The sequence below is a fragment of the Loxodonta africana genome, chromosome 22 (assembly GCF_030014295.1).
Source record: "Loxodonta africana isolate mLoxAfr1 chromosome 22, mLoxAfr1.hap2, whole genome shotgun sequence".
In the NCBI taxonomy this organism is placed as follows: Eukaryota; Metazoa; Chordata; class Mammalia; order Proboscidea; family Elephantidae; genus Loxodonta; species Loxodonta africana.
In genome coordinates this window covers 67,224,975-67,369,153 of record NC_087363.1, presented here as the reverse complement: position 1 = coordinate 67,369,153, position 144,179 = coordinate 67,224,975, and the positions used below count along the sequence as shown (strand labels likewise).

The window sequence follows — 144,179 nt, the reverse complement described above, 5'->3', positions numbered from 1 at the left end:
TTTTCGGAGTTTTCTTTGTTGGAGTATAGGAATTCAACTCATTTTTTTATGTTGATCTTATATCCTGCTATTCTGCTGAATCTTTCTATTAGTTTCAGTGGTTTTCTTGTGGACTCTTTAGGGTTCTCTATGTATAGTATCATATCATTGGCAAATAGGAATAGTTTTACTTCTTCTTTACCAATTTGGATGCCCTTTATTTCTTTTTCTTGCCTTATTGCTCTAGCTAGGACTTCCAGCACAATGTTAAATAAGAGTGATGATAAGGGCATCCTTGTCTTGTTCCCATTTTCAGGTAAAATACTGTCAGGCTCTCTCCATTGATAATGATGTTGGTTGTTGGTTTTGTAGCGATGTCCTTTATTATGTTGAGCAATTTTCCTTCTATTCCTATTTTACTGAGAGTTTTTACCAGGAATGGGTGTTGACTTTATCAAACGCCTTTTCTGCAGTAATTGAAATGATCATGCAGTTCTTTTCTTTTGTTCTGTTCATGTGGTGGATTACATTGACTGATTTTCTAGTGTTGAACTATCTTTCCATACCTGGCATAAATCCCACTTGGTCATAGTGTATTATTTTTTCATACGATGTTGAACTCCTTGGCTAGAATTTTATTGAGAATTTTTGCTTCTATATTCACAAGAGATATTGGTCTTTAATTTGTGTGTGTGTCTGTGTGTCTTTGCCTGGCTTTGATATCAGGGCCATGCTGGCTTCATAGAATGTATTTGGGTGTATCCTTTCCTTTTCTACTGTTTGAAATTGTTTGAGTAATACTGGTGTGATCTCTTCTGTGAATGTTTGGTAGAATTTTCCAGTAAAGCCATCTGGAGCAGGGCTTTTTCTTCTGTTGGGATTTTTTTTTTTTGTTATTACCTTTTCAATCCTCTCTTGTTATGGGTCTGTTCAGATTTTCTACTTCAGCTTGTGTTAGTTTAGGTAGATAGTGTGTGTCTAGAAACTTTTCCATTTCTTCTAGGTTTTCAAATCTGTAGAGTACACTTTTTCATAGTACGCTGTTATGGTCTGTCTTAGTCATCTAGTGCTGCTATAATGGAAATACCATAAGTGAATGGCTTTAACAAAGAGAAATTTATTCTCTCACAGTCTAGCAGGATAGAAGTCCAAATTCAGGGCATCAGCTCCAGGGAAAGGCGTTCTCTCTCTTTCGGTTATGGAGGAAGGTCCTTGTCATCAACCTTCCCCTGGACCAGGAGCTTCTCTGTACAGGAGCCCCGGATCCAAAGGACACGCTCTGCTCCTGGCACTGCTTTCTTGGTGGTATGAGGTCCCCAACTCTCTGCTTGCTTCCCTTTCCTTTTATATCTTGCAAGATAAAAGGTGGTGCAGGCCACACTCCAGGAAAACTCCCTTTACATTGGATCTGGAATGTGACCTTAGTAAGGGTGTTACAATCCCACCTTAATCCTCTTTAACATAAAATTGCAATCACAAAATGGAGAACAACCACACAATACTGCGAATCATGGCCTAACCAAGTTGACACGTATTTTGGAGGAACAAAATTCAATCCATGACGTGGTCCTTTTTTATTTCAGTTGGATCTGTTGTAATGTCTCCCATCTCCTTTCTTATTTGGGTTATATGCTTCCTTTCCTATTTTTCTTTTGTCAGTTTGGCCACTGGTTTCTTGATTTTGCTGATCTTTTCAAAGAACCAACTTATGGTCTTGTTGATTATATATATATACATTTTTTTTTCTGTTCTCTATTTCATTTATTTCTGCTCTGATCTTTATTATTTCCTTCCTTCCAGTAACCGTGGACTTCCTTTTCTGTTTTCTTTGCATTTGTTCAGTTGTAGTGCTAATGTTTTGATTTTTGCCCTTTTTCTTTTTTGATGTGTACATTTACTGCTATAAATTGACCTCTGAGCACTGCCTTTGCTGTGTCCCAAAGGTTTTGGTATGATATGCTTTAATTCTCATTTGATTCTAGGAATTTTTTTAATTCCATCTTTGATTTTTTTGTATTATCAGTGGTTTTTAAGTGAAGTTTCATTCAGGTTCCATGTCCCTCTCCCCGCCCCCCCCCCCCCACTCTTCCTGTCACTAATTTCTACTCTTATGTAGTTGTGATCAGAGAAGATGTGATCAGGGAAGATTATTTCAATGTTTTGGATTTTATTGAGGGTTTCTTTGTGGACTGAAATGTGGTCTCTCCTGGAGAATGTTCCATATGCATTGGAAAAGAATGCATGTTTTGCTGCTGTTGGGTGGAGTGTCTATGAGGTAAAATTAGTTGATTGTAGCTTTTAGATCTTCTGTATCTTTGTTGGGTTTCTTTTTAGAATTTCTCTCCTTTACTGAGAGTGTTAAGTTGAAGTCTCCTGCTCTATCGTTGTGGAGCTGTCTATTTCTCTTTTCAGTGATGTTTGTTTTATATATTTTGGAGCTCTGTTTTTGAGTGCATAGGTATTTATTAAGGTTATGTCTTCTTGGTGGATTGTATAATGATCTTTCTTGTCTTTGATGGTGGATTTTGCCTTAAAGTCTATTTTATCTAAGATTAGTGTTGCCATTCCTGCTCTTTTTTGGTTGCTGTTTGCTGGATATATTTTTTCTGTCCTTCGATTTTTAATGTATTTATGTCTTTGTGTCTAAGCTTTGTCTCTTGTAGACAGTATATTGATGGGTCATTTTTTTTAATCCTTTCTGCCATTCTCTGTCTCCTTACAGGTGCATTTAAGCTGTTTACATTCAGTGTGATTGTCATGGATTAAATTATTTCCCCCACAAAATGTATGTATCAACTTGGTTAGGCCATGATTTCCATTACTGTGTGGTTGTCTTCCATTTTGTGACTGTAATTTTATGTTAGAGAGGATTAGGGTGGTATTGTAGCACCCTTACCAGGCCACATCCCTGATCCAATGTAAAAGGAGTTTCCATGGGGTGGGGCCTGCACCACCTTTTATCTCTCAAGAGATAAAAGGAAAAGGAAGCAAGCAGAGAGTTGGGGACCTCATGCCACCAAGAAAGCAGAGCTGGGAGCAGAGTGCATCCTTTGGCCCTGAGGTTATTGCACTGAGATGCTCCCAGACCAAGGGAAAACTGATGCATCGCAAGGACTTTCCTTCAGAGTAGACAGAGAGAGAAAGCCTTCCCCTGGAGCCAGCACCCTGAATTCGGACTTCTAGCCTACTAGACTGTGAGAGAATAAATTTCTTTGTTAAAGCCATCCTCTTGTAGTATTTCTGTTATAACAGCACTAGATGACTAAGACAGAATTTGGTACCAAGAGTGCAGGGTGATGCTCTAACAGATACCTCAAATGTGGAAGTGGTTTGTGAAGCTGTGAATGGATACAGTTGCAGCAGCAGCAAAAGACCAGCAGCAGCAGAGAACCTGCAGCGGCAGAGAAGCAGCAGCAGCAGAGAAGCAGCAGCAGCAGCAGAGAAGCAGCAGCAGCAGCAGAGAAGCAGCAGCAGCAGCAGAGAAGCATCATCTGACTGGCAGCAGTAGAACCAGGAGACCAGTGTCAGACAGCACTGGAGCCAACCCACGGAGTGAGAGAGCTGACTGCCTGTGGGCAAGAGGCTTCCTGGAGGAGTGGAGTGCCTCCAGGCACTTATTGGTGGACCTAGAGCTTTGGAACACTTGCCTCAGCAGGGCAGATGCAGGTGTGAGGCCTGAGGAGCCAAGACTCCAAGAAACCAAGAAGCAGAAGCTGAAGAGACAAGGAACACAAGAAGCCAAGCTGCTTCAGTCTCAAAAGGTACGGCTGCAACCTCTGGGGTTTCAAAGGGTGGAGCCATGGCCTCTGGTATTTCTAAGGTGGCGTTGCCACTCAGGTGGACTAGGAGAATGGTGCACCTAAAGCTGAGGGAACAGAGTTGCTGTCGCAGTGGGCCTGGAAGGCAGAGCTGAAGGCCAGGGCCAAGGGGCCTCCACTCAGAATCTAGAGAGTGTGGCTAATATGTAGAGTCTGGAGGGCAGGGCCATTGTGTAAATGGTCTCAGAGGACAGAGTATTATTTGCAAAGCCTTGACGGCTAATGTAATGTGTTCTGCTGACTTCCTTGGTACCTGTTATGCCTTCCCGCCCCCCAGTTTTTCCCATTTTTAATGGAAATGTCTAGCTCATGCCTGTTCTGCCATTGTACCTTTAAAAAAATAGAAACAGATAATTTGTATTCTAGATTTCACAGGCAAAGAGGAATTTTTGGATTTTGGACTTGGAGTTAAGACTTTTTTGTGATATGATGGGATGAATATGTTTTGCATGTTGCAAGGATGTGATTTGGGGGGGCAAAGGGTAGAATGTCATGGATTGAGTTATGTCCCCCCTAAAATGTGTGTATCAACTTGGTTAGGCCAAGATTTCCAGTACTGTGTGGTTGTCCTCCATTTTGTGATTGTAATTTTATGTTAGAAAGGATAAGGGTAGAATTGTAACACTCTTACCAGGCCACATCCCTGATCCAATGTAAAGGGAGTTTCCCTGGGGTATAGCCTACACCACCTTTTATCTCTCAAGAGACGAAAGGGAAGCAAGCAGAGAGTTGGGGACCTCATACCTCCAAGAAAGCAGTGCTGGTAACAGAGCACATCCTTTGGACCTGAGGTTATTGCACTGAGATGCTCCCAGACCAGGGGAAGACTGATGCATCAAAAGGACCTTCCTTCAGAGCTGACAGAGGTAGAAAGCCTTCCCCTGTAGCCAGTGCCCTGAATTTGGACTTCTAGCCTAGTGGACTGTGAGAAAATAAATTTGTCTTTGTTAAAGCCATCCACTTGTGGTATTTTTGTTATAGCAGCACTAGATGACTAAGACAGTGATTATCAAGAGCAGTGGGTTTATTGCTGTCATTTTGCTGTGGCTTTTGTGTGTGTGTGTGTGTGTGTGTGTGTGTGTGCGCTGAAGTGTTCTTTGTTCCTCTTACTTCCTTATGCTGAATTCTTTTTGTTTGTGGAATTTCTTTTCAGTTTATTTTGTCATGATAGAGTGTTGTGGATTGAATTGTGTCCCACAAAAATATCTGTCAGCTTGACTAGGTCATGATTCCCTTGTATGATTGTCTACCATTTTATCACCTGATGTGATTTCCCTATGTGTTGTAAATCCTATCACCGTGATGTAATAAGATGGATTATTGGCAGTTATATTGATGAGATCTACAAGATTAGATAATGTTTTAATGTCTTTTCAGGTATAAAAGAGAGAAGCAAGCAGAGAGACAGGGGAACCTCATACTACAAAGAAAGAAGCACCAGGAGCAGAGTGTGTCCATTGGACCCAGGGTTCCTGAGCAGAGAAGCTCCTAGTCCAGGGGAAGATTGACTGTTAAAGCCATCCACTTGTGGTATTTCTGTTATAATAGCACAAGATGACTAAGACATAGAGTTTGTGTTTATCAAGTGTTTATATTTTTCTTCTTTTTTATTTTTACGAATTGGTTTGTTAACTACCTTTGTGGTTACCTTGAAATTTACACTTATCTTCCTTAGTTTAAACCAGTCATTTATTACTTGATATCACCTTGATTTCCTCTCCATTTGAAAGCTCTATACCTACACCATTTTTCCCCCTTTTATTGTTTTGACGGTGTTGTCATTTACAGATTGACATCTCTGGTTCCCTGTTTTAAATCTTTTAGTTTTATTTTATCATTGAGAGTTCTTTACCTAGGTTCTTATATCGCTGGTACTGTCATTTGTTCTTGTCTCAGGTTATTGTCTGATGTTGATGGCATCTAATTGAAGGACTCCCTTTAATATTTCATGTAAGTTTCATTTGGTTTTTACAAATTTCCTTAATTTCTGTTTATCTGAAAATGTCCTAATCTCTCCATTGAGAGAGAGTTTTGCAGGGTATATTATTCTTGATTGTCAGTTTTTCTCTTTCAAGGTTTTACGTATGTCATCCCATTGCCTTCTTGCCTCATAGTTTTTGCTGAGTAATCAGAGTTTTGTCTTTTTGTCTGCCCTTTTTAAACGACTTTGTTTTTCTCAAGCTACTCTCAGGATTTTCTTTGTCTTTGGTTTTGGCAAGTGTGGTTATGATATGTCTTGTTGACTTTCTTTTACAGTCTATGCTATATGGGTTTCATTGTGATTCTTTGGATGGTCAGCCTTTCATCTTTTGTGATATTTGGAAAGTTTTCTGCTAGGAAATCTTCAACAACCCTCTCTATGTTTTCCATTTGTACCCCTGTTCTAGAACTCTGATTATATGCAAATTTTTGCTCTTGATTGTGTCCCACATAATTCTTAGGTTTTCTTCATTCTTTTCTCTGATTTTTTTTCAAACAAAGTGGTACCTATGGATTTGTCTTCAGTCTTATTGATTCAGTCTTCCATTATTTCAAATTTGCTCCTAAATCTTTCAATTGAGCTATCCATTTCTAAAATTTTCTTATTTATCTGTTGGATTTCTCATTGCTGTTTTGTATGATTTCTAATTGTTTATTTTGATGTTTTGTTCTTGTATTATTTTGCTGAATTCTTCTATTGCTTTTTCTGTGTTTTCCTTGACTTTGGCTGTTTTTGTTGGTTTTGTCTGTGTTTTTATCTTTTTTTTTTTTTTTTTTTGGCTTTATCTGTATTTTCCTTGATATCTTGCCTATTCTTCTGGAGAGCCCTAAATATTAATATTTTGAATTTTGTATCAGGTAGTTCTACTGACTTTTCTCCTACCAGAAACTTATCTGATTCTTTGTTTTGGTTAATATTGGCTCCATCTTGTCCTGCTTTTTTTATATGTTTTGATATAGTCTGCTATCTCTGAGACATTTGGCTGTTATTTTCTTTAATAATTGGTAATATGTTTCTTTCATACTGCTTTTTGTTTGTTTTGATATGTCTGGATGGGCAAGTTGGGTATGTTTTGTTGCTTGCTCGTCTGTAGGCAAGATAGCTTCCACCACCTTGTCCAGATGGATGGGTTGCTCAGCTGTGATGCAGCAGGGCTGGGCCATCTGGTAGGGACAGGCACAGGGTTGGGACACTCAGCTGCAAAGCAGCTACACTGGGCTGGCAGGAGGAAGGGATGTGGGGTTGGGTTGCTCAGCTGTGGCCCAGACAGACACAGCTGCTGGTGAGTGAGAAGCATGGGGTTGAGACTCAGCTGCAGTGCCACAGGGCAGAGCCAGTTTGCGGGGGGGAGTGCAGGTTCAGGTCACTTAGCTGCAGCACAGCAGGGCAGAGGTGGCAGGGAGGGATGGGGTATGGGCTGGGTAGCTTGGCTGTAGCACAATGGGATGAGTCTGCAGGGGAGTGGCACATGAGCTGAGTTGCTCAGCTGTGGCACAGTGGTGTGTGGTTGACAGGGAGGAAGGGGACATGAGGCTGGGTCACTCAGATGCAGCACAGCCAGATGGGGCCAGTGGGGAGTGAGGGGGCATGGGCTGGAAATCTCAGCTGCTGTGCACTGGGGTGTAGCCTTCAAGGAGGGAGGGGCGCGTGGCCAAGTCTCTCAGCTGTGGGACAGTAGGGCAGGAGGCACGTGGGTCCTGGTCACCTGGCTGTGGTGCAGTGGCATTAGGCCTGAGGGGAAGGAGGGGCCTGTGTCCCAGTCTCCTGGCTTCTGTGCAGTGGGGTGTGGCTAGCAGGAAAAAAAAAGGTGAAGGGGGGAAGATGGAAGGTAGAAGGGGTTAGATGGGGTAGGGGGAAATAGTGGGAATTTGTACTCTGGTTCCCAGAGTTCGGGGCTACGGGGACGGGGCAGTTCAAGCCACTATTTGCCAGAGGGGTAGGGGTTTTAGGAGCATGCTTACCTTACCCTGGGTGTGTCCATGCTGTTCCTTTGTTAAGAATTCTCTGAAGATGCCTTTCTGTTCTCTTCATGCAGGATATTTCACTGTATCTCATGATGGCTGTGCTGTACCATGCCAGTTGGCAGGAAACCTCCACTCCATATCTCTACTCCTTTGCTGTTTCAGTCATTTTCCTCTTCTCAGTGGTTTCTGATCTAATACTTTATTCTTTCATTTAAAGTTCGGGGTTCCTAGGTTGATGCCTGTATCTGTTCTACTTGGCTTTTTGCATCTTTGTTGCAGAGGGATGTCTTGGGGAGTCTGCTATCTTGACTCTGCCTCTCCTCTGATTTTAATTGAGAATTTTATATGATTCCATTTTCTCTGCACTTTTAGCATATCAATTATAATTTTTTAAAAATTTTAGTGGCTGTCCTAGAATTTGCAATATACTTTTATAATTTATCTAAGTCTGCTTTCAAATAACAATACAGCACTTCAAGGGTAGTGCTACCATGTAATAGCATTAGAGTTCAAAGTGTTACCTTACAACAGCATTACTGACGTTTATTTTGCTTCTCCATAAGCTATAATAACCCAATTCATTATTATTATTGTGGTTTTGAACAAAGAGTTATTAAATAAATTCAGAATAAGAAAATATTTTATTTTTCCTTCATTCATTTCTTCTCTGATGTTCTTCCTTTCTTTAAGTAGATCCAAGTCCCTGACCTATATCATTTCCCTTCTCCCTGAAGAACTTCTTTTAAAGTTTCTTACAGGGCAGGTCTACTGGCAACGAATTCTCAGTTTTTGTTTGTCTGAGAAAGTATTTATTTCTCCTTCACTCTTGAAGGAAAATTTTTGCTGAATATAGAATTCTAAGTTGGTGAGTTTTTTTCTTTCATCAGTTTAAATATTATTACACTGGACTCCTGTAATGCGGTGATAAAATCTGCAGGAGAGTAAATTTTCTATAATCTTATGATTAAATTTTAGTCTTTAAGTGTGCCTATGTCCCTGGGCTGTGACTTTCAGAAGTGTCGATTAGCTTCCCTCCCCCAACTTAGGTAAGAAAGGAAGGCTAGAGGGAGCAAGAATTGGATAGTTGCCCTTACGCAAGGTCAGATAAGGCTCTGTTATAATTTCTTCCCCTGCATAGGGTTTTGTTATGAAAGATGCTTTGGGTGTGTTTTAAAATGATTACCTTTCCTCCCTCCTTGCCAAAAACATGAGGGGATTATTCTTAGCTATTTACCATAAGGGAAACCTTGGTGGCTTAGTGGCTAAGGGTTCAACTGCTAACCAAAAAGTCAGCAGTTCAAATCCACCAGGTTCTCCTTGGAAACCCTTTGGGACAGTTCTACTCTGTCCTATAGGTCACTCTGAATCAGAATTGACTTGACAGCAATGGGTTTGATTTTTGTCTTTATTCACCATAAGAAACCAATGGAGTTCCTGGATGTAAAATGTGGGGAAAGTGTGGGGACTTCCCTAAGACTATGGCCCCTAGGAGTTTCTCATTCTCATGCAAATACATATTCAACCTCCAGCAGTTCATTAAAATTACCAAGGACGTGTCTACCAGTTTTATGTGTCCAGCTGTTTCTTCTTACAGCTTACAACAGGTAAGCTGATGTCTACTGTGATTCTCTGCATTTCTCTGTGTCTCCAGGTTCTAAGGTAGTGATTTGTCCTGTAACCTCAATTATCTGATGAGTCCAAGAAAAGTCATTAATTTTTAGTTTTTTCAGTGATTTTCTTGTTGTAAGATTGGGAGTGATGACTTCGAAGCTCTGTATATGTCAGAGCCCAAACCAGAAGTTACACATGCACCTTTAAACTTAGGTTGCCACAATTTTCATGGAATGTCTCCAAGCAATAAATGAAGAGTACCGTATAATGGACTAAAGTTTAGAATATTAGAATTCAAATTCCCAGACATGGCACTGGTTTGTGTTTGGGTTTCAGAGAAAGCTGTCCCTAAGGTCTAACATTATGTAGCTACATATAAAATTAAGACACTTGAAGCAACTGGAGGACTCATATCTCATAACTTTTTCTCTACCTTCAGGCCATACAACAATAAAACATTTGAACCAAATAAAAAGGACAACATACTGTGTATTCATGTATGCATATGTGTGTGTGTGTCTGTTAGGATTTGTGGAGGGGGGAGGTCTTACTAATAGAAGACAAACAAGCTGAAATTGGCTTGACTCATGTAGCTGAGAAGTCCAGAGATAGATCTAGCTTCAGGTGAGCTTAAATCAGTGGTTCAAAAGATGTTATTCAGAATCCACTTTATTTCCTTCTCTCTGTATGCCCTCAGTGGTGTTGGTGTCTGCCTTCGAATCACATGGTGCTGCCCACCCCTTAACCCACTCTAGGCTTTCCCCAGTGTCACAGCTGCTGCACTTAGAGATTGAGCATTCTCTGACTACACTGCCCAAAGTGTGAAAGAGTAAAAACTGCATACTCTTAAAGCAAAAGAAAAGAGGTTTATTAAAGGCAAGGTACAGTTTAAACCAGGGTAAGGTTATACCTCACAGATTGAAATTAAAACCTCCAAAGAGATACACGCATCCATGCAATGTTTATATTGTTAAACCAGGAACTAGCAGCATAATATTCTAGTTGGTGCTGGGTGAGGGCTGGATATCTGTAAATAGGAAAACTTCTGTGATTTGTTCAAAGGCTAGATGTGGCTTTTGTTTTGAGAACAGGTGGTAAGGATTAACTTGTTTAAGGAAAAATTCTTTGAGAACTTTTTTATTATTATTATTGAACTTTAGATGAAGGTTTAACAGAAAACTAGTTTCTCATCAAACAGTTAGTACATATATTGTTGTATGACATTAACAACCCCACGACATGTCAACACTCTCCTGTCTCAACCCTGGGTTCCCTATTACCAGCTTTCTGTTCCCTCCTATTTTCCAGTCCTCGCCCCAGGGCTGGTGAGCCCCTTTAGTCTTGTTTTGTTTCATGAGTCTGTTCAATCTTTGGCTGAAGGGTGAACCTCAGGAGTGGCCTCATTACTGAGCTGAAAGAGTGGCCGGGGACCATACTCTCAGTGTTTCTCCAGTCTGTCAGGCCAGCAAGTCTGGTCTTTGAATTAGAATTTTGTTCTACATTTTGCTCCAGCTGTGTCCAGGCCCCTTATTGTGATCCCTGTCAGAGCAGTCAGTGGTGGTAGGCAGACACCATTTCGTTGTACTGGATTCAATCTGGTGGAGGCCGTGGTAGATGTGGTCCCTTAGTCCTTTGGACTAATCTCTCCCTTGTGTCTTTAGTTTTCTTCATTCTTCCTTGCTCCCAAAGGGGTGAGTCCAGTGGAGTGTCCTAGATGGCTGGTCACAGGGCTTTTAAGACCCCAGACACTACTCACCAAAGTAGAATGTAGAACATTTTCTTTATAAACTCTGTTATGCCGTTGAGCTAGATATTCGCTGAGACCATGGTCCCCAGAGCCCTCAGCCCAGCAATTTGGTCCCTCAGGGAATTTGGGGGTGTCTATGGAGCTGCCATGGCCCTGCCTTGTACGGGCTGTGCTGGCTTCCCCAGTATAGTGTACCCTCTTACCCTTCACCAAAGTTAGTGCTCATCTATTGTCTATTATTTGTTTTTCCATCCCCACCCCTCCCCACCCTCTTAACCATCAAAGATTGTTTCTTTTTGTATGTAAACCTTTTCATGAGTTTTTACAGTAGTGGTCTCATACAATGTTTGTCCCTTTGTGATTGACTTATTTCACTCAGCATAATGTCCTCCAGATGCATCCATGTTATGTGATGCTTGACAGATTCATCATTGTGTGTATGTACCACAGTTTGTTTATCCATTCATCTGTTGATGGGCATCTAGGTTGTTTCCATCTTTTTTGCTATTGTGAACAACTCTGCAATGAACATGGATGTACATATATCTATTCATGTGACAACTTTTATTTCTCTAGGATATATTTCTAGGAGTGGAATTGCTGGATCAAATGGTATTTCTATTTCTAGCTTTCTAAGGAAGCACCATATCATTTTCCAAAATGGTTGTATCATTTTGCATTCCCACCAGCAGTGCATAAGAGTTCTGATCTCCCCGCAGCATCTCCAACATTTGTTCTTTTCTGTTTTATTGATTTGTGCCGGTAATGCCAGGGTGAGATGATATCTCATTGTGGTTTTGATTTGCATTTCTCTGATGGCTAGAGATCGTGAACATTTCCTCATGTGTCTGTTGGCTGCTTAAATGTCTTCCTTGGTGCAGCGGCTGTTCATATCCTTTGCCCATTTTGTCATTGGATTATTTGTCTCTTTGTTGTTGAGGTGTTGGATTTTCTTATAGATTTTAGAGATTAGACCTTTGTCTGATTTGTAATAGTCAAATTTTTTTCTCCCAGTCTGTAGGTTCTCTTTTTGCTCTTTTGATGAAGTCTTTCGATGAGCATAATCCCAGTCCCAGTGCCGTTGAATATTTTTATATGATGTGAGGTATGGGCCCTGTTTCATTTTTTTGCAGATGGACATCCAGTTTTTCCAGCACCATCTGTTAAAAAGACTGTCTTTTCCCCATCTGATGGGCTTTGGGCCCTTGTTGAAGATCAGGTGACCATAGGTGCATGGATTTACATCTGGGTTCTCAATTCTGTCCCACTGGTCCATGTATCTGTCATTGTATCAGTACCAGGCTGTTTTGACTACTGTAGGTGTATAGTGGGTTCTGAGATCAGGTAGTGCGAGTCCTCCTACTTCATTCTTCTTCTTCAGTAGTGCTTTACTTATCTGGAGACTCTTCCCTTTCCATATAAAGTTAATGATAAGTTTTTTCCATCTCTTTAAAGAATATTGTTGGTATTTGGATCAAGATTGCATTGTATTTGTAAATCACTTTAGGTAGTATTGTCATTTTCACAATGTTGAGTCTACCTATCCATGAGCTTGGTACGTTTTTCTGTTTATGTAGATCTCTTTTGGTTTCTTGCAGTAGTGTTTTGTACTTTTCTTTGTGTAGGTCTTTTATATTCCTGTTTAGATTTATTCCCAAGTATTTTATTTTTTTAGGGGCTATTATAAATGGTATTGTTTTCCTGATTTCCTTTTCATCGTTCTCTTTATTGGTGTATAGGAATCCAACTGATTTTCATATGTTGATTTTGTATCCCGCTACTCTGCTGAATCCTTCTATTAGTTCCAGTAGTTTTCTGGTGGAGTCTTTTGGATTTTCTTAGTATAGTATCATATCATCTGCAAATATGGACAGTTTAACTTCTTCATTACCAATTTGGATGCCCTTTATTTCTGTTTCTTGCCTTACTGCTCTAGCTAAGACTTCCAACACAATGTTAAATAGGAGTGGTGATAAAGGGCATCCTTGTCTTGTTCCTGTTCTCAAGGGGAATATTTATCTTATCTGAGATTAGTATTGCTACTCCTGCTCTTTTTTGATAGTTATTTGCTTGATATATTTTTTTCCATCCTTTATTTTTAATAAATTTATGTCTTTGTTTCTAAGGTGTGTCTCTTGTAGACAGCATATTGATGGATCCTGTTTTTTTATCCATCCTGTCACTCTGTGTCTCTTTCTAGGTGCATTTAGGCCATTTACATTCAGTGTAATTATTGTTAGGTGTGAGTTTATCACTGTCATTTTGTAGTGCTTTTTGTGTGTGTGTGTGTGGTGCTAACATTTTCTTTGTTCCTCTTACTCTCCTGTGCTGAGTTCCTTTTGTTTGTATTCTTTTTCATTTGTTTTTGTAGATTTTGTTTTTATTGAGACTTTGTTTTACTTCTTTATTTTGATGACTAGGTTTGTTAACTTTCTTGGTGGTTGTCTTGAAATTTACTGTTACCTTCCTAGGTTTGAACCAGTCTAATATTACTTGGCATCGTCTTGCCTTCCTCTCCATTAGAAAGTTCTGTATCTATATCGTTTATTCCCTTTTATTGTTCTGACGTTGTTGTCATTTACAGATTAACCTCTCTTGTTCCCTGTCGTAATTGTTTTGGTTTTGGTAGTCCTTGAGAGTTCATTTCCTAGATTGGTATCTGGCTCGTACAATCTTGCCTCCTAGATTCAGTTTGTGGTCTGATGTTTGTTCTCAGACCGAAGACTCCATTTAATAACTCTTGTAAGTTTGGTTTGGTTTTTATATATTCCCTTAATTTCAGTTTATCTGGAAATGTCCTAATTTCACTAATATATTTGAACAAAAGTTTTGCAGGACATATTATTCTTGGTAGGTAATTTTTTCCTTTCAAGGTTTTATATATGTCATCCTGTTGCCTTCTTGCCTGCATGGTTTCTGCTGAATAATTAGAGCTTAGTCTTATTGCTTCTCCTCTGTATGTACCTTTTTGTTTTTCTTGAGCTGCTTAGCAGCATTTTTTCTTTGTCTTTGGTTTTAGCGAGTGTGATTATGATATGCCTTGGTGTTCTTCTTTTGGAGTCTCTCCTATATGGGGTTTGTTGAGCTTCTTGGATGGTCAGCTTTCCATCATCCACGATATTAGGGAAGTTTTCTGCCAGTAATCCTTCAACGATGTCTGTGTTTTTGGTTTTCTCTCCCTGTTCTGGAGCTCCAATCACTCACAAATTTTTGCTTTTGATTGTATCCCACATAATTCTCAGGGTTTCTTCATTTTTCTTTGTTCTTTTTTCTGATTTTTCCTCAGAGTTGTATCCAAATGTTTGTCTTCAATATCGTTGATTCTGTCCTCCTTTGTTTCAAACCTGCTCCTTAGCCCTTCTATGACATTGTCCATTTCTGAACTCTTGTTTTTCTTTCAGATTTCTAATTGTTTTTGTATGATTTCCAGCTGTGAGTTTATTTTGGCATTTTCTTCTTGTATTAATTTTCTAAATTGTTCCTTTTTTTGTATTTTCCATGAATTTGTCTGCCTTTTCCATAAATTTGTCTATTTTTTCCTCATTTTTGTCTACTTTTTGCTTCAACTCTTGGATTGCTCTGGATATTAGAGATTTGTGAATGCCCTGTCAGGTAGTTCTAGTGCCTTTTCTTCTACTGGAATGTCATTTGGTGTTTTATTTTGGGCAACTACTGGAACCATCCTGTCCTTTTTCTTTATATGTTTTGAGATTGTCTGCTGTCTTTGGGACATTCAGTAGTTATTTTCTTCATTTCTTGATTGTAGATTTGTTTGTTTCATCCTGCTTTTTTGTTTTACCTGGTTATGTCTGAGCAGGCAGGCTGTGCATTCTTTGTTCATCTGTAGTCACGATACTTTTCACCTCCTTGTTCAATAGGCCCGGCCAGTCAATCAGCTATGGTGCAGCAGAGCATGTCTAGCTGAAGGGGAGTGGCTGGAAGGAGTTGTATATGGCACGTACTAGGGCTGACAGGGTGGGCCAGGAATCAGTGCTGGGCAGGTTCCAGTAGGCTGTGCCTGTGTTGCTCTGGGGTGTGATGTTCAGTGTACAGTGCAGGTAGACAGGAAAGAGGGAGGAAGTTATGATGTGTGGAGCTAATAGGGGTAGGGAAAGAGGAGAGAGAAACCAGAGCTAAAAACAAATAAGCAAAGAAAGAAAAAGAGTGTAATAGAGTTGCCATTGGAGTGGAGAGAAAAGAAACTGAGAAATGGAGAAAAGAAAAAAGGAAAAAAAAAAGGGAAATAGAAAGAAAAAAAATAACTAGATAAAAATTTGGAAAAGAAAAGCCCCAGGAGTCCCAGAGTGCCACCAGTGGGGCTTCTAAGACCAGGGAAGAGGTTCCCAGGCTGCACGGTATAGCCTGGCTAGAGGGGTTATAGATGTCACACAGCACCAGGTATTCAGGAGGCAGGAAAAGAAGATAAGTGTAGAGAGATGAGAACTGAGAAATGGGGAAAGACAGAAGGGGAAAAAGAAAGAGAAAAGAAAAAAAAGAAAGGAAGGGAGAAAGAAATGCCCCCAGGGATCCCACCTAGGCAGCTGCGCAGTTTGGGGGAATGGCTCCTAAGCCATGCAGTGCAGCCCGGCCAGAAGGGGCTCCCAAGCTGTGAAATGAAAAAGAAAACAAACAAACAGAACAAAGCAAAACAAGGCCAAAAAAAAAAAAGCCTCAGGGATCCCACCAGCAAGGTGTTGTAGTCCTGCAGGTGTGGTTCCCCAGTTGAGCATGGCTTCACAGCCTTTCAAGAAGAAGCAAAGATGGCACACAGAGCCAGGTGTTCCAGAGAAAGGAGAGGGAGGTGGTAGAAGACACAGAAGAGACCAAAAGAGACAGAAAGAACCAACACCACCTCATGAGCTCAGTGTGGGCAGGGTGAATCCAAGTAGCCTGAGGCCAAAGCAGTTGCCTCCCGGCCAAGAGACTGCTGCTGGTGGGAAGCAGAGGAGACTGAAGGGGGGAGGAAAAAAGGGGGGTCAGGAAAGTGGTATATCGCTCATTACCAGGTGCTCTGTCTCCTGCTGGGAACTTCATGAAGCTGCTTTCCCGTACTCCCTGTCCAAGGATCTCTGACATGGGTGGGGCGAATCCAAGTGGCATGGTTGCTGCCCTTCCCAGCCGGCCAAGCCTCCACAGCCAGCCAGCAAGCTTGGAGCTAGAGCAGCAGAGAGAGAATGGGGGGTGGGAAAGCATGTATCGCTGGTTACTGGGTGCTCTGTCTCCTGCTGGGTGTTCCACTAAGCTGGTTTCCTGTGTTCCCTGTCTGCCCATCCCTGACAGGAGTCAAGATGGTGGATCCGTGCTGCTTTAACTGATGGGGCCCTCCACGGGTATCTCTTCTCGCTGTCCGTCCTCTGTCAGTTTCTTACTCCATTCTGTGCTTGGCTGAGTTCTTTATCTCTTCATTTGACACTTCAGGTTCCAGGGAAGACATTTGTTTCATTTTACTTAGTTTCTTGGGTCTTTGCTGTAGACGGACAATGTGCTGCTTCTGTCTATGCTGCCATGTTGGCCGGAAGTCTTTTGAGAACATTTTGCATAATGCGTTTTGTTAGCTTCCTCCCCCTGGATTCGCATGATGTACTTTTGACATTGGTAGTCTAGTTACTACTTAGAAGAAAGCAATATGTGCTTAAACATTATAAAGAATAGAAATCTTGCTAAGGCCATCCATCGCAAGATTAGCAAGCCATGATTGTAATACCCCTGGATTCTTAGAATCAGGATGTGTTCATTAATCTTTTATTGTTTTCTGAAAGACCGAGTTTCAGGTGTTTCAGTGAGCCTTCTCGCTTAAATACAATTATGTGAAACTAGACAAGCTGCTTCTAAAAGTTAAAAAAAAAAAAAAAGCGGGACAAGCAAAATGTAGCCTTAAGAAACACAAGATGGAATGGGCTTAAACCTGAGCTAGCCCCCCTCCCCTCAGAAGTACTAGGCACCCTAATTTTAAAATCCCTTACATAAAAGAAAGTCTTTTCCAAAAATTATAAAGGAAAAAAGAGGAAGCTTCTCCTTCCCAAAAGTCCTTGTAAATATCTTACATCTCACTGAATTGAATTACTTGTATTGAATCATTCACTTATCTCTGAAGCAATTGTTGTAACAAGCAGAATGCGCTACAATAAATGGTGCAGCCCAGGTCATATATTCTGCCCCTGAGCCTAGGGAAAAAGCCACTTCGTGTGAAATAAGCAGTATTAAAAATGGAGATACGGTCTCCCCAAAACAAAACTCAGGCATTGTTACCTCTACCAAAAAAAAAAAAAAGACTGAATGCCAGACGCAAAATAACAACTGTGCATTCAGCATATATTTCTACTTTTTAATTTCTCTTTTAAAGAATATTTACTATTTCTGATTATAGAAGTTTTAATAAATGCTGTGCAATTGCATCTCAGTCAACCTTCTCCATCTATCCAGTCCTGTCTCCCTCATTCCCTTATGGGTGTTGCTCCCAGGAGCACTTTCCAATAAACCTCCCGCATGTAAATCTCCACATTAGAGTTTCTTTTCTGGGGAAGCTGACCTAAGACAGTTGTACCAGAAGTGGCTCAAGGAAACGTATTCTCTAAAATAGGATTTTGGAACTGGATTACCTGCCAGCTAGCTAGCAATGGGAGTTGTAGTAGGTGGAGCATAACAGCTCTTGGCATGCTATAAAGGTGCAGTTGTGAGAACTTTCACCAGTGGTAAACTGGATTGGGATACCAGTAGAAGGGAATGTGCTGGTAGGTGCAATATCTCAAGAGTTTGTAGATGCAAGAGAAGAAGTGGAATTGGATGTCTGCCACGGGGATGTAATCAATGCGTAGGAGACAGACAATATAAAGCAAAGTGAGTACAAAAGCCAAAAAACCACTTTGGAAACAAACACGGGACTTGATTACAAAGTGGTTGAGCTCCAGAGAGCTTAGCGTTCTCAGCCCCCAAATCTGCTACACTGTCAGGACCCTGATTGGGAAGGCGTGGCACCCTGAGATTTGGGATGAGGACTTCTGGATCAATGCACTCAGAACCATTGAATAGCTAGATTTGCCGCAACCTTATGGGCTACGTAAGTGGCACATTCCTCCAGTTAGAGGTAAATGCTCCCCCTTTGCTTGAAGACAATGCAGAGGCCTCTACTTTGCAAGACAACACGTGCTTCCCCTCAGAATTTAACCCCACGTTCTTCTTGGCCAATAACGGGGTAATTCTTCACAAAATCCATCAGAGGAAATGCTGTGTCTCTTAGGAAGTGGAAGATTATCCACTTGAAGGAGCTGAGGTCTTAGCCCATATGTACCAGGCAGAAGCCAGGAAGGAAAATGTATATGGGACTTGATTCCTAGTAAAAGAGACTAACCAGGACCCTGGAGGAGAAGTAATGCATTCATTTAAAAAATTAAACCAATAGAACAACTCATAAAATACAAATGAAAGTCTCGAGGGATAATCTCTGTTAAAAATTTGGAACATTCTTCCAGGTCTTTTTCCACGCATATATAAATATGTATGGTGAAAGGATACAACCCTGATGCACACCTTTCCTGGTTTAAAACCATGCAATATCTCCTTATTCTATTCAAAAGACTGCCTCTTAATCTATGTACAGGTTCCATATGAGCACAATTAAGTGTTCTGCAATTCTCATTCTTCACAATGTTATTCATAATTTGTTATGATCCACAAAATTGAATGCCTTTGCATAATCAATAAAACACAGGAAACTTCTTTCTGGAATTCTATGCTTTCAGCCAAGATTCAACTGACATCAGCAATGATATCCCTCATTCCAAGCCCTCTTCTGAATCCAGCTGGAATTTCTGGCTGTTCCCTGTTGATAAATTATCTTCAGCAAAATTATACTTGCACTTGATATTAACGATATTGTTCAATAATTGCTGCATTCTGTTGGATCACCTTTCTTTGCAATGGGCACAAATATGGATCTCTTCCAGTCAATTGGCCAGCTAGCTGTCTTCCAAATTTCTTGGCGTAGACAAGTGAGCGCTTTCAGCACTGCATGGTTTATTAAAACATCTCAGGTGGTTTTCTGTCAGTTCCTGGAGCCTTGTTTTGTTTTCACCAGTGCTTTCAGTGCAGCTCGGAATTTGTGACAGTTAAGGTTGTGTGTCAACTTGGCTGAGCCATGATTCTCAGTGGTTTGGCAGTTATGACATAGTTTGGCAGTCTTATGATGATGTGATCATTTCCATGATGAGATTTGATATAATGTGATCACCTCTGTTATGAGATCTACTGTGAGTTGCCAGTCAGTTGAAAGGGAGTTTCCTTGGTGGTGTGGCCTGCATGGAATATAAGTGGACTTTCTGGCAAGTCTCGTGGGCTTTTGCTTGCGATGGATTCTGCCGCTGGCTCCTGTTTTTCTGACCTCTAGTTCTTGGGATTTCAGCTAACAGCGTACCTGCGGTTTTGCCTGCCAATCTTGGGATTCGTCAGTCTTTGCAGCCTGTGAGCAAGAACCCTGCTGTTTGACCTGCTGGTCTTAGGTTCACGAGCCCCTGCGTCAACATGAAACAGGAGAAGCCTCTACCCCAACCCACAGACTTGGAATGTTCCAGCCTCTACAATCGCTTGAGCTATTTCTTAATATGCCTGTTCTTCATATAGTCCAGCTTCTCAGGTTATTTGCTCAGCATACAGATTGAATAAGTACAGTGAAAGGATATAACCCTGATGCATGACTTTCCAGACTTTAAACCACACAGTATATTTTGTCCGTTATCTGTTGCCATTGAGTCAATTCTGACTCATAGCCACCCTATAGGATAGAGTAGAACTGCCACATAGAGTTTCCAAGGAGCTTCTGGTGGATTCGAACTGCTGATCTTGCGGTTAGCAGCTGTAGCACTTGACCACTACACCACCAGGGTTTCCCATAGAATCCCTCAGTATTGCAACTTGAGTCTTGAAATTTTTCTTCAATTCTTTCAACCTAAGAAGTGCTTGTGTGTTCTTCCCTTCTGGTTTCCTAACTCCAGGTCTTAACACATTTGGTTATAATACTTTCCTTTGTCTTCTCAAGCCACCATTTGAGATCTTTTATTCAGCTCTTTTACTTCAACATTTCTTCCATTTGCTTTAGCTACTCTACATTCAAGAGCAAGTTTCAGAGTCTCTTCTGAAATCCATTTTGATCTTTTCTTTCTTTCCTGTCTTTTTAATAACCTTTTGCTTTCTTCATGTATTATGTCCTTGATATCATCCCACAACTCATCTGGCCTTCAGTCATTAGAGTTCAGTGCACCAAATCTATTCTTGAGACAGTCTTTAAACTCAGATGGGATATAGTCAAGGTTGTACTTTGGCTCTTGTGGTCTTGTTTTAATATTCTTCAGCTTCACCTTGAACTTGCATATGAGCAATTGATGATCTGCTCAGCAGTTGGCCTCTGGCCTCGTTCTGAATGATGATATTGAGCTTCTCAGTTGTCTCTTTCCACAAATGTAGTCTATTTCATTTCTGTGTGTTCCATATGGTGAGGTCCACATGTATTGTTGCTGCATGTGTTATTGAAAAAAGATATTTCCAATAAACAGGTCGTTGGTCTTATAAAATTTCATCATGGGATCTCTGGCATCATTTCTATTACCCAGGCTATATTTTCCAACTATTGATCCTTTTTCTTTGTTTTCAACTTTTGCATTCCAATCACCAGTAATTATTAATGAATCTTGATTGCACGTTTGATCAATTTCAAATTGCAGAAATTGGTAAAATATCTTCTATTTCTTCATCTCTGGCATTAGTGATTGATGCTTAAATTTGAATAATAGTTGTATTAACTGATATTCCTTGTAGGCATGTGGATGTTATCCTATCACTGACAGCATTGTACTTCAGTATAGATTTTGAAATGTTCTCTTCCATAATAAATGAGGCACCATTCCTCCTCAATTTGTCATCCCTGGCATAGTAGACCATATGGTTGTGAGATTCAGAATTGCAAATACCAGTCCATTTCAGCTCAATAATGCCTAGAATATTCATCTCCAAGCATTTAATTTCATTTTTGGCAACTTCCAATTTTTCTAAATTCATATTCTCCACGTTCTGACTATTAATGGATGTTTCTAGCTGTTTCTTCTGATTTTGAATCGTGTCACATCAGCAAATGAAGGTCCTGAAAGCTTTACTCCATCTACATCACTAAGATTGACTCTACTTTGAGGACACAGCTCTTCTTCAGTCATATTTTGAGTACCTTCCAAGTGGAGGGGTTCATCTTCTGGCACTATATCAATGTTCTGCTGCTATTCATAAGGTTTCATTGGCCAATTTTTTTCAGTAGATCACCAGATCCTTCTAGCTAGTCTATCGAGTCTAGAAGCCCCACTGAAACCTGTCCACCGTGGGTGACCCTGCTGGTTTTTGAAATACCGGCGATGTGGCTTCCAGCATCACAGCAACACACAAGGCACCACAGTATGATAAACTGACAGACAAGTGGTAGTTTAAAATCAGATAAGGTGTATGTCAGGGTTTTATCCTTTCACCATACTTATCCAATCTATATGCTTAGCAAATAATCTAGAAGCTGAACCATATGAAGAAGAATGTGGCATCGGGATTGGGGGAAGACTCATTAACGACCTGTGATATACAGATGACACAATGTTGCTTGCAGAAGGTGAAGAGGATTTGAAGCACTTACTGGTAAAGATTAAAGTTTACAGCTTTCAGTATGGATTACACTTCAACATAAAGAAAACAAAAGTCCTCACAACTGGACCAAGAAGCAACATCATGATAAACAGAGAAAGTACTGAAGTTGTCAAGGATTTCATTTTACTCGGATCCAATGCCCATGGAAACAGAAGTCAAGAAATCAAATGACGCATTGCATTGGGCAAATCTGCTGCAAAAGACTTCTTTAAAGTGTTAAAAAGCAAAGATGTCACTTTGAGGACTAAGGTGTGCCTGACCCAAGCCGTGGTTTTTCTATTTGCTTCATATGTGTGCGAATGCTGGCCAGTGAATAAGGAAGACCAAAGAAGAGCTGATGCCTTTGAATTATGGTGTTCACAAAGAATATTTAATATACCATGGACTGCCGGAAGAATGAACAAATCTGTCTTAGAAGAAGTACAGAAGAATGCTTCTTACAAGCAAGGATGGTGAGACTTCATCTCACGTACTTTGGACATGTTACAGGCGGGATCAGTCCCTGGAGAAGGACATCATGCTTGGTAAAGCAGAGGGTCAGTGAAAAAGAGGAAGACTCTCAATGAGATGTATTGACACAGTGACTACAACAATGGGCTCAAACATAGCAATGATTGTGAGGATAGTGCAGAACCGGGCAGTTTTTCCTTCTATTGTACGTGGGGTCACTATGGCACCTAACCACAACTGCATAAATATGTATATGTACATCATTTGTGTTATGAGTACATATGTTTGATCTGGCACACATTGTAAATTATATATGTTAAACTTATGTACATATACATTTGTATGTGTGCATACATACATATAAAATATATATTATACATATCATACTGTATATACTACTCAGCCTCTTTATTTTTTACTGAACAGTGTTTTATGAATTTATTTTTCATATCCATATGTAGATCTACCTTCTACTTCTGAGTCCTGTATAATATTCCATTACATGGGATTATCATAATTTATTGAACCAGTCATTTGTTTATAGAATGAATGGTGAAAATGTTTAAGCACTCGACTGATCATCAAAAGGTTGATGGTTCAAATTCACCCAGAGATGTCTCAGAAGAAAGGCCTGCCCATATGCTTCTGAAAGGTTATAGCCTTGAAAACCCTGTGAAGCAGCGCTCTACCCTGCAATGCATGAGGTCGCCATGAGTTAGAACTGACTTGATGGCAACTGGTTTGGTGTTATTTTGCTTCTTTTCTGTTACAAACAATACTGCAGTGAATATCCATGGATGTATTTATGTGTGTGTGGTAGTATTTTCCAAGGGATGGGTGCTTAGAGGGGGATCAACCGGTCTAACGATATTGGCTGTATTCTTTTGAACCTTTGAAAGTATGAGTCTGTATTATTAGCTCTTACTTCTTCATCTTATTCACAAACTCTGTTAAATGTTTGGTTTTATCAAAATATATCATGTCTGTGACAATTCCATGAATAAGGGACTTACTCATTTTTAGAGTCTTATCTTCCTTTAACCCTCTTCTCTTTTAAATAATTAACCACTGGACTATAGATTTTTTTTCTCTTCAATTCTACTATTCTTGGGTCCAGGGTTCATATCTGTCTATATGCATGCTTCCTCTAAGATAACATAGTCATTTTTCACTTTCACCACTCCACTTGGTCAGAATGAAGTTCTATGTAGTAGTTCCTCTCATTTAACATTCTTTTGAACAGTTTAATAGCCAACAAATGAGGAAAGGATGTAGCTGATGCTGTGCTTTGAACAGAATAAGACTTCCTTCAGATGAACAGTTAAATCCTCTTAATTTTTCCTCTGCTGGTTTTGTATCTCATCTTAGGAAAACATGACTCATTTTCTCCATGTGGTCGTACACTCTGTGGTTTACTCTCTCTCCCCTTTGTTTGCCTTCCCAAATGCTTCCCACCATTTCTATACCAGCTTGTGTATTTCCAGAATAGGTATACACATTTTTGATAGGAAGTATCAGTTCATCTCTTCCTTTTAATATATATTTCCTTGGCTATATTTCCTTACTCTTACTATGAATTCCATATCCATCCCATTTTTCAGTGACTTTTATAAGATGACCATTGCCATCAAGTCAACTTATAGCACTTCACCTCAGAGCCCTGATGGTGTAGTGGTTAAGATCTCAGCTGCTAACCGAAAAGACAGCAGTTTGAATCTACCAGCCACTCCTCGGAAACCCTCTGGGGCAGTTCTACTCTGTCACATTGGGTCGCTATGAGTCGTAATTGACTTGATAGCAATGGGTTTTATAATTTTTCATATCTATGGATTCAAAGCTCACTTTGCTTAGTGTTCATGCTCTGTACTTGGCCATGTCAACTGTTTCGGCAATGTGGATTAGTTTAAACCCCATTGTATGTTGTTCTAAGAATTACTGGGGCAGTGCTGCCACTGCCCTTGCTTCTGTATCACTAATATGTGAACTGGCTTCTTTCCTGCTGTACTTCTAGGTTTCCACCCAAGGATTCAGAAACTTTGGTAACATATTCTCTTTTTCATTCGGGCTTCTTGTAATTCTGATTGGCAAAAAGTATACATAAATGTGAGTATAAGTGCATCTTGGAGTCATCGACTGTTAGACCATCAGATTGCGAGGGTTTTTGTTTTTTTCCTATTAGTCACCTTCCTCTGTATTACAATGGTTACCATGTTTTCACAGAGCAAAAGCAAACTTTTAGTTTTGAGCCATAGGCTATATTACCTAATTTTTTGTACACATACATAGACATCTCTGCACATATTTTGAAATGTACTTATTAAATAATAATTCTATTATTCAATAATGATTCTATTACAATAAAATGTCATTTTAGTTAACACTAAACCAGTGATTCTCAAAGGATGGTCTGCAGACCCCTGGGCATCCCCAAGACCTTTCAAAGCGTCCATGAGATTGATACTATTTTCATAAAGATACCAAAATGTCACTTTCCTTTCTCATTGCATAAACATTTGTACTGTGTTGACATCACAACAGGTTTAATTCAGAAGCAGATATGAGATTCTTGCTTTTGCTCAATAAAACCAACCATGAAAGAGGTACACAGAACGTAAAACAAAGTTACTCATCTCATTATTTTTTTTTGTTCTAGAAAATAGTTATTTTTTCATAAAATATAGTATTTATGTTGACATGTAATGGGTTGAATATATAAATATAATTTAATTTCTCAGTTTTAATTTCTAATATGGTAAATCTCAATTGATATAACCCACATAAACAAAAGCTCTTTGGAGTCCATAATAATTTTTAAGAATGGAAGGGGTTGCTGAGCCCAAAAAGCCTGATTTGTAAATTCAGTCTAAATAGTTTCTTCATTCTTCCTTTGACATTTTTTATCTCACAAGGTTAAGGGAATTGTATCTACTAATTCCATCCCCACCTATCTAACAGGTTTTTATTATAACAACTCCTGTTCATATATGTCTGTAAATATAAAAAGAGAATGAAAAAAGAGAAAGAGAATTGGAAGCCCTCTAACCATAGAACCCAGAAGAGACCTACAAATGGGTGAAAAGCAGTTTCTAAGAAGTAAAATTTTCTCTGGTATGAGCTGTTGCTGTTGTCAGTTGATATCAAGTCAATTCTGACTCGTGGCAACACCATGTGCGTCAGAATAGAACTGCACTCCAAGGGTTTTCAAGGAAAACCTTTAGGAAACAAATCACCAGTCCTGTCTTCCAAGGTGCCTCTAGGTTGGTTTGAACTGCCAACCTTTCAGCTAGTAGTCTAGGGCTTAACTGTTTGTACCACCCAGAGACTCCTGGTATGAACTAAGGTATATATGATTGTATAGCCAGAAATATCTTTTTTTTTAAAGAAGATACTGTCATTGTAGTTCACTCCCAACTCCCATGTATCTAATGCCATGATCTCACAGCCTTTTTTAACAGCTTTATTGAGACATAACTCATATGCCATACAATTCACTCATTTAATGTGTATAAATCAGTGGCTTTTGATATTTTCAGAAATTGTGCATCACCACATCAACATTAGAACATTTTTATTACTCTAAAAAGAGACCTCACACCCATTAGCCATCACACTCCCAATCTCTCCATCCCCCAGCCCTAAAAAAAACAAAAACAGAACATTGCTGTGAGCCAATTCCCACTCATGGCAACCCCATGTGTTATAGAGCAGAACTGCTCCAAGGGGTTTTCTTGGCTATAATCTTTACAGAAGCAGATTGCCAACCCTTCCTTCTGGATGCTGCCGGGTGGGTTTGAGTGGTTAGTAGTTGACTGCAAAATGTTTGCATCACCCACAGACACCTCCCCCCAGCCCTAGGCAACCAACCACTAATCTTCTTTATGTCTCTAGAATTGCCTATTCTGGATATTTCATATAAATGTAATTATACATTATGTGGTCCCTTGTGACTGGCTTCTTTCACTTAGTATGTTTTCAAGGTTCATCTATGTTGTAGCATAAATCAGTATTTCATTTCCTTTTATTGCTTAATAACACTTCAATGTATGAATGTGATACAAAGAGCTCAATTTGGCCTTTGTCTTTGATTCCTAAAAGAGAGCCTTTGGAATTTCTGAAGCGATCAAGTTGCCTTTGCACTTAAACGTGTGCAAATGCATGGGAGCCTCAAAGACCATGCCTGGCAAACAACCTTAGGAAGGAAGGGAACATGATGCAATTAATCATGTATATTCATCGATTCAATCAATCGTGACTATGCAAGGAAGCCAACAAAAAGCTTTGGATGCAGGAGTTCCTTTAAGCTTCCAGATTGATGATGTATATGGGACGGTCACACATCTCTGGGGACATGAAGCTCTGCACCAAAACCTCTCCCCCACCCCTCAACCTCATCTGTACATCCATTTGTGTATATCTATCAGTGGTTATATTAAAATTGCTATTGTGAGTATAGCCCTTTCTGTGAGTTCTGTGGGTCATTCTCGCGACTCCAGTGAGCAGCTGGCAGGGACTGGTGTTTGTCTATTTGACAGTTGGAAAGTGAGTCCTTTTAACTCATGAAGACCCATCTCTGGGTGGCTGAGGGGCATAGAAAAGTTGCATGGGAAGCCAAGCTGAAGGACAGTATCCTTTTTACTTGTAAGATCTGACCTAACTCCGGGTGGCTGGGGTCAGAGAGAAAGTGCCGCATGGGTGGCTGGTGTCACAGATAATGATGAAGTGGAAAAGTGGGGGTATGAGTAGTCTTCACATTTTGGGAATCAGCCTTATGTAGATTTTTATTTACACAATGAATATACAGTGAAACTGTGACAGCCTGAACTCAAAGGGACTGCCCTGTTTTTCTGGATCTCTCAAGTTTTCCACCTTTGACAGGGTGCAGTCTTACCACTTTTCTAGCACTCATTTTAGTGGAAAATATTTCAGTTTTCCTCTTCTGATAGGTTTCTGCCTTACAGTTTCCAGCTTCCACAGGTTTTCCTGTACCACATTTTGTTTATCTATTCATTAGTTAATGAACATTTGGGTCGTTTCTACATTTTGGCTATTGTGAATAATGCTGCAGTGAACATTTGTGTATGAGTATAGTTTGAGTCCCTGTTTTCAAGTCTTTTGGATATATACCTAGCAGTGGAATTGCTGGGTCATATGGCAACTCTATCTTAACATCTTGAGGAACTGCCATGCTGCTTTCCACACAGGCTACACCATTTTACATTTCCGTCAACAATGCATGAGGCTTCCTATTTCTCTACACCCTCACCAACACTTGTTATTTTCTGTATTTTTATTATAGTCATCTTAGTGGGTGTGACCACCATATGTCTGTCAGTTTTTTGCACTGTGGAGGCTTGCGTGTTGCTGTGATGCTGGAAGCTATACCACCAGTATTCAAATACCAGCAGGGTCACCCATGGCAGACAGGTTTCAATTGAGCTTCCAGACTAAGACAGACTAGGAAGAAGGACCCAGCAGTCTATTTCTGAAAAGACTTAGCCAGTGAAAACCTTCTGAATAGCAGCCAAATATTGTTTGATATAGTGCCAGGAGGTAAGCCACTCAGGCTGTAAGGTACTCAAAATATGACTGTGGAAGAGCTGCCTCCTCAGAGTCAATCTTGATATGGATAGAGCCAAGCTTTCATGACCTCCATTTGTTGATGTGGCATGACTTAAAATGAGAAGAAACAACTGCAAACATCCATTAATAATTGGAAGGAACATGGATATCTGAAGTATGAATCTAGAAAAATTGTAAGTCATCAAAAATGAGTTGGAGAAGATGGCTGACTAAGTAGACACTACCTCGGATCCCTCTTGCAACAAAGACTCGGAAAAACAAGTGAATCGATCACATACATGACAATCTACGAACCCTGACCAACAAACACAGATTTAAAGAGTTGATCTGAGTGACAGAGACAGAGAACGAACAACTGTGAAGAAGCAGAGACTGTTTTCAGAGCCTGGAGCCAGCGTCCCAGTCAGGTAACCTTGGCGCCCGGCTTAGGACTGGGCGCAGGGGAGCTGAACACAACATCCTGTGACGGCGCAAACACGGGGCGCAGTCCTACCCCCCTGAACTGACCTCGGGAGGGGATCCAGCCGGTCAGCGTGGGCAGCACGGTGACAGAGCTGGCGGGAGGAGAAGTCGCTGGGAGACAGCGACTGGTTTTGGAGCCGGGAGTGCAGCGTCCCAGCCGGGGAACCTTGATGCTGGGCTTTGGACTGGCAGCGGAGGAAATGACCACGGCTTCTGCGGGCCTGACCCTCGGGGGCAATCTCTACCCAGCCAGCACACATAGGCAACACACCCCTCAGGAATCTCAGGTAAAATAGACATCCCAAGCAAGATAAGTAACTTTGTCTATATTCCGGGGTGCTACTCTCTCCTGTCTTTCTGAACCCTCCCCTCCCCTTCCCAGGCGGCTTCATTAACATTGGAATTTCCTGAGCCAGAGGGAGAACTGCTCCATAGTTTTTCTTTTCCTTTTTTTTGGTCTTTTCCTAACTCATTCTTCCGGCCTGAGAGAAGCAAGTACAAAAAACCCAGGGACCAAAAATCCTTCCCTAATTGGACTAAAAACACAGAACCAGCTCCAGCCAAGCATATGTGATCCACAGTCTCCGGCTTTCATCCCTACAGGGAACAAGGTGGCTATTATAATGCAAAGACATTTCTGATAGGGATCTGACTGCATTTTTTTTTAGCGGATTTACTGGAAAGACAAATTTCCCAGGTCTGATATCTCTGCATATTCAACAGAGCCCTCACTGACCCACAACAGGGAACTGAGGGCTGAAGCTCCCCCCAGACCACCTAGCCTCCTGCCTTAGGGGTCTAAGGAGGGTGACACCTACCAATCTGTAGAGGTACTTGCATTGGGGGCCTAAGGTACAGCTGCAGAGCCCACCGACCAAGGTGCTTTAGGAATAGAGACACACCTACCTCACTGACACTTGGGGGAAGCCTGTCAGCATTCTGCCCCCCCTGGAGTGTGAACCCCAGCTGCTACTAGAATCTGGTGCACACAACTATCACCACTACTTCTCAGGGTGGATAGGTGATAGGCTGCATCACACACTTGATGACCCAAAATCAGATTCCACTGAAGAATAGCGAATGGACTCAGGCATCTATATCTGGTAACAGCCCAAAACAGCTGGTAATAGGTCATAGTAAGTCAAGGGCTATAACAATCAAGACAGCACAATCTAGTAGCCCATCCACGTATATTGAAAGAAAACAAAACAAGATAAGACTCAGTGAGCAAATGTAGAATAAATCACTACAATATCTTAGTGATGGCTAGGAGATAGCAGTCGATATCAAACCACATAAAGAAGCAGACCATGACTGCTTCTACAACCCCCCAAACAAAAGAATCAAAATCTTTCCCAAATGAAGATATAATCCTGGAATTATCAGATACAGAATATAAAAAAACTAATTTACAGAATGCTTCAAGACATCAGGGATGACCTCAGAAATGAAATAAGGCAATCTGCAGAAAAAGCCAAGGAACACACTGATAAAACAGTTGAAGAACTCAAAAAGATTATTCAAGAGCATAGTGGAAAAATTAATAAATTGCAAGAATCCATAGAGAGACAGCATGTAGCAATCCAAAGGATTAACAATAAAATTATAGAATTAGACAATGCAATAGGAAGTCAGAGGAGCAGACTCGAGCAATTAGAACGCAGGCTGGGAAATCTGGAGGACCAGGGAATTAACACCAACATAGCTGAAAAAAAAAATCAGATAAAAGAATTAAAAAAAATGAAGAAACCCTAAGAATCATGTGGGACTCTATCAAGGATAACTTGCGTGTGATTGGAGTCCCAGAACAGGGAGGGAGGACAGAAAACACAGAGAGAATCGTTGAAGATCTGCTGACAGAAAACTTTCCTGACATCATGAAAGATGAAAGGATATTTATCCAAGATGCTCACCGAACCCCATTTAAGATTGATCCAAAAAGAAAAACACCAAGACATATTATCATCAAACTTGCCAAAACCAAGGATAAAGAGAAAATTTTAAAAGCAGCCAGGGATAAAAGAAAGGTCTCCTTCAGTGGAGAATCAATAAGTTCAGACTACTCAGCAGAAACCATGCAGGCAAGAAGGCAATGGAATGACATATACAGAGCACTGAAGGAGAAAAACTGCCAGCCAAGGATCATATATCCAGCAAAACTCTCTCTGAAATATGAAGGTGAAATTAAGATATTTACAGATAAACACAAGCTTAGAGAATTTGCAAAAACCAAACCAAAAAAAAAAAAAAAGCTACAAGAAATACTAAAGGAAATTCTTTTGTCAGAAAACCAATAATATCAGATACCAGCACAACACAAGGTCACAGAACAGAACATCCTGATATCAACTCAAATAGGGAAATCACAAAAACAAATTAAGATTAATTAAAAAAAAATGCTCAAAACAGGGAATCATTGAATTCAATATGTAAAAGATCACAATAATAAAAAAAAAAAAATCAAAAAGAGGGACTAAATACAGGTGGCATAGAACTGCCATATGGAAAGGGATACAAGGCGATATAGGACAATACAAGTTAGGATTTACTTAGAAAAATAGGGGTAAATATTAAGGTAAGCACAAAGAGGTATAACAACTCCATAACTCAAAATACAAACCAAGAAAAATGTAACGACTCAGCAAACATAAAGTCAAATACTATGAAAATGAGGAACACACAATTTAAGAAGAAAAACATCTCAGCACAAAAAAGTGGAAAAATGAAATTGTCAACAACACACATAAAAAGGCATCAAAATGACAACACTAAACACATACTTATCTATAATTACGCTGAATGTAAATGGACTAAATGCACCAATAAAGAGACAGAGAGTCTCAGACTGGATAAAGAAACATGATCCGTCTATATGCTGCCTACAAGAGACACACCTTAGACTTAGAGACACAAACAAACTATAACTCAAAGGAAGGAAAAAAATATATCAAGCAAACAATAAGCAAAAAAGAAGAGGAGTAGCAATATTAATTTCTGACAAAACAGACTTTAAACTTAAATCCACCACAAAGGATAAAGAAGGACACTACATAATGATAAAAGGGACAATTGACCAGGAAGATATAACCATATTAAATATTTATGCACCCAATGACAGGGCTGCAAGATACATAAATCAAATTTTAACAGAATTGAAAAGTGAGATAGACACCTCCACAATTATAGTAGGAGACTTCAACACGCCACTTTCGGAGAAGGACAGGACATCCAGTAAGAAGCTCAATAGAGACACAGAAGACCTAATTACAACAATCAACCAACTTGACCTCATTGACTTATATAAAACTCTCCACCCAACTGCTGCAAAGTATACTTTTTTTTCTAGTGCACATGGAACACTCTCTAGAATAGACCACATATTAGGTCATAAACAAACCTTTGCAGAATCCAAAACATCAAAATATTACAAAGCATCTTCTCAGACCACAAGGCCATAAAAGTGGAAATCAATAACAGAAAAATTAGGGAAAAGAAATCAAGTACTTGGAAACTGAACAATACCCTCCTGAAAAAGACTGGGTTATAGAAGACATTAAGGAGGGAATAAGGAAATTCATAGAATGCAACGAGAATGAAAATACTTCCTATCAAAACCTCTGGGACACAGCAAAAGCAGTGCTCAGAGGCCAATTCATATCGATAAATGCACACATACAAAAAGAAGAAAGAGCCAAAATCAGAGAACTGTCCCGACAACTTGAACAAATAGAAAGTGAGCAACAAAAGAATCCATCAGGCACCAGAAGAAAACAAATAATAAAAATTAGAGCTGAACTAAATGAATTAGAGAACAGAAAAACAATTGAAAGAATTAACAAAGCCAAAAGCTGGTTCTTTGAAAAAATTAACAAAATTGATAAACCATTGGCCAGACTGCCTAAAGAAATACAGGAAAGGAAACAAATAACCCGAATAAGAAACGAGATGGGCCACATCACAACAGACCCAACTGATATTAAAAGAATCATATCAGATTATTACAAAAAATTGTACTCTAACAAATTTGCAAACCTAGAAGAAATGGATGAATTCCTGGAAAAACACTACCTACCTAAACTAACACAATCAGAAGTAGAACAATTAAATAGACCCATAACAAAAAAAGAGATTGAAACAGTAATCCAAAAACTCCCAACAAAAAAAAGCCCTGGCCCAGATGGCTTTACTGCAGAGTTCTACCAAACTTTCAGAGAAGAGTTAACACCACTACTACTAAAGGTATTTCAAAGCATAGAAAATGACAGAATACTACCTAACTCATTCTATGAAGCCACCATTTCCCTGATACCAAAACCAGGTAAAGACATCACAAAAAAAGAAAATTACAGACCTATATCCCTCATGAACATAGATGCAAAAGTCCTCAACAAAATTCTAGCCAATAGAATTCAACAACATATCAAAAAAATAATCCACCATGACCAAGTGGGATTTATACCAGGTATGCAAGGTTGGTTTAATATTAGAAAAACCAGTAATGTAATCCACCATATAAATCAAACAAAAGACAAAAACCACATGATCTTATCAATTGATGCAAAAAAGGCATTTGACAAAGTCCAACACCCATTTATGATAAAAACTCTCAGCAAAATAGGAATTGAAGGAAAATTCCTCAACATAATAAAGGGCATCTATACAAAGCCAACAGCCAACATCACTCTAAATGGAGAGAGCCTGAAAGCATTTCCCTTAAGAACGGGAACCAGACAAGGATGCCCTTTATCACCGCTCTTATTCAACATTGTGCTAGAGGTCCTAGCCAGAGCAATTAGGCTAGACAAAGAGATAAAGGGCATCCAGATTGGCAAGGAGAAAGTAAAATTATCTCTATTTGCAGATGACATGATCTTATACACAGAAAACCTTAAGGAATCCTCCAGAAAACTACTGAAACTAATAGAAGAGTTTGGCAGGTTATAAAATAAACATACAAAAATCACTTGGATTCCTCTACATCAACAAAAAGAACATCGAAGAGGAAATAACCAAATCAATACCATTCACAGTAGCCCCCAAGAAGATAAAATACTTAGGAATAAATCTTACCAAAGATGTAAAAGACCTATACAAAGAAAATTACAAAGTACTACTACAAGAAACTAAAAAGGACCTACTTAAGTGGAAAAACATACCTTGCTCATGGATAGCAAGACTTAACATAGTAAAAATGTCTATTCTACCAAAAGACATCTATACATACAATGCCCTTCCGATCCAAATTCCGATGTCATTTTTTAATGTGGTGGAGAAACAAATCACCAACTTCATATGGAAGTGAAAGAAGCCTCAGATAAGCAAGGCATTACTGAAAAAAGAAGAAGAAAGTGGGAGGCCTCACTCTACCTGATTTCAGAACCTATTATACAGCCACAGTAGTCAAAACAGCCTGGTTCTGGTACAACAGACACATAGACCAATGGAACAGAATTGAGAATCCAGATATAAATCCATCCACATATGAGAAGCTGAATATTTGACAAAGGCCCAGTGTCAGGTAATTGGGGAAAAGATAGTCTTTTTAACAAATGGTGCTGGCATAACTGGATATCCATTTGCAAAAACATGAAACAGGACCCATACCTCACACCATGCACAAAAACTAACTCCAAGTGGATCAAAGACCTAAACATAAAGCCCATGGAAGAAAAAATAGGGACAACCTTAGGAGCCCTAATACAAGGCATAAACAGAATACAAAACACTACCAAAAATGACGAAGAGAAACAAGATAACTGGGAGCTCCTAAAAATCAAACACCTATGCTCATCTAAAGACTTCACCAAAAGAGTAAAAAGACCACCTACAGAATGGGAAAGAATTTTCAGCTATGACATCTCCGACCAGCACCTGATCTCTAAAATCTGTATGATTCTGTCAAAACTCAACCACAAAAAGACAAACAACCCAATCAAGAAGTGGACAAAGGATATGAACACGCACTTTACTAAAGAAGATATTCAGGCAGCTAACAGATACATGAGAAAATGCTCTCGATCATTAGCCACTAGAGAAATGCAAATTAAAACTTTGATGAGATTCCATCTCACTCCAGCAAGGCTGGCATTAATCCAAAAACCACAAAATAATAAATGTTGGAGAGGCTGTGGAGAGATTGGAACTCTTATACACTGCTGGTGGGAATGTAAAATGGTACAACCACTTTGGAAATCTGTCTGGCGTTATCTTAAACAGTTACAAATAGAACTACCATACAACCCAGAAATCCCACTCCTCGGAATCAACCCTAGAGAAATAAGAGCCTTCACACAAACAGATATACGCACACTTATGTTTATTGCAGCTCTGTTTACAATAGCAAAAACCTGGAAGCAACTAATGTGTCCATCAATGGATGAATGGATAAATAAATTGTGGTATATTCACACAATGGAATACTACGCATCGATAAAGAACAGTGAGCAATCTGTGAAACATTTCATAACATGGAGGAACCTGGAAGGCATTATGCTGAGCGAAATTAGTCAGAGGCAAAAGGACAAATATTGTATAGGACCACTATTATAAGATCTTGAGAAATAGTATAAACTGAGAAGAACACATACTTTTGTGGTTACGAGACGGGGGTGGGAGGGAGGGTGGGAGAGGGTTTTTTACTGATTAGTTAGTAGATAAGAACTGCTTTAGGTGAAGGGAAGGACAACACTCAATACATGGAAGGACAACACTCAATACATGGAAGGTCAGCTCAACTGGACTGGACCAGAAACAAAGAAGTTTCCAGGATAAACTGAATGCTTCAGAGGTCAGCGGAGCAAGGGCGGGGATTTGGGGACCATGGTTTCAGGGGACTTCTAAGTCAATTGGCAAAATAATTCTATTATGAAAACATTCTGCATCCCACTTTGAAATGTAGCGTCTGGGGTCTTAAATGCTAACAAGCGGCCATCTAAGATGCATCAATTGGTCTCAACCCACCTGGATCAAAGGAGAATGAAGAACATCAAGGTCACATGATAACTAAGAGCCCAAGAGACAGAAAGGGCCACAGGAACCAGAGACCTACATCATCCTGAGACCAGAAGAACAAGATGGTGCCCGGCCACAACCGATGACTGCCCTGACAGGGAGCACAACAGAGAACCCCTGAGGGAGCAGGAGATCAGTGGGATGTAGACCCCAAATTCTCACAAAAAGACCATACTTAATGGTCTGACTGAGACTAGAGGAATCCTGGCGGTCATGGTCCCCAAACCTTCTGTTGGCCCAGGACTGTAACCTTCCCGAAGACAACTCATCAGACATGAAAGGGACTGGACAGTGGGTAGGAGAGAGATGCTGATGAAGAGTGAGCTATTTGTACCAGGTGGACACTTGAGACTGTGTTGGCATCTCCTGTCTGAAGGGGGGATGGGAGGATAGAGAGAGTTGGAAGCTGGCAAAATTGTCATGAAAGGAGAGACTGGAAGGGCTGACTCATTAGGGGGAGAGCAAGTGGGAGTACGGAGTAAGGTGTACATAAACTTATATGTACAGTTTGACTTGATTTGTAAACGTTCACTTGAAGCTCAATAAAACTTAATAAAAAAAAACGAGATGGAACACATAAACATTGGAACACATAAACATCCTAGGCATTAGTGAGCTGAAATGGACTGGTATTGGCCATTTTGAGTCAGACAATCATATGGTCTACTACACCAGGAACAACTACTTGAAGAGAAATGGCATTGCATTCATCATCAAAAAGAACATTTCAAGATCTATCCTGAAGTACAATGCTGTCAGTGATAGAATAATATCCACACATCCACAAGGAAGACCAATTAATATGACTACTATTCAAATTTATGCACCAGCCACTAAGGCCAAAAATGAAGAAATTGAAGATTTTTCCCAGCTTCTGCAGTCTGAAATTGATGGAACATGCAACCAGGATGCATTGATAATTACTGGTGATTGGAATATGAAAGTTGGAAACAAAGAAGAAGAATAGGTAGTTGGAAAATATGGCCTTGGTGATAGAAATGATGTCAGAGATCTCATTACAGAATTTTGGAAGACCAAAGACTTCTTCGTTGCAAATACCTTTTTTCACCAGCATAAATGGCGACTATACACGTGGGCCTTGCCAGATGGAGTATGCTTGAATCAAATCAGCTACATCTTTGGGAAGAGATCATTGAAAACTCAATATCAACAGTCAGAACGAGGCCAGGGGCCCACTGCAGAACAGCCCATCAATTGCTCATAAAGTTGAAGCTGAAGAAAATTAGAACAAGCCCATGAGAGCCAAAGTATGACCTTGAGTATATCCCACCTGAATTTAGAGACCATCTCAAGAATAGATTTGACTCATTGAACACTAATGACCAAAGACCAGATGAGTTGTGAAATGACATCAGGTACATCATACATGAAGAAAGCAAGAGGTAATGAAAAGGACAAGAAAGAAAGAAAAGACCAAAATGGATGTCAGAAGAGACTCTGAAATTTGCTTTTGAATATCGAGTAGCTAAAGTGAAAGGAAGAAATGATGAAGAAAAAGAGTTGAACAGAAGATTTCAAAGGGCAGCTCTAGAAGACAAAGCGAAGTATTATAATGACATGTGCAAACACCTGGAGATGAAAAACCAAAAAGGAAGAACACGCTCAGCATTTCTCAAGCTGAAAGAACTGGAGAAAAAATTCAAGCCTTGAGAAGAAATATTGAAGAATTCTGTGGGGGAAAAATATTAAATGACTCAGGAAGCATCAAAAGAAGATGGAAGGAATATACGGAGTCACTATATCAAAAAGAATTGATCAACCTTCAACAATTTCGGGAAGTACCGTATGATCAGGAACCAGAGGTACTGAAAGAAGAAGTCCAAGCCGCACTGAAGGCACTGGTAGAAAACAAAACAAAGAAAAAACAAACCCTGTGCCATTGAATCGATTCTGACACTACCCTGTAAGTCAGAGTAGGACTGCCCCATAGAGTTTCCAAGGAGCACCTGGTGGATTTGAACTGCCGACCCTTACGGTTAGCAGCTGTAGCACTTAACCACTACACCACCAGGGTTTCTGGTAAAAAACAAGGCTCCAGGAATTGATGGAATACCGATTAAGATGTTTCAACAAACAGATGCCGCACTGGAAGTACTCATCTATGCCAAGAAATTTGGAGGACAGCTACCTGGCCAACCAACTGGAAGAGATCTGTATTTATGCCTATTCCCAAGAAAGGTGATCTCACCGAATGTGGAAATTATCGAACAGTATCATTAACATCACATGCAAGTAAAATTTTGCTGAAGATCATTCAAAAGTGGCTGCAGCAGTATATTGACAGGGAACTGCCAGAAATTCAAGCTGGATTCAGAAAAGGATAAGGAACCAGGGATATCATTGCTGATGTCAGATGGATCCTGGCTGAAAGCAGAGAATACCAGAAAGATGTTTACTTGTGTTTTATTGACTATGCAAAGGCATTCGACTATGTGGATCAAAAACTATGGATAACATTATGAAGAACGGGAATTCCAGAACACTTAACTGTGCTCATGAGGAACGTGTACATAGATCAGGAGGCAGTTGTTCCAACAGAACAAGGGGATATGGTGTGGTTTAAAGTCATTTTCTTGATGTTCCCTCTTTCAAGATTCGGCAATGACTTGGTTGCTGTGATACTCTGACTGTTTCCAGAGTTCTGACAAGGTTAGTTCTGACAATTTCTGCTTGTTTTTTGAAGTTTCTTTGGGGGACAGAAGTTTGGAGCTTCTTGCTCCACCATCTTGATGCCATCCCACCCAGAAAGTTAATTTTGACGGTAAACTTAGGGTTGATCAAACTCAGTGACATGAACGTATACTGACAAAATACCTAAGGCAATGATAATAATGTAAGTAAAAGAAATTCATCTATTAAAATAAGATTGTCACATTGCATAAAACAATGAAATCCAATTTTATACTGCCTGCAGGAGATACAAATAAAATGTGACCTAGAATGCTCAAAGCAAAAAGATGATTTTGATATACCACAAAAATGCAAACAAAAAAGTTTTAAAGTAGTAATACCAAATAAAATTGACCAAAAAAAAAAAAAAAAAAGCCATTAATGAAGTAAATGAAATCATTGTAGTGGCTTTATACCATGTCAACTTAGCCAAGCTGGAACAGGCTTTCCAGAATTCACTTCTTTATATGGTCCCAGATTAGAATTGACAACAAAAGAAATTAATTTCTTTAATATGATAGTTATATTGAGATAAAATTCACATACCATACAATTTACGTATTTAAAGTGTACAATTTAATGGTTTTAGTATTCACACAGTTGTGCGGCCATCACCACAATCAGGATTAGAACATTTTTATCACCCAAAAAGACCTTGTACCCAATAGCAATCACTCCACATTTCCTCCAGTCCCAGCCCTAGGCAACCGCTAATCTATTTTCTGTTTTATAGATTTCCTTTTTCTGGGATTTCATATAAATCAAATTGTACTTAGCATAACGTTTTTGATTTTCATCCATGTTGTAGCATGTATCTGTACTTCATTTCTTTTTATTGTCAAATAATGTTAATGTAAGGGTATATAATATTTTATTTATTCATCAGTTGAAGGACATTTGGGTTGTTTCTACTTTTAGACTATTACTAACAATGTTGCTATAAATACTCAAGTGCAGGCTTTCGTGCAAACTTGTGTTGTCATGTGCATCATGTGTTAAGTCCATGTTTAACCTTTTGAGGAACTCCCAGACTGTTTTTCAATGTAACTGCACCATTTGATATGGCCCCCAACTGTGTATAAGGGCTCCAATGTCTCCACATCTTTGCCAACACTTGTTATTGTTCGTCTTTCATTATAGCCATCTAGCGGGTGTGAGGAGCCCTGGTGGGGCAGTGGTTAAGCATTCAGCTGGTAACCAAAAGATCGGCAGTTCAAATCCACCAGCAGCTCTTTGCAAACCCTATGGAACAGTTCTATTCTGTCCTATAGGGTCTCTGTGAGTCAGAATGGACTCTTAATCAATGGGTTTAATAGGTTAGTGGGTGTGAAGTAATACTTCATTGTGGTTTTGATCTGTAATTTCTTAGTAGGTAATGATGTTGAGTATTTTTTTGTGTGGTTGTTGTCCATTTGTCTATCTTACTTAGAGAAATGTTTATTAATCTCCTTTACTCATTTTTCCATTAGGTTATTTGTCTTTGTATTATTGAGTTGTGTGTTCTTTATATATTCTGCATATAAGTCCCTTACCAGATATATGATTTGCAATTTTTTTTTTCCATTTCATGGGTTATCTTTTCACTTTTTATTGTGGGAACTATATGTATAACACATTTGCCAATTCAATTGTTTTTCATGTGTACAATTTAGTGACATATATTACATTAATCATGTTATGCAGCCATCACTAATATCTGCTGCCAAATTTCCATCACCATAAGAAGAATGACTCCCTTCTTTCACTTTCTTGATGGTACCCTTGAAGCACAAATGTTTTTAATTTTGATGGAGTTCAATTTATCTACTTTTTCTTTTCCGGGCTTTTGGTGTCATATCTAAGCAGTCTGCCTAACCCAAGTTCATGAAGATACTACTCCTATATTTTCTTCTAAGAGTTTTATGTGTTTAGCTCTTACACTTAGGTCTATAGTTCATTATCAGTTAATTTTGCATGGTGTGAGGAAGGGATCCAATTTAATTCTTTTTTACGTGGATATCCAGCTGTTCCATCAACGTTTGTTGAAAAGGCTATTCTTAATGCCGTTGGTTGGTCTTGGTAATTTGTTGAAAATCAATTGGCCGTAAATGTAATTGTTTATTTCTGAACTCTCAATTCTATTTCATTTGTGCAGTGCAATAGGTTTCTCTTTATATATGGCCTTTCTGGCCTTGAGTTCATAATTCTGCCAAAAATGATTGGTTGGGATGCAGTTTACTCTGTGATTGGTCTATTTCATGCATCTTGCAGGGATTGGTCAATCTACTGTGCAAATAGGGTGTATAAAACCACTCAGTGGGTTAATTGACCATGTGGGGATTGGTCAGTTTGTAGCCTGGCTGGGAGGGCCATGCCTTGAAATTGATCAAAAGCTTGCTTATATAAGCAGCCAACCTGACAGAGGTTTTCAGAGTGGGGCAATGAGATAGAGGAAACCTCCTAAAAGAACTATACTACGGGTCAAGAGCTGTAACACGTGTGACAATGCAGGACAATGTAAGATGGCATGAGACAGCACAAGATGGAACAAGACAGCAAGAAACAATAGCAGCAGTATGATTGGCTGGAACCATGGGACTGGCAGATGGTGGCGGTGATGCCTGCTGGCCCACAGAGAGAGAGAAAGGTTGAATGCCTTCAGCCAGGAGGCTTCTTGGCAGAGTGGTGTGCCTCTGGTACTTGTTGGCAGAGCTAAAAGAGCTTGACGCTTGCCTGAGCAAGGCACAGGCCTAGGAGGACCCAGCAGCAGAGGCCTAGGAGGGCCTGGCAGCAGAGGCCCAAGAAATCCTGTGCAGGGGTTTTCCTACTGACAATTCAAGAACCAGCAAGGCCTAGTAGCAGAACAGAGGTCTCAGGGAAGGATCTGCCAGCAGGCATGACCAAGAAGGATCTGAGAGGTGTTCTGGTTGGAAACTGTCCAGATCGATGAAGTTGATCCTGTCTCCTGAGTCCTATCCTGTTACTTCCAAGTTGATCCTGATCCCAGATTGTACCCTGTTACTTCCCTAATAAACCACATAACGAGTACGGTCTGTGAGTTTTGTGTGGCCATTGCAATGAATTATCAAACCCAGCAGGGAAGTAGAGAGTGACATCGTGGTGGAAGGGGGGGGGAGTTGGTGTCAGAAATGGTGAAAAAGTTGGAAGGTGGGGTATGTCTGACTTCCGTTTCATAGGAACCAGCTTTGTGCTGATCTCAATTCTTATCCTCGGGACTTCAGGCAAGCTCAGATCCTAGATTACAATTGGTCTATGTGCCTATCCTTAGAACATTATCACTCTGTCTTGATTACTGTAGTTTTGGGATCAGGAAGTATGAGTCTTTCAACTCTGTTCGTCTTTTTTCAGGATTGTTTGCCTGTTCTAGATGCCTTGAATTTTCACATGAATTTCAGTGTTTGTCAATTTCTATAAAGTAACCCGCTGGGATTTTGATAGGAGTTGTATTGAATCTGTTGATCAAACTAAGGAGCATCACCATCTTAATCACATTATATCTTCCAATTCGTAAAAATGGAATATCTTTCCACTTATTTAGGTCTTTTTAGTTTTCAACAATATTTTGTGGTTTCAGAGCATAACTTATTTTGGATTGTTCACTGCAAGTGTAGAGAAATACAGTTCATTGTATATTGATTTTTGTCCTAAAACCTTGCTGAAATTGTTTATTAGTCCTAATAGTTTTTTTAATGGACTTCTTAGGATTTTCAACATACAAGATCATGTCATTTGCAAATAGACATAGTTTTACTTCTTCTTTGCCAATCTGGATCCATTTTATTTCTTTTCTTTTTTTTTTTTGCCTAATTTCCTTGGCTAGAACCTTCAATACAAAGTTGAATAGAAGTTGCAAGAAAGGACAACTTTGTCAACAAAAGGAATTTGAGCAATCGGAAGGTAGAGGTGAAGCAGCAATCATATTTTTTAATGCTATGAAGGTCACTGTGGGTGCTGGGCACTGTGGCAGCTCACTCACCTTGTCAACTGGTATACTGACTCACCTTAGTGGTATGGGAAATACTCAGACCCACAGCTTCTCCAACTCCTACCTGGGCTCCCATTTCATTTCTCTAAGTTCTGGGACATGTATACATGCAGTTCTGTGGTGAGGGGAACCAGCAGAGATAGACACAGATTCCATTTGTCTTTGCTCTTGTTTGCATCTGGCTCTCCTTCCTGACAGCCAGCTTAGCCGACCCACAGCAACCTCAGATGAGAGACATCAACGTTGCATAGACTGCTTCACAAGCTCCCATAATTGCATATGGCCTAATCCTTACAATAATTATCTTATTCTCTAATTAAACCCTCACTGATACAATTCCTTAAAGAAAAAAAAAGTAAAACCTATGTCATAGTTTGGGTTTCCCAGGAAGCAACTCTGATACAGAGATTAGTATATAGGAAATTTTATTAGGGAGTGTTCTTAGAATCAACATCTGTAGAAGGGGACAGAGGAGGGGAGGAAGCAAAAATCAGGATTCGGCAGAGGAAAAGTTGGGCTACAATGCAGTCCCCAAAAACGCCTCAGCCATTCTCATATGGTTGCCCTTCAGAGTTGTCTCGAGTTGGGGACAATGAGACTGGGTTTCAGTATCTCCAAACCGATCACTCACTGGATGCAGGTTGTTGCTGGAATGAGGCATGGCCTTGTGTGAGGTAGCTTTCTTCAACTGAAATAAACTCCAGTGAGGGCTGACCGCTGACGGTCATGTTCTGGAATAATTCCCACTAGCTGGGGAGCACATCAGAAACCCTGGTGGCATAGTGGTTAAGAGCTATGGCTGCTAACCAAAAGGTTGGCATCTTGAATCCACCAGGTGCTCCTTGGAAACCACATGGGGCAGTTCTACTCTGTCCTATAGGGTTGCTATGAGTCGGAATGGACTTGACGGCAATGAGTTTTTTTAGGAGGGGAGAGGGGGACGGGGGAGGCATATCATTGCTTCCTGAAGAGGTTTCTAGGGAGCCATCCATAATACACATTACTTTTTATAAACAGAATAACATAGCATTTACATATAAAAGCAAGTACTGTTAGAAAATGAAAGAGAAAATGATAAACATAAGATTAATAAGAAACTTTAATATAATTTTCATAGTCCTTGATGGATCAAATATAAAAATAAGACTGTGTACAGTCTGAATAATGTAATCTATATGTTTGACTTGTTAAAGAAAATGCCTCATCCCCCCTTTTTTAAACTTAACTTTTAACCCTACACAGAAACTAAAAACTTGTGATAAAGACAGTTCTGGGAAAAGTTTAAATAATTAGATAAGCTGTAAGTAGCCTGTAGAATGCAGACACACAAACTCAATAAACTAATCTAAGCCACACCCTGCCAATTATGTGAAGGACAACGAATCATTTTAAATTTCCCTTTTGGGAACTCCACTAACAGTTTTTACCATATATAAACTGATCAAAATTATAATATGATGAGCTCATCTCGCCCAATAAAACCTTTTAACTCTAATTGACTTATTGATCAGATTTTTTTCTTTTGACAGCTCTAGTGTCAGAAGTGGGATTCAGAGAAGACCCCCTACCACCCCTGTGGCCGGCAAGTGAACAAGTGCAAGCACCCACAGTGACCCCTTGTGTCAACTGTTTCTCTCACCAATCTCACAGAGCCTGAGGGACCAGTCTCTTCTGAATTTGAATTACACTCTCTTTGGCATAGTGGTTAAGTGCTACAGCTGCTAACCAAAGGGTCGGCAGTTCTAATCGACCAGGCGCTTCTTGGAAACTTTATGGGGCAGTTCTACTCTGTCCCATAGGGTCGCTATGAGTCGGAATTGACTCGACGGCACTGGGTTTGAGTTTTTAGCACCTGGTTTTTGGGGGGTGATTTGGGCTAGGTTCAACTCAGGTTTGGCATCCTGATGTCATTTTGGTAAGTAACTCTTTTGTTCTTTCTATTTGGCATAAAAAAAAAAAGCCACTGCCATCGAGTCAATTCCGACTCATAGTGACCCTCGGTTTAAATACAGTCATTTTAGGGATACTAAGCATAGGCTTCTTCTGTTCTTACTTCAGGCTTGCATGTTTCTTGGAAGTGGGTTGACTATATACCATGAGTGACTTGAATTTTTAGTAGCCACTTTGGGGAACTGGGTTCCCATTTGCTTTGTTTTGTGTTTTGCTGTATTGTCCTGTCTAAAATTGTTGATTATCATAAAAAACAGGCATACGGGCTTTTTTTTTTTATGGGCTGTATAAGCCTGGTTGTTTGAGCCAGCTTCACAGACTCGTGCGTTTGTTGTTGATCTAGAGACAGTGTTCTGTCTGGGTTTTTTTTTTTTGTTAACTTGTCACTAGGTACCATGGCTTAGGCTGACTTTGCCAGCTCTTCATGGGTTAGTTTTAAGCTTCAATTCTTTTCTTTGCCAAGAAAAACTGCTTCTTGTGCCTCTCTTATGATTTGGGCCTTCATTTGAAAAATGCACTGAAAAAGGATGAAATGTTTATTTTACAAGCCCTCATAAAAGACAAAAAAAAATTATTCTAAATTGCTTCTCTAAAAGATTCTTTAAATCTCTTAAAGAAGAGACTAAAAAAAATTAAAAAAAAAAGACACCAAACCCATTGCTGTCGAGTTGATTCCGACTCATAACAACCCTATAGGACAGAGTAGAACTGCCCCATATGGTTCCCAAGGAGCTCCTGGTGGATTGGAACTGCTGACTCTTCGGTTAGCAGCCGTAGCTCTTAACCACTACACCACCAGTGTTATGAAAATATAATATTTTCCTATCTCTGGATGGTATTATCAAATTAGATTATAATACTCCTTCAAAGAACTTTATTCTGTTTGGTTTAGAGATAAATAAGCACTTATAAAAATTGAACAGTTCTAATATTCTTAGGAAATAATGAAAATGAATTCATTCTGACAAAAGTTTTTATGTTTTGTATTATGTTGGCCAAAAGGTGGTTATGTTCAGTTCATGGAAAAAAAAAGGAATTTTGTCCTAAGGTAAAAGGACTGGTTGTTACTGTATGAGAAAAGAGAAGCACAGGACAAAACCAAGATGCAAAAAGAATGTTTAAAAATTTAGGTAGGTAGCTAAGATTTCATGGGTTTATTTACAAAACTGTTAAAGAAAAGGTTATGCTAAAATTAAAGGAAGGTTTAACTAATCACCAAAAGAATAGTAAAAAAAGAGTCAAGGGACACTTCCCAACAGAGTGGAGATCTTTTCAGGATATTTAAAAATAGGATAAATAAGGTGGACAGGACATTGAGATTAGAACAGAGCAAATACTGTCTTAATACAGTTATCAGAAATTGAGTGGATGCCCAATATTAAAGAGCTATAAACAAGTCCTCTCTATTGTAGAAGAATTTTAAAAAGCCAAAAGACAAATATTACAATTAAACACACCCAAAATTACCTGGGGAAATATTTCCACCCTAGCCAGAGTCCTACAGTCATATCCATTTCAGTGAATAAAATGGTTGAGTGGAGAAGAATGTCTGTGTTTCCAAAACCAGTTGATAAAATCTGAAAAGGGCTAAGATTAGATTGAAATAAATATGAACAATGAGTGATAAGATGAAAATAAAATTCAGATAAAAATTTAGACTATTTCAACAAATTTTAATCCTATAGTAATTATGTTTTGGGGTATTTAAGCTTGAAGATAATTTCTAAGATCTTTAGGTAACTTATTGATATTAAATTGAGTTAATGGCTGTTCATTATAATTTAAGTTTATGTACTTTTGCCTTTTATTTTTTATATGCCACAAAAAGGATATATATTTGAATCTGCTAATGAATGTGTTTGTTTTGCCACTTCAAAGGGTTGTACTGTAAGGTATATATAATAAAGACAAAAGCTTAAAAGGTTTATAAAATGGAAAAGTTATTTGATGTGGTCAAAGTGTTTATCTGTTGTGGCTAAAGTTTGATGGGTTAATTGTTTGGATTTTTAAGAGCTTTAGTATCAGAGTATATAAAAAATTGGGTTTCTGTCAGTTAAAATGACAAAATTTTCTTTAATAAATTGAAGTGTTACCTTTATCTTCTGTGTAATCTGCCTAGAAGGTAAAGATTTTGGGTTCCTGTGTTCATGTTTGCTTTTATGTTCTTGACTAAGAAAACCAAGCCTCATGGCAAAATGCTAAGGTTTTTCTACTTTTAAAATATTGTATTGCCACTTTTGTGAATAGCTATCCAAGTATTTTTTTCAGTGATCTATGATAAACTTCTGACAATGCTGAAAAAATGCTGGAAAGAATAATTTTATTTAATGAGTCATGAGTAGCCTGAAATGTGTTGTTAAATCAGAAATATCTAATTTTCTTTGAGTTAAACATTTGTGAGTCTCAATGTCTCTTGTGTTTTGCCTGATCATAGAAAACAAGATTTTTAAATTGCTAACTTGGTTGCAGCTTTATTTCTTTAATTTGAATCTAGCATCACTGAAGCTAATAGTTGCAGGGCAATGGGTTTCTCTGTATATGGCCTTTCTGGTCCTGGGTTTGTAGTTCTGCCAAGATGATTTGCTAGGCCACAATCTTGCAAAGGGATTGGTTAGTCTACTACACAAATAAGGTGTGTAAAACGCTTGCGGAGATTGGTCAATTACTATGCAGATAAGGTGCTTGTGGTCTACCAAAGGGATTGGTCGGTTTGTAGTCTTGGTGGGAGAAATAGGCTTATGAAAGATCCAATCCCACAGAGATTAGAGGGGAACCTCACTACCACCAAGAAGAAGAGCTGGGAGTGGGGCATGTCCTTTGGACCCGGGGTCCATGTGCTGAGAACCTTCTAGATTTAGGAGGCAGAGAAAGATGTAACACTGGAGATAACATGAGACAGCACAAGACGGCAGAAGACAGTGCAGTGGCACTGGAGACAGGGGAGCAAGATGGCTGCCATGAGCTTCTCAACCCAAGGAGCAAGAGAGCCAAGTACCTTCGGGCATCAGGCTTACTGGTAGAGTAGGAGGCTTCTGAGCAGTTGGCAAAACTAGGCTTGCCAACCAATGGAGCAAGAGAGCTGAGTGCCTTCAGGCAGGAGGCTTGCTAGCAGAATGGGGTGCCTCCAGGCACTTGACAACAGTGCCAAAAGAGTTTTAACACTTCCCCAAATGGAGGCCAGAGGCAGAGGCTGAAAGTGAGCCCTGCCTACAGGCATAGCCAACAAGAACCTGAGAGCTATCCTGGTTGGAAGCTGTCCTGACTGATAAATCGTATCCTGTATCCTGTTACTTCCAAGTTGATCCTTATCCCGAATTGTAGCCTGTTAGTTCCCTAATAAATCATACAATCATATGTATTTTCTGTGAGTTCTGTGTGGCCATTGCAATGAATTATCATACTAGAGAGGTAGAGAGTGCCATGGGGAGGACAACTGATGTCAGAAAGGGTGAAAAAAGTTTGAAGAGTGGCATTATGTCTGATCACTACCTTACAGTACTCGGCCTTGGGCTGATGCTGATTCTTATCAGCCCCCTGAAGTTAGCGGACTTCTGCTGCTACCACATTACAGTAGTTTTAGCTGGGAATTCATATAGTTTACCTGTGGAGTTTTATTAATATTAAGATGTTCAGAGACCTGATAATCTTGATATATTCTTAGTCTATATTATGTCTCAGAATTATTATATGTTGTACATGAAATTCTTTGAAAACAAGATTAATCATTATGTTTAGAGATATTTTATCTAAAGTTTTTTAAATTAACTTTATTTTGCTTTGTATTATTTTGTAATAAATTCTCCTCAGGTTTTTTATTATTAGTAATAAATGAACCATGGTCATTTTTAAGTTTTGTAGTCTGCAGATAGTTTTTACTCTGCTGACTCCCTGAAAGCACTTGACCAAAGTATTTCAATGAAAATGTACTGTATCAGAGATTCATGGAAAGGACTATGAAAGATATTTTGAACATGGACTTCTAATGTTATCACTGGACTGAATCAAGATTTCCAGAACCCTTGGGGTTCACAGACTGCTGATCCAGGATCAGGTGGAACAGAAATGAATTACATAGGACCGAGTGGACTAAATGATTACTATGGGTTTTACGTGGGAATTATTGCTGATGTTTTAATGCTCTATTTTCTATTTCCTATAGGCTGTGTTCTATAGACTGTCTTTTGCAAACGTTTTGTCTTTTCTCTCTCCCTGGTCCCTCCAAATTTGGAAAACTCTTAGTGAGTATTCTTGTTCTATGCAATATAATTATTTGCATAAGTTCCGTAAGAATTTGTCCTTTTCATTTAACAAGACTGTCATTAACAGAATGTAATTGGAAACCTCGGTTATGTAACCAAGCTTTGACTGAAATATCACATTTAAAATGATGCTCAGAGAAGCGAGAATGGCCAGACACTTTTAAGTAACTAGGATTGACTTCATGGAGCCAGTGCTTTCAGAACCCTCTCAGGAAAACTGGATGGGTACCTGACTGTGGATAAAGCCCATTTACAGGTGAATAAGGTATTGCATTGGGCAAATCTGCTACAAAAAAAAAGACCTCTTTAAAGTGTTGCAAAGATATCAGTTTGAGGATTAAGGTGCACCTGACCCAAGCCATGGTATTTTCAATCAGCTCATATGCATGCGAAAGTGAACAATGAATAAGGAAGACTAAAGAATTGATGCCTTTTAATTAAGGTGTTGATGAAGTATATTGAATATACTATGGACTGCCAGAAGAATGAACAAATCTGTCTTGGAAGAAGTACAGCCAGAATGCTCCTCAGAAGTGAGGATGATGAGTCTTGATATCACGTACTTTGGACATGCTAACAGGAGGGACCAGTCCCTGGAGAAGGATGTCATGCATGGTAAAGTAGAGGGTCAGCAAAAAGAAATCTTCTAACTGTAAATTCATTTCAGCGTTCCTGATTATCTATACATAGTGTGTGTTCTTTGACTTCTCCCTGGAATGGTATTAACACCTAACTGGTTGCATCATTAATTACTGGGTTAAATAAAATTTTTGACGTGTGTTCATTTTGTCTTTGTATGAGGATCATGATTGTATCTTTTTTAAATTATTTTTAACAGTTATCTCATTTTTACCTTCAAAAGAACTTTATGATATAGTGTTATGCATTGAATTGTGTCTCCCTAAAATATATTTTGGAATCCTAATCCCTATACTTTTGAAGGTGATCCATTTGGGAATAAGGCTTTCTTTTTTATGTTAATATGGCCATGTCAGTGCAGGATGTGTCCTAAACCTAATCACTTCTGAGTGATAAGGAGCAGCACAGATATAGAGCAAGCTGGGGGAAGATAGTTGCCACATGAAGATCACCAAGGAACTCTGGTGCTACAGAATCTGAAAGGGACAGGGATTTCTCCCGCAGAACCCACACAGAGAGCCTTCTCCTAGAGCCAGTGCCTTAATTTGGACTTCTAGCCTCCTGAATTGTGAGATAATAAACTTCTGTTCTTTAAAGCCACACACTTGTGATGTTTCTGTTACAGCAGCACTAAGAAACTAAGGACAAATAGGGCGTGTGTAATTATTTGTATTTTTTGCATATGGAGAAAATGAACCCAAGACCATTGCTATTTTTATATGAATTATTTTGTTTTCCTAATACTAGTAGAAAGATAAGGTTTATCTAAAGTCCTGCATGATGCAGAGATGAGAAAAAATTACTTTCAACAAGCCCTTTGAAGGGGGCCTTGAAGGAATCACTTACATGGAGGTGGCATGCATAAACTTCCCAAGGATAAGGAGCATGCTCCTATGCAGAGAAAACCATTTGGCTGAATTAGAGGACTCATGTAGTGGTAATATTGAAAAGTAAGTTTGGCCATAACGTGATGTCCTAGTTATCTGGTGCTGCTATAACAGAAATACCAGGAGTGGGTGGCTTTAAGACACTGCAGTTGATTTTCTCAGAATTTAGGAGGCTAGAAGTCTGAATTCAGGGTGCCGGCTCTAGGGGAAGGCTTTCTCTCTCTGTCAGCTCTGGGTTAAAGTCTTTGTCCTTGGTTCCTTGGTGATCTTCATGCAGCACAGCTTCTATCTTCTCAAATCTCTGCTTCCTTAATCTGCAAGTTTATAGTTATTTAGAGATTGATTCAAGACACATGCTACACTAATCCTGCCTCATTAATATAACAAAGACAAGCCATTCCCAAATGGGACCGTAACCACAAGCATAGAGGTTAGAATTCACAACACATATTTTTTGGAGACACAATTCAACCCATAACACATGCTGAGCTTTGATAGTCAGGTTCAGTAATTTGGTGTTTACTTAATAGGCAATGGAGAACCATAAATGCTAAGAGACACAGAGAGGGGTAGGGAGGGGGAGAGAGACAAAGTTATTTGAATGGGGACTTGAATTGTACACTGCTGGGAGGAGTGCCAACTAGTATAAAGGAAGATTTGACGGTTATGCATCAGTGTTTGAAATGTGCCTTTAAATTATACCAGCTCTATTTGTGTGTGTGTGCCTGAGTGTTAACATATGGGGATACCGTCAATGAGAACTGACACCATGGCAATGGGTTTGGTTTTTTCTGTTTTGTTGGTACACACACAGACACACGCATACAGACACACACAAACATACATAGAAAAAGGCCTGGAAGAACTCACAACAAATCTTTTAAGAGTGGTTATTCCTGGTACAGTGCAATGGATTTCTCTATATGTGGCCTTTGTATGTGGCCTTTCTGACCCTGGATTTGTAGTTCTGACAAGGTGATTTGCTAGGATACAATCTTGCAAAGGGATTGGACAGTTTACTATACAAATAAGGTTACTGTGGCCCACTGAGTGGATTAGTCGTTTCGTGGTCTTGGTGGGAGGAGTAGGTTAATAAAAGAACCAATTCCACAGAGATTGAGAAAGACCTCACTACCATCAAGAAGAAGAACCTGGCGTGGAGTGCATTCTTTGGGTGCAGGGTCCCTGCACTGAGAACCTCCTAGACCCAGGAGAGAGAGAGCTATAATGTGAGAGACAGTGAGAGATGACACAGCAGCAGCTCAAGAAGAAGTGGCTTGAGATGGTGGGAACTAGGAGACCATGCAAGACAGCTGCAGTGGGCTTCCTGGCCCACAAGCAAGGTGGCTGCCAAGCTAGGTTTGCTGACCCGCAGAGTGACAGAGGCTTTCTGGTGGAGTGGGCTGCCTCCAGGGATATGTCGGCAGAGCTACAGAGCTATAACACTCACTCAAGCAGGGCAGTGCCCAGGCCAAGGGGGCCCAGTGGCAGAGGCCCCATTGTGGACTGCTGACTAGCACATCTGAGAAGGAGCTGAGAGCTGTCCTGGTTGGAAGCTGTTCTGACTGAGAAGCTGTATCCTGAGTTATATCCTGTTACCTCCAAGTTGATCCTGATCCTGAGCTGTAGCCTGTTACTTCCCTAATAAACCACATAATCATGTGGGGAGTGGGTATGGTCTGTGAGTTTTGTGTGGCCACTGCAATACATTATTGAACCCAGCAGAGAAATAGAGAGGGCCGGGAGAAGAATGTCAGCTGGTGTCAGAAAGGGTGAAAAAGGTTGGAAAGTGGAGGTATGTCAGACCTCTACATCATAGGAATCGACTTTGGGCTGATCTTGATTCTCATTCATCTTCTTGAAGTTAGATGAGGTCTGACATCAATAGATACACTTGGGCAGCAAAATTGCCAGGGAGTTAGAAGATGCAGAATTAGGTGGCACTTAAATTTTTTTACTGTATAAATCTGTGCATTACTTGAATTTTAACAATAAATATGAACTTATTTTATAATTAAAAAAAAATAGACTTCACTTTCCTTTTTATAAGATAGGAAATCCAGGACCTCATTCAAAAGGGGTTATAGTCCAAGTCATGCTCATCATCATACCTTCTGAGTCGAATTGAGACTTGTGGTCTCACTTGAGTGAGCAAATAATTTGGCACCCCTTTAATGATAATATCTGTACACTTTTAAAGATTCAGAATCCAGTTTCAGTATATGCAAGTGAGTGGGGAGAACGTAGAGTAGGAGAATGTTGGTGGTCATTGCTTGTTTGTTTACCTGGTATCACAAGAGCCCTGCAAGCCACTAAACCCGGGTGTGATAGAGAGACACTGTGGTTACTCAAGCCTTTCTTTTGTGGTATCCCTCTTTCACCCCCTTTCCAAGCACCTTATCTTCCCAAACACCTACAATACTCTAACTGGAAAGAGTTACAATAAAAATAATTTTTGTCCATCTCATATTACAGTGATATTTTAGTGCCCAGAGAAGTTTCAGAACCCTTTATGGTGTGCCATCCTGGACAATTGCCAAAAAGGCTCATCCTTTTATCTGCCCCTAATCACTACCATCATGATGAGCAATAGATATATTACTGAGAATTTATTGTGTCATCAGCACCATGTTAAGTGTAATCACTTAAAAAAAAGAAAGAGAGGAAAGAAGGAAATCAATATTTGGTGCCAAGTGCTGTGCTAGTTGTTTGAAATACATTATTTCAACCCCAACAACACTATTGTGATGGTTAAGACTGTGTGTCAGCTTGGCTGGGCCATGATTCTCAGTGTTTTGGCAGTTGTATAATGTTGTGATCACTTCCCTGTGGAGATTTGATATATGATCACCCCTATGATGGGATCTGTTGTGAGTAGCCGATCAGTTGAAAGGGAGTTTCCTTGGGCATGTGGCCTGCATCCAAATATAAGTAGATGTTCTGGTAAGGTTTGGGGGCTTTTCCTCATTCTGGATCCTGCAGCTTGTTCCTGTTTGTCTGACCTCCAGTTCTTGGGACTTGAGCTAGCATCTTATTTGTGGTCTTGCCTGCCAATCTTGGGATCTGTCAATCTTCACAACCTGTGAGCAAGAGCCCTGCTCTCTGACCTGCTGATCTTGGGTTCACCAGCCCCTGTGGCTACATGAATCAGGAGAAGCCTCTATCGTGATCCACAGACTTGGGACATTCCGGCCTCTACAACTGCATGAGCGATTTTCTCGATATAAATCTCTTTATATATATATCTGAAACCCTGGTGACATAGTGGTTAAGTGCTACGGCCACTAACCAAAAGATCAGCAGTTCGAATCCACCAGGTGCTCTTTGGAAACTCTATGAGGCCGTTCTACTCTGTGCTATAGGGTCCCCATTAGTTGGAACTGACTTAACGGCAGCAGGTTTGGTTTGGGGATATATATATTTGTATGCTTTACCGGTTTTGCTTCTCTAGAGAACCCAGCCTCAGTCAACTATGATAACTAAGATTCAGAGAGGTTAAGTGACTTGTTGTTGGTAACAAGTGACAGAACCAGGTTTAAATTTTTAGGTGTATCTGACATCAAAATGCATAAGCTCAGAAAACTTGTCTTGGAATTCAAGAAAATTTCAACTCAGAAGGAAAAAATAGTACTAATATATGCTGAGTACACCCATCTGTCAGTTTGTCATACTGTGGTGGCTGCATGTTGCTATGATGCTGGAAGCTATGTCATTGATGTTTCAAATATCAGCAGGTTCACCCATGGTGGACAGGATTCAGTGGAGCTTTCAGATTAAGACAGACTAGGAAGAAAGGCCTGGCAATCTACTTCCAAAAATTAACCAATGAAAACCCTACAGATTATAATAGAATATTGTCTGGTATAATGCTGGAAGACAAGCCCCCTAGGTTGGAAGACACTCAAAATACACAGTGGCCTCAACAATGGACTTGAACATACCAACAATCATAAAGATGATGGAGAACTGGGGAAAGTTCCATTGTTATACATAAAGTCATCATACATCAGAGACAACTCAATGGCAACTAATAACAGCAACAATACATGTAATTATAAACAATAAGTGCTACAGGAAAGTTTTCTTAGTTAAAATAATTACTGCCATTCTCTATATTAGCATAGTACTTTAGTTCTTCTGTTGCCCACTCTGTGTACTAGTGACAAAGAACACACCAAATCCAAGGCACTTGACAATGGCTGAGGCTTTTTACTGAAGTTTAGAGCCTGACTCCATTTTATACAGCTTGGTTTATTTCTCAGAATTCCCTGCTTTTTAATTCTCAGAATGCTTGCTATCTAGGTCAAAGATTGCTAACTAGATCAAGACTGTAATAACAATCATTTTACTTGCACAGATTTTAAGCATAGTGGCATGTTAGTGGCATGCCCATTTTCAGAAGATATCCCCTTAACACCCCTTAAAAAATGTTGTTGTGACCCCTTTACAATACTTGTGCTTTTCCACAACCTTGTTCTCAGATGTACTCCTTTACTTGTGGTCACCAGCTGCCAGCTCTGAAAGTGTCCACCAATCCAACACTGTCCCCTTGTTACTGACTCTTTTGCAGTTTTTGCCTTTATGAGTCTCTGTAAATGAACAGCTCACTGGAACGCCCTGCAAAATTCCTTTTCACTGTGTGTATCCCCAACCCCAGTTGTGAACTTTATCTTTCTCTCAATAAATCTCTCCTGTTTAAGCTTCAAGAGAGTCAAGAATTTACTTTTAAGAAGCATAGAGAATCTTCTCCCTATGACATATATATTTGTGGCAGTGGTGGGATCCAAAGGTGTGTTGCCTGCAGCCAACCCCCAAGGTGCCAAGGACTTGGTCATCATGCCAGCTGGGTCATTTGGACCCTCCGTTTCCACTGAATTCTTGGGAGTTGCTTCCAGGTAAAAACACTTTCAGATTCAAACCGACTCATCTTGACTGCATTGAAGCTCTCTGAGGTTTATAGTTTCTTTCACTTTCTCTCTTGCCTTTCAATGTTCTCTGGTCCTTTCTGAATTTGTAAGCTTTGTGCTCCCTCTACCAGGAAGCCACTAGAGGACACTGTTCTGATATTCTAAGGTGGTGAGAGCACCTTCGAAACCAACTTAATTAATTCTGGTCAAAATGGGTAATGTTAATTCCAAAGGCAACTCAGACTTGCTGTTAAGGCCTCCTGCCCAATTTATGTGTAAGCATTTTGGTCCTCAAACCTGTGCTTACCTGCCTGGTTGGCATCACCTTACTAGAAACACACTGGATATTATGTGGTCACTTTGGGGATCTTTTGAACTTTGTAAATTAACCTTCTGTGCAGGAAACTAGAGGATAAGGGTACCCAGATAAAGCAGCCTCAATGGGATGCCTTCTTTGATTGATAATTAGATTTAAAAAGTGCTAAGACATTAGAATTGCTTCTTTGCAAGATTCTAGCTCCAAATTAACTAAACAGAACAAAGAGTTAAAATGTTAGATTCTAGCTGTGGCACCCTCAGCTCCATTGCAGGAAATCTACATCTATTTACCCTCCTCTGTCTTCTTACTCTTTCCAAGATATGTTATCTGAACTTCTTTTATCCTGGGAAAGAAAAAAAGGAAACTTGGTCCTTATCAGAAACGTCTTTTAAGGTTAAATCCCCTGACGTACCCAGAAGACCTCCTCAGGTTTCGCTCACCCCGTACAAGGCTGAACTTTGTACCATAGTAAAAGAATTTCCCAAATATATTAAGACTCTTATAAATTTACAGAGGAATTTAGAATTTTGACTGCAACCTGTCAGGCTGGGTTGCTTGATCTCTGTCAATTAAGTCATATGTTAATGGGACCAGAGGAAGCCCAATTATGGATGAAAGAGGCAGGTTGGCATTATCCTGTTTGCTCTTTAACTATTTTTAAAAATATTCGACAATTTTTAGTTCCTCTTCATAATGTATGCACATGAAATAAGACTGTGTACAATAGACTGAAGGCTACTTAAAGATCATTGGAATCATATAAAAATAATTTAAGGCAAGCTTTATTAACTTATTTTAAATAAGGCAAGTAAAATGTGCACTCACAATTAAACAAGAGTTCTAGGTAACTCCTGGTACTTGTGTAACAGGAAACCATGCATATCAAATTTTTGACTGTTACTGTGCAAAACTGAAAGCAAATGCTTTTCAACTTGCAGTAATGCAAAGTAATTCAATACCATTAAATTTACAATAACTCTGACAAGTTATTTGGTGGCCTCCAAATCCTACAATATTTTCCCAATGCAAATTTTAGAACATTCTGAGCCCATTTTTCGGACATTGGAAAAATACTGAAATTCTAGGAAAGTTCTGCTACTTCAATTTTAAGAGATCAAAATAATAAAACAATGTATTTTTTTAGGTTAATGTAATTCAAGTACAGTGGTACTGAGAAGAAAGTACAATTTTGATGAAACCAAATCTATTTGAGAAAAGGTAAGAGAAGTTATTAAAAAAAAAAGTACAAAACTACTACTGGTTGCATAGATTTGGCATAAAAGCACTTATTTTTAAATTTTCTCTGGAAAAAATCTTAAAGCTCTTTCTATTCTAGAGCTAAAGTAGTGATGTTCTAGTACTCAACAATGAACCTTATTTCTATACAGATTTCCTTAACTGTATACTTGCCAATGTGTTCATGGGCTATAATAAGCCTTTGAATTCATGCAGTACCTTCATAAATCTGATAGATCTTGGCATCCCTTGTTAGTTATTCTACAGGATAAAACCAAAAAACCAAACCCAGTGCCATCGAGTTGATTCTGACTCATAGCGACCCTATAGGACAGAGTAGAACTGCCCCATAGAGTTTCCAAGGAGTGCCTGGTGGATGTGAACTGCTGACCCTTTTGTTAGCAGCGGTAGCATTTAACCACTACGCCACCAGGGTAAAACTCAGTACTAAATCCGCTGCCTCTAAAAATCTGCACGGCATCAGTAGCCAACTGAATTGCAGTATCTCCAGCAAGTGCCTTTCCAGTGGAGGCATAAAAGGTATTTTGACTACCACAATCAACCTCCCAAGCTGCTCTCTGGTAACTCAATCTAGCTAGTTAAATTTTCATTGCCATTTCAGCTAGAAAAAAAGATACAACTTGGTGCTGGACAGTTTTCCAAAAGTTTTCTTCTCCTGGGCATCCTTAATAGCTTCACCTGAAGCTCTTTGTGCTAGTCCAACAGCACTACCTGCTACTGGAGGGCTGGTTTTATCAAAAGTGTTCTGGGATTCCCATTCTTCACAATGTTACCCATAATATGTTATTATCCACACAGTCGAATACCTTGGCATAGTCAATAAAACACGGGTAAACATCTTTCTGGTACTCTCTGCTTTCAGCCAAGATCCATCTGACGTCAGTAATGATATCCCTCTTTCTACGTCCTCTTCTGAATCTGGCTTGAATTTCTGGCAGTACCTTGTCAACATACTGCTACAACTGTTTTTTAATTATCTTCTGCAAAATTTTACTTCCATGTGATAGTAATAACATTGTTCAATAATTTCCACATTCCATTTGATCACCTTTCTTTAGAATGGGCACAAATGTGGAGCTCTTCCAGTTGGCCACCTGGCATAGACAAGTGAGCACTTTCAACGTTGCATCTGTTTGCTGAAACATCTCAGTTGATAATCTGTCAATTCCTGGAAGCTTGCTTTCCACCAATGCCTTCAGCACAGCCTGGACTTCCTTCAGTACTATCGGTTCTTGATCATATGCTACCTCCTGAAATGGCTGAAAGTCAAGCAAATCTTTTCAGTACAGTGACTGCGTATTCCTTCCATCTTTTGATGCTTCCTGCGTCGTTCTTTAATGAATGGACACTCAAGAGCCAATAGTAATAGAATTCTTCTACACCTAGGGAGCTTAGAAAATCTGGTAGCTTGGTGTATTTTTAAAATTCTTTTAAACTTTGTTTTTTTTTCTTTTTTCAGAATTAACTATTAATCATCAACACACCCAGCCACAGGCTTCCGACAGTAGAATGGACAAAAAATTGTAATAAAATACTCTTTTACTTTTTAAAAATTGTGGTACAGGTATAACATTAAATTTGTCACTTTAAGCATTTTTAAGTGTACAGTTTAGTATTAATCATATTCACATTGTTGTGCAACCGTCACCAGTATTTCCAAAACTTTTCCATCCCAAACAGGCCTGTAGTTTTGAAAGCAAAATATATATATATATATATATATATATGCTTTTAGTTTTATCAGATAAAAACTAATTGCAGTTTATGACAAAAAAGAAAATAAAATTACTAACTGTTTTCTGCTTGCAATTGAAAAGAACGAACCAGGATATTTGAAACCCCAGAACCAGCCAGAGCTGGGATGACTGGCTACTCCAGCCAACCTGCACAAAACGGGGCAACAGCCCACGCACCCTACTGCGCATGTCCTCCTTCTCGGGCCGAGCGTGGGTGTCGTGCGCACACTCGTTCCCCAGCGCCCTGGGCCGAGGGTGTGTGTTGTGCGCATGCTTGCTCTCTGGAGGGCCTCGGCCCGACGGTGGGTGTCCTGCGCATGCTTATTCTTAAGAACCTCCCGGGACGAGGGTGAGTGTCGTTAGCTCACTCTGCGGAACGCCCGGGACCTGAGGGCACGTGTCTTGCGCATGCTCGTTCCTGGAGCGCACGGCACCCGAGCCCTGTTGTGCGCATGCTCGCTGTACGTCCGGCCTCACTGGCTGTGGGGCCGTGAAGTCAATAAATGGCGCTGGTGGCGGGAAAGTTAAGCCTTCGGGGGGATGTGTAGTGACTTTCACAGGGCTGAGTCTGGAACGGAGGTGAGAGCCGCTGGGGGAAAGGGAGAAGGAACACTCGCGGCCGGGAGCGTGGAGTGTGGGAGATGAAGACGAGGTCTGCCGGAGGGGCCCGGGGAAGCCGGTCGGCCCGAGGGGCCGGGGGCGACTGCAGCCCCGGTCTGCCCCGCCGCGGGTTAGCCGCTCGGCAGCTGGGGGCGGCCGCAGGGTGCTTCCGGCGCTGCGAGCGGGGCGCGGCGTCTTGGCAATGACGCCCCTGCTTTCCGCGGCTTCCCTCAGGGTCGCCTTGGTGCAGCGGGGCGCCCCCGGGGAGCGGGAACCCTGGTGTTCCTGCACTGCGCATGCTCGGAGAGGGCTGGGAGGCGGTCGTTCCTGATGGAGCCCGGTCAGCGTTGTCCGAGGACGGATCCTGCCCGGGGAAACCCTGGTGGCCTAGTGGTGAAGTGCTGTGGCTGCCAACCAAAGGGTCGGCAGTTCGTATCCGCCAGGCGCTCCTTGGAAACTATGGGGCAGTTCTACTCTGCCCTATAGGGTCGCTGTGAGTCGGAATGGACTCCACGGCACTGGGTGCTGGGATCGTGCACAGATCGGTGCAATGATGACGGCCCAAAACCTGTCACAGGTTAACTACAGTCAAAATGGAAAGATACCCAAGATAGGGTAGGAAAAGAGGGATCGCCCTCGGTTGGAGCTTTTACAGAAGGTTTTCTAGAACAGGTGGTATTTGAGTAGATGCTTCGCTTCTTCCTCTAGTCTACACATCTCTGCTTATGACATAAAGCCTTTGCTATCCCACATTTACGTTTCTAGCCCAAATATCTCCAGAGCCATAACAAGCCATGTGTCCTGTGAGAATTTATTCAGGAATTGAACCAGCAAGCATCTAGCATTTACTATCGGTCAACCATTGGTGGTAGGAATGAGAAACAGGCACAACTTCTGCCATAAAATATATGGAGTGAAAGCATGCTACTCAGTAGAGGGACAGTCACCGCGGATGGCTAACTGTAGGAGATAACTGAAGTTTTCAGGACCATTTGAAGTTGGTTTGGCAAAGAAAGAATGACACTCAAAGCAAAAATAGGTGGATTCTGAGTTAAACAGAGAGGATGGCTTACTTAGGAGGATCACAAGTAATTATGTATAGTTGAAACAAAGTGGGTAAAGAACAGGGCTGGGAAGTAAGCCTTGGTAATAGGTAGAGGTGGCTCATGAAGGATCTTTTATACAGGTGGAAGGGCACCAGGAAGAAAGGCAGCTGTGTCCCAGATAAATGAATGTGTTGCTGATTGTTTAGATTAAACTCTGGATACTTTTCTCTGAGGAAGCCTAGTTATACCTGGTGGGTTGATTTGTATGCTCATTCATTTTAGCAGTTTTTTTTTTTTTTTGAGAACTTCTACCATGTATCTGAAAGTTTGTCTTACTGTGGTGGCTTGCATGTTACTGTGATGCTCTGGTATGACAAATACCAGCAGGGTCACTCATGATGGACAGGTTTCACTGGAGCTTCCAGACTAAGACTGGAAAGATTATTGTGAATATTAAAGGAAGGTGCTTATGAAATGCCTGCCACGGTGTCTGGCATAAAAGCACTCAATAAATGTTAGTTTAATAGTTAAAAAGACAGACTAGAAAGAAAGGCCTGGTGATGTACTTCCAAAAATTAACCAGTGAAAACCTTATGGATCACAACAGAATATTGTCCAATATAGTGCCTGGAAGGTAAGCCCCTAGGTAGGAAGGCAGTCAAAATACACAGTGGCCACAACATGGACTGGAGCATATGAACAATCCTGAAGATGGCACAGGACCAGGCAACATGTTCTGTTGTACACGGGGCTGCCATGAGTAGGAACTGACTTGACAGCAGCTAGCAACTTTGATCCCTTCTTATTTTTCTGGGCCTAATGCTAGATTTTTAGAAGCAGTACTGATTTGTGGTAAGAACACACTGCAAAGAGTGTGCTTTCAAATACCAGCTTTTCTGTTCTTTTAGCTGTCTGACCTTGAGAAAGGCACTTATCCTCTTGTATTTCATTAGATACTGATTGAGTGCTTATTGTGTATCTGGCACTGTGCAGTGTGCTGTGGGTACAATAGTGGGAAAAAGTGTAGCCTAGTGGATGAGACAGTCAATCAAATTACAGAAATAAATGTAAAATTTTAAATAATGTAAAATTTCAACTATGATAAGTGTCATGTTGTAGGAGAGGATATTGACCTAGTCGGGGGAAGATTCCCTGAGGAAGTGACATTGGAATTGGGATCTGAAGAACAGGCAGTAACTTGGCACACTTGGAAGAGAAGACTCCAAGCACAACATTTTATAAGGATGTGGAAAGACCAGTGGTTTGAGGGAGTGCATGTTACTGGAGTGGACAGGTTTGGGGGAAGCTGGTGTGAGATAAGGCTAGAGAGGTGGCATGGGTTCAAATCTTAACCAAAACCAAACCTGTTGCCATCAAGTTGATTCTGATTCGTGGTGGCCCCATGTGTTACAGAATACAACTGCTCTATAGGGTTTTCTTGAACCAGATTATCAGGCCTTTCTTCCATGGTGGGTTCAAATGCCAACCTTTAGGTTAGTAGTCAAGTGCAAACCATTTGTGCCACCCCAGGACCTTGTTCAAATTTCACAGGATCTTGTATTAAGGAGTTTTGTCTTTAATAAAATGCGAAGTCGTGTAAAGATTTTCAACATGAAAAGATTTGCATTTTTAAAAGATCACTGTGACTCTAGTGTATTTAAGTGAATTTGAGAGGGCTCAGAATGGAGGCCAAAGGTTTTTGCTTTTATTCAGGTAAAAAGTTATGGTATCTTGGACTAAAGTAACAGTAATAGAAGAAATGTATAGACTCAAAAAATACTTAAGACGAGATCGATAGCTTGGATGTGGGAGATGAGAGACAGAGTGGTGTCTGAGATAATACCGTGGTTTCTGGCTTGTTGGTTGATAGTGTCATCAAGTTATGGAACACTGTAATAGGAACAGGTGAGTTTTCTTAGAAGGGGTTGATTTTGGATATGTTAAGTTTAAAGTGTCTTTGAGATATTCACCCTAGAGGAAGGAGGTGTCAAGCGAGCAGTTAGATATTAGAAATGAATGAGTCAACTGGAAGGGTTATTGAAGGCTTAATTGTCGAGAGACCACTAGGAAGAGATTTACAGTGAGTAGGAGAGAATTGGGGCAGAGTTTTAAGGACCCTTTCTAAACTTCATGTTCATCATTTGAGCATGATTATTATGAGGATTAAATTAAGATGCTTGTGAAGTACCTACCACAGCGCCTGGTATAAAAGCACTCAATAAATATTAGTTATTGTTATTAGTGTCTTGGCTATTAAAGTGAATATAACATGGATCCTTCCCTACTCTTGAGAGGTGTTCAGTATAATTATGAAGATGTGAGTGTGTTTAATAGACTTTGTTTTTCAGGGCAGTTTTAGGTTTACAGAGAAATTGTGAAGACAGTACAGAGTTTCCATATCCCCCTCTCCCCCACACACTTTCTCCTATTATTAACATTTTGCATTCATGTGGTACCTTTGTTACAATTGATGAGCCAGTATTGATACGTTATTACAAACTAAAGTCCATAGTTTACACTGAGGACATTGGTGGCTTAGTGGTGGAATTCTTGCCTTCCACGCAGGAGCCACCTTGATTCCATTGGACTGGGTTCCATTGGTTTGATTCCTGGCCAGTGCACTGCAAGCTCAGCCACCACCTGCCCGTCATTAGTGGCTCACGGTTTACTATGATGCTGAACAGGTTTCAGCAGTGCTTCCAGACTAAGACTAGTAAGAAAAGCCTGGCAATCTACTTACAAAAACCAGCCAGAGAAAACCCTGTGGATCACAATAGTCCTGTCCGCAACTGATAGTGGGGATGGCGTGAGACCAGTCAGCATTTTGTTCCAATGTGCCTGGGGTTGCCAGAAGTCAGAGGCCGACTCGATGGCAGTTAATAACATAGTTTACATTAGAGCTCACACTCTTTGTGTTACAGTTTTATGACTTTTGACAAATGCACGATGTCATATGTCCACCATTACAGCATCATACACTGCCCTAGAAATGCCTCGTGCTGCACTTAGTCATCCCTCCCTCTCTCCCCTTGAGCCCCTGGCAACCACTGATCTTTTTACTGTCTCTGTAGTTTTGCCTTTTCCGGAATGTCATAGAGTTGGAATCAAGAGACAGGTGTGCTTTTTAAAAAATTATACTAACGTACGAAGTTTTACACGTTTACAGAGGAAGAAGCTCCTGTTCTGAGTTGAAATCTTTGTAGAAGACTTGACGTTTTAGCAAAAACTCAAAGGGTAGATGAATAGAACTAGATAAATGACTACTGGTGTTGAGAAAAGCTTTCAGGCCAAAGAAAGTAAATATGCACAAAGCACAGAGTCAGAACATGATTTAATAAATGCACAGGAGATAACTCTCTAATTACCTAATTACAGAATTGAGGAAAAAAGTAAAGCGTGTCAGTCAGCCTGTGTTATTAAGGATTTTCTTACAGAATACTGTTAACAGTTTTCTTTCTTTGGACAAAGAGAAGCAGGAGTCTTACTAGATTTATGGTTCAGATAGTGTGTTCTGGCTTAAAACATGCAGTTGATTAGATATACTTTAAACTGACTGGCATAATGTGGCCAGAGAAGTTTTTGTTTCTCCTTTGCTAAACGCATCACCTTAAGTAAGGTGAAATGATGTGTCAGTAGATCCCTTGAGCAGCTCTGAGGGAGATACTAATCAAAGAGAGGTAAGCCTTGTCTCTCATGAAATAACCTTTGAAAAGTTGGTCTAATCAGGAGCTGCTCTGCCAACTTTTTCTGTGAAAGGCCAAAGAGTAAATATTTAGGCTTTGCAGAACATGCAGTCTCTCATCACTGCTCACCTCTGCTGTTAGGTCATGATAGGAAAATAGATAGCTTAACAAATGAGCATGGCTGTGTTCCAATAAAGTTAAATTTTTAGACTTTTGGATTTGGCCTGTGGGTTGAAGTTTGTGGATCCCTGCTCTTAGAGTAGAGCAACAGCTTGGGATAAGAGCTGCTATGGTTAAAACCTTAATTATTTAAATGATAATTTGAAACCCAGGTTAATTCAGATGACTTTTTTTTGTTGTTATTGTGCTTTAAGTGAAAGTTTACAAAACAAGACAGTCTCTCATACAAAAATTTATATACACCTTACTGTATACTCCTAATTGCTCTCCCCGTAATGAGACAGCATACTCCTTCCCTCCACTCTCTCTTTTCCTGTCCATTCGGCCAGCTTCTGACCCCCTATGCCCTCTCATCTCACCTCCCGACAGGAGCTGCCAAAATATTCTCATGTGTCTACTTGATCCAAGAAGCTCATTCTTCACCGGTATCATTTTCTATCCCATTGTCCAATCCAATCCCTGTCTGAGGAGTTGGCTTTGGGAATGGTTCCTGTCTTAGGCTAACAGAAGGTCTGGGGACCATGATCTCTGGGGTCCTTCTAGTCTCAGTCAGACCATTAAGTCTGCTCTTTTTACAAGAATTTGGAGTCTGCATCGCACTGCTCTCCTGCTCCCTCAGGGGTTCTCCGTTGTGTTCCCTGTCAGGACAGTCATCGGTTGTAGCTGGGCACCATCTAGTTTTTCTGGTCTCAGGCTGATGTAGTCTCTGGTTTATGTGGCCCTTTCTGTCTCTTGGGCTCATAATTAACCTTCTGTCTTTGGTGTTCGGGAAACCCTGGTGGCGTAGTGGTTAAGTGCTACGGCTGCTAACCTAAAGGTCAGCAGTTCAAATCCGCCAGGTGCTCCTTGGAAACTCTATGGGGCAGTTCTACTCTGTCCTGTAGGGTCGCTATGAGTCAGAATCGACTTGACGGCAGTGGGTTTGGTTTTTGGTTTTTGCTTTGGTGTTCTTCGTCTCCTTTGGTCCAGGAGGTTGAGACCAATGGATGCATCTTAGATGGCCACTTGCTAGCATTTAACACCCCAGACGCCACTCTCCAAAGTGGGATGCAGATGTTTTCTTAATAGATTTTATTATGCCAATTGACTTTGATGTCCCCCGAAACCATGGTCCCCAAACCCCTGCCCCTGTTACGCTGGCCTTGAAGTGTTCAGTTTATTCAGGAAACTTTTTTGTTTTTGGTTTAGTCCAGTTGTCCTGATCTCTCCTGTACTGTGTGTTGTCTTTCCCTTCACCTAAAATAGTTCTTATCTACTATCTAATTAGTGAATACCCCTCTCCCTCCCTCCCTGCTCTCGTAACCATCAAAGAATATTTCCTTCTCTGTTTAAACTATTTCTCGAGTTCTTATAATAGTGGTCTTATACAATATTTGTCCTTTTGCAACTTACTAATTCCACTCAGCGTAATGCCGTCCAGATTCCTCCATGTTATGAAATGTTTAACAGATTCATCACTGTTCTTTATCAATGCGTAGTATTCATTGTGTGAATATACCATAATTTATTTATCCATTCATCCTTTGATCGGCACCTTGGTTGCTTCCATCTTTTTGCTGTTGTAAACGGTGCTGCAGTGAACATGGGTGTGCATATATCTGTTTGTGTAAAGGCTCTTATTTCTCTAGGATATATTCCAAGGAGTGGGATTGCTGGATCGTATAGTAGTTCTATTTCTAGCTTTTTAAGGAAGCTCCAAATCGATTTCCAAAGTGGTTGTACCATTTTACACTCCCACCAGCAGTGTATAAGTGTTCCAGTCTCTCTACAACCTCTCCAACATTTATTATTTTGTGTTTTTTGGATTAATGCCAGCCTTGCTGGAGTGAGATGGAGTCTCCTTGTAGTTTTGATCTGCATTTCTCTAATGGCTAATGGTCATGAGCATTTCCACATCTATCTGTTAGCTACCTGAATGTTTTCTTTAGCGAAGTGCCTATTCATATCTTTTGCCCATTTTTTAATTGCATTACTTGTCTTTTTACAGTTGAGTTTTTGCAGTATCATGTAGATTTTAGAGATTAGGTGCTGATCGGAAATGTCATAGCTAAAAACTTTCGTCTAGTCTGTAGGTGATCTTTTTACTCTTTTGGTGAAGTTTTTGGGTGAGCATAGGTGTTCGATTCTTAGGAGCTCCCAGTTATCTAGTTTCTCTTCTGCATTTTTAGTTATGTTTTTCTAGGGCTCGTAATGTTGTCCCTATTTTTTTCTAACATGATCTTTATTGTTTTAGATTTTATATTTAGGACTTTGATCCATTTTGAGTTAGTTTTTGTGCATGGTGTGAGGTATGGGTCTTGTTTAATTTTTTTGCAGATGGATATCCAGTTATGCCAGCACCATTTGTTAAAAAGACTGTCTTTTCCCCCATTTAACTGTTTTGGGGCCTTTGTCAAATATCAGCTGCTCATATGTGGGTGGATTTATTTCTGGATTCTCAGTTCTGTTCCATTGGTCTATGTATCTGTTGTTGTACCAGTACCAGGCTGTTTTAACTACTGTGGTAGTATAATAGATTGTAAAATCAGGTAGAGTGAGGACTCTCACTTTGTTCTTTTCAATAATGCTTTACTTATCTGGGGCCTCTTTCCTTTCCATTTGAAGTTGTTGATTTGTTTCTCCATCTCATTAAAAAATGCTGTTGGAATTTGGATCAAAATTGCATTGTATATATAGATTGCTTTTGGTAGAATAGACATTTTTACAATGTTAAGTCCATGAGCAAGGTATGTTTTTCTACTTACGTAGGTCTCTTTTGGTTTCTTGCAGTAGTGTTTGTAGTTTTCCTTATATCTCTGGTAAGATTTATTCCTAAGTATTTCGTCTTCTTGGGGGCTACTGTAAATGGTATTGATTTGGTGATTTCCTCCTCGATGTTCTTTTTGTTGGTGTAGAGGAATCCAACTGATTTTTGTATGTTTATCTTGTATCCTGATAATCTGCTGAACTCTTCTATTAGTTTCAGTAGTTTTCTGGAGGATTCCTTAGGGTTTTCTGTGTATAAGATCATGTCATCTGCAAATAGAGATACTTTGACTTCTTCCTTGCCAATCTGGATGCCCTTTATTTCTTTATCTAGCCTAATTGCTCTAGCTAGGACTTCCAGCACAATGTTGAATAAGAGTGGTGATAAAGGGCATCCTTGTCTGGTTCCTCTTCTCAAGGGGAATGCTTTCAGGCTCTCTCCATTAAGGATGATGTTGGCTGTTGGCTTTGTATAAAGCACTTTGTTATGTTGAGAAATTTTCCTTCTATTCCTATTTCACTGAGAGTTTTTATCATGAATGAGTGTTGAACTTTGTCAAATGCCTTTTCTGCATCAATTGATAAAACTGTGTGATTTTTGTCTTTGTTTAATTTATATGATGGATTACGTTAATTGTTTTTCTGATGTTGAACCATGCCTACATCCCTGGTATGAATCCCACTTGGTAATGGTGAATTATTTTTTTTGATTTGTTGTTGAATTCTATTGGCTAGAATTTTGTTGAGGATTTTTGCATATAAGTTCATGAGGGATATAAGTCTGTAATTTTCTTTTTTGTGGTGTTTTTACATGGTTTTGGTATCAGGGATATGCTAGCTTCAGAGAATGAGTTTGGGAGTATTCCATCCTTTTCTATGCTCTGAAATACCTTTAGTAGTAGCGGTGTTAACTCTTCTCTGAAAGTTTGGTAGAGCTCTGCAGTGAAGCCCTCGGGCTGGGGCTTTTTTTTGTTGGGAGTTTTTGATTACCTTTTCAATCTCTTTTTTCATTATAGGTCTATTTAGTTGTTCTACCTCTGTTTGTGTTAGTTTAGGTAGGTAGTGTGTTTCTAGGAATTCATCCATTTGTTCTAAGTTTTCAAATTTGTTAGAGTACAATTTTGCATAGTAATCTGATATGATTCTTTTCATTTCAGTTGGGTCTGTTGTAATATCGCCCATCTCATTTCTTATTCGGGATATTTGCTTCCTCTCCTGTTTTTCTTTTGTCAGTTTATCCAATGGTTTATCAATTTTGTTAATTTTTTTCAAAGAACAGCTTTTGGTCTTGTTAATATTTTGAATTGTTTTTCTGTTTTGTATTTCATTTTGTTCTGCTCTAATTTTTATTATTTGCTTTCTTCTGGTGCCTGAGGGTTTATTTTGTTGCTCTCTTTCTGTTTGTTCAAATTGTAGGGATAATTCTTTGATTTTGGCCCTTTCTTTTTGGATGTGTGCATTTTTTGGTATACATTGACCTCTGAGCACTGCTTTCGCTGTGTCCTAAAGGTTCTGATAGGAAGTGTTTTCATTCTCATTGGATTCTATGAATTTCTGTATTCCATCCTTAATGTCTTCCATAATCCAGTCTTTTCTGAGCAGAGTATTGTTCAGTTTCCAGGTGTTTGATTTCTTTTCCCTGCTTTTCCTGTTATTGATTTCTATTTTAATGGCCTTATGGTCAGAGAAGATGCTTTGTAATATTTCAGTGTTTTGAATTCTGCCAAGGCTTGCTTTGTGACCTAATATGTGGTCTATTCTAGAGAATGTTCTATGTGCACTAGAAAAGAAAGTATACTTGACTGCTGTTGGGTGGAGTGTTCTGTATATGTCTGCGAGGTCAAGCTGGTTGATTGTGGCATTTAGATCTTCCGAGTCTTTATTGAGCTTCTTTCTGGATGTCCCGTCCTTCACCGAAAGTGGTGTGTTGAAGTCTCCTACTGTAATTGTGGAGCTGTCTATCTCACTTTTCAATGCTGTTAGAGTTTGTTTTTTGTACCCTGCAGTCCTGTCATTGGGTGCATAAATATTTATTATGGTTATATCCTCCTGGTGTGTTGTCCCTTTAATGATTATATTAGTGTCCTTTCTTATCCTTTGTGGTGGATTTAACCTTAATGTCTATTTTGTCAGAAATTAATATTGCAACTCCTGCTCTTTTTCGATTGTTGTTTGCTTGATATATTTTTTTCCATCCTTTGAGTTTTAGTGTCTCTAAATCTAAGGTATGTCACTTGTAGGCAGCATATAGACGGATCATGTATTTTTATCCATCCTACCACTCTCTGTCTCTTTATTAGTGTATTTAGTCTCCTTACATTTAGCGTAATTATGGATAGGGATGAATTTAGTGCTGTCACTTTGATGTCTGTTTTTGTGTTTGTTCACAGTTTCCTTTTTTCCGCTTAATTTTTTGTGCTGAGTAGTTTGTATGTTTTCTTTTTCTCTTATTTGTTGTTTTTTATTTTGTTTCTGCTGAGTCCATTTTTTTCTTGTATTTTATTTTAATGTGAAGGATAGTTTGTCACCTTTGTGGTTACCTTAATATTTACCCCTGTTTTTCTAAATTTAAACCTAACTTTTATTTATTTGTATCACCTTGTCTTCCTCTCCATATGGAAGAGCTATGACTACATTTTAGTCCCTGTTTACTGTTTCAGTGTTGTCTTTTATTACGTAACGTCGCTGTTTTCCCTGTTTTGAGCGTTTTTTAATCTTGATTCAGTTTTGTGATTTCCCTGTCTGGCTTGACCTGTGATTGCTCTTTCCAGTGTCTAGTCTTGGTTTGATACCTGACATTATTGATTTTCTAATCAATGAACTCCCTTTAGCATTCTTGTAGTTTTGGTTTGGTTTTTATGAAATCCCTAAACTTCTGTTTATCTGAAAATGTCCTAATTCCACCTTCATATTTGACAGACAGTTTTGCTATGTATATGACTCTTGGCTGGCAATTCGTTTCCTTCGATACTTTACATAAGTCATTCCATTGCCTTCTTTCCTGCATGGTTTCTGCCAAGTCGTCGGAGCTTATTCATATTGACTGTCCTTTGTAGGTGACTTTTTGTTTATCCCTAGTTGCTTTTAAAATTCTCTCTTTATCTTTGGTTTTGGCAAGTTTGGTTATAGTATGTCTTGGTGACTTTCTTTTAAAATCTGCCATATGTGCCATTTGATCAGCGTCTTGTGTAGATATCTTCTCATCTTTCACGATATCAAGGAAGTTTTCTGCCAGCAAATCTTCAACAATTCTCCCTGTATTTTCTGTTATCCCTCCCTGTTCTCGTACTCCAATCACTGTTAGGTTATTTCTCTTGATAGAGTCCCACATGATTCTTAAGTTTTCTTCATTTTTTAAAAATTCTTTTATCTGATTTTTCTCTAAATATATTGGTGCCAAGTGCTTTATCTTCAAGTTCACTAGTTCTGCGTTCCACTTGCTCAGTTCTGCTCCTCTGACTTTCTGTTGAGTTGTCTAATTCTGTAATTTTATTGTTAATATTATGAATTCTGATTGCTGTCTGCCTGTGGATTCTTCCAGCTTAGTAAATTTTTGATTATGTTCCTGAATAACCTTTTCAATTTCTTCAGCTGCTTTATCTGTGTGTTCCTTGGCTTGTTCTGCATATTGCCTGATTTCCTTCCTGATGTCTTGAAGGGTTCTATATATTAATGTTTTGTATTCTGCATCTGGTAATTCCAGGAAGGCACGTTCATCTAGAAGATCCTTTGATTCTTTGTTTTGAGAGGTTGTTGAAGCGATCATGGTCTGTCTTTTTATGTGATTTGATATTGCCTATTGTCTCCGAGCCATGTATAAGTTCTTGTATTCGTTTATTTTGTTTGCTTACTGTATCCTAGCTTCTTGGTTTGTTTTGTTTTGATATGCCGAAATGGGTTGCTTGAGTGAGCTAGCTTGATTATTTTCACCTTTGAAGCTCTGATGTCCTGTCACCAAATGGCTAGAGCTGTTATCAGGTATATCAGTCTAGGAGTCCATTCACTTTTCTTATACGAATTCAGCTCAGGTGTCCAGGTAGCTGATCATCAAGTGTGTGGTACAGGCTCTGTCCTACAGTCTTAGAGGGGCAGAGGTGATTGGTGTAGGTACCAGTATCTGCTTGCAGCAGGGGATCACGCTCTGAACAAGGCAAGGGGCTGAGAATCGTCCCCCAAGTGTCTCTGAGGAAAGCACATCCTAGTTCCCTAGAGCATACAGGTGGGTGGGTTCTGCAGATGGACCATGGGCACCCAAAATTTTGGTTTGTAGGGACTGGGAGGTACCAGTTATCCTTGGACCCCTGTTGCAGGTGGCTGGGTGACCTGAATGGAGCCACCAGTCCTTAGGCCCCTGATGTGAGTAGGTGAGGACCGTGTTTAATAGGCAAAGAGGTGTCAAACATTAAACACCCAGCTCTCCACCGCACAGGTGAAACAAATGTAGTCTGCCAACAAGGGTCTATTCTCCTGAAATAGGCTCACACAGGTCCATGCAGGGGGAAAAGGAACTCAAAATCCACAGACCGTGTATGCTTGGACAGGGGCCGCTTCTGTCCTGGGCTTCCCAGGTTAGTGGAGCTGGCAAATTATCTTTTCCCCCAGTTGCGAATGTATTCCTTCTCCAAGGCTGGGAGGATGACTCTAGGTGCTCAACAGGGCCTTTCTCAGGCCCAGGTAAATCAACAGCTGCTGAAGCTGGCTTGGGGGCGGGGGGAGGGCAGCGGTGGGGTGTGCAGTAAAATATACACAAGTACTTAGCTTTGGCTGAAAGCGCTTTTCTCTGGTTCCGGAGGTGTGAGTAGGCTGTGAGGCTGGCTGCTTCTCCCTGAGTAAACTGCAGCTGAATGCTGGTACCAGCCCTCTGCAGCTGCTCCTGGGAATGGTTCCTTAGGGCTCCCAGCATGTCAGGTCCGGTAACTTCTCTCCACTTCTGAGCCGTCTCTTCCTCCCCCTGCTGCTCAGTCCGTTTTCCAACTTTGTCTTTGATGTTCAGGGCTCCTAGTGTGTCATAAATATAATTGTTTCGCTTGTTTTCTTGGGTCTTTGTTGTAAGAGGGCTCGCCGCAAGCATCTGTCTATTCCTCCGTCTTGGCCCTGCCTCCTCAGGTGACTTTTGCAGTTAGAGCAAGCCTTGTTGTTTTCGTTAGTTGCCTTCAAATCTATTCAAACTCATGGCCACCCATGAGTGGTGCACATGGTAAAGCACTGGGACCACTAAACGAAACGTTGGCAGATCAGACCCATCCAGAGATGCTTTGGAAGTAAGGTCTGGTAATCTGCTTCTGAAAGGTCACCGCCTTGAAAACCCTATGGAGTACAGTTCTCTGACACACGTAGCACACAAAAAATGGGAGCTCAGCTCAGTCATGTCATGAACTACAGGATTTAACGGCCTATCCCATAACTGCTATATCTGTGTGGAGAGCCTAGGAAGATTGCCTAGCTCATAAGTATTTAATAATTTGGAGTAGAGTAGGGTTGAGGGGGGCTGAGAAGAATAGGGATTTCATTTAAGCAGTTGGTGTCATTTCATCTGTTTTCCTTTTTGTTAACAAAACCAACTAAGCAAGCTTCTTTTCCTTTAAATGCCTTTGGGTACGATGTCAAAAAAAAAAAAAAAAAACCCTTCGACAAGTCGATTCTGACTCATAGCAACGCTATAGAGCAGACTAGAACTGCCCCATAAGGTTTCAAGGGAGTGGCTGGTGGATTTGAACTGCCGACCTTTTGGTTAGTAGCTGTAGCTCTTAACCACTGTACTGCCAGGGCTCCTTGGGTACTCTATAAAAGCCACTGCTTAATTTGAACATTATTTTCTGTCTTTCTTTGCACATCAGTCTGCTTTATAGATTCGACTTGTTGGGAAAGATACCTAAAGTCACAAGCTATCCCATGAAACTGAAATAAGCTACTTTAAAAATTTAATTCATTGGAATTATAAAATAGCTAACCTATGCTATGTCTGGTGAATAGTAGGAGAAAGGCATATCATACAGGGTCTTCCAACTCAAAACAAAGTTTCTAGGGATGATAAGCCAGCTAGTGAGTATAAGACTTGTAATGAGCCCTTGATTTAAAGAAGACAAGCATTTGAATACATTTCACAATAGAATCATCCATTTGTACCTTGCCTTTACAAAATAGAGATGACATATTTGCCTTTATAATTGGCCCAGTGGTTAAGAGCTATGGCGAGCTACAACTGTTAAGCAAAAGGTTGGGAGCTCGAATCCATGAGCCACTCCTTGGAAACCCCATGGGGCAGTCCTACTCTGTCCTATAGGGTTGCTGTGAGTCGAAATTGACTCAACGGCAGCAGGTTTGGTTTTTTTGTTTTTTTTGAGAGCATTATAAAAGATTTGTAATGATTTTGGCAGTATTTTGGTATCATCTACGAAATGTCTTTGTATGTAGTTAAGGAGTAATGTACTTTTGCATTTATGGAAAATTTTCTTTTTGAAAAATTTGATTTCTCAAATGTTAGTATGTCTTGAGTTTAAAAAAGCAGATGAATATAAAAACTGAAAGTATTTGTCCAGTTTTGGTTGCTATGCACAGAATATTGTAATTTTTTTTTTTTAATTATGTAGCTAATCCTATTCCCCTGCTCATGTGTCAGTTTGTCATACTATGGGGGCTTGTCACTGGTATTCACATACCAGCAGGGTCAGCCATAGCAGACAGGTTTCAGCTGAGCTTACAGAGTAAGACAGACTAGGAAGAATGACCTGGCAGTCTACTTCTGAAAAAAAAATTAGCCAGTAAAAACCTTGTGAATAGCAGTGGCATACTGCATGGTTTAAGGTCAGGAAATGTGTGGGTCAGGGTTGTATCCCTTGACTGTACTTATTTAGTCTGTATGCTGAGCAAATAACCTGAGAGGTTGGACTTTATGAAGAAGTACGTAACAGGAGGTTTGGAGGAAGACTTATTAACAACTTGCGATATGCAGGTGACACAACCTTGCTTGCTGAAAGTGAAGAGATCTTGAAGCGCTTAATAATGAAGACCAAAGACCATAGCCTTCATTAGGGATTATACCTCAACATAAAACAAAAATCCTCACAACTGGGCCAGTAAGCAACATCATGATAAGTGGAGAAAAGATCAAAGTTGTCAAGCATTTTATTTTACTTGGATCCACAGTCAATGCCCATGGAAGCAGCAGTAAAGAAATCAAATGATGCATTGGGCAACTCTGCTGCAGAAGGTCTGTTGGAAATGTTAAAAAGCAAGGTGTCATCACTTTAAGGACTAAAGCGTGTCTGACCCAAGCCAGCTTGTTTTCAATTGCCTCATATGCATATGAAAGCTAGACAATGAAGAAGGAAGTCTGAAGAAGAATCAATGTCTTTGAACTATGGTGTTGGTGAAGATTATTGAATATAACATGGGTTGCCAGGAGAACAAACAAATCCGTCTTGGAAGAAGCACAACCAGAATACTTATTAGCAGTGAGGATGGCAAGATTTCATCTCTCATACTTTGAACATGTTGTCAGGAGGGACCAGTCCTTGGTGAAGGACATCATACTCTGTAGAGCAAAGGGTCAGCAAAAAGAAGGAGACCCTCAATGAGGTAGATTGACATAGTGGCTGCAACAATGGACTCAAGCACATCAACTATCGTGAGGATGGTCCAGGACCTGGTGGTGTTTCGTTGTGCTGTATATAGGTCACTATGAGTTGGAGCTGACTCAACAGCACCTAACAACAACAACCCCATTATTTTCGTTATTAATGTGATAGATGCTCAAGGCAGAAGATTCAAGTAGTACTGAAGTGAAAAATAGAAGAATTTTTCCCCTCCACCTTTATCATTTCCTAAGAATACCACTGTGAGTCGTTTTTTGTATATTCTATAGAAATTTTCTAATATCTTGATTTTGGAGGCTGAGATGGTGATGTTGGAATAGAGGTTCAGAGACCTTGGCCTAGTCTTACCTCTGCCATGAACAAGCCTTGTGATTTTGGATAAGTCATTAAACCTTGGTTTCCGCTTTTGTAAAATGAGGATATTAGACTATGATTTCACAGTTACCTTTCAGCTCTACCTTCTAGGAGATTGGTGTTTATACTTTTTTGTATCCTTTGCATTTAACACAATGTCCTTTGCATAGTAAACGTGATAAATATTTATTGGTAATAATGACTGTTTTTCTTGTCTTAGAAAAGATACAGAGTAGTTTTTTTGCTGAGGCAAATATTCAGTAAGGCAAATACTTAATATTTGTTAAATAATAATATTTTGGTTTTGTGTAATCACAGACTTTTAAAACAACTCTCATCCCCTTCTGTCTCTGTTTCCCTCCTTACCCCTTCATGCAGTCATTACAGTTCCTTCATTGTGAATACTCTCAGCTCCCTTGCCTCATTACTCCTCTAACTACTTTCCTAACCGTGGTTAAATCCAGTTGTCTCCTTTTGCTGTGTCTCTACCCAGTCGGTTGAATATTACTAGAGAAAGATCACAACTAGAATGACTGATTTCATTTTAAATTTATAATCATCAACCTCAAATGGACACCTAGTCCAACTATATATATATATAGTAATTGGTTCAGTTTCTCACTACAAAACATGAGTTATCAAATCTGACCTTACTCCTGAATTCCAGACACATATGTTCTGTTACCTTCTTGACATATCCACTGGACATCTAGTAGGCATCCCAAACTTGATATGCTTATCCTTGATTGAATCCCAGATCCAGGGAAAATAGAATAGAGTGTGTTAGCAATGGTGAATCTAGGTGAAGGTATACAGATGTTTACCATTCTTAGAATTTTTCTGTAGTTTTAAAGTTTTTCAAAATTAAAAAAATTTTAAAAGTTGGGAAAAAACTTAATATGCCCCCAACTGAAGTCTTTATTTGCCCCCACATTCATAACATCCACACCCCAACCTGCTTCTTCCCAGTTCTTCCCTCTCTTGCTAAGTGTCAGCTTCGCTCTACCTGTTGCTCGAGCCAGAAACCTTGGAGTTATCCTTTAATCTTTTTTCTCTCATATCTCATATCTACTAGCAATTTCTGTCTGCTATACTTTCAATATAAATATAGGGTCTCTACAAGTCAGAAGTGACTCGACAGCAACAGGTTTTTTAATATACTTCAAATATTTATCATGAGTTTGACCACTTTTCACTACTTTTCCCACAGCCATTCCTATTTCCAGCCACCATCACCTAGTTTATTACAGTAACTTTCCTAACTGTTCTCTGTGCTTCCACCCTTTCCAGTCTTAAAAACAGTTGCCGTTGAGTCGATTCTGACTCATGGCGACCTGGTCTGTTCTGCAGAGTGGTCTCCAGAGTGATCTATTTAAAAGATAAGCAGACTGCACTGCACCTGGCTTTCTAGAGGCTCTCATATCACTTGTAATAAAATTCAGAACCCATATCATTGCTACAATGATGTACGATTTGCACCCCAGCCCTTCCCATAACCTCTGATCTCACCTCCTTCCTTCTGATCTCACCTCCTTCCTTCTGATCTCCTCTATGACTCTTCCTTGCTTACTCTTCTTCAGACACACTGTCCTTCTTGCTGTTCTTTCAACGTGCTAAATAATCTTTTACACTCAACCTCAGGCTTTACGCTCCCTGTTCATTCTGCCTAAATTGCTGTTCCCTCAGAAATTCACGTGACTCACTTCCTCACTTACTTCAGGTGTCCTAAAATCTCAGCTTAGAGGAGAAGCCTTTCCTGATTCCCACTGTCAATCTTTATTCTTTAATTCTGTTTGTTCTTCCTACAAACCTGACATTTTATATTGTTTATATATTGTCTTCCTCCCTATCTCCAACTCCTGCCGTTGTAAGTTCATAAGAATAGGAACTTCATTGTCTGCTGGATTTATTCCTGTAGCCCCAGTGTCTAAACAGTATTTAGCCCATAGTTGGCACTCAGTAAATTCTTATTTAGTGGATAAGTCCCATGCCTTCTTCTCCCTCCCTCTTTCCCTTCTTCCTTTGCCTCACGTGTCATTGAGAAAGTAGAAGATAGGAACACCCTTATTTTCCCTCCATCAAATTTTATTTTCTGGAAGAGATTATGTAGAATTGGTGTTAATTTTTCTTTAAATGTTTGGTACAATTCTCCAATGAAACTGTCTGGTTCTGGAGATTTCTTTTTTCAGGAGATTTTAATTACAAATTCAGTTTCTTTAATGGTTATAAGACTATTGAATGGAGCAAGGGAGAATAAAGAACACCAAAGACACAAGGTAAGTATGAGCCCAAGAGACAGAATGGGCCGTATAAAACAGAGACTACATCAGCCTGAGACCAGAAGAAGTAGGTGGTTTCCAGCTACAACCGATGACTGCCCTGACAGGGAACACAAAAGAGAATCCCTGAGGGAGCAGGAGAGCAGTGGGTTGCAGACCCCAAATTCTTGGAAAAAGAGCAGACTTAATGGTCTGGCTGAGACTAGAAGGGCTCCAGTGGGCATGGTCCCCAGACATTCTGTTAGCACAAGACAGGATCCATTCCCAAAGCCAACTCTTCAGACACGGATTGGACTGGACTATGGCATAGAAAATGATACTGGTGAGGAGTGAGCTTCTTGGATCAAGTAGACACTTGAAGCTCTGTGCAGCTCTTGTCTGGGGGGGAGATGTGAAGGCTGAAGGGGACAGAGCTAGCTGAATGGACACATAAATACAGGGTGGAGAGAAGGAGTATGTTGTCTCATTAGGGGGAGAGCAATTAGGAGTATAGCAAGGTGTATATAAGGTTTTGTATGAGAGACTGACTTGATTTGTAAACTTTCACTTAAAGCACAATAAAGATAAAAAAAAGACTATTGAGATCATCTGTCATCTTGGTTGAGTTTTGCTAACTTGTGGTTTTTAAGAATTGGTCCATTTCTTCTAAGTTGTTGAATTTATGAGTGTAAGGTAGTTCACAGTGCTCTCTTATTATCCTTTTAATGGCTGCAGGATCTATAGTAATAGCCCTTATTTCATTTCTGATACTGGTGATTTGTGTCTTTTTATTTGTGTCAGTCTCACTAGGGTTTTATTAATTACATTGATTTTTTCCCAAAGATACACCTTTTTTTTTTTTTTTTTCAATTTCATTGATTTCTGCTCTTTATTATTTCCTTCTTTCTGCTTGCTTTTGGTTTCTTTTGCTCTTTTTCTAGTTTCTTGCAGTAGGAACTTAGATTATTGTTTGGAGACCTTTCTCATTCCTATTATAAGTGTATAGTACTATAAGTTTCCCTTTCAGCACTGCTTTGGCTACATTCTGCATAATTTTATATATTTACCTTCATTTCTGTGTGTATATGTGTTTTTTGTTTGTTTTTTAAGAGACTTTTTTCTTGACCTGTAGATTATCTAGAAGTGTGTTTTTTGATTTCCATGTGTCTGGAGATTTTCCTTTTATCTTTTTGTTACTGATTTCTAGTTTGACTCCATTAGATCAGAGAACACACTGCGCGATTTGAGTTTTTTTTTTTAATTTGTTGAGGTTTGTTTGTGGCCCAGGATATGGCCCATGAATTTTCCATGGGTGTTTTATCCGATATCAATATACAACTCCTGCTTTTTCATCCAATCCTTGTTGATGATGATACATGTACTGATTTTCTCTGAAGTCCCTCCTGTTAAAATAAGTATTTTTGCTCCTAAGAAAGGACAGCTTTTCCCCTTATATATGGATTCATTCATCCCATTCCTCCTCAAGGACGTCACTCCTGCCGCTGTCTCCTACAGTCAGTTTGTTCTGTCTTCTGCATCTTTAGTCTTCTTTTCTATCAACATACTTCCAACATACTCTAGGGTCTTGTATTTAAAAAACAAAAACAAACAAAAGACCTCCCTGGATGTCACACCCCCTCCAGCCCTATTTCTGTACTCCTCATTCCAACAATTTTTTTTTTTTACATTACAACAAGAGTTGTTTGTACTCACTGCCTCTGCTCCTTTACCTCCCATTCACTCTGTAGCCCACAGTAGTCTGACTCCTAGTGCCGTCCTTCCACTAAAGGTGCTGTTGTCCGGGTTACCAGCAACCTGTATGTTGCCAGGTGTAGCACTCATTTATGTGTCCTCATTATACTGTCCCTCCCACAGCTGATCCTTTATCTCCTTAAAGCAGACCTGCCTCTCTAAAACTTCGGGCCTGAACGAGCACAGCAGAGTGTGTACTTCCTGCATGCAAGATGTCAGGAGAGAGGATGGGGCTGGTCTACACATGTCTGTTGCTTCCTCTTAAAATTACTGATGAGAACAATCTTTCCTGTCCTGGGGAAAACAGAACAGAGGATGGGAAGATAGACCAGAAGTGCTTCTCCAGGGGGTTCCTCCACACGGAAGTGGGGGAGTAAGTGTTCTGCCAGCAGAGCTCAGTTCATCCTGTGCTTCACTGTCTCTCTCGCATCTTGCGTATAGCTGGTTTTTCTGTCTAAATGAAATTTTGAAGCACAGTCTGTTATAACTTCCTAATGAAATCGTAAGTATGCATTTAGTAGAATTATTAATTTATAAATTTCATAAGTTTAAAACTTAGTCTTTGAAAATCCTATTAGAAATTAATGCTGCCTAAATACTCAGGTATTTATAGTAATTTTTCCTTGTTTTTTTTTTTTAAATACTTTTTTCTTCTTCTTACAGGATGATTGCTTTTTAAAAAAAGCTTTTAATCATAAAAGCAGAAGTTGTACTTAGAAACAATGGAATTTAACCAGCTGGTATTTGAGTAACAGTTGCCTTTTCCATATAATTTAGACAAAAGCTTTATTGAAGAGCCGGCTACTCTGTGCAGAAGGGTAACTGAATTTTCAAAGTAGCAGAGGAACCTCATTTTACATGTGAAAAAGAAATTCGTTCTCTAATTTTAGGGACTAAATGATACCCACCAAAATTTTGCATTGATCACCTACATACCGAGGCACCTTCTTATTTCCCTTGCCTTGCTACTTATTCCAACTTCTCTTTTACTTTCCCTTTGATACTAGTTGTTGTTTTGTGCCATGGAGTTGATTCCAACTCATAGCGACCCTATGGGACAGAGTGGAACTGCCCCGTAGGATTTCCAAAGAGGGCCTGGTGGATTTGAACTGCCGGCCTTTTGGCTAGCAGCCTGAGCTCTTAGCTACTTCACCACCAGGGTCCTTGATACTAGTTACACACATGTTTTTTCTGAAGTAAATTTCCTTCCTGTATCAGTAGTAAAACTCTTAAGAATTGTAGTCAATTTGCAGGTGGAAATCAAAACCTGTTACAGGGCAGTCTTGGGAGTATTTGGTTTAGGATCTTTACCTCTTTCACTAGCATTTTTTTGTTTCATTTTGATTTTTGGTTTGTTTAATTCTATTGTAGTAAAATATGTATAACACAAATTTTGCCACTGTAACCATTTTTAAGTGTACAGTTCAGTGACATTAATCTCATTCTCCACATTGTGCAAACATCGCCAGTATCTATTACCAAAAGTTTTACATCACCCCAAACAGAAAGTCAGTACCGTCAGCAGTAACTCCCATTCCCTCCTCGGCCAACCCCCGGTAACCACTAATAAACTTTGGCTTCTATGTGTTTGCCTCATTCTAGGGTATTTCGTATACGTGGGTTCGTATAGTATTTGTTCTTTTGTGACTGATTGATTTCACTTACATAATATGTTCAAGGTTCATCCATGATATGGCATGTATCAGAACTTTATTTCTCTTTATGGCTGAGCAATGTCTTATTGTATATATATCCCACATTTGGTTTATCTGAATATCTGTTGATGGATGCTTGGGTTGTTTCCACTTTTGTGAATAATGCTGCAATGAGCATTCATGTGCAAGTACCTGTTTAAGTCCCTGCTTTCAAGTGTCTTAGATATATACCTAGAAGTAGAATTGCTATAAAAACTCAAACCCACTGCTGTTGAGTTGATTCTGACTCTTATAGAGAATAGATCGCTTTAACCACGGTGCCACCAGAGCTCCTTGGAATTGCTATACCAAAAACCAAACCCAACCCATTGCCGTTGAGTCAATTCTGACTCATAGCTACCCTATACGACAGAGTAGAACTGCCCCATAGAGTTTCCAAGGAGCGCCTGGCGGATTCAAAGTGCTGACCCTTTGGTTAGCAGCCGTAGTGCTTAGCCACTACGCCACCAGGGCTTCCTGGAATTGCTATAGGTAACCTTTTATACTTAAACTGATTTGAAACCTTGCTGCTGAAGTCCGTCTGCAAACAGATTTAATCACAAAAGACAGGAGGACATGAGCCTTTTTCCGAATGAGTCTTATATACACGTTTGTCTTAGGCATGTCATTCATTTCTGGTTAATTTGATCTTTAAGTGTTCCTTTCTGCTCTGGTGTAAGCTTTTCTGTAACTAAATGATGTTTAAAAACATTGATATGATATGTATTCTACACACAGACCTTGAAGATACACTGATTGCTTCTAAAAGGAGCTTTTGTTCCTGGATATAAAGAATCCGATGACATTCCGTAGGAATACTCAGGGACTTTTGATGGTAGAAGTTTGCACAGGTTATCTGAACACGTGAAAACCTAAACAGTTTGAGGCTCCTTATTCAGTCCGTCCTTCCACCAGTTCCCTGTTCACCTTAAGTTTAACGAGCAGCCGCTAAGTTTCTGCTAAGTGTACAGCACTTTGGGATTGGTGATGGACCGAGATAGATCTCTTTTAAACGAGTTTACGTTCAGATGGGGGAGACAGACTGGTAATGTATTCATAAGTATAGTAATAGCATCATGGAAGGACGTGGCCTCAAAGAGTGCAAAGAATTTTCATTAGTTCAATAGTCTAGGCCTTAGGGTATTTACACACACCTTTTTTTCCTGAAGTAATTGAGAGAATAGGGTAAGGACATTCCAGGTAGAAGGAAAAAATACACAAAGGTATAGAGGTAGCTTTCACTTGTTGAGTGCCTTTTGTAATGCCAGATACTGTGGAAGGTGTCCTTTTTTCATTTCTGTAAATAGCAATTACATGAGTTGATGTTAAGATGAAGGCAGAAGAAAGACTAAGGAAGGTTAAGTAATTTGCCTGAAGATACACAGCTATCATGACAGAGCATGTAGTCTGTTTCTGGAGTCGCAAGTACAATTTTTTGCAATACTTTCTTCCAAAAGAGGAAGGATGGGGGTAGTTATGAGAATTAATGAATTAGCAAAATTAGGAATAGATATTGTCAGCAGGGGGGTAATCTGAAAGACAATCTGGAGACTCATATGGGGGAAATTTCTCCCAAATCTCCAACTTTAAATTTTACCTGGTACCTTCTTCGTCCATTTTATATGTCATGCTACTTACTATTATTCTGTCTTTGGAAACAAAGTTTCAGATGATAGAATGTGAGATTGGAAGACTATAAGGATGTATACCTGATCATTTCCATGTAAGGACAGATTCATGGAAAGAATCTTTTATAGGAGAACCTGAGAAGCTTTCTTGGCTCCGAGGATATGGTCATGGAAAAGATTTTTAACAACAGAAGCTGAGGAACCCCGTCCTTAAACTGGTATTTGTAGCATGCGTTGAGCAGGCCGTGGACAAGCCAAGATGGATTTAACAGGATGCGTATTCAGCACCATACATTTGAACACATTGAGCTTAATCTTGAATGACTGGCCTTATGGCCGTCGTAGTGTGGGCATGCCCTCCATGAAACACATGACATTCCACAGCATCCTTGAAGAGTACAGAAGGAGAAGCGCAGCCCAGGTTTTGCTTCTTCGTGCAGGATATTGACAAAGTCGCTTTACCTTTCCTGCCCATAGGGAGTAAGATACCAACAGTAGTTGCCTCAGAAGGTGCTGTGACGATAAAATGTATGCATAAAATAGTACACTGAAAATCAGTGTAAGAGAGTAGTAGTAACAGTTTCTACTTTGTAATTTGGTCCTAATACAAAGTTGTTTTTGTTGTTGTTAGATGACATTGAGTCAGTGCCGACTCATAGTGACCCTATGTAAAACAGAATGAAACGCTGCCTAGTCCTGCACCATCCTAACAATTGTTGTTACGCTTGAGTCCATTGTTGCAGCCACTGTGTCTGTCTTAGTCATCTAGTGCTGCTGTAAGAGAGATACCACAGGTGGATGGCTTTAACAGAGAAATTTGTTCTCTCACAGTCTAGTAGCTTACAATTCCAAATTCAGGGCATCAGCTCAGGGGAAGGCTTTCTCTCTTTGTCAGCACTGGAGGAAGGTCCTCATCCTCAATCTCCCTTGGTTGAGGAGCTTCTCAGGTGCAGGGACCCTGGGTCCAAAGGACACACTCTGCCTCTGATGCTGATTTCTTGGTGGTACGAGGTTAACTCTCTGCTTGCTTCCCTGCACCTTTTATCTCTTGCAGGCCACATCCCAGGGAAACTCCCTTTACATTGGATCAGGGAGGTGACCTGAGTAAGGGTGATGTTACAATCCCACCCCAATCCACTTAACATAAAATTACAATCACAAAATGGAGGACGATGGCAGAATACTGGGAATCATGGCCTAACCAAGTTGATACACACATTCCTGATGGGGACATAATTCAATCCATGACAGTGTCAATCTGTTTCATAGAGAGGGTCTTCGTCATTTTTGCTTACTCTCTACCAAGCATGATGCCCTTCTCCAGGGACTGGTCCCTCCTGTTAATATGTCCAAAGCATGTGAGATAAAGTCTCACCATCATCACTTCCAAGGAGCACTCTGGCTGTATTTCTAGCAAGACATATTTGTTCTTCTGGCGTTCATGGTATCTTCAATATTCTTCACCAACACCATAATTCAAAGGCATCAAGTTTTCTTCATTCTTCCTTATTCATTGCTCAGCTTTTGCATGCATTTGAGGCGATTGAGACTATCATGGCTTGGGTCAGGCGCACCTTAGTCCTCAAAGTGACATCTTTGCTTTTTAACACTTTAAAGAGATCTTTTGCAGTGTATTTGTCCAGTGCAATACGTTGTTTGATTTCCTGACTGCCGCTTCCATGAGCTTTGATTGTGGATCCAAATAAAATGAAATCCTTGACAACGTAAGTCTTTTCTTCATTTATAATGATGTTGCTCGTTGGTCCAGTTGTAATTTTGTTTTCTTTATGTTGAGGTGTAATCCATACTGAAGGCTATGGACTTTGATCTTCATGAGTAAGTGCTTCAAGTCCTCTTCACTTTTAGGAAGCAAGGTTGTGTCGTCTGCGTACTGCACGTTTTTAATGAGTCTTCCTCCAATCCTGATGCTGTGTTGTTCTTCATACAGTCCAGCTTCTCAGATAATTTGCTCAGCATACAGACTGAATAAGTATGGTGAAAGGCTGCAACCCTAACACACACCTTTTTTGATTTTAAACCAGACAGTCTCCGCTTGCTCTGCTGGAATGACTGCCTCTCAGTCTATGTACAGGTTTCTCATGAGCACAATTAAGTGTTCTGGAATTCCCATTCTTTGCAGTGTTATCCATAACTTGTTATGATTGACACAGTCAAATGCCTTTGCATAGTCAATAAAACACAGGTAAACATCTTTCTGGTATTCTCTGCTTTCATCCAAGATCCATCTGACATCAGCAACAATACTCTTCATTTCACATCCTCCTCTAAATTGGGCTTGAATTTTTGGCAGTTCCCTGTCAATGTACTACTTGAACTGCTTTTGAATAATTTTCAGCGAAATTTTACTCATGTGTGATAGCGATATTGCTTGATAATTTCTGATTCTATTGAACCACCTTTCTTTGGAATGGACACAAATATGGATCTCTTCCAGTCCATTGGCCAGGTAGCTGTATTCCAAATTTCTTGGCATAGACGAGTGAGTACCTCCAGCACTGCATCCATTTGTTGAAACATCTCAATTGGTATTCCATCAGTTCCTGGAGCCTTGTTTTTCACTAATGCCTTCAGTGCAGCTTGGACTTGTTTCTTCAGTACCATCAGTTCTTGATTATATGCTACTTCCTGAAGTGGCTGAATGTCTACCAGTTATTTTCGGTACAGTGACTGTGTATTTTTTCCATCAGCTTTTGATGCCTCCTGCATTGTTCAATATTTTTCCCATAGAATTGCAACTCAAGGCATGAACTTTTTCTTCAGTTCTTTAAGCTTGAGAAATGCTGAGCATGTTCTTCCCTTTTGGTTTTCTAACTCCAGGTCTTTGCATGTTTCATTATAATGTTTTACTTTGTTTTTTCAAGCTGCCCTTTGAAGTCTTCTGTTCAGCTCTTTTACTTCATCATTTCTTCTATTTGTTTTAGCTACTCCACATTCAGGAGCAAGTTTCAGAGTCTCTTCTGACATCCATTTTGGTCTTTTCTTTCTTTGTCTTTTTAATGAGCTTTTGCTTTCTTCACATATGATGTCCTTGATGTCTTCCCACATCTTGCCTGGTCTTTGGTCATTAGTGTTCAGCGCGTCAAATCTGTTCTTGAGATGGCCTCTAAATTCAGGTGGGGTATACTCAAGGTAGTATTTTGGCTCTTGTAGACTTGTGTTAATTTTCTTCAGCTTCAACTTGAACTTGCATGTGTGTGCAGGTGATGATGTGTTCCACAGTTGGCCTCTGGCCTTGTTCTGACTGATGGTATTGAGCTTTTCCATCTTTTTTGACAGATGTAGTTGATTTGATTCCTGTGTTTCCCATCTGATGAGGTCCACGTGCATAGTCACCGTTTATGTTTTTGGAAAAAGGTATTTGCAGTGAAGAGGTCATTGGTCTTACAAAATTCTATCATGTGACCTCCAGCATTGTTTGTATCACCAAGGCCATATTTTCCAACCACCAGTCCTTCTTTGTTTCCAACTTTCACATGCAAATTGCCAGTAATTATCAATGCATCTTGATTGCATGTTTGACCAATTTCAGGGTGCAGGAGTTGGTAAAAAATCTTCAATTTCCTCATCTTTAGTATTAGTGGTTGGTGTGTGAATTTGAACAATAGTTGTATTCACTGGTCTTGTACGCGTATGGATATTATCCTATCACTGAAAGTTTTGTACTTCAGGATAGATCTTGAGCTGTTCTTTTTGAGGATGAACTTGACTCCGTTCCTCTTTGTCTATCCTAGAATAGTAGACTATAAAATTATCTGATTCAAAATGGCCAATACCAGTCCATTTCAGTTCACTAATGCCTAGGATATCAATATTTTTGCATTACATTTCATTTTTGATGACTTCCAATTTTCCTAGATGCATACCTCTTAACATTCCACATTCCGATTATTAGTGGTGTTTGAAGCTGTTTGTTCTATTTTGAGTCGTGCCACATCAGGAAATGAAGATCCCAGAAGCTTGATTCCTTCCACATCATTAAGGTCAACTCTCCTTTGAGGAGGCAGCTCTTCCCCAGCTGTATTTTGAGTACCTTCCAGCCTGAGGGGCTCACCTTCCGGCACCGTATGGGACAACGTTCCTCTGCTCTTCATAAGATTTTCACTGGCCAGTTTTTTCAGAAGTGAACTGCCATGTCCTTCTTCCTATTCTGTCTTGGTCTGGAAGCTCCGTTGGAACCTGTCCGCCAAGGGTGACCCTGCTGGTATTTGAAATACCAGTGGCAAAACTTCCAGTATCACAGCAAGACGCAAGCCGTCACGGTACGGCAACTGACAGACCCGTGGTGGTAATACAGAGTAGCAGGGATTAAGACTATGCCTCAGTTTCTTCAACCATAATATGGGAATGATAATAGTCCCTGGGTGGCAGAAATAGTTAATTAAGTGCTCAACTACTAGCTGAAACTTTGGCAGTTCGAACCCATCGAGAGGCACCTCAGATGACAAGTCTGGAGATACATGCTTCCGAAAAGTCACAGCCTTGAACACCTTGTGGAGCAGTTCTACTCTATATACGTGGGGCTGCCATGAGCCTGAATCAACTCTGTGGCAACTAACAACAATGATAGTATCTACCTCAAAAGTTTGAGGAATAAATAAGCTACAATTTTTAAAGTTTAGAACAATTCCTAGCTCATAAGAAGATGTGCTAAATAGTGCTAATTCTTTTTATTATTGCTGTTCCGTAATTATACCCTAACATACACCTTTTTACCCATCAGATACATCCAACATAGGACAAATTATAGATTGTCTTAGTCATGTAGTGCTGCTATAACAGAAATACCACAAATGGGTGGCTTTAACAAAGAGAAGTTTATTCGCTCACAGTCCAGTAGGCCAGAAGTCCGAATTCAGGGCACCAGCTCCAGGGGAAGGCTTTCTCTCTCTGTTGGCTCTGGAGGAAGGTCCTTGTCATCAGTCTTGCCTTGGTCTCGGAGCATCTCAGCGCAGGAACTTCAGGTCCAAAGGACACACTGTGCTCCTGGCACTGCTTTCATAGTGGTATGAGGTCCCTAACTCTCTGCTTCTCTTTCAATCACAAAATGGAGGACAACCACAGAATACTGGGAATCATGGCCTAACCAAGTTAATACATTTTTGGGGGGACATAATTCAATCCATGACATAGATCAAAGTGTATTAGAAGTTCTGCTGTAACTCTTCATATTTTAGTTAATGTATAAACCCAAAATCCATTGCCATCTAGTCAATTCCAACTCAGCGACCGTGTAGGACAGAATAGGATTGCCCCATAGGGTTTCCAAGGAACGGATGGTGGATTTCAACTACTGACCTTTTGTTTAGCAGCTGAACTCTTAACCACTGCGCCCCCAGGGCTCCATTCAATATGTACAAAACCCAAAACCAAACCTGTTGCAAGTCGAGGGAATTCTGAATCATAATGACCCTATAGGACTAAGTAGAACTGCCCCATAGGGTTTCCAGGGAGCAGGTGGTGGATTTAAACTGTCAACCTTTTGGTTAGCGGCCAAGCTCTAAATCACTGTGCCACTTGGGCTCCCAATCAATGTATAATGAGTCTAAAATATGCTTCATAGTCTCTTCCATATCTGGCATAGAGGATTTTTTTTGTGGTGGTGGCAGTGGGTTTTTATTAGAGAAAAGACAGCACGATGTTTGAACATTTTAGTAATGTATAATTTTTTTTTAATTATGCGTTACTAAAATTTTAAATAGTGCACATTCTGTGTATAACTGAAAAAAAACTACGTGCTAAATCTCCTTAAAAATTAAAGGTACCTCTCAGAAGCACAGATTAGAATTGAAGATCCCTTTTATGCCCTCACAGTGCCCCATGTGTACTTCAGTATACTTTTTTTTAATCTTCTGACTCTTCCCATTAAATTCTTTGAGGACAGGGACTCTGTTGCATCTGAATACCCCCAGCACCTAGCGCCGTCCCTGGAACATACTTGATTGAGTTTTACCCCTTTTGCAGACTGTATGCGTCCTCCAGTAATGGTGATGATGCAGAAAATATTGGGGAGTCTTCCTTGGGATTAGAGGGCATACTAATAGAGATGTTTGAAAGAGGCCAGATAATTGCCCAGGCAGGACCTCAGATTAGCTTGATTCTCAGATTAATAGGTCCAAAAACTCAATTTAGCCTCTGTACCCAGATTTTATCAGACTTGAGAGTACTGGCTCTGAGGTTGTGCAGCACAGTAGAAAAATTCTAGGCTGTAAGAGTCAAGAAAATCTTGTTTCTGACATTTACTAGTTTTGCCATCTGAAAAATAGAATAATGACAGTGTTAATTTTAAAGAGATTATATGTTTATAAAGTATGTACTGCTGATACCACAGTAAACTCTCAATAAATAGATGCTATTATTACTGTTACTGTAGGTCGCTGTGAGTCAGAATCGACTTGACGGCACTGGGGTTTTCTTTTTTTAGCTGTTATGAATGCAAAATCTAGCAGATACTGATTTACAAACCATATGCCAAATCTGTTAATTTACAATGATTGTTGAAACTGCCAAAAAGACTAAAATCCTTGTGTCCACTGTGTGTTCTTTCCCAGTTAGAAAAGTGTGCCTCAGGAACTAAATTATAATCAGGGAGTTGCTTAGAGAATCAAGAGAAATAGATTATTTTAGTGGCTGCTGTCACCAAACCCGATTGCCTGATGTGTTAATCTTCCCTAAAAGGAGTTAACTGTCAGTGTCAAGCAGAACTTAATTTGGGTTCCTTTTACCCCAAGGAGCCCTGGTGGTGCAGTGGTTAAGTGTTCAGCTGCTAGCCAAAATATCAGCAGTTCAAATCCACCAGCCGCTCCTTGGAAACCCTTATAGGGCAGTTCCACTGTCCAATAGGGTCGCTATGGGTTGGAATCAACTCATCAGCAATGGTTTTTTTTTTTTTTTTAGTTTTAACCCAAATACTTAACAAAATCTTCTTTGCCCTTCTGAAACTTCAGGTTGACTGTACTTTCTTCTTTGACTCTTCTTTTGGCTCATTCTTCAAATCTAGACAATATCATTATTTGTAATTTTCTGTTACAGTCAGTCAAGTCTGCATCATATTTTTAGGGTGTTTTCTGCACACATTTGGAAGATACATTATCCCATCAAATGATTTCTATACATTGTTAATATTCATTATTTGTAAGTATAACTCTAAGTATAATTCTGTTTCCAGATACAATGTAGAAGTACTTTTGCCCCCTCTCAACTCAATACAGGAGCCCTGGTAGCGCCATGGTTAAAAGCATGGCTGCTAACCGAAAGTTCAAATTTGGCAGTTCGAGTCCACCAGCTGCTCCTTGGAAACCCTATGGGGCAGTTCTACTCTGTTCTGTAGGGTTGCTATGAGTCAGAATTGACTCTGCAGCAGCGGGTTTGGTTTTTGTTTTTTTGGTACTCAATACACTCTGCTTTTGGAACACTTTTGAATATTCTGAACGGTGAAAAGTTTTCATCCTTTAAAAATCAATTTGATTTTTTAATAATAGTGGAAAGTCAGATCCTAACTGGCTGAGTAGGCTGGGTAACTGAAAGGAATAGGTAGTAGCATGCTTGGTCAAAAAAGTTATGTCAAGAAAATTGCAATACTTCGTTAAATACTGTTTTATAAGGAACTTTGATAAGGGAGGATTCTAAAATGTCTTGAGTGATGACAGTAACAATAAACAAAGTAAATAACTTGCCAAGTTTGCCATTCTGATGAAGAGGTTATTCATTTGCAAAGATGTTTTAAAAAGTCTTATAGTCATCCATGTGTTCCATCTTATTTGTGAAAAGTTCTCTGTCTACTTCGGTCTGAACTCTCAATCTTCTAGTTCAGTGGTTCTCATACTTTTTGTCTTAGGACTGCATTATATATTTAAAAATTACTGAAGATTTCAAAGAGCTTTTGATTATCTGGGTTATATCTATCAATGAAACAAATTTAAAATTTTAAAATATTTGCATTCATGTACAATAATAATAATAAATTCATTGAATCTTGCCATAAATGATAGTATTTTTGCAAGAAGTAACTATATTGTCCCCAACTAAAAAAAATGAGTGACATTGTTTTACATATTTGCAAATCAGTAATGTCTGGGTTAATCAAAGTTAGCTAGATTCTCATCTCTTCTACCATATTTTTACACTGCAGTTTAGTGAATTTTTTTAATATGGCCCTTTTAACCATGGTCTTTGTGACTCTCACAAAATGATTGGGTGGGATAATGCAAATAAGGTACTTGTGGGCCCTCCAAGGGAGTTGGACAGTCTGCTAATAGTGCAGATAAGGTACATGGAACCCTTGCATTGGTGGGACCATGCTAATAAGGTATATGGAACCCTAATGAAGGAATTGGTCAGTTTTGCCACTCCACCGGGCTTGAAGAGAGCCAGTTCCAGAAGCAAAGAAGGGGACCTCACTATCATCAAGAAGAAGAGCCAAGAGCGAAGCACATCTTTTGGATTTGGGTCACTGTGCTGAGACCCTCCTAGACCCATCAGTCAGAGCTATAACACTGGAGATGGCACAAAATGGCAAGTAGCAGCAGGAGAGAACTGGCGGCAACAGAACCAGGACTGGAGTAAGACAGCATGGTGGGCTTCTTTCTTAGCCCACGAAGCAAGGCAGCTACAATGGGTATACTGACCCACAGGGCGAGAGAGTTGAGCACTTTGGGCAGGAGGCTTGTTGGTGGAGTGGGGCGCCTCTGGCACTTACTGGCAGAGCTAAAGAGCTTCGTAAGACTTGCCTGATTAGGGCAGATGCCAGGCCCAAGGGGCTGAGGGCCAGAGGGCCTCGGGGCTGATAGAGAGGCCTGCCTGCAGGCACAGTCCAGTAGAAGCTGTCCTGATCAAAGAACTGTATCCAGAGTTGTTTCTGATCCTGAATTGTAACCTGTTAACTTCCCTAATAAATCCCATAACTGTGAGTGTAGTCTGTGAGTTCCATGCGGCCGTCATTACAAACTACAGAACCCGGTAGAGAAGTAGGGAGTGCCATGGGAGGAACTGCTGGCATCAGAATTGGTAAAAAGGTTGGAGGGTAGAGGCATGTTTGACCTTCACCTCGTAGGAATCAGCCTTGGGCTGATGTTGATGTTGATTCTCTTCCCTTTTGTGAAATTAGAGTGGGAGGTGTGATGTGACACCATGATTTTTACATACACAAATAACGTGTTTATGTTTTTTGCCAACTGCATCCTCCTCCCCCAAGTATCTTCATAAACATGCTATGCTAGTTTTTTTTACCCAACCTACCGGTTGCTATTGAGTAGATTCCAACTTATAATGACCCTACAGGACAGAGTAGAGCTGCCCCCATAGGGCTTTTAAGAAGCAGCTGGTAGATTTGTTTTTTGGGGGTTTTTTTTTTTTTTTTTTTGGTACTTTAGGTGACAGTTTACAGCTCAAGTTAATCTCTCATACAAAATTTTATACACATATTGTCATGTGGCCCTAGTTGCAGTCGCTGAAATGTGACAGCACACTCGCCCCCTCCACCCCAGGTTTTCGGTGTCCATCTAACCAGCTTCTGCCCCTTCCTTCTTTCTCATCCTGCTTCCGGACAGGAGCCTCCTATTTTTTCTCATGTATTTGCTTGAACTAAGAAGCACACTCCTCATGAGTATTATTTTATGTTTTATAGTCAAGTCTAATCTTTTTTTTTTTTTAATCTTTGTCTGAAGAGTGGTCTGTGGGAATGGTTTTAGTTCTGAGTTATCATAGCATCCAGGGGCCATGGTTTCACGGGTTCCTCCCGTATCAGTCAGTAAAGCCTGGTCTTTTTATGTGAATTTGAGTCCTGTTCCACACTTTTCTACAGCTCTGTCAGGGACTCTGTTGTGTTCCCTGTCAGGGCAGTCATTGGTGGAAGCTGGGTACCATCTAGTTCTTCTGGTCTCAGGCTGATGGAGTCTCTGGTTTATGTGGCCCTTTTGTTACCAATCACCAGTCTGGCACAAAGGGTACTTGTCTTTACCTGAATAAGAATACATGCGAAAGACACACTTTATCTTCAGCAAGCTTTATTTTGCTTGAGTCAGGCAAAAGGAGTCAATGGGTAACTAAGCCTCTCCAAAAGGCTGACTCAAAAAGGGGAGCAAGGCTAGGGCTTTTTTGTGGGTTTGGTGGAGATGATACAGTAATAAATATTTAGTGGGCCTCTTTCAAGGGACAGGTACTTCTCAGAATGGAGGTGCGTGTTAATTAGGTTGCATGGGCATCTGGAATCCAAGATGGAACCTGCTGATGTTCAAGATGGAGTCCTCTAGGTAGCCCTTGGCATCACTTATTATAGGATATAGTGCAAGTGCACTGATGTCTGGCACTAGATCGCCATCTTCGGAGGGCTAAGGAAGGTTAAACAGCAGTCACACTTTTCTTCTGTGCATGTAGGAGCCTGTAAAGGGAGAAGGGACTAGAAAAACACTAAGAAGGAGATAGTAATTCATGGGCTCTTTCAGCCTTATCTCATGTTGACAGGATGTGGTTCCTGTTTAGCCAGCTTCTAGATGATCATCTTTTAATAGCTCTTTAGTTCTGCCAGCACAGTTAACCTTATCTGTCTCACTTTTGTCTCTTGGGCTAATATTTTCCTTGTGTCTTTGGTGTTCTTCATTCTCCTTTGCTCCAAGTGGATTGGGACCAATTAATGTATTTTACATGGCTGCTGGCAAGCTTTTAAGACCCCAGACGCCACTGAGCAAGGCGGGATGCAGAACATTCCTTAATAAACTTTGTTATGCCAGTTGACCTAGATGTCCCCTGAAACCGTGGTCCCTAGACCCCATGGCTGGTGGATTTGAACTGCCAACCTAGTTCTTAACCACTGCGCCACCACAAGGTTGACCTCAGTTTCTAGCCCCTCCAGGGTCCCACATGACCCAAAGCCCCCACCATAAATCACATTGTTAGACTGTTGGGTGTGGCCCAAGGCTTTCAGGTAAACACCTACTTTTATCAGGCAGGACATTCCAAGGGTTTATAGATCACCTTCCATGAGCTGAGGGCAAAGGCCAGATCTCTCTGTGGGCAAAGTTAGTATGCTGTGTCATCACATAGACTATTAAGAAGATGTGTACTCAAGGGTTACAGTTTAATAAAACTAGAAATGTGTACTGCTTCATCAAAGAGATTCTGATGTGGAACTGGTGATTTTCATTATTTAACTGAAAGTGCATGGTGGTGAGGAACACAGTGTGTACTAGTACATTTTAAGCCACCGCCTTGATTGTGTCAAGTGCCAGAGTTTTTACCTACCGTAGCTTTTGCATCATCCATGCACATGTCAACGCAGTGTTTTCACAGATCATGTTCTAGTATTTTTAGGAGACCAATTTTGACCAGATGTACCCCTTTGGAATCTCTGCTCTCTCAAAGCACTCCATCTGTATCTTTGCCATGGTATTTGCCAATGTTTACTTGTTTTGTAATATAATGTCCCCTAGAGGACTTAGACTGCAAGTTCTTTGAGGTTAGGCCAATTGTATTTAGTCTCCATTACCTTGCACAGTGCTTTGCCCATAATGGAAAGTCAATAAATACTTGCTAAATTGATGTGTAGAACCTTTTCATTACTTCAGGCATGCTTCAAAATTTTTGCCTCAGTTAAAAAAAAGGCCAATAATGGGTGACTGCTTTTCTTCCCATTTGTGATTTGCTTTGTTTTTGTTTTCTTTTATTATATACAAGGGTTATCAAATCAAGGCTGATTTCTTAAACACTTGAGATTGAGCTTTGTTTACATTTCCCGTGATACCAAATTCTGCTTTCTTTCATCCTACATACCTCTGCCTGGGTTTAGGCACTCCCCCTCCAGATTGTTGTTGTTAGGTGCCATCAAGTTGGTTCTGACTCATAGCGACCCTATGCACAACAGAACGAAACACTGCCCGGTCCTGAGCCATCCTTACAGTCGTTGTTATGCTTGAGCTCATTGTTGCAGCCACTGTGTCAGTCCACCTCATTGAGGGTCTTCCTCTTTTCTGCTGACCCTGTACTCTGCCAAGCATGATGTCCTTCTCCAGGGACTGATCCCTCCTGACAACATGTCCAAAGTATGTAAGACGCAGTCTCGCCATCCTTGCCTCTAAGGAGCATTCTGGCCGTACTTCTTCTAAGACAGTTTTGTTCATTCTTTTGTCAGTCCATGATATATTCAGTATTCTTTGCCAACACCACAATTCAAAGGCGTCAGTTCTTCTTCTGCCTTCCTTATTCATTGTCCAGCTTTCACATGCATATGATGTGATTGAAAACACCATGGCTTGGGTCAGGCCCACCTTAGTCTTCAAGGTGACATCTTTCCTCTTCAACACTTTAAAGAGGTCCTTTGCAGCAGATTTACCCAATGCAGTGCATCTTTTGATTTCTTGACTGCTGCTTCCATGGGTGTTGATTGTGGATCCAAGTAAAATGAAATCCTTGACAACTTCAACCTTTTCTCCGTTTCTCATGTGTGTTGCTCATTGGTTCAGTTGTGAGGATTTTTGTTTTCTTTATGTTGAGTGTCTTTATGTATAGGGTTGCTATGAGTCGGAATCGACTCGACGGCACTGGGTTTGGTTTTTTTTTTTGGTTATGTTGAGGTGCAATCCATACTGAAGACTGTGGTCTTTGATCTTCATTAGTAAGTGCTTCAAGTCCTCTTCACTTTCAGCAAGCAAGGTTGTGTCATCTGCATAACGCAGGTTGTTAATGAGTCTTCCTCCAATCCTGATGCCCCATTCTTCTTCATATAGTCCAGCTTCTCGGATTATGTGCTCAGCATACAGATTGAATAGGTATGGTGAAAGAATGCAACCCTGACGCACACCTTTCCTGACTTTAAACCAGTCATATCCCCTTGTTCTGATCAAACAACTGCCTCTTGATCTACATAAAGGTTCCTCATGAGCACAATTAAGTGTACTGGAATTCCCATTCTTTGCAGTGTTATCCATAACTTGTTATGATTGACACAGTCAAATGCCTTTGCATAGTCAATATAGCACAGGTAAGCATCCTTCTGGTATTCTCTGCTTTCAGCCAGGATCCATCTGACATCAGCAATGATATCCCTGGTTCCACGTCCTCTTCTGAAGCCGGCCTGAATTTCCGGCAGTTCCCTGTCGATATACTGCTGCAGCCGTTTTTGAATGATCTTCAGCAGCTATGCGCTCCATATTAGTGTGACAGATTTCAACCTTCTCTCTGCACCTAGTCTGACTCTTTGTGGATCTATCCCCTGCTCCCTACCATGGTGAGCTGTTTGAATGCAGATAATAATAGCTAATACTTACATAGTGCTTCCTCTGTGCCAAGCACTCTTTTAATACATTTAATCCTCCGCAGCCTTGTGAAGGAGGTACTCCCTTGGGAGGGAAGCCCAGAGAAGTGACTTGGGAAGCCTGGTTCTGCAGTTGTAAGTGTCTCCTCATAGCAACTGTGCTAAACTGTCCCTCACCATTAGCATAAAACCACTTGGTGTCTCTTTTTGTCTACAAGCTAAACTCAAGCTCCTAAACATGGTCTTAAGACCTCCCAAGATCGGATTTCTGCTCTTTTAGGACCTTGGGATCCCCTACCTTGTTCATGCTACCAGGTCCGGCAGTCCCAGTCTGCTTGTACTGCGCCTGCACAGTGCCGTGTAGAACTTTAACTTTGCGCCTTAGCTGATGCTGTCCCATCTGCCTGTGCTCTGCTCGCCTGACGAATTCGTACTTTTGAGATTCGTCTCAAGTGGTAGCTCTCAAGTTTTCCCTGGCCTTTGTCCTTTGTTCCTGCCCCCACTAGGTAAGGAACTGACAACATAATGCGGGAGACAGATAACTGTATTACAGGTATGTTTAGTACAGTGTGAAAGATAAGTTTAAAGTGTAATGAAGATAAATATTTTGCAGTTTGCAGCTTGGTCCTGTAGCCCTAAGTACACTATTAGGGCAGGACTCATTTTATACCATTTTTTACTGGGTATATCTCTTTATTTATATTTGGTAAAAAAAAAAAAAAATTTTTTTTTTTTGGTACATAAACAAAAAGTGAAATGTTTTCTGAATAAATGAATACAATACTTTTTCTAAATTGTATTTCCTGTTTCATAATTTCCTCCAAGATGTCAAAATCATGCAGTGTTTTTTTATATAGATTTTTGGAAAAGTATAAAAATTGATTTCTGGGATTTGGTGTGTTTAGGTAATAAATTTCCTTTCTCTCTTTTTTTTTCTTTTGTAAGCTTCTCGCCCGACTTGAAGGTAGAAGTTCCTTGAAAGTAATAGAACCGTACCTGTTTGCTGATGAAGAATCACCTGTGCATGGTAAAATCAACTTCAAAATATAGTGTCATAACTTAAGTTTTATGAAACAAGTTTTTCCCCCACATATATTCATATTATTCACATACTCCTAGCAAGAAATTGTGAAATTAAATTGTTAAATTGTGAAATTAAAACTGAGAAACAGACCATGACAGAAAAATGTTAAGGCAGACATCTCCAGTCCTTCCTTTATTTGTGTCAGATGAGATGCATTTTGGCATATCTGTGGTGGTTGGTGGTAAATCGTTAGAGTAAACATTGACCTCCCTCTTTTGTTCCAACATACGATGTGAGTGTTTAAAGTTGTGGCTTGTTTATATTCATCTTCTTAAGAAGTTTGTAGAATCACAGGAAAATCCTTCGGTACCCGCTTGTTGTGTTAGTAGTTCTACGCTGGGGAAAACAGGTACCTCTCGTTTGTTAGCACTTCTGCACTAGGGCAAACATACAAAGAAGGCAGCGTGCTTTGTTTTTTGCTTTTTTTAAATCGAACAGTTTTATCGACATGTAACTCACATACCATACAAGTGACCCATTTAAAGCATACAGTTGAGTGGTTTTTTAGTGTATTCACAATGTTTGGTAGCCATTATCACAATTAAATTTTAAAATATTTTTATCACCCAGAAAGAAACCCTGCACCTATTAGTAGTCACTCCCCATTTCCCGTCAACCCCTTCAGCCCTGGGGAACCTACTTTCTGATGCTGTAGATTTGCCTGTTGTGGACATTTTGTGTATTTGGAATCACACAATATGTAGTCTGCTGTGACTGCCTTCTCTCACTTATACGGTGAAACCTGTGCAAGCCAGAACTTGGTGGAACTGCCATGTTTTCCTGGGTCTAGCAAGTTTTCTGTCTTTGACAGGTACAGTCCTACCATTTTTCTTTCGCTCATTTTAGTGAAAAATACTTTAGTTTTCTTTCTCTGACAGATACCTGTCTTAACCAGGCTCCAGCTTTTGCAAGTTTTATTGTATAATGTTTTCAAGTTTCATCCATATTGTAGCATGTATCAGTACTTCATTCCTTTTTATTGCAGAATAACATTTTCATTGTGGATATACCATACTTTATCCATTCATCGGTTAATGGACATTTTGGGTTGTTATGAATACCACTGCTATGATTATTCATGTACAAGTTTTTGTGTGGACATGTTTTCAGTCCCCTTGGGTATATACCTAGGACTGAACTTGCTAGGTCATTTGGTAACTCTGTGTTTAACCATTCGAGGAACTGCCAAACTGTTGTCCGAAGCACCTGCAGATATTACATTGCCACCAGTGCACTGTGAGGGTTCCAATTTCTCTGCATCCTCACCAGCATTTGTTAAGTAACAGAACAAAAATCTTATCTATATATGCTTTTATTAAAGGGTCCAGCTGAGTGAATACGGACACGCGTGGCTCTACCGGAAAGTAATCTGGCATACCTGGACACGTGTGTGTATCCATGCATCTGTGTCCCATAGGTACCTAGATCTGTACCCATGCCAGTCTGTCTGCAAGCAGACACATTGAAAGGAGTTAAGAAGAATATAAGTTGTTTGCAGTGGCGACCCACCACGAGCACGAATAGTAGTTTATATTTTGCATTTTATTCCTTACATACTTCTGTATTATTTTAATTTTATAAAACGATAGCATATAAATCTTACTCTATAAAAAGAGGGATTTATCTTAGTTACCTAGTGCTGCCATAACAGAAATACCACATGTAAGTGGCCTTAAAGAACAGAAATTTATTTTCTCACGGCTCTGGAGGCTAAATGTCTAAATTGGGATCCCAGCTTGTCAGTTCTTTCTGTGAGCCTCTCCTAGTTTCTGGTGCCTGTCAGCATTTCATGGTGTCCCTTTGCTTGTAGGTGAGTCCTCACGTGGCACCTGGCTTCCCCGTGTGTGTGTGTGTGTGTGTGTGTGTGTGTGTGTGTGTGTCTTCTGCTGTTTTCGTAACTCTAAGGTAATTAGGTTTATGACACACCCTACTCTGATATGACCTCATTAGCATAAAAAAAGAAAATCTGTTCCTAAACAGGATCACATCCAGGGGTACAGGGACTAGGACTTTAGTACATACTTTGAGAGGACACAGTTCAGTCCATAACAGGGTTCTTTTGAATAACTGGTGTTGATAAAATACAATATTTAATTTTTACCATATAAATGAACATTGTTCTTCTCTCAGTCAAAAATGCTTTTGGTATTTTATATAACCTTAGCACCTATCACTAACCTGTAGCGGTATATGATAGTTCCAATTTCTTCGTATCCTACAAACAATTGTTACTGTCTATTTGATTATAGCCATCCTGGTGAGTATGTGGAAACCTTGGTGGTATAGTGGTTAAGAGGTATGGCTGCTAACCAAAAGGTCGGCTGTTCAAATCCACCAGGTACTCCTTGGAAACCCTATGGGGCAGTTCTGCTCTGTTCTTTAGGGCTGCTGTGAGCTGGAATGGCCTCAAGAGCAGTGAGGTTGGTTTTTTGTTTGGTGATTGAGGATGTAGTGGTGTCGCCTATAGTTAATGATGGCTAATGATGTTGGGCATTTTTTCATGTGTTTATTGGCCATTTGGGTATCTTCTTTGGAGAAGTATTTATTCATATCCTTAGCCTATTTTCAAAATTGGACCATTTGCCTTTTTATTATTGACATGTAAGAATCCTTTCTGTATTTAGATAGCAGAACAAAGGTCTTTCTTATATACTTTTTTTTTAAGGGTCCAGCTGAATGGGTATGGGCACGTGTGGCCCTATGTGCAAATAACTTTTATATGTGATTTGCACATATTTTTCCCATGGTGTGGGTTATCTTTTCACTTTTCTGATGGTGTACTTTGAAACAGAGAAGTTACTTTTGTTGAAATCCAGTTTATCTTCTTTTTTTTTCTTTTGTTATTTATGCTTTTGTTGACTTATCTAAGAAACCATTGCTTAACTCAAGGTCATGAAGATTTATGGCTCTGTTTTCTTCTCAGAGTCCTATAGTTTTAGCTTTTACATTGAGGTTTATGTTTCATTTTGAGTCAATTTTTATATATAGAATGAAATAGGGGCTCAGTCTCATTCTTTTGCATGCAACTATCCAGTTGTCCAAGCACCACTTCTTGAAAGACTATTCTTTCCCAATTGAATTATCTTGGCACCGTTGTCACAAACCAATTTACCATAAATGAATAGGTTTATTTGTCAATTCAATTCCATTCATCTATGTGTCTGCCGTTCTGCTAGTACCAAATGATTTTGATTCCCATAGCTTCATAGTAAGTTTTGAGATAAGAAATGGTGGCTCTCCAGTGTTAATTCTTTTTCAAGATTGTTTTCTCCAGGTCCTTTGAATTTCCATGTGAATTTTAGGATCAACTTGTCAATTTATGTAAAATGGGCAGGATTTCGATCAAGAGTGTCTTGAATGTGTCCAGTTTGGGGAGTTACTATCTTAAAATATAGTCATGTGTCATTTAACTTCCAGGATATGTTCTGTGAAATAGGACGTTATGTGCTTTGGACATTGTGCGAACACAATGTTATATACTTAGCAAAGCTATATCGGATCCCTTTTATTTCACTTCTAAATCAATACTTCTCCTTTGCCTCTTGCTGCTGCTATCAGTTGCACTAGTTTTGCTGCATTTGGGAGCCATGATGCACTTCACGGTAATATTTTCAAAAGAAAAGTAAACAGAGATAATGCTACAACACTGAAGAGATGTGTGATAACATGAGATCGGATGCTGCTACCTATAAGTGGAAGCATACACCGTTACACAGTAAACTTTTTATTTGTAAGTAGGGAAGGTTCACATTAAAATAATGATGGAAAGTACAGTACAGTAAATACATAAGCCAGTAACAGGTGTTTATTATGACTATCAAGACATATGTTGTATACGTAATGTACCTTTATGTGTCTGGCAGTGCAATTGCTTTGTATAGAAGAGACATGAAATGCACATGTTGTGTGCAGGCAGCTGTTGCATTTGCTACATCAGTTTGTGCCCGCTGCGTCTCATTCTCTGATGGGAATTTCTGAACTCTATTATAACCTTTTGGAATCTTGGACTTACGTGGGGTCAGATGTTGCCTGAGTGGACGTTGTGTGGCACATAAATGTATTGAGTCTTCTAGTCTATGAACACGGCATGTCTTTCCATTTATTTAGGCCTTCTTTGACTGCTTTCAACAGTGTTTTGTAGTTTTCATAGTATAGGTTTTACACATCTTTTGTTAAATTAATCCTAAGTATTTTATTCTTTTTGATGCTATTGTAAGTGAAGTTGTTCTCTTAATTTCATTTTCAAATGGTAACACAGTGTTTAAGATAAAGCTCAGGCTGCTAAACAAAAGTTCAGCAGTTCGAATCCACCAGCCAGTCCTTGGAAACTCTATGGGGCAGTTGTGCTCTGTCCTGTGGGTCACTGTGTGTCAGAATCGACTTGAGGACAAGAAGTTTGGTTTTGGTTTACTGTATAGAAATACAACTGATTGTTGTATGTTGCTCTTGAATTCTGCAACCTCAGAACTTATTTTTCTGTGTGTGTGTGTGTGTGTGAATTCTTAGGGTTTTTCATATACAACATGTCATCTGCTAATAAAGGTAGTTTTACTTTTTCCTTTCCAATCTGATGCCTTTTATTTCATTTTCTTGCCTAAACCTCTGGCCAAAACCTCCAGTACAATGTTGTTGTACAGAAGTGTTAGAGTGGCCATTCTTTTCCTGTTCCTGATCTTAGGGGAAGACATTTAGTCTTTCCCCATTAAGTATGATGTTAGCTGTGGGTTTTTCCTAGATACCCTTTATTGGGTTGAGGAAGTTTCCTTATATTCCTAGTTTTTGCTTTTTTTTTTTTTTTTTTTTACTGATTTTATCATGAAAGGATGTTAGATATTGTCCATTTTTTTTTTTACATATATTGAGATAATCATGTGATTCTTTTCATTTATTGTATTAATAGAATGTGCTACATTAATTGAATTCTTTGGATGTTAAACCGATCTTGCATTCCCGGAATAAATCCTGCATGGTCTATGACCAAGTATAATCCTTTTATACTTTGCTGGATTTGGTGGGCTGGTATTTTGTGGAGGATTTTTGCATCTATATTCATGGCAATAGTGGTGTCTAGTCTCCTTATGATGTCTTTGTCCAGTTTTGGTATCAGAGTAATATACAAGCCTCATAGAAGGAGTTTAAGTGTTCTTGCTTCTATTTTTTGAAGACTGAAGAATTGCCATTAATTCTTTTAAATGTTTGCTAGAATTCACTAATGAAGCAATCTGGTTTGAACTTGCTTTGTACGATGTTTTTCGATTACTAATTCAACCTCCTATTGTATGTTTACTTCTATTTTCTATTTTTTCTTGAGTCAGTTTTGTAAGTTTGTATCTTTTTAGGGATTTGTTCATTTCCTTATGCTATCTAATTTGTTGGCATACAGTAATTCATAGCATTCCCTTATAATTGTTTTTATTTTAGCAGGGCTGTTAGTAATATCTTCTCTTTCACCCCTGATTTTATTAATTTGCATCTTCACTTTTTTTTTCTTCAGCAGTCTACCTAAAGTTTTGTCAACTTTGTTGATCTTTACAAAGATCCTGCTTTTGATTTTTGTCAACGTTCTCTATTGTTTTTCTATTCATTATTTCATTAATTTCCACTTCAATTTTTATTATTTCCTTTCTTCTGCTTGCTTTGGGTTTGGTTGTTTACACTTATTTTTCTAGTTTCTAAAGGTGGAAGGGTAAGTTAATGATTTGATATTTTCTTTTTTTAGTTTAGACTTTTACAATTCTAAATTTCTCCTAAGCGCTGTGTTAAGTACAGGCCATAGATTTTGTTATGTTGTGTTTTCATTTTCATTCATCTCAGAGCATTTTCAGATTTCCTTTGTAATTTCTTCTTTGACCCAGTGGTTATTTAGGAGTGAATATTTTAATTACCACATACTGCAGATGTCCAAAATTTCCTTTTTAAAATTGATTTCTGTTTTCATTCTTTTCTGATTGAAGAGTGTGCTTCTACTATCTTAATCCTTTTAAATTTATTGAGATTTGTTTTATGGCCTAATATATGGTATGTCCTGGAGAATGTTCCTTATGCACTTGAGCAGAATGTGTGTTCTGCTGTGGCTGGGGCTAGTGTCTATTGATGTCTGTTAGTTCTAGTTGGTTTAGAAAGTTATTCAAGTCTGTTTTCTTATTGACCTTGAGTCTAATTGTTCTATACATTATTGACAAAGGGGTATTGACATCTCCAGCTGTTACCAGTGAATTATCTATTTCTCCCTTCAGTTTTGCCCATTTTGCTTCATATATTTTGGGGTGCTGTTTGTTGGATATAAGTTTATATTATCTTCTTGTTGGATCAACCCTTGTATCATTATTAAATACCCGTCTTTGTCTTTAATAACAATTTTTGTCTTAGTCTATTTTGTCTGATAGTAGTATGGCCACTTCAGCTCTTTTTTTGCTATTTGCAAGGTATTACTTTCAACCCATTGTGTCTCTATTTCTTTCTGCCAATCTCTGCCTTTTGATTTGAGTGTTTAGTATATTTACAGTTACTGTAATTTCTAGTAAGATAGGATTTATGTCTGCCATTTTGCTATTTGTTTTTCATATGTGCTGTATCTTTTTTTTTTTTTCCCTCTAGGCCTCCTTTACTGCCTTCTTTTGTATTAAATAGATTTTTTCGTAGTATACCATTTTAATTTCCTTGTCACTACTTTTAGTATGTATTTCAAGTTATTTTCTTAGTGATTGTCCTGGTAATTACAATTAATATCTCAATAACAATGTAGCTTGAATTAATACCAACTTAATTTCAATAGTTTATAAAAACTTCGCTCCATTTCTTCACCCTCCTTTGTGCTGTTATTATCATACAAATTGCATCTTTATATGGTGTACATTCATAAACAGAATTATAATTATTACTTAATGCAGAGATATGAAAAGAGCTACAAACAAAAAACCACATTTATATCGTCTTTTGTATTTAGCTATGTAGTTACCTTTGCCTTTGCTCTTTCTTGCCTCATGTGGCTTCAGATTATTCTCTAGTGTCCTTTCATTTCAGCCTGAAGGACTCCCTTTAGTATTTCTTGTAGGGCAGGTCTGCTAGCAAAAAATTCTCTTAGAGTTTCTTAACATCTGAGAATGTCTTAATTCCATCTCATTTTTGAAAGATAGCTTTGCTGGATTTAAAATTCTTGGTTGACAGGTTTTTTCTTTAACATTTTGTAGGTGTCATCCCGTTACTTTCTGACCTTTATTTCTAAAGAGGTCAACTGTTAATCTTATTGAGGATCCCTTGTACGTGATGAATCACCTGTCTTGCTGTTTTTAAGATTTTGACTTTGATTTGGCTCTCATCAGTTCGACTGTGTGTGTATCTCTTTGGGTTTATCCTGGTTGTGAGGTTGTTGAGCTCCTTGGATACGTAAACTCATGTTTTTCACCGTGTTTGGAGAGTTTTTGGTCATTTTTTCTTCAAATATTCTTTCCACTCCTCTCTCTTTCTCCGTTCCTTCTGGGGCTTCCACAATGTATATGTTGGTACACTTAATGGTGTCCCCAGATCAGTGAGGCCATTTCTTTTATTGATTTATTTGTCTTCTGTTCTTTAACAGAAATAATCTCTAGCTCAAATCTGGACCCTCTCTGGCAAATTCTTCATTTCAGTTATTGTATTTTTCTACCCCAGAATTTCTATTTGTTCCTGTTTTATCATTTCTCTCTTTATTGATATACTCTCTATTTGGTAAAACATCATTTTCATACTTTCACAAGATTCAACTTGATAATATCACTTCCTATAGAGAATGGAGCCCTGGTAGCACAGTGGTTAAGAGCTCGGCTGCTAACCAAAAAGTTGACAGTTCAAAATCTACCAGTCTCTCTTTGCAAACTCTATAGGGCGGTTCTACTCTATCCAGTAGGGTCACTGTGAGTCAGAATCAACTTGATGGTAAGGGGTTGGTTTAGTTTTTATAGAGAGAATAGGAGGATAGTTCAGTCTTTTGTCTAACATGGTTGGTCAAAATTTGTCTTTTATTATTGGTAGTTCAGAAAAGTTTTTTCTAACTTTTTGCTTTATTATTGGTTAAGTATAAATTTTTTGAACTGCTTCCAAATTTGGACAGTCTCTTTCATATATGCGTTGTTACAGATATACTTACTGTTTGTTATAGGCTAGTGCCTTACAAACATAGGAATCCTGATAAATTCTGTCCTCCCTAGAAAAGGTGGTATGTTTATAATTGTATACCCTGCATTATTTCCATTTTGATTGTTTATCTGTAAGAACCACATTCTCTACTTTAAAATGTTGTATGTCTGATGATTGAAGAATTTTTACAGACGCGTTTCTGGCTCTGTATATTACCAACCTTGTTTTTCCATCACTAGCACATACTTCCAGTACTAGGTACCACAGAACACATTCATATTTGTGTATAACCTTTGGCCCTTCACGATGAGTCAAGCCAGCTAGCAACTAATTATGCATGGAAGTGGCTGTGAACAATATAAATACATCGCAATACTCCCAAATTAAATGTATCCCCAATCAGCTTCTCTTTATCCAGGAAACAAAAATGTATGGCCACTTGAGTACATACCCAGCATAAGGCGAAGTATGTGTTGTAGGGATGCTCCTTGTTCACAAACGGTTTTTTCTCACCCAATAAAACCTTTTAACTCTTAAAAAATTAAATAGAAACCATGTAGAGGGGAAACTGGAGTAGAGAAAGACAGTGATCGTAATCGATTGTGATTAAAATATCTTGGCTTTTGCAAATTTTACAGAAAACATAAGACCATGTAAACAAATTGGTAGGATCCTTCTCAGAGCAAACATGGGGTGAAGCAGTTGAGGGGCTCCAGAGCTTATGCTTCATTAACAATGTAGTAAATCTGCCTTTACTTCTATTTTTTGCTCCACCATCTTCAGACGAAACTGCTACCTTTTGGTCTAGGATGTCTGCTGTCACTCCTACTACCACATCTTCATGTGCACCAGCAGAAAGGATAAAGGGAAGAACATAAGCCAGGAGTTGCATACATCATTTCTACTCATATCTCATTGGCCTGAACCTAGTGACATGGCCACACGTGGCTGCAGCAGAGCCAAAGAAGTAGGATGTTTAGCTAAATGACCATGTCACAACTAGAAACTTCTTTCACTACATGTGAACTTTACTGGGGGTGAGGGGATCATAGCCTCTGCCACAGTCTACCCTTTTGACCACTAAAACATCTGTACAGACACTCTCTACCTTTCCATGGGATTCAGTTGTACCGTCCCATTACTGTATGAGCTCAAATTCTAGTATCTCTGAATGCACAGAGTGCCTTTTTTCCATCAGATCTGGATGTGGTTCCTCATGATCCAGCAACCTGTAATTAAAAGACAAATCACGTGCCTATGCACTTCTGTCACGCACAGATCACACACAGTATTCACTAATGGATGGGAACAGCGTAACCACAATAAAAAGTCCCGTTCAGAAAGGAGAAGAATGAGAAACATAGCAGTGGTCCCTAGCGATGACTAATTCTCACTGGGCAGGAGTTGTGAAAACTCCATGTCCTGCAATGAGGTAAGTTCCTTGGTTAGCCCACCTTGCAGTCCCTAGCTTTGCCTTCTGGGAACTTCTTACTTGCTCATTATTCTTTATGGCCACATGTGAAGTGGGCACTGGCAAATATGCCTTTGTAGGGGTCTATATAGTTTTTGCAGCCTGCTTTCTTGGCCCAGGGTTTGCATTAAGAACTAAGCAACAGAAGTTTTTCCAGGCCAAGACCAGAGTTGTAGTTTCTCTAGAAATAGTGTTTCCTAAAAGTCTTGGAAGGGTTTTGGATCGTTTGCTTTCAGCCAGTTTCTTTTGCAGGTTACCAGGGGCTAAGTTCTATGAGTTGGAATTGACTCGATGGCACTGGGTTCGTTGGTTTTTTTTTTTTTTAAGTTCCTACCTAGACATGTTTCTTAAGTAGGAAGCCTTTTATTTCCTTGCCTCTTAGCTCTGTCCAGTCCTCTCTGGAGACTTGGGTGGAAGGTGGCCACATCCTTAATCTGATCTCTGCTGCTGGCCTAGCCCCAGATGCCTGGTGCAGAATTGTTGAGAGCTGCTTGGAAAAGACTTGGGACCACAGTCTTATTTTCTGCTTAGGCTACCTTTTAAAAACCAATTCTCTTGCCTTCCATTTCAGCTTGCAAACTGGCTAAATTGAACCCTAGTTCAAGAGGCCAGAGCAGCCAACACCGACCAGTATTCTGACTTTTCCCAATCTCTTCCTCTAGAGCCACAGGCTAGGCCTATAATCCATCTTCCTAGATATGTAAACAGCAGCATTATCCTGGGCTAACAAGCGTTCCCTGCTGTTATCTTCTAGTGTCCGTCCTCACTACCTGCTACACTAATGTCACAATTTTTAGATTTGGGTACAGCAGCTCCTCACTTTGAGATACCAAATTCTTCATCAATTACACTGTATCCCATTACTCTATTTTATATATTGTAATAGGACTTATTACTATAAGAAATCGTGTATGTATCTGTTTGTTTTCCTGTTTGTTGTTTTTCTCTGCCCACTGGACTTTAAGTTAGTACTACTTAAATATTTTGATATGTTCAGCAATTCTGTAAAGATTAGCATAAAGAGATATAATCTGTTATAAAAATTAGTCTGTAGCACAACTTCTACGTTAGAATGTTACTGTATAGAAATTTGGAAAGCGCTATCATGTTTACTCACTAACAAAAAAGTTTACTTAAAACCGTCATAAATTGTATAGCTGCTAGTTAGACGTATACTCCATTGGAGTAAAACGAATAAAAGACTAGGATCATAAGGATTATATATCAACAATGGTAGTTTATCAGAAATTGCTATAGGGTAGCTGAAGTTGAACCAATAGGAGATTTAGGGGTTATAAGAGTCTCCAATGCTGTGGTTAAGAGCTAGGACTGCTAGCCGAAAGGTCGGCAGTTCGAATCTACCAGCTGCTCCTTGAAAACCCTATTGGGGAGTTCTACTCTGTCCTGTAGGGTCTCTGTGAGTCGGAATCAACTCAACAGCAATAGGTTTGGTTCTTTTTGGTTTTAATGCTGTAGTAAGCATACTTTTAATGTTTTTTTTTTATTATTACAATAGTTATTTAATGCCATATACCAATTCATTACCTCTTCAACATTGTTATGATTGTAATCTGCAAACTCAACATATTTGTTTTACAGTTAGTAGGCTCGTATAAGATGACATATTTTTTGGCTTTTCTTTTTTTTCCTTGTTTGAGGAATCTTTAGACCCATAAACTCGCTCTGACAATCTGTTACCCAAACTCCTTACAGCATTCTATTTATGAGAATAACTATCAAAGCCAAACCATACTGATTTTCCGAGTTACTTTAGTTTGTCAAATGCCAATTTATAGTGATTTTGTTTTTCTTACAGCAAGTTGTCATATTTAATACTTTTGCTAGACAAGCGTGCTGCTTTTTGTAACACCTCGCAGAAACATATGAGACAGTGATGTCAAGTAAAGTTAAAAAGACTATGTCCCCTCGATAGAACATAATGGTCTTAAAATTAAACATAATGTTCTTAAAATTAAACAGTAAATGCTTATTAAATCAGTAAAACTGATTTCAATTCAGCATTAAACGTATTTGTAGGGAACCTAATTCAAGGACCTTAATGATAATATTCATGAGTAATTTGCAAGTTTGCGGATTTGACTTTCCCAGTTGTTATAAAAGACCTCTTTATATTAGTTTCCTATGACCCTTGTAACAAAGTACCACAAAGTGGGTAGCTTCAGTCAACAGAAATTGATTTTCTCAAGGCTCTGGAGGCTAAAAGTCCTAATTCAGGGTATTGACAGGGCCATGGTTTCTCTCTGAAGCCTCTAGGGGAAAATCCTTTCTTATCTCTCCAGGCTTCTGCTAGCCCCAGATGATCCTTGGCGTGCAGTTGCAGCATAACTGTCGCCACATGGCTGTCTTCCCTGTCTGTCTCTCTGTGTCTCTTTTCCTTTTTTTTTAAGGGTAACACTCAGATTGGATCAGAATCCCCCCTACTCCAGTATGACTTCATATTAACTGATAACATCTTCAAAGAACCTATTTCCAAACAAGGTCACATTCACAGGTACTGGGGGGTTTGTTGTTGTTGTTAGGTGCCCTGAGTCACTTCTGCCTCATAGCAACCCTATACACAACAGAAGGAAACACTGCCTGGTTATGCATCATTCTGACAGTTGTTGCTGTGCTCGAGCCCATTGTTGCAGCCACTATGTCAATCCATCTCACTGTGGGTCTTCCTCTTTTTCGCTGACCCTCTGCTTTACCAAGCATGATATCCTTCTCAAGGGACTGATCCCTGTCCAAAGTATGTAAGACATAGTCTCAGCATCCTTACTTCTAAGGAGCATTCTGGTTGTACTTCTTCCAAGACAGGTTTGTTCGTTCTTTCGGCAGTCCATGTTATAGTCAATATTCTTTGCCAATACCACAGTTCAAAGGTGTCAATTCTTCGTCAGTCTTCCTTATTTATTGTCCAGCTTTTGCATGTATATGAGGCGATTGAAAACACCATGGCTTGGGTCAGGCACATCTTAGTCTTCAGGGTGACATCTTTGCTTTCCAATACTTTAAAGAGGTCTCTTCCAACTGATTTGCCCAATACAATGCATCTTTTGATTTCTTGACTGCTGCTTCCATGGGTGTTGATTGTGGATCCAAGTAAAATGAAATCCTTGACAGCCTCAATCTTTTCTCTGTTTATCATGATGTTGCTTATCGGTCCAGTTGTGAGGGATTTTGTTTTCTTTATGTAGAAATGTAATCCATGCTGAAGGCTGTGGTCTTTGATCTTCATCAGTAAGTGCTTCAAGTCCTCTTCACTTTCAGCAAGCAAGGTTGTACCATCTGCATAACACACGCTGTTAATGAGTCTTCCTCCAATCCTGATGCCCCATTCTTCATATAGTCCAGCTTCTTGGATTATTTGCTCAGCATATAGATTGAATAGGTATGGTGAAAGGATACAACCCAGATGCATACCTTCCTGACTTTAAACTATGCAGTATCCCCTTGTTCTGATCAAACCTCTTGAACCATGTACAAATTGCTCATGAACACAATTAAGTGTTCCAAAATTTCCATTCTCTGAAATGTTATCCATAATTTGTTATAATCCACACAGTTGAATGCTTTAGCACAGTCAATAAAACACAGGTAAACATTTTTCTGCTATTCTCTGCTTTCAGCCAGGATCCATCTGAAATTAGCAATGATATCCCTGATTCCACAACCTCTTCTAAATCCAGCCTGAATTTCCGGCAGTACTCTGTCGATATACTGCTGCAGCCACTTTTGAATGATCTTTAGCAAAATTTTGCTTATGTGATATTAATGTTATTGTTCGATAATTTCCACGTTTGGTGGGATCACCTTTCTTGGGAATAGGTATAAATATGGATCTCTTCCAGTCAGTTGGTCAGGTAGCTGTCTTCCAAATTTCTTAGCATAGACAAGTGAGCACTTCCAGCGCTGCATCTGTTTGTTGAAATATCAGTTGGTATTCTGTCAATTCCAGGAGCCGTGTTTTTCACCTGTGCCTTCAGTGCAGCTTGCACTTCTTCCTTCAGTACCATCAGTTCTTGATCATATGTTACCTCCTGAAATGGTTGAATGTCGACCAGTTCTTTTTGGTATAGTAACCGTATGTTCCTTCCACCAGCTTTTGATGCTTCCTGCATTGTTTAATATTTTCCCTGTAGAATCCTTCAGTATTTGCAACTTAAGGCCCGAATTTTTTCTTCAGTTCTTTCAGCTTGAGAAATGCTGAGTGTTTTCTTCCCTTTTGGTTTTCTATCTTGAGGTCTTTGCACATGTCATCATAATACTTTACTTTGTCTTCTCGAGCTACCCTTTGAAATCTTCTGTTCAGCTCTTTTATTCATCAGTCTTCCTTTTGCTTCAGCTACTCAACGTTGAAGAGCAAGTTTCAGAGTCTCTTCTGACATCCATTTAGGTCTTTTCTTTCTCTCCTGTCTTTTTAATGACCTCTTGCTTTCTTCATGTGTAATGTCCTTCTACAACTTGTCTGATCTTCAGTCATTAGTGTTCAGTGCATCAAATCTGTTCTTGAGATGGTCTCTAAATTCAGGTGGGACCAAAAACTCAAGGTCTTACTTTGGCTCTCGTGGATTTCTAATTTTCTTCAGTTTCTTTTTTTTTTCAATTTGAACTTGCATATGAGTAATTGATGGTCTGATCCGCGGTCAGCCCCTGGCCTTGTTCTGACTGATGATGTTGAGCTTTTCCATCATCTCTTTTCACAAATGTAATAGCTTTGATTCCTATGTATTCCATCTGGTGAGGTCTATGTGTATAGTTGCCATTTATGATGGTAAAAAAAGGTATTTGCAATGAAGAAGTCATTGGTCTTGCAGAATTCAATCATGCGCCCTCCAGCATTGTTTCTATCACCAAGGCCCTATTTTCCAGCCACCAATCCTTCTTCGTTTCCAACTTTCGCATTCCAATCACCAGTAATTATCAATGCATCCTGATTGCATGTTCAGTCAATTTCAGACTGCAGAAATTTGTATAAATCTTTAATTTCTTCATCTTTGCCTCTAGTGGTTCATGTGTAAATTTGAATAATAGTGGTATTAACTGGTCTTCCTTGTAGGCATGTGGATATTATCCCATCACTGACAGCATTGTACTTCAGGATAGATCTTGAAATGTTCTTTTTGATGATGAATGCAACACCATTCCTCTTCAAGTTGTTCCCGGCATAGTAGACCATATGATTGTCTGATTCAGAATGGCCAATACCAGTCCATTTCAGCTCAGTAATGCCTAGGATATCGGTCTTTATGTGTTCCATTTCATTTTTGATGATTTCCAATTTTCATAGATTCATACTTTGTAAATTCTAGGTTCCAATTATTAATGGATGTTTGCAGCTGTTTCTTCTCATTTTGAGTGGTGCCACATCAGCAGATGAAGGTCCCAAAAGCTTGACTCCATCCATGTCATTAAGGTCGACTCTACTTTGAGGAGGCAGCTCTTCCTCAATCATATTTTGAGTGTCTTCCAACCTGAGAGGCTCGTCTTCTGACACTATGTCAGACGGTGTTCTGCTGCTTTTCATAAGGCTGCTTTTCGCTGGCTAATTCTTTTTAGAAGTAGACCACCGAGTCCTTCTTCCTAGTTTGTCTTAGTCTGGAAGCTCAGCTGAAACCTGTCCACCATGGGTGACCCTGCTGGTATTTGAATACCAGTGGTATAGCTTTCAGCATCACAGCAACATGCAAGCCCCCACAGAATGACAAACTGACAGACACTTGGGGGACTAGAGGGTTAGGACTTCAATATATCTTTTTGTGGAACGCAATTCAATCCATAACACCTGCTTTGCTAATAATCTCAAAAAGGAGGAGAGTGTTTTTATCCACCTAATGATCTCTTAACCAAGGACTTAACCTTAATCTTATTTTCCTCAGTTTCATTCATGCCAAACCAAGGAGCTAAGGAATCTGTATCTAGGTAGCCTATATGATGGTGTTCCATTCTGACGATTCCGCGGTGAATCAGTTCTGATGTAAGTTGAATACCTCCTTTTCTTTTTTTTTTTAAGTTTGTGTCATTATTGCCTTTTATTATCAGTATCTTTATAAATCCATTTTTTGTTTGTCTTTGGGGTTGGGAATATTACATATAAACTTATATATAAACATTACATATAAACTTATTTTAATACATACATAAAATATACAAGTTATCAAAAATTTACTCCAACAATGAAGATTTGGATGACATTGGCATTTTGTCATTTGCGATGATAACTTCACTTGTGGAAGGTTCTGGATCATCTGATTTATCCATGGGAATGACATTTCTAGTCAGAAATTAGTGAAAATTGTCTGTATGATCTTTTTTTTTTCCATATATTTCCCAGTAACATCTTACTCTTCCTGAATCTGCCTATTGATTTTAGTAAAGCGATCAGCATTTGGGTCCATGTTTTCAAGCAACCGGAGCCCCTGATTTAGTTTAGAAAAAACTTCAGCTAATCCTTTCACTGTAAAATTGTTGGACAACTTTCCTTCCTCTTCCTCATTATTTCTTTCTTCTTTAGCATTTCTTTCCTCTTCAAAATTCATTAAGTCCTGCCTTCTCTGTTCCACATTGGCCATATAAAATTATGCACTGCAACATGGTATTTAGTACATATTACTAACAATGAGATGTACAAAAAAATGGGGAGTCGTAAGTACAGTTCATCCTCACTCGAATATGTCACCAATTGAGGACTTTCTTAGTTAATATATGAATTAGTAAACCCTTATTAAAACATATAGGTAAGTGCTTCCAAGTACTCATTCTTTTGAGTTATGCTGAAAGATGTTTATTAGCAATACCCCTCTCTCCAAGAAAACACTTCACAAAGTTTTCATCAGTTCTCTATTCTGGAAAGTCCAGAAATACCCAGAGAGATATTTAACAATTACCCTCTGACAAGTAAGCATGTATTTCTCTCTCTCTCTGTGACATCCCTCTCCTCTTACTAACTACTGTTGAATTATTTGCTTTTTTAATAATACATATAAACCATATTTATCCATTTTCTCTAATTACTCATGTACTCCCTAACTTTATACAGTCCAATTTCTGTGCTTGATTTACTCTGAAAGTAGTGAATACCCCTATAGTGCGTTTTCACTATCTTCTGAGTATCTCAGTTTTTGAAAATTGACTCATAAAATAATACATTAAATGTGGTTTTAGGAACTACTGCTGTAATGTCGCTGTCTTGACCAATTCAGTGGTCTTTCCCCTGTTGTCCCCTGCCATTTGTTCTTTTTTATGACTTTGCTGCTGCACTTGGTACTATTTAACATGATTTCATTTTCTTGAACTCCTCTTCCGTGGCACGTAATGTTCTTTCTCCTGAGGAAACTTACTGGCATTTAGGGCCTGACAGCCATGGCTTTTAACATCCTAGCATGTGAGAAACTGCAATGAAGAATTGGTCCATATTTACATGCCAATAACATTGAGGAACATTGAATTACAGGTTGCTTTCAACTTGATGGAACAGAAGTCCAACCTAGTGGTTTAACCAGATGGACACTTATTTCCTCATATAACAAGCAGTGTAGAGGCAGGATGTGCCTACCTGGTGCAGGGCCCCACATCATTATTAGAGTCCTGTACCTTCTGTCTTCCTGCTCCACTTCCTTAGCGTGTATATGCCTTTTGTCCTCATTTTTTCAAGATGGCTGCTTCACCTCCAGAGAGGGTGCAGCAGGGCAAAACAGTGACACCAATTTCAGGGAAGCAAAACTTAGGGATCACCCACAGACCTCATTGGCTAGAACTAGGATATATGACCCCTCTTTGCAAGGGAAGGCTAAGAAAAATGGTTTTTAAGCTGGGCACATTGTCTTTTCAAACAACATTAGGCTTTTATACTTAAGGAAAAAGGAGAGAATGGATATTGTGTAATCAACAACCAGAGATGGTGTGTGCCGTGGTAGTTAGTAGACTGTTGAAAGGCCCTAGACCTGTGGCTCTTTATTCTTATCTCTCTGCTAGCACCAAGTTAAGTATGATTGCATATGGACCCATCCTCTGCCCCCTAGGTCCCTTTCAAATTTGTCATTCAGGTTCTTTTTTTTTCTTCTTTCTTTTTTTTTTTTAAATGTAATTTAATTTTTTTTTATTGTGCTTTAGGTGGAAGTTTACAGAGCAAATTAGTTTCTCATTAAACAGTTAATGCACAAATTATTTTGTGACCTTGGTAGCCATTGCAGCGATGTAGCAACACTCTCCGCTTCTCCACCCTGGGTTCCTTGTTTCCATCCATCCAGTTTAGCAGTCCCTTCCTGCCTTTTGGTCTTTGCTTTTGGGTTGGTGGGCCCATTAGTCTCATGTACATGATTGAACTACAAAGCATGTTCTTGACATGTGTTATTGTTGGCTCTATAGACCTGTCTAACTTTCAGCTGAAAGTGAACCTCAGGAGTGGCTTCAGTACTGAGTTAATAGGGCATCTGGAGGGCCATACTCTCAGATACTCTCCAGTGTTTGTCATACCAGCAAGCCTGGTCTTTCTCTATCTCTTTTTTTTTGTGTGTGTGTGTGTGTGAATTTGACTTTTGTTCTGTATTTTACTCCCACTCTGTCTGGGACCCTCTGTTGTGATCCCTGCCAGAGCAGTCGGTGGTGGTAACTGCCCACCATCTAGTTGGTCTAGGCTCAGTCTGGTAGAGGTTGTGGTAGTTGTGATCCATTAGTCGTTTGGACCAATCTTTCCCTTGTGTCTTTGGTTTTCTTCATTCTTTGCTCCAGCTGGGATGGGACCAGTAGATGTATCTTAGATGGCCACTTACAAGCTTTTAAGACCCCAGACACTACTCACCACAGTCAAATGTAGAACATTTTCTTTAGAGACTATGTTAATGCCAGTTGAGCTAGATGTCCCCAGAGACCATGGTCTCTAGTCCTCAGGACAGTAACTCAGTCTTTCAGGTGTTTGGATGTGTCCGTGAAGCTTCTTTTGGGAGCCTTGGTGGTGCAGTGGTTAAGTGTTGGGCTGCTAACCAAAAGGTTGATGGTTTGAATCCACGGGCTGCTCCTTGGAAACCCTATGGGGCAGTTCTACTCTGTCCTGTAGTGTCGCAATGAGTCAGAATTGACTTGATGGCAATGGGTTTAGGTTTTTTGGTTTGGTGAAGCTTCTGTGACTTTGCCCTGGTCAAGTTGTGCACATGTCCCCAGTATTATATACTGTATTACTTTTCACCAAAGTTACCACTTATCTACTGTCTAGTTAGTAACCATCAAAGATTGTTCCTGTGTAGAAAGATTTTCATGAGTTTTTATAATTAATAGTCATCTCATACAGTATTTGTTCTTTTGTGATTGACTTACTTCACTCAGCACAATGCCTTCCAGATTCATCCACGTAGTGAGATGTTTTGCAGGTTCACCATTGTTCTTTACCGTTGCATAGTATTCCGTTGTGTGTGTATGCACCACAGTTTGTGTATCCTCCATCTGTTGATGGGCACTTAGGTTGTTTCCATCTTTTTGCCATTGTGAATAATGCTACCATGAACATGGGTGTGCATATGTCTAGTCATGTGACGGCCCTTATGTCTCTAGGATATATTCCTAGGAGTAGGATTGCTGGATCGTGTATTATTTCTATATCTAGTTTTTTAAGGAAACGCCATCGTTTTCCAAAATGGTTGCACCATTTTGCATTCCCACAAGCAGTGCATAAGAGTTCCGATTTCCCTGCAGCCTCTCCAACACTTGTTATTTTCTGAGTTTTCTTTTTTTTTTACTCTTGCCAGTTAATGTTGGGTTGAGATGGTATCTCATTGTAGTTTTGATTTGCATTTCTCTAATGGCTAGTAATTGCGAGCATTTCCTCACGTGTCTTGTTAGCTGCCTGAATATCTTTGGTGCAGTGTCCTTTGAGAAAATCTATCCAGATTACTGCTTTGAAATCCCAAAAAACAGTCTCCATAACCTCCTGAGTGGTCTTCCCTCTCTTGGCTCATCTTTAAGGTCTTCCCAGCCTTCCTCCTTATAATGCTTGATCCATCAAAAAACTGTTGTTTTGGGGGGGGCGGGCAGCATTCCCGTAAATTTGTTGGAAAGCTTCAGTGGTTTGGGAAGGTGTCCACTTGAGTTTTGTTAACAATTTGATACTAGTCTTATGCTCAAAACCATTTTTCTGTGGCACAAAAAAGTATCCTTTTTTTTTTTAAGGCACCCTGATGAGACTAAGACAAGTGTATTATTGAGAGAACTTGTCTGCAGCCATCCACTGATCGCAGAGACATGTTTAAACACGTTTGGAATAAACCCGTGCATGTATGAACTGGAACCCTAGTGGCAATACTTTTTGAACTACCCTCGTATGTTCTGCATTTTGTTTACCCATTCATCCATTGATAGGCATTTAGGTTGCTAACATTTGTTATTTTCTTTTTTTTTTTTTAATCTTAGCCATCTTAAAACCAAAGACCAAACCCATTGCCGTTGAGTGGATTCCGACTCATAGTGACCCTATAGGACAAAGTAGAACTGCCCCATAGGGTTTCCAAGGAGCAACTTGTGGATTTGAACTGCCGACCTTTTGGTTAGCAACTGTAGCTCTTAACCACCAGGGCTCCATCCTAGTGGGTGTGAAATGGTATCTCACTGTGGTTTTGATTTGCATCTCTGTAATGACTTTGAGCATCTTTTCATGTGTTTGGTGGCCATTCAAATATCCTTTTTGGTGAAATGTCTATTCGGGTCCTTTGCCCATTTTATGATTGGGTTATCTGTCTTTTTGTTGTTAAGTTGCTGAAGTTCTATATTTATTTTGGTTATTAGAGTATTACCAGATCTGTGGTTTCTGAAGATAGTCTCCCAGTTGGTAACTTGTCTTTTCACTTTTTTGATAAAGCCTTTTGATGTCTAGTGCTTTTTTTTCCCCCCTTGAAGCTAATTGATAGATAGTTGCTTCTCAGAGGTGAAATTTAATGATTTACCTATTTAAAAAAATTTTTTTTAGTTTTGCTGTGAAATACATATAACATAAAATTTGCCATTTTAGCCATTTATTGATTTACTTTTTATTTGTATTTGTTTATACAGATCCAATGTAGCAAATGGATTTAGATTTTCTTTCACATTACAGTAAATGTATTTTTAAACATTTTTGCAGACTTTTCATTTTATAACCTACTATTACTGTGCTGCTGCATTTTGACTGGCATTTTAAAATTTTACACAGGTGATATTCTTGAATTTCATGGTCCAGAAGGAACAGGAAAAACAGAAATGCTTTATCATTTAACAGCACGGTGTATACTTCCAAAGTCAGAAGGTGGACTGGAAATAGAAGTCTTGTTTATTGACACAGATCACCACTTTGATATGCTTCGGCTTGTTACAATCCTTGAGCATAGACTGTCCCAAAGCTCTGAAGAGATCATAAAATCTTGCCTTGGAAGATTCTTTTTGGTGTACTGCAGTAGTAGCTCCCAGTTACTTCTCACCCTTTACTCACTAGAAAGTATGTTTTGTAGCCACCCCTCGCTCTGCCTTTTGATTTTAGATAGCCTGTCAGCTTTTTACTGGATTGACCGTGCCAACGGAGGAGAAAGTGTTAACTTACAGGAGTCTACTCTGAAGAAATGTTCTCAGTTCTTAGAGAGACTGGTGAATGAGTACCGCTTGATTCTTTTTGCATCAACACAAAGCATCATGCAAAAACCGTCAAACTCAACAGAAGGACCTTCTTCTGCCTTTAAGCAGCCAAGTAATGAAGACATAGACTATAGACCCTATCTCTGTAAGGCATGGCAACAAATGGTAAAGCATAGAATATTTTTTTCCAAACAAGATGATTCTAAAAGGAACAACCAATTTTCCTTAGTTTCACGTCACCTAAAAAGTAACAGTTTAAAAAAGCATTTTTTTATTATTGGAGAAAGTGGGGTTGAGTTTTGCTGATAGGTATTATAAATTAGTCTTTTGCAGGATATTATACAGTTCATTAAAATTCTTTTATAGGCTAAGGTTTTTTGATTCTAAAGTTTTAAACTCAAGGGGAATTAACATTTCTATATAGACTGGATTTCTTAAACTCATACAGTAAGACTTCAGACTATTCTGTTTCTAGGTTATTGAAGATTAATCAAAATATTAGCAATTGAACTTAGTATTAAACTTGTTTTAGAACTAAATAAATGGTATATACATTTCAACCTAAATAAAATGGACTTTTATAACTTTGTGTCACTTTTTTTAATTCAGTTAAGTACTATTTGTTTAGAAATAATAAATATTTATTATTTTAGAAATATTTAGAAATAAATGCATTTCTCTTCTCTCATGTAACTTCTTTTGCAAATCATGACTTTGGAAAATTTTATATAGAACCTTTATTTTTGCAGAAGGAATGAATCAAGGCTACTTAGTCATCGGCCTCTCACTAACATTGTTTTGTGTGGGTGACTAGATTATGGAATCTCAGACTTAGACTAAATTCCAAAATGAAACTGCATTATGGTTGGGTTTTAGTATGATTTTTGAAGCACAGGGAAATAAGGTACCCCTCCAAAGAACTCTGTAACGTATGTTTTAAAATCCTTACCTTCTCCTCGTTAAGTGATAGATGAATGCTAAAACTATATTAGAACTATACATTACTAGTATTTTCTTATCCATTTAGTATAATCCAGACATACCCTGAACTGGATTCAATCATTTCCAACCAGAAGCAGGAGAAGTTTCAATATACTATGCTGATAAGGCCAGTGAGGCCAGAATGGGGAGCATACATCTCAAAGAATACCCAAGGTAATATATCGCAGTGAAGGAAGAAAATTTTACAACTTCTGTTTATACAATTTAGTCTAAGAAAAGATTAAATCATATCAATATTTGGTGTTCAGATTGACCCTGGCGCTGTCATTCAGCCCATATGTCAGATTGTCATATGTCACATATGTACCTGAGGTAGAAGTAGAAGGGATTGACGGTGGTATACTCATGGGTTTGTTCATTTATGTGTTATCTAGCTCATTAAAATTTTGTAACTGTAAAGTGACAGTTGTAAATATTCTCACAAAGATTCCTTAAAGGCTTAAAAAGAATCCTGCAAAGAAACAAAGATGGAAGATAAAGAATCTTAATGATGCAGGTGTAACAGATGTGGCCTACGCTGTCTTTCCTCACCCATGTACCCTGGACCAACTCTGGCTCACCTGCAGTTTCCAAAAACATAGGAATTCTGAGACACTGAGCTATTTCTGCCTGGTCCCAATAGGGTTTATTCCCAGCTTATGGCAGTAATTTATTCATTAACATGCTGTTTATTGGCCTTCATTTTCCCACTCTTTCATGGTGCCACCCAGGATCGTCTCCCAATGGAACTTCAAGTTCTTGTCTAGGAACTGCTGTTGCTGAGGAGCAAAGGAGAACCAAAGTGTCAGCAGATAATAAAAATTCATCAAACAGGCCAGTATTTGCTCTTCAGCCACATTATGAAATTAAAAATGACAACGGCAGTATAACTTTTCAGTATATCTATAGTTCATCCTTTTTCACTTTACAGTTTCGTGTATTTTTATTACTTGCAAAACATGGTACACATAAGTAATTTATACATATTTGTATGTTGGGTAAATATGCTGATCTTTCCCCCCTGATAAAAGTATGGAATCAATAAAATTGAAGATCCACTCCTCTACTCTTGAGTACGTCTCCTTTCATCTGTTAAAAGTTATGAAAATTCAGTTACCTTATGTATCAAAGTTCTGTGGTCTGGTGAAGTGTGTGTGTGTTGTGTGTGTATGTGTTATTCATATACATATATGAAAAACTTAGCAACTCTTATCAGAATTCTAGCCTTGAACATGATAGGATTTTTCATTTCTCCTTTATATAAATGAAGTGTTAATTTACTGGACTATTATTCACAGGTTTATAACTTATTCTTCAGGAACATGATTAAAAAATAATGAACTTTTATATTAGCTTAAATTATCAATTATATAGCAGTGTGTCAGAGCTAGCAAAGACTCAGTTATCTTAAAAAAGATTTGTTACCTGACATGTTGGAAGGAATTAAGAATACTAGTTAATCAAAAATTCTTTTAAATTAAAATTAAGATTAATGGGACATTGTAAACACTGTAGAAATTTTAACACTTGTGAAAAGAATCAGGTTTAAAGAGGCAGATCTTAGGTTGTGCAGATGGCAGATGCCAGAGGTGCCAAAAGAATAATGGGAGTGAATGACAAATCTTACAATATTTGCCCCATTTACCTGTAAAAAATGAGGATTATAAACTACATTTCTTACTAGCAAACTTCTCACCATCATGTGAGAATCTAGTGGAAAAAATGCATATGAGAGATACTTCAGACATTCATTTGATAAATGCTGTATAAAAATAATACTTATCACATCTTTGAATGTATAAGGCTTTCAGCTTTCAACTGCAAAATGCTGTATTATTAATATGCTTTAAAAATTTTTGATGCAGACTACTTTGTTATAGGGATTAACCAAAAATGAGGGTAAAGTAAAGACATTTTCAGATGAGAAACAGCTGAGAATTTACCACCAAAATTGCCTCACTTAAAGGAATTTCTAAAAGATATACTTCAAGGAGAAAGAAACTTATTCCAGAAAGAAAATTTGAGATGTAAGATACAATGTTAAGTAAAGAAAATGGTAAGCCCTTGAGTAAATCTAAAGAAATATTGGTAGTATCAGACAGTGAAAATGTCTAAATTTGTGGGAAGAAAAAACACAGTGTAGGGTGAAAAGCCTAATTAACTTATTGCATGTCGGTCTGTTTCATGTAAACCTAGTACATGTAAGATAGGTAATTAGAATTACAATTCCAAAGATTGTGCATTATTCTGAAGGAGAGTGAAAATATGGACCAGCTTTAGACTTGATTAAGTATGACTTTGAAAATTTGAAGGGCTACCTAGAAAAGAAGCAAAATAATACATATTCCAGTAATACATGTTAAGGGAGCAACCATGAAATGAGTAAAACAAAAAAACAATAAAGGCACAGGGGGAAAAGTGGGTAGGACAAATAAGCACTAAATAATATGGTAGAAATAAATCCAATTGAAAATGGATGGAACGCTTCTGTGGAAAAAAAAATCATTCTTAGATTTTTAAAAATCCTGTTATATGCTTTTTAAAGAAACGCACCTAAGACAACAGAAATGTTGATGTCACAAAGATGAAAAACCATATGCCAGAGAAATCCCCAAAGGAAACTCCTGCAGCTCTATAAGACTAGACTTTAACTGTAGTAATATTTTCTGTCTTAACAAGATTGCTACGGAATGATGGAAAGTTTGATTCATCTTGTAATTTGTATACACCCAATGAGATAACTTCAAAAAATATAAAGCAAAAATTTAGAAAACATCAAGGAGAAATTGACATGATCACCATCACAGTAGATATTTTAATATACCTCTTTCAGTAACTGAGAGATCAAGCAGTTGAAAAGAATCAGTAAGAATAGAGAATATCAGAACAACAAAATTAAACTTGATCTAATAAACATGTAGAACTCTGCATATAAAATAATGCATATTCTTTTAAACACAAAAGGAAAATATATGAAAACTGATCACATGTTGTTGTTAGGTGCTGTCGAGTCGATTTTCAACTCCATGTGACATAGTAAAACTGCCCCATAGGGTTCTCTTGCTGTAATCTTTGTGGAAGCAGATCACCAGGTCTTTGTCTCACAGAGCCAGTGGGTGAGTTTGAACCACCAAACTTTCAGTTAGCAGCCCAGTACTTAACTGTTTGGGCTACCAGGGCTTCTTGATCACATACTAAACCAAAACCAAACCCAAACCCACTGCCGTCCAGTCGATTCTGACTCATAGCGACCTTGAAGAACAGAGCAGAACTGCCCCCATAGAGTTTCCAAGGACTGCCTGGTGGATTTGAACTGCCAACCTCTTGGTTAACAGCTGTAGCACTTAACCACTATACCACCAGGGTTTCTTGATCACATACTAGGCTATTAAAAAAAAAAAAGTGTCAAATTTCAAGGACAGTCGGGAATAGGTGGAAGAAATGGAACATGTGGCTAATTGCCTCTGTGAACAGCTACCTCCTTTGCCATGAGACCAGAAGAACTGGGTGGTGCCTGGCTACCTTTACTGAACATTTTGACCAAAGATTCCATAGAAGAATCCTGATCAAAAGGGGAAAAATGTAAAAGTGAATTTAAAAATCTCATGGACTCCAGACTTTTTGGAGCCATGGAGGCTGGATGAACCCCTGAAACTATTGCCCTGAGATAATGTTTAAACCTTAAACCAAAAACATCCCCTGAAGTCTTCTTAAAGCTGAAAAATAGGTTAGATTAACTAGTAAAGAATGGCTGCCTTGAGCATTGTCCTTCTTTAAGATCTATCTGTATGGGATTAAACTGACAATAGAAACTTGAAAGACTCGTTAGGAACCCTAGGGAACAGTGAGTTTATGTTAATGGCGGAGGAATAACTCAGAGAAGAAGGGTGAGAATTCTTACATAACTGGAAGACTAATCAGTGTCACTAAAATGTACATGTAAAAATTGTTGAATTAGTGTATGTTCAGCTTTGTGTATTCTCAACAATAAAAATAATTAAAAAATCAAATTTCAAAGAATATGAAGGCCACCTTTCTTGGTCTCAATGCAATTGTCAGAAGTCAACAACAAAAAGCATAACAGAAAGGTTGCAAATAACTAATAGGTCAAATAAATCATATTGAAAATTCGAAAATACTACATACAACTTAGAAAAAGAAAAACAATAAATTCAAACAACATAGGAGGAAATAGAGTAGAAATTAATGAAATAGAAAACAAAATAGGAATAACGAAGCCCAAACTAGTTTCTATTCAAGATTGATCAAGAAGAGAAAAAGCGCAGTAGGAATGAATCAAAGAACATATAGAGCAGAGATTTTTAGAATATTAACTTTATAAATTTAAAAACTTAGACAAAATTGACATATTTTACCAAAACTTACATAGAAAAATTAAAAAATACTATAATCATTTTTTAAAAACTACTACCATTAGGTCAGTTCTGACTCATAGTGACCCTATATGACAGTAGAATTTCCCTCATAGGGTTTCCAAGGCTGTAATTTTTACTAGGAAACCTGGTGGCATAGTGGTTAAGTGCTATGGCTGGTAACCACAGGGTCAGGAGTTCGAATTCAGGTGCTCCTTGGAAACTCTATGGGGCAGTTCTACTCTGTCTTATTGGGTCACAATGAGTTGGAATCAGCTCAATGGCAATACATTCTTTTGGGGTTAATCTTTGATTACCACATTGTTCTCCCTCAGAGCAGCTTATGGGTTCAAACTGACAACCTTTCGGTTAGCAGCCAGGCGCTTAACCACTGTGCCACCAGGTCTCCCTATAGTCATTACAGGACTTGAATCAGTATCTTGAGATCTCCCCATGGTCATTGAGGGAGACTTCCAGTAATTGTAGAATATGTAATTCAGACAAGCTCTCCCTCTAAAACTCTTTAAGGAACTGGATAAAATACAGACACCGCTTACGTTTGAAGCATCAAAGAGAGCCAGGTAGTGAGGAATTACCAGGTCAAGATCCAGGAGAGGGTGCAAACTCCAGATGTCTCTTGAAGCAGTTGAGAGTGAACTATGCTTTTGGTGATAAACCACACCCCACTTCAGGCGAAGACCCTGAACGATAGTACCCAAGGGTTAAGGGTGAAATTGAAGTAAAGCATCCCTTCCACAGACAGCAGCTCAGCCCCTCACCACTGGGTAGCTCAAAAAACCACAACCCTTAAGGATTTTTTAAAATATGTTTTTAAAATTTTTAAATGGGAAAATAGATGAAACAAGAATGGCAAAATGTTGATAATTGTTAAACCTGAGTTATACTGATCTTACTACTTTTGTATATGTTTGAAAATTCCCATGATAAAAAATTTTTAAACCAAAAAAAAAAACCTCGAACTTTAATTATTAAAGTGATCCCAGACTTTTAGTAGTGCCAGATCCTTACCAACAACAAAACAGAAAATCCTCTCTAGAGGATAATATCCAAGGTCTGAAATTGTTTCTAAAATTTGAATTTTCAAGTGCAATATCCAAAGTACAATCTAAGGTAACATGACACATGAAAAGACAAGTCTCTATAAGTGAGAAACTGCAGAAACGTGGTCCTCCCTCCCCCAAGTAGATACACACACATGCACACACTCAATTAAAATCATTAAAAGAATATAAGTCAGGAGGGGGAGTAAATGAGAAGGGAAACGGTATTAATTAACCACTCAAAAATAAAAAAGGGAGTAAAACTTTAAAACAGAAGAAAAATAATGGAATGAATTTTTTAAAAAAAAATTTTAAGGGCAGAGAGAGAGAAAAGGAACATAATATGGGGAAGCAGAAAAAATTGAAGGACGTAACATAGTATATCTAAACTCCATACATCAGTAATTGTATGTAAATAGACTAAGTGCTCCAGTTAAAAAGTTAATACTGGAATTTAAAATACATAATAGCTGTTTTAAAGAAACATCTAAGACTACAGAAAATTAATATTATTAAAGAGATAGAAAAAAAAAAAAAAGCCTGCCTGAAACAAATCGAAAGGATGCTCACATACCTATAGTAATTTTGGGCAAACAAGATCTTAAGTAACATTACTGGTTGTTGTTAGGTGCCGTCAAGTCAGTTCCAACTTACAGCGACCCTGTGTACAACAAAACAAAACACTGCCTGGTCCTGTGCCATCCTCAGGATCATTGTTACGCTTGAGCCCATTGTTGTAGCCATTGTGTCAGTCCATCTAGTTGAGGGTCTCCTTTTTTTTTTTTTTTTTTTTAACCCTGTGCTTTACCAAGTGTGATGTCCTTCTCCAGGGACGGATCCCTCCTGATAACATGTCCAAAATGTGTGAGACATAGTCTTGCCATTCTTCTAAGGAGCATTCTGGCTGTACTACTTCCAAGACAGATTTGTTTTTTTGGCAGTACATTGTATATTTAATATTCTCTGATACCATAGTTTTGTTTTTTTTTTTTTACCATAGTTCAAAGGCGTCGCTATGAGTTGGAATCAACTTGATGGAAGATTACTAAAGATAAAATTGATAAAACTTTCAATTCATCAGAATAACACTTACAGAAATATAAAGGGAATAGATAAATTTAGAATCTGTGTTGGAGATTTTAACACCTTGCTGTAATTTGTAGAAGTAAACAAAAAAATCAGTAAGGATACCGAAGATTGAACAACATGGTTGACAAACACTACACGACCCATGAAGTGCAGGATACATTCTTTTCAAACATACTTGGGACATTTTTTTTTTTAGTCACCATAGACTGGCCATAAAGCCACATCAACAAAATTCAAAGGATTGACATCACAGAGTACTACAATGACAAACAAGCCAGAAATTAGTAACAAACAGATAATTAGAAAATCCTCATATATTTCAAAACTAAGGAATAAACTTTAAATAAGACATGGATTAAAGAAGATATCATAATGGACATTACAAAATACTTTGAACGCAATGAAAATCATAAAATTTGAGGGATTGTAGTTAAAATGATACTATATGGAAATTTATGATCTTAAACAGATAAGAAAGGCTAAACAATAGTTAAATAAACATCTCAAGAAGGACATGATCAGTAAATTAAGCCCCCCAAAGAGAAGAAATAATAAAAGCAGAAATTAATACAATAGAAACTAAATTTAAAAGATCAACAACAAAACCAATTGTTGGTTCTTTGGAATGACTAATAAAATTGATAACCCTCTGGCTAGATAATTGAAGACAAAAGAGAAAATTTTTTTAAAAAAGGCAGAATACCAGAATTGAAATGGGACACCCTCAGATTCTACTGATATTCAAAAGATATGATGGGATTAGGAGTAACTTTATGCTCAAAACCTTTGAAAAATATGGTGAAATGGACAAACTCATGGAGAAATACAGCTTATTAAAAGTAGCATAAATAGGCATTTTAAAAGCCTGAATAGCCTGTAACAAAGAAAGTGAATCTAAAACATAAGACCTAAAAAAAAACTCCAGGTTGTGATGATTTCACCAGTGAGTCCTACCAAACACATAAGGAAGAACAGTACCAATTTTACATGAACCAGAGAATAGAAACAGGGTCAAATTGCAATTTAATAGACTACCAAAACTGTATGCGCACAGTACAAGATAGGAAAATTGCAAGCCAATTTTACTCACGAGCATAAATAAAAAAAAAAAGCCCTAAACAAAATATTGTGCAAGCTGAATTCAACAAAACATAAACAGAATACTACAGCATGACTAAGTTAGATAGCATCCCAGGAGCACAAGTTGTGTTTAACATTAGAAAGTCAATCGATGCAATTTGCCGCATAAAACTAGATTAAAAGGAAACCATCTTAAGATCATATCAATCAGTGCAGGAAAACTATTTCATAGAATTCATTATCTTCATGACATAAATCAATGTAAGTTGCACATGAACAGATTAAAGTAGAAAATAATATGAGTTTATCAGAACATGCAGAAAAGCTTTTAATAAAATTCATATTTTTACAATAACTCTTATCATGCAACGAAAGATAATTTCTTTGAACTGATAAAGGGTATCTACAAAAATTCTGCAGTAAACATTACTCAGTAGTGAAAGAAACATTCCCTTTAAAATCAAGGACAAGATAAAGATGTCTGCTGTTCACTTGTTCAAAGTTGTACTGAAAATGTCAGCACAACAGCAAGGCAAATGAATAAAAGGCATAAGGATTGGAATGAAAGAAACAAATTTGTCAAAGAGTGGATGATTATGTATATGGAAATCCAAAATCATCTATAAGCATCAGAATTAAGAATTTAGCACGTTATCTAGTTAAACGATTAACATTTTTAAATTGTCTACATAGGAAACCCTGGTGGCGTAGTGGTTAAGTGCTACAGCTGCTAACCAAAGGGTCAGCAGTGCGAATCCGTCAGCGCTCCTTGGAAACTCTGTGGGGCAGTTCTACTCTGTCCTATAGGGTCACTATGAGTTGGAATCGACTCGACGGCACTGGGTTTTTTGGTTTTTAACATATCAGCAATTAGAAAATGGAATTTTAAAAATATACAAATTTCAATCATAACTAAAAATACAGGATTCCTGGAAATATATTACCAAAAAGTAAGACCTTTTTTTGGAGAAAATTACAAAGCTATATTGAAAAAAGCTTTAAAGAAATGTAACAAATGGAGAGAGCAGTTTCATAGATTGAGAGACTCAATATTATACAGATGTCAGTTCTGCAAATAGGCAAACCAATCCAATGCAATTCTTGTAAAAACCCCAACAAACTTTGTTCCCCTTTGTTTTGGAACTTGACTGCCTGAATCTTTAACTTATATAGTAGAACAAGAAGCCAAGAATAGCCAAGACCCTTGTGTCTGGTTCAGATCCTCCAGCAGGTAAATGCTAAAATGTGGTTAGAAACACAAGATAGGAAAGAGGAAAAGAGGGAGCAAGACTAGGCAGAGAACACTTTCAGACTGTGATACAGGTCTGACTCCCGAGAAAGGAAGAACCTCAACCTGGCAGCTGTGAGAAAGTGTTGACCAGCCTAACAGGGAGCTCCAGTGCAAAGGGAGTCCCATATGAGACAGAAATGGCCAAGCCTTAGTACCCCTGCCTTGCTTGGGCATAGGTTAGATGCCTGGGAAGAACACAACTGCAGCTCAAATGCAGCAGATCCAGGAGGTGCTTTTTCTGGAGGTAGTCTCCTAATTCCATCCATTGTGGCAGATTCTCTCTCAAAGGGAGATTTCACAAAGAGAGTGCCCCTCTGACTGCTATATAATCTTAAAGAAGATTGAGGGAGGAGGACTTACCCTACTGGATATACAGACTAACTGAAGTAATTAAGATAGTATGATATTAGTATCAAAAAAAACAAAAACCAAACCCTTTGCCATCGAGTTAAACCTGACTCATAGCAACCCTACAGGACAGAGCAGAGCTGCCCCAGAGGGTCTCCAACGAGTACCTGGGGGATTCGAACTGCTTACCGTTTGGTTAGCAGCTGTAGCTCTTAACCACTATGCAACCAGAGTTTCCTGATACTGGTACAAGGATATACAAACAGAACAGAGCATAGAGCTCCAGAACAAACCACACATGTATGGAACTTAATAAATGTCAGAAGTAGCCAATTATTGTGGAAACAGCAGGCTATTCAGATCATTGTAGCAAAGATAGGCTATACCTATGGAAAAAGTGAAATTCCATCTTTATAAAAAATCAGAATTTTTATTCATCAAAAGATATAGGAGAAGGAGCCAAGATGGTGGAATAGACAGATTCTTCCAGCAAAGCCTTCTTTACAACAAAGACCTGAAAAAACAAGTGAAACAAGTATATTTGTGACAAGCTGGGAGTGCTGAGCATCAAAGGCAAGTTTAGACAATGAACTGAGGGGCAGGGGAAGGAAGAGACCGTTCAGAAGTGGAGAGGAGTTACCGGACCTGAATTGCGGGGAGCCCTCAGGCACCATTCCCAGAGTGAGTGGCGGTGGCTGCGGCGGCGGCTGCAGCAGCGGTGGCGGCAGGCTGGTACTGGCGTTCAGCCACAATTTCCTCAGGGAAAAGCAGCCAGCCACACACCCTACTCACATCTTCGGAACCTGAGGAGAACAGCTCTCTCGGCAAAAGCTAAGTACTTGCGTATATTTTACCACACCCCCCTCCCCAAGCTGGCTTCAGTGACTGAATCCCTGGGCCTGAGACAGACTCTGGTGAGCACCTAGAGCCATCCTCCAGGCCTTGGGGAAGGAAAAAATTCGCAACTGGGGGGAAAAGATAATTTGCTAGCTCCATTAACTGGGGGAGCTCAAGACAGAAGCAGCTTCTGTCCAGGCATAAACCGTCCATGGACCTTGAGCAACTTTCCCTTCTGCATGGACCCGTGTGGGCCTATTTCAGGAGAATAGGCCCTTGTTGGCAGACTCCAACCATTTCAGCTGTGTGATGGAGAGGTGGGTGTTTGACATTTGACATTGCTTTGCCTATTAAACGAGGTCCTCACCTACCCACATCAGGGACCTAAGGATTGGTAGCTCCACTCAGGTCACCCACCCACCCGCGACAGGGGTCCAAAGATAACTAGTACCGCCCAGTCCTTACAACCAAAAACTTTGGGTGCCCGTGATCCCTCTGCAGAACCCACCCACCTGTATGTTCTAGGGAACACAGATGCGTTTTCCTCAGAGATACTTGGGGGTCGGTTTCAGCCCCCTGCCTTGTTCAGAGCATGACCGCCTGCTGCAATCAGATACCGGTATATACGCCAATCACCCCTGCCCCTCTAAGACTGTAGGACAGAGCTCGTACCACACACTTGATGATCAGCTACCTGGAAACCTGAGCTGAATTCATACAAGAAAACTGAATGGACTTCTAGGCTGATATACCTGATAACAGCTCTAGCCAGCTGGGGACAGGACACCACAGCTCCAAAGGCGAAAATAATCAAGCTAGCTCACTCAAGCAACCCATAGGGGTATACCAAAACAAAACAAAGCAAGCAGCTATGACACAGTAAGCAAGCATAAACTAATACAATAACTTATAGATGGCTCGGAGACAACAGTCAATATCACGTCACATGAAGAAACAGGCCATGATCACCTCAACAGGCTCTCAAAACAAAGAATCCAGGGATCTTCTAGATGAAAGTGCATTCCTGGAATTACCAGATGCAGAATATAAAAGTTTAATATACAGAACCCTTCAAGACATCAGGAAGGAAATGAGGCAATACGCAGAACAAGCCAAGGAACACACATAAAGCAACTGAAGAAATTAGAAAGATTATTCAGGAACATAAGGAAAAGTTTAATGTTGTTGTTAGGTGCCATTGAGTCGGTTCCGACTCATAGCGACCCTGTGCACAACAGAACGAAACACTGCCCAGTCCTGCACCATCCTTACAATGGTTGTTATGCTTGAGCTCATTGTTGCAGCCACTGTGTCAGTCCACCTCGTTGAGGGTCTTCCTCTTTTCCGCTGACCATGTGCTCTGCCAGGCTTGATGTCCTTCTCCAGGGACTGATCCCTCCTGACAATATGTCCAAAGTATGTAAGACGCAGTCTTGCCATCCTTGCCTCTAAGGAGCATTCTGGCCACACTTCTTCCAAGACAGATTTGTTCATTCTTTTGGCAGCCCATGGTATACTCAATATTCTTCACCAGCACCACAATTCAAAGGCGTCAACTCTTCTTCGGTCTTCCTTATTCATTCTCCAGCTTTCACATGCATATGATGTGATTGAAAATACCATGGCTTGGGTCAGGCGCACCTTAGTCTTCAGTTTAATAAGCTGGAAAAATCCATAGACAGCAATCAGAAATTCAGAAGATTAACAATAAAATTAGAGAATTAGACAACTCAGTAGAAAGTTAGAGGAGCAGAAATGAGCAAGTAGAAGCTACAATTTCTGAACTCGAAGATAAATCACTTGGTACTAATATATTTGAAGAAAAATCAGATAAAAAAATTTTAAAAAATGAAGAAACCTTAAGAATCATGTGGAACTCTATCAAGAGAAATAATCTATGAGTGACTGGAGTACCAGAACAGGCAGGGATAACATAAAATACAGAGACAATTGTTGAAGATTTGTTGGCAGAAAACTTCCCTGATATTTTGAAAGATGAGATGTCTATGCAAGACGCTCATCGAACTCCACATAAGGTAGATCTTAAAAGAAAGTCACCAAGACATAATCAAACTTGCCAAAATCAAAGATAAAGAGAGAATTATAAGAGCAGTGAGGGATAAACGAAAAGTCGCCTACAAAGGAGAGCCAATAAGAATAAGCTCGGACTACTCGGCAGAAAGTATGCAGGCAAGAAGGCAATGGGATGACATATTTAAAAAATTGAAGGAAAAAAATTGCCAAGAATCGTATATCGGGCAAAACTGTCTCTTAAATATGAAGCTAAAATTAAGATATTTCCAGATAAACACAAGTGCAGGGAATTTGTAAAAACCAAACCAAAACTACAAGAAATACTAAAGGGAGTTCTTTGGTTAGAAAATCAATAATATCAGGTATCAACCCAAGACTAGAACACCGGGCAAAGCAACCAGAAGTCAACCCAGACAGGGAAATCCAAAAAAACAAAGCAAGATTATTAAAAAAAAAAAGCCCAAAATAGAGTAATAGTGAGGTTATTATATAAAAGAAGACATTAAAATACTAAAGAGGGACTATAAAATATAATCATACACCTTCCATATGGAGAGGAAGACACGGCAATACAAAGAAATAAAAGTTAGGTTTAAATTTAGAAAAATAGGGGTAAATAATAAGGTAACCACAAAGGAGACAAACTATACCTATCCGTAATTACCCTGAATGTAAATGGACTAAATGCACCAATAAAGAGACAGAGAGTGACAGAATGAATTAAAAAACAAGATCCGTCTATATGCTGCCTACAAGAGACACACCTTAGACTTAGAGATACAAACAAACTCAAAGGATGGAAAAAAATATATCAAGCAAACAACAATCAAAAAAGAGCAGGAGTGGCAATATTAATTTTTGATAAAATAGACTTTAATGTTCAATCCATTAGAAAGGATAAGGAAGGACACTAATAATGATTAAAGGGCCAGTGCACCAAGAAGATATAACCATATTAAATATCTATGCACCTAATGACAGGGCTGCAAGATACATAAAACAAACTCTATCAGCATTGAAAAGTTAGATAGACAGCTCCACAATAATAGTAGGAGACTTCAACACACCACTTCGGTGAAGGACAGGACATCCAGAAAGCTCAGTAAAGACACGGGAGATCTGAATGCCACAATCAACCAACTTGACCTTGTAGACATATACAGGACACTCCACCCAACAGCAACCAACTATACTTTCTTTTCTAGTGCACATGGAACATTCTCTAGAATAGACCACATATTAGGTCTTAAATCAAGCCTTAGCAGAATCCAAAACATTGAAATATTACAAAGCATCTTCTCTGACCATAAGGCCATAAAAGTGGAAATCAATAACAGGAAAAGCAGGGAAAAGAAATCAAACACTTGGAAACTAAACAATACTCTGCTCAAAAAAGACTGAATTATAGAAGACATTAAGGATGGAATACAGAAATTCATAGAATCCAATGAGAATGAAAACACTTCCTATCAGAACCTTTGGGACACAGCAAAAGCTATGATCAGAGGCCAATTTATATAAATAAATGCACACATCCAAAAAGAAGAAAGGGTGTAAAATCAAAGAATTATCCCTACAACTTGAACAAATAGAAAGAGAACAACAAAAGAAACCCACAGGCACCAGAAGAAAACAAATAATAAAAATTAGAGCAGAATTAAATGAAATAGAAAACAATTGAAAGAATTAACAAGACCAAAAGCTGGTTTTTTGAAAAAGTCAACACAATTGATAAACCGTTGGCCAAGCTGACAAAAGAAAAACAGGAGAGGAAGCAAACAACCCGTACAAGAAATGAGATGGGTGATATTACAACAGAACCAACTGAAATTAAATGAATCATATCAGATTACTATGAAAAACTATACTCAAACAAATTTGAAAACCTAGAAGAAATGGATGAATTCCTAGAAACACACTACCTACCTAAACTAACACAAACAGAGGTAGAACAACTAAAGAGACCCATAACAAAAGAAGAGATAGAAAAGGTAATCAAAAAACTCCCAACAAAAAAAGCCCTGATCCGGACGGCTTCACTGCAGAGTTCTACCAAACTTTCAGAAAAAGTTAACACCAGTACTACTAAATGTATTTCAGAGCATAGAGAAGGACGGAATAATACCAAACTCATTCTATGAAGCCACCATATCCCTGATACCAAAACCAGGTAAAGACACCACAAGAAAAGAAAATTATAGACCTATATCCTTCATGAATGTAGATGCAAAAATCCTCAACAAAATTGTAGCCAATAGACTCCAACAAAATATCAAAAACATAATTCACCATGACCAAGTGGGATTCCTACCAGGTATGCAGGGATGGTTCAACATTAGAAAAACAATGTAATCCACCACATAAATAAAACAAAAGAGAAGAATCATATGATTTTATCAATTGATGCAGAAAAGGCATTTGACAAAAAAAACTCTCAGCAAAATACGAATGGAAGGAAAATTCCTCAACATAATAAAGGGCATTTATACAAAGCCAACAGCCAACATCACCCTAAATGGAGAAAGCCTGAAAACATTCCCATTGAGATCAGGAACCAGACAAGGATGCCCTTTATCACCACTGTTATTTAACATTGTGCTGGTAGTCCTAGCCAGAGCAATTAGGCTAGATAAAGAAATAAAGGGCATCCAGATTGGCAAGGAAGAAGTAAAAGTATCTCTATTTGCAGATAACATGATCTTATACACAGAAAACCCTAAGGAATCCTCCAGAAAACTACTGAAACTAATAGAAGAGTTCAGTAGAGTATCGGGATACAAGATAAACATATAAAAATCAGTTGGATTCCTCAACACCAACAAAAAGAACATCGAAGATGAAATCACCAAATCAATGCCATTTACAGTAGCCCCCTAGAAGGTAAAATACTTAGGACTAAATCTTACCAGAGATGTAAAAGACTTATACAAAGAAAACTACAGTACACTTCTGCAAAAACCAAAAGAGACTTACACAAGTGGAAGAACATGCCTTGCTTGTGGATAGGAAGACTTAACATTATAAAATGTCTATTCTACCAAAAGCAATCTATACATTTAATGCAATTCTGATCCAAATCCCATGACATTCTTTAATGAGACGGAGAAACAAATCACCAACTTCATATGGAAGGGAAAGAGGCCCCAGTGAAATAAGGCATTACTGAAAAAGAAGAACAAAGTGGGAGGCTGTACTTTACATGATTTTAGAACCTATTATACCGCCACAGTAGTCAAAACAGCCTGCTACAGGTACAACAACAGATACATGGACCAATGGAACAGAATTGAGAATTCAGACATAAATTCATCCACATATGTGCAGTTGATATTTGACAAAGGCCCCAAAACAGTTAAATGGGGAAAAGACAGTCTTTTTAACAAATGGTGCGGGCATAACTGGATATTCATCTGCAAAAAAATGAAACAAGACCCATACCTCACTTGATGCACAAAAATGAGCTCAAAACAGATCAAAGAACTAAATATAAAATCTAAAATAATAAAGATCATGGAAGAAAAAATCGGAACGTTAGGAGCCCTAATACATGGCATAAACAGTATACAAAACGTTATTAAGAATGCAGAAAAAAAAACTAGATAACTGGGAGCTCCTAAAAATCAAACACCTATGCTCATCCAAAGACTTCACCGAAAGAGTAAAAAGATTACCTACAGACTGGGAAGAAGTTTTTATCTATGACATTTCTGATCAGTGCCTGATCTCTAAAATCTACATGATACTGCAAAAACTCAACTACAAAAAGACAAATAACCCTATTAAAAAATGGGCAAAAGATATGAATAGACACTTCACTAAAGAATTCATTCAGGTAGCTAACAGATATATGAGGAAATTTCATGATCATTAGCCATTAGAGAAATGCAGATCAAAACTACAATGAGACTTCATCTCACTCCAACAAGGCTGGCATTAATCCAAAAAACACAAAATAATAAATGTTGGAGAGGCTGTGGACAGATTGGAACACTTCTACACTGCTGGTGGGAATGTCAAATGGTACAACCACTTTGGAAATCGATTTGGCGCTTCCTTAAAAAGCTAGAAATAGAATTACCATAGGATCCAGCAATCCCACTCCTTGGCATATATCCTAGGAGAAATAAGAGCCTTTACACGAAGAGATATATGCACACCCATGTTTACTACAGCACTGTTTACAATAGCAAAAAGTTGGAAGCAACCAAGGTACCCATCAACAGATGAATGGATAAATAAATTATGGTATATTCCCACAATGGAATATGATGTATGCAGTGATAAAGAACAGTGAGGAATCTGTGAAACGTTTCATAACATGGAGGAACCTGGAAGGCATTATGCTGAGTGAAATTAGTCAGTTGCAAAAGGACAAATATTGTATAAGACCACTGTTATAAGAACTCGAGAAATAGTTTAAGGTGAGGAAATATTCTTTTGTGGTTACAAGAGAGGGGAGGGAGGGAGGGTAGGAGAGGGGCATTCACTATTTAGATAGTAGATAAGAACTACTTTAGATGAACGGAAAGACAGCACACAATATAGGGGAGGTCAGCACAATTGGACTAAACCAAAAGCAAAGAAGCTTCCTGAATAAACTGAATGCTTCAAAGGCCAGCTGGCAGGGGTCTGGGGACCATGGTTTCAGGGGACATCTAAGTAAGTTGGCATAATAAAATCTATTAAGAAAACATTCTGTGTCCCACTTTGAAGAGTGGTGTCTGGGGTCTTAAACGCTAGCAAGCAGCCATCTGAGATGCATCAATTGGTCTCAACCCACCTGGATCAAAGGATAATGAAGAACACCAAGGACGCAAGGTAATTATGAGCCCAAGAGACAGAAAGGGCCACATGAACCAGAGACTACATCATCCTGAAACCAGAAGAACTAGATGGTGCCCGGCTACAATGGATGAGTGCCCTGACAGGGAACACAACAGAGAGCCCCTGAGGGAGCAGGAGAGCAGTCGGATGCAGACCCCAAATTCTCATAAAACCAGACTTAATGGTCTGACTGAGACTAGAAGGACCCCAATGGTCATGGCCCCCAGACCTTCTGTTGGCCCAGGACAGGAACCATTCCCGAAGCCAACTCTTTAGACATGGATTAGACTGGACAATGGGTTGGAGAGGGATGCTGGTGAGGCTTGAGCTTCTTGGACCAGGTGGGCAGTTGAGACTATGTTGGTATCTCCTGCCTGGAGGGGAGATGACAGGGTGGAGGGGGTTAGAAGCTGGCAAAATGGACACGAAAGAATGGAGGGAGAGAGCGGGCTGTCTTATTAGGGGGAGAGTAATTGGGAGTGTGTAGCAAGGTGTATATGGGTTTTTGTGCGAGAGACTGACTTGATTTGTAAACTTTCACTTAAAGCAAAATAAAAATTATAAAAAAGTACTGTTCTTCACAGCTTTACTGAGATATAATTCACAAAATATTCATCCATTTACAGTATACAATTAAATGCTTTTTAGTATGTTTCAATTTTTGCAACCACTTAATTCTAAAACATTCTCATCATCCCCAAAAGAAACCCTATACACATTAGGAGTCACTCCCAACGAAGCCCTGGCAGCCACTTTCTACCTCTGGATTTGCCTGTTGTAGACATTTCATACAAATGGAATCATACAATGTGTGGTCTTTTGTGACAGACTTCTTCAACTTGGCATAATGTTTTCAAGGTTCATCCCATGTTGTAGCATGTTAGTTTAGTGGTGGACATTCAGGACATACTTTTTTTTTTTTTTAACGTGGTTTAAAAAGAAGCAAACCTAAACAAAATATGCAAAATTAGAAAGGAAAGGAAGAGGCAGCAGAACGAGATTTAGGAATAATTAAATCAGTTCCTTAAGGTTCATTTCTATGCCTAGTAACTCACATATTTTAGTGATCATAATATGTACATGCACAAATACATATGAATGGGGTATACTAACCTCAAAAATTTTTAATAACTTATATGGGAAGGAAACTAGTCATTAAAATCCACAAGTTTCTTGAATGGCTTCTTAGGGGAATCTGGGAGTCTAATCATTTCCTCCACCACCCATCTATCAATTGACCATAGATAAACCCACTGCCGTTGAGTCGATTCCAACTCATAGAGACCCTGTAGGAGAGGCTAGAACTGCTCCATAGGGTTTCCAAGGAGTGCCTGGTGGATTTGAACTGCTGATCTTTCGGTTCGCAGCAAAAATCTTAACCACTACACCGCCAGGTTTTCCTAACAACAACACATACATATATAAATCTATCTATATACAAATCTTTATATAAATAAATAAATTATATAATTATGTATATACCTGAGAAGAGAGATTGATTTTAAGGAATTGGCTCATGTGATTGTGGGGGCTGGTTAGTCCGAAATCTGAAAAATGTCCTGGCAGACTGGAAACTCAGGCAGGATTTCCATGTTCCAGTCTCTAGGCAGAATTCAAATGTGTCCAGTTCTTGAGCAATTTGAGTCCTGATGAACAAATTGGCTTGTTTCTGGGCTACCTGCATAAGTTTCCACCTCATCTGTTCTAGGTCTAGAGACCTACCCCTATCTACCAGCTTTCTGGCTTCAAAAATTTTGTTGCTATATTCTCCTCGGAAACCCCGGTGGCATACTGGTTAAGTGCCACGGCTGCTAACCAAAGGGTCGGCCGTTCAAATCCGCCAGGCACTCATTGGAAACTGTGGGGCAGTTCTACTCTGTCCTATAGGGTTGCTATGAGTTGGAATCAACTCGACGGCACTGGGTTTGGTTTTTTGGTTTTTATATTCTCCTCTCCCTGTGTCTCTATGAGTTTATGCTTTTCCCCCTTTTTCTGTCTTTCTAGTAAAGTTTCAGGAAGAACTAGGAATAAATGGGTATGTTCGAGTGCCGAGATCATCCCAAAAGTTTCTAATTGAAGTCAGGGTTTTCTATTACTTGCAACTGAAAGCATCCTGATCTGACAGGAGAGCAAAAGTATTTTCCCATTCCAATTCCCACTATTTTTTTAAATAGAATTATAGAAGTAGATTTGCTGCAACTTTTTCATGTTATCAAACATTTCTCAAGAAAGTTTATACTAAGTTACACTCCTATTCTCAGTAAAGAAGAGTATCAATATCTTCACATCCACAATAACAGGCAGTCCTCTCTCTCCCTCTGTATATATGTATGTGTATATACATATATACTTTAATTAACTTTCTAATTATATTCATTTCAATATATTCCTTTGAAAAGATTCATAAAAATAAATAACCGACTGCCATCGAGTCGATTTTGACTCGTAGTGACCATAATTCCACCATCCAGAAATCACTAACATTAACATTTTTGAGTATATCATTTTAGACTATTCTAAAATTGTTACACATTGATTATCCTCTACACATTGTTATAGAGATAATATTTTGGCTATTATTTTGTTTTTCATTACTGAACTGTTTTATGCTTGCTTTGTTTACTTAACAATGTATTGTGGACATTCCACATCAATAAATATTTAGCTATCTCATCATTTTTAATGATATACACCATAGTTTGTTTAACCCACCCTTATTAATGGACATTTAGACTGTTTATATTTTTTTCCTAAATTCTTATACATATGCTGTTGTTAGGTGCTGTTGAGCTGGTTACGACTCATAGCGACTCTATGTACAACAGAACAAGACACTGCCCAGTCCTGCGCCATCCTCACAATCTTTGTTATGCTTAAGCTCACTGTTGCAGCCACTGCGTCAATCCATCTCTTTCAAGGTCTTGCTTTTTTTTGGTGACCTTCCACTGTACCAAGCATGATGTCTTTCTCCAGGGATTGATCCTTCCTAATAACATGTCCAAAGTAGTCTCGCCATCCTTGCTTCTAAGGAGCATTCTGGTTGTACTTCTTCCAAGAGAGATTTGTTCATTCTTTTGGCAGTCCATGGTATAGTAAATATTCTTTGCCAATACCACAGTTCAAAGGTGTCAATTCTTCTTCAGTCTTCCCTATTTGTTATCTAGCTTTCACATGTATATGAGGCTACTGAAAATGCCATGCCTTGGATCAGGCACATCTTAGTCCTCAAGGTAACATCTTTGCTTTCCAACACTTTAAAGAGGTCTTTTATAGCCGATTTGCCCAATACAATGCATCTTTTGATTTTTTGACTGCTGCTTCCGCGGGTGTTGATTGTGGATCCAAGTAAAAGGAAACCCTTGACAACTTCAATCTTTTCTCCATTTATTACAATGTTGCTTATTGGTCCAGTTGTGAGGAATTTTGTTTTCCTTATGTTGAGATGTAATCCATACTGAGGACTGTGGTCTTTGATCTTCATCAGTAAGTGCTTCAAGTCCTCCTCACTTTCAGCAAGCTCTTACATGTATAGCTTTGTAATAATTCAATTATTTACTTTAGTTAGATAAAGAGACATTGCCGGGTTAAAGGATGTATACTTTTTAAATTTTTAGTACATTAAGATGTACTACTGAAGGTTGTAGAAATAAGCAGAGCCAATGATGAAGGTATGGTTTTGGCAGCAACATTTGATTGCTTTCATAACTCAACTCAATTCCTAGACTTTTAAATTGCATAAACTAATGAATTCACATTTTGACTGATGTGGCAAAATTTGTAATTTCTAAATCTTGCTAACCTGAGAGAGAGGCACTTTACCATGCCTAAATTAATATTTCAGTAACATAAGGTTCAAATTTCAACTACGATGCGAGCTTCAAAAATGCTGTAATTCATGTGAGTTCTGCCATATCATTCAAAATGTAGGAGATCTGCATGTTTTATGTAGCTAGGTCTTAAGTTAAGAATATGGGTTAGTATATGGAGATTTCTTGGCCTGATTATCATATTATGTTGCATAAGTCTTGAATTGACATGAATTAACCTATACATCTTTAAATATTTACAAAATTATATTTTACATGAGCCTGTAATGAATGACCATATTACAGTTCAGAAGCTAAAAAGCATAGTGAGAGTTACCATGGAAACCTTAATATGATATGCATTTGCTTTCATTTAAATTTCATTTTTAATATTGCATTAACATTTTTGAATTTAGTGGATAGATATTCGAATTAATAGTGAAGTGTTCTTTATAATATAAATAAAATATAAGAAATGAAAATGTGATTTTTCTTCCAATGAACAAATGAACATATAATCCAAGATTTTATAGAAATAACAGCACTTGAGTTTTAAATTATTGGATTCCATTCATTTATTTTGAAGTTTCTTATAGGATCCCTTTTAAAAGATTAAGAAGTATTTATGGATAGTCACATAATTCATGTCTTTAACATTTCAACTATGGTTGAGAATTTCCGGAAGGCTATTTTGGGTAATTTATTTCCCTGTGCCTTGGTTTCTTCTGTACTTTTCTGGTCTAGATAATCTCTAAAGGCCTCTTCTACCTCAGCAAGTCCATTTTAATGTACAATGATACCCTTAGCCTTATTTAAAATTAAATACCAACAGTATTTCCAATTAGAAGTTTGGCAATTTAAATCCATTATATAAATATGTAAACAACCAAAAAAGCAAACCCAGTGCCATCGAGTCAATTCCGACTCATAATGACCCTATAGGACAGAGTAGAACTGCCCCCACAGAGTATCCAAGGAGCGCCTAGAGGATTCAAACGGCCGACCCTTTGGTTAGCAGCCGTAGCACTTAAACGCTACTCCACCAGGGTTTCCATAAATATGTAATGCAAGGTAAGTTATAAAGTATTACTTGTTACAAAGGATTCTTGACTATACAAAATATTCACAGGTAATGTTATATGTGAATTAAAAAAAAAAAAGAAAGAAACTAAACCTGTTTCCATCGAGTTGATTCCGACTCATTGTGACCCTACAGGACAGACTAGAACTGCCCCCGTAGAGTTTCCAAGGAGCACCTGGCGGATTCAAACTGCCAATCTTTTGGTTAGCAGCCATACCACTTAACCACTACACCACCAGGGTTTCCTTATATGTGAATAGTGCATTTAAAATTGAAATACATGTATAAAATTTATAGACAACAGAACCTGTGCCTGGTAGGAGCTCTTAAGTGTCAAGAGTCTTAGATTCTTGATGCAGTGCAATTAGCTAGATGTGTGATCTTATGCATATCACTGAGTCTCTTATCTATAAAATAAACTGAACTAGGATCAGTGGGCTTCTTTTCTAGTCATATCCTCCCTAAAAGAAATTTGGAAATTATGTATCCCCTTACACCTTTTGAGCTGAAATGAAATTCCCAATTTTCATTCACAAGCTTGAATAGTGGCAAATGATTTAATTTCTGGTGTATTAGCATTTTAAAATAAAATATACCATTTACTAAATGTATCCAATGAACTCTATATATCATAGCAATTTGATACACACCACCCATTTTTTAAAAAGCAAAACAAAAGCTTGTGCATAATAGACTTTTTGCATTATTCCTGGTTTTCTGGATTTATATTCACGTTGCCCTTACCCTACAGAATTTTATTCTATTATAATATACATTTTATATTTGAAAGTCCTTTATTGGCTTTGTTGACCCTATCACATGTCTGTGCAACAAAAATATGCATATAACTTTAAAATTGGAAACATTGTTTTCCTGTGACCTTAAGGTTCCAAGGAAACCCTGGTGGTGTAGTGGTTAAGAGCTACGGCAGCTAAAGAAATGGTTGGCAATTGGAATCCACCAGGCACTCCTTGGAAACTCTATGGGGCAGTTCTACTCTGTCCTAAAGGGTCGCTATGGGTCGGAATCGACTCGACGGCAGTGGGTTTTTGGTTAAGGTTCCAAGTACTAAGTAACTGACTTGGTCAGAATAACTTCAATGTCTAGTATGACCCAGAAGTAGGTATGCCACACTCCAAAGAACTGCTTGATTTTTGTAATATGTTCAAACAGAAACTTGGGGAATATGTATGGGAATGGCTATTAAGGGTGTGGGATAATTGTGCTAGGAACATAAAGTTGGATCAGTCTGAGTTTATTGATATGGGCCCTGTAAGCACATATTCTTTTGTGTGTGTGTGTGTATGTGTTTTAAGTGAAAGTTTACAAAACAAGTCAGTCACTCATACAAAAATTTATATACACCTTGCTATATACTCCTAGTTGCTCTCCCTGTAATGAGACAGCACACTCCTTCCCTCCACTCTTTTCGTGTCCATTCGGCCAGCTTCTGACCCCCTCTGCCCTCTCATCTCTCCTCCAGACAAGAGATGCCCACATAGTCTCATGTGTCTACTTGATCCAAGGAGCTCACTCTTCACCAGCATCATTTTCTATCCCATAGTCCAGTCCAATCCCTGTCTGAAGAGTAGGCCTTTGGGAATGGTTCCTGTCTTGGGCTAACAGTAGGTCTGGAGACCATGACCTCTGGGGTCCTTCTAGTCTTAGTCAGACCATTAAGTCTGGTCTTTTTACAAGAATTTTAGGTCTGCATCCCACTACTCTCCTACACCCTCAGGGGTTCTCTCTTGTGTTCCCTGTCAGGGCAGTCATCGGTTATAGCTGGGCACCATCTAGTTCTTCTGGTCTCAGGCTAATGTAGTCTCTGGTTTATGTGGCCCTTCCTGTCTCTTGGGCTCATAATTACCTTGTGTCTTTGGTGTTCTTCATTCTCCTTTGCTCCAGGTGGGTTGAGACCAACTGATGCATCTTAGATGGCCACTTGCTAACATGTAAGACCCCAGACACCACTCTCCAAAGTGGGATGCAGAATATTTTCTTAATAGATTTTATTATGCCAATTGACTTAGTTGTCCCCAGAAACCACGGTCCCCAAACCCCTGCCCCTGCTATGCTGCCCTTTGAAACTTTCAGTTATTCAGGAAACTTCTTTGCTTTTGGTTTAGTCCAGTTGTGCTGACCTTTCCTGTATTGTGTGTTGTCTTTCCCTTCACCTAAAATGTTCTTATCTACTATCTAATTAGTGAAAAACCCCTCCCTGTCTTCCTCCCTCCCTCCCCACTCTCATAACCATCAAAGAATATTTTCTTCTCTGTTTAAACTATTTCTTGAGTTCTTATAACAGTGGTCTCATACAATATTTGTACTTTTGCAACTGAATAATTTCACTCAGCATAATGCCTTCCAGATTCCTGTATGTTATGAAATGTTTCACGGATTCATCATTGTTCTTTATTGATGTGTAGTATTCCATTGAGCGAATATACCATAATCTATTTATTTATTCATTTATCCATTGATGGGCACCTTGATTGCTTCCATCTTTTTGCTATTGTAAACAGTGCTGCAGTGAACATGGGTGTGCATATATCTGTTTGCGTAAAGGCTCTTATTTCTCTAGGATATATTCCAAGGAGTGGGATTGCTGTATCATATGGTAGTTCTATTTTTAGCTTTTTAAGGCAGTACCAAATCGATTTCTAAAGTGGTTGTACCATTTTACATTCCCACCAGCAGTATGTAAGTGTTCCAATCTCTCCACAACTTCTCCAACATTTATTATTTTGTGGTTTTTTTTTTTTTTTGGATTAATGCCAGCCTTGTTGGAGTGACATGGAATCTCACTGTAGTTTTGACTTGCATTTCTCTAATGGCTAATGATTGTGAGCATTTCCTCATGTATCTGTTAGCTACCTGAGTGTCTTCTTTGGTGAAGTATCTGTTCATATCCTTTGTTCAGTTTTTAATTGGGTTATTTGTCTTTTTGTAGTTGAGTTTTTGCAGTATCAGATAGATTTTAGATATCAGATGCTGATCGGAAATGTCGTAGCTAAAAACTTTTTCCCAGTCTGTAGGTGATCTTTTTACTCTTTTGGTGAAGTCTTTGGGTGTTCAATTTTCAGGAGCTCCCAGTTATCTAGTTTGTCTTCTGCATTGTTAGTAATGTTTTGTATACTGTTTATAAGCACATATTCTTTATTCAGTGTTTCAACTTGAGTGGTTAGGAAAGGATCTGATAATTTATTTGGTTGGGCCACTGAACTATGGATTACACAGTGGCCTACTCTAAATCAAGTTGAAGTACAAAACCTGCTTTGGTATACTGTAAAAGAAGGTATCTTTTAAAGGCTTAGGGAAATTGGCATGCTAGAGTGAATTTATCAGGTTAGACCCACAGACCCACACATTGAATGCCCAAAGGACACACCTTTAACCACAACTGTGAGGAACAAATTTGTGAAGGGAGCCCTAGTATCCTTGAAGACTACTGTGATTGCTATTTTAAGTAAATCAAATTTGACAATGGGAATTGCCCTAACTGAATTAAGAAACCTGACTACAGTGGCGCTGATTGTACCCCATAGTAGGAGGGGCCAAGTGGCTACACTCAATTGACAAAGACAAGGTGGGCGTGGTTACCATAACGGACAGCGGAGTCAAAGCAGTAATCAGAATAGCCTGATTCATATGGACTTATGGCATTGTCTACTTAGTCATGGTGTCCCTGGGAGTGAAATAGATAAGAAATCTACTAAATATTTACTCTATCTGTACAAGTGGATGAATTCCAGGTCAAGTGAACAGCACCATAACTCAAATTGCCAGAAAAGAGAGTCACGGTCCCTCAATCGATTCCCAGACTTGAGTGAGTTTAAAAACCCACAGCCCCTTGATTGAAGAGGAGGCCGGGTCTCCTTGAAGAAGGAGTCCAATACACTGCCAAAAATGTATACTGTTAATCTATCTCCCAGCTGTCCCCAAAGGGATCTACAGCCTTTTACGAGAGTGGCTGTTCATTGGAGAAAAGGAAATAATCAGACTTTTCAGGGATTACTGGATACTGGCTCTGAATTGACACTAATTCCAGGAAACTCAAAATATCACTGTGGCCCACCAGTCAGAGGAGGGCATATGGAGGTCAGGCTATTAATGACAGTAGGTCCAGTGAGTTCTCAAACCCATCCTGTAGGGATTTCCAAAGTTCCAGAATGCATAATTGGAATACACTTACTCAGCAACTAGTAGAACCCCCACAACTGCATCCCTGAAAAAAGGAGTAAGGGCTATTATGGTAGGAAAAGCCAAATGGAAGCCATTAGAACTGCCCCTGCCTAGGAAAATAGTAAACCAAAAGCAATACGGCATTCCAGGAGGGATTGCAGGGATTACTGCCATCATCAAGGACTTGAAGGATGCAGGGATGGTGATTCCCACCACATCCCTAT

General features: G+C 39.2%; 1 protein-coding gene across 1 annotated transcript; it reads left to right on the top strand.

Annotated features, from left to right (window-relative positions):
• The first annotated feature begins 58,213 nt into the window (after positions 1–58,213).
• Positions 58,214–121,322, top strand: XRCC2 (X-ray repair cross complementing 2). Its single transcript, XM_010590091.3, has 3 exons — positions 58,214–58,483; positions 95,649–95,730; positions 116,553–121,322. The coding sequence occupies exons 1-3, from the start codon at positions 58,445–58,447 to the stop codon at positions 117,272–117,274; spliced, it is 843 nt and encodes a 280-aa protein (XP_010588393.1). The 5' UTR covers positions 58,214–58,444; the 3' UTR covers positions 117,275–121,322.
• Positions 121,323–144,179: the final 22,857 nt, after the last annotated feature.

Excerpts from the sequence above, each read along its gene's own strand:
- XRCC2 (XM_010590091.3), top strand. The coding sequence starts at position 58,445 with ATGTGTAGTGACTTTCACAGGGCTGAGTCTGGAACGGAG. Across the intron at positions 58,484-95,648 it reads GGGCTGAGTCTGGAACGGAG|CTTCTCGCCCGACTTGAAGG; the intron begins GTGAGAGCCGCT and ends TTCTTTTGTAAG. Across the intron at positions 95,731-116,552 it reads TGAAGAATCACCTGTGCATG|GTGATATTCTTGAATTTCAT; the intron begins GTAAAATCAACT and ends AATTTTACACAG.